A 144,179-nucleotide genomic window follows, 5' to 3' on the forward strand; every position below is an offset into this window, starting at 1 on the left:
CACACAAATTTTGCAAATGTTGGCATTTTAATGTCAGTTTATAGCAGCAAACTGTGTGGGCTGGGTGAATGGGACATGGCTCCACCCGCATGTGAAATTTATAGAAAGTAGTAGCATTTCTGACAAGGCATTGTAATCATCTTATTCCTGACCAGGGCCAAATACTCTGCAGAGAGGACATGAGAGAGCAGTTTAGTATCACTGATCTATCACTGCTGCCCTTATATAGGATTCTGAGAGTAGAGGATGGACATTGTGATGATTCTCTGCCCCCCCTGCAATGCCATTGGTATCATGGGAAATGTGGTGTGCAATAGTAAAACTTTATCAGAGTTGAAGAATAAATGAACATTTAAGACAACCCTCAAATTGCTCATTAAATAAAACAGTTATAGACAAGAGCCTATGCAACATAGGTGTCAAAGGTCTGCCGACCGAATCTGGCCCATCATTTCATACTATGTGGTCTGCGAGGTCAGAACACATGTCACTACTGCTCCGACCAGCTATGTATGGGGAACGTGTAGAGCCGGTCGGAGCAGGGATGAAGTGTGACTCCAAGCTCAAAATCTAAGATTGCAGCTGCCCCTGTGCTGACGCCATCCCTTCTACCAAGTACTGGCTGTGTTCTGCCTTGACACAGCCAATGTTTAGCTCACACATGGAGCTGATTCGATCTTGAAATCTGAGCAGCTGCAGGGAATAAAGGGGCGGTGCCAGTATAAGGAGCTGGTGCCATTTTTGTAAGTGAACCGTGCACGCTGTGAACAGAAGCCAGCCTGCACAAACAGTGAATGCAGTTATCTCAGTCAGTCTGCACAAACGGAGAATACAGTGATCGTAGTCAGCCAGCACAAATATTGGTCGCAGTCATCGCAGTCAGCCTGCTTAAACGGTGAACACAGTTATGGCAGTAAGTCAGCACAAAAAGTGAATACAAATTTCAAAAACTGACCGTCTCATCCAAGCATAAACATTGTGTGAACAGGTGCTTAACCTAAAGTCACCAACTCATATACATGAAAGCAAAAAAGGAAGCACACTGAAGTGTCCCTGCTTTGATTAAAAATGCCTGCGGCTAACAGGTCGAGTGCTTCCCCTCCACAGAGATATAGACTTCAGTCTAAACAGAGGATTTTTCATAGGTTCCCATTCAGATGGAGACTTCAGTCTTAGTGAGGATTGGCATAGGCAGGGACCTGGAAAACGAGAAATGCCTTAACGTTGGCTTCCAGGTACACATAACTTGGCCAATTTATGCGCTAAACATTCTCAATTTTTCATATTTCTAATGCAGTAATGCAATTCATTTTTCAGATTTGCATGTTATGGCGCTACAGTGTGCTTCCTTTTTTGCTTGCATGTATATGAGTTGGTGACTTTAGGTTAAGCACCTGTTCACACAATGTTTATGCCTGGATGTGCCGGTCAGTTTTTGAAATTTGTATTCATTTTCTTTCTGACTGAGCACTCCACCTGTTAGTCGCAGGAGTTTTTAATCAAAGCAGGGCCACTTCCCCTCCACAGAGATATAGACTTCAATCTAAGCAGAGGATTTTTCATAGGTTCCCATTCAGATGGAGACTTCAGTCTTAGTGAGGATTGGCATAGGCAGGGACCTGGAAAACGAGAAATGCCTTAATGTTGGCTTCCAGGTACACATAACTTGGCAATTTTATGAGCTAAACTTTATCAATTTTTCATATTTCTAATGCAGTAATGCAATTCATTTTTCATTTTTCATATTTGCATGTTATGGCGCTACAGTGTGCTTCCTTTTTTGGTAGCACAAAAAGTGAAGGCAGAGAAAGCAGACATCCAACACAAAAAGTGAAGGCAGTCAGCTGGCACAAAAAGTAAACGCGGTCAGCCAGCACAAACAGCAAATGATGTGAATACATTCAGCCAGCACAAACCATGAATGCAGTCAGCCAGCACAAAAAGTAAACACATTGAAAGCAGCCAGGAAATACAAAAAGTACATGTAGTCAGCCAGAACAAAAAGTGAACGCAGTGCACGCTGTCAGCCAGCATAAAAAGTGAACACAAAGAACGCAGTCAACCAACACTTTTGTGTGGTTCCATTTTTTAATCAGAGCATACAAAACTAGTACTTAGCATAAGTAGCAGTCCATCTTGGACTCTAAGGTATGGCACAGCACTCTTAGCCCTGCTACCCAGATATAGCTCTCTTAGCCCTACTACCCAGCGACAGTGCTCTTAGCCATACTATTCAGGGACAGCTCTCTTAGATCTACAACTCAAGGACAGCATTTTTAGCATCACTACCCAGGGACAGTGCTCTTAACCCTACTACCTAGAAACAGCTCTCTTGGCCCTACTACTCAGAAACAGCTCTCCTAGCCCTATTACCCAAGAACATCTCTCTTAGCCCTACTACCCAGGGACAGCACACATAGCCCTACTACCCAGGGACAGTGTTCTTAGCCCTATTACTCATTGACAGAGCTTTTAGGCCCAATACCCAGGGACAGTGCCCTTAACCCTACTACCGCGAAACAGATCTCTTAACCCTACTACCCAGGGATAGCTCTCTTAGCCCTTCTACCCAGGGACAGCTGTCTTATAGCCTCTGGCAAGTTTGTGCTCGAACCAGGTGGCACCGATGTCTGCATGAGCCCTTACAATTACAAGTGGCCCTTTGAAGTCAACCATAATCATGATGTGGCCCTCAGTGAAAATAAGTTTACCATCCTTGCTCTACATTATTCTTTGATCATAGCTTAGGCTACACTATTTTGGCCACTTTATTAAACATCATAATGCATAATTGTCACTATTGCACATGATGGTGATTTAAAGGGAACTGGTCATGTGAAAAAAACACTATTAAACTGCATCTATGGGATTAATCTGCATGTTAATAGCGTTCAGAAGCCGTGCGGCTGCCGCACTGAGAACCCTGCTGCCGGAAAGAGGTGAATTTTATTCCTCCCGGTAGCCCCAGGCTTTCAGTCATGGAGGCGGGGTTGGTGTGGTTTAAATCACCGCTCAGTACATAGTGAACAGCCACTGTAGCCACACCCTGGCACTGACTGACAGCGGGCTCAGCACTGATGCAATACTGAGCTGGCTGTGGGGAGTGGTTACAGCTGCCGCTCATTATATACTTAACGGTGACTAAATCCCACCTGGCTGCGCCTCCAGGCTTCCAGAAGGAATAAAGTTTATTCCGATTATTGGAGGTCAATAGCTATTTTTCATGTGACAGGTTCCCTTTAAATTTTAGTTTGCGAGAACACATCTGAGAAGAGTAGAATACATGAGAGTTCTTTCCTATCTAAATAGAGAACAACAGAAAATAGCATCCAGAAATCCCCATTATGATTTATTGTTTGTCTGTAGTCAAGGAAAGACTGCTCCACCTACCACTTGTCATGCATGTGCTGGAAGTTATGGCAGAACATAGTTTAAAAATACCAGACTCTCATCATGTAAATTATAACCTTTCAGACAACACTCTGCCATTATATCTTTTTATAGATTGCACTAAAGTATGATTGAATTATACGCTTATACTTAGTATTATAAATGGGTATATATTAAAATAAAATTTGGTTACACTGAAAAGCATACCAAAAGTAAAAAGAAAAGTTGCTAATCTTTTTATCTAACACATGTAATCACATTCTCTTTCACTTCTCAATTACATTTATGATATTTTCACACATAGTGGCACTAATTGGGTTTTGCAGCCATGTCGTTTTCTTAGAACATGAAATAATTTTTTTAAACCTTAGCATGTGCTTCTGTGTATTTTTTAGTTTGTACATGATATTTCCACCCAAAACAATGAATTTCAATAGGCTATCATAGTTCTATTCAAAACCAGTTCTACAACTTGTTTCTTTAACAAGCGATTAGTTTTATTGCTCTTTTGCTTTTTTCGTCTGCTTCTTAAAATAGCCATACCTTTCTTTCTTTTAGGGCTCATACTCATCTGTGAGAAAAATGGACGAGTGCAATCCGATAAAAAATCGAATTGCACTCTGACCAATTTTAACTATGAGTCCCAGTTCAACTGTAATTTTCTTCTCAGCTCATATCGGGCAGAGAAAAAACTTGCAGCATGCTACAATTGTCCTCGTATCTCAGCGACACTTGCCAATGAAAGTCAATGGGTGTTATAAAAAATCGCACACCACTCAGACCATGCGAGTGCCGTCTGATTTTACACACCTATGTCCTTGAAAACCTGACATTTCAGTAGCCGCATACATTAAAATCACAGTGTGACCTGACAGAATAGAATAGATAGATTGCATACAGTATATACACATAGAATAGATATATATAAAGATGTCAGTGACATTGTTACGGGCTTGCGGAATGTACCAAATAATATAAGATGGTATAGAGGTGCGTTCGCAGCCCGGGGTCCACCTTGCAGAGATGTTAACTGCTGCTTGGTAATGGCGGAATACTAAGTAGACATCGGCGGGTTAACCGCTGACCCAGTGTGTACAGGAGCCAACTCAGTTACCTCACTGAGCCGCTGGAACAAGTGCGAGAGCCTGTTTATCCTCACAGGACTCGGCAGGAGAGCGCTAGAGCTAAGACACAGGACTCTGCCCCAAAGGACACAGGGTTAGAGTTCCTCTAGTCCCACTAGCGCTCAGCACCACACAGCGATGCATGGACAGACACTAATAGAATGCTGTGCCATGTTAGCAGTCACAGGGTGCAGCTGCACGTTGCTTACCGCACTATGTATGTACAGCGCAGCTCTGGCGGACGCCACTAACCAGCCTAAGCTCCGGACTGGAAAGTGCATAGGACACACACGGCACCGCTCTAAGGTATGCTGCAGTACCTGCAGTAGCGTAGTGCCTAAGGTAGAGTGGCGCACTCTGGCACTAGCATTTGTGAGGAGCTGGGAGCACTGCGGCGCTAGGCAGTGCCACAACTCGGCGCTGACTCAAGACTCTAAACCCTACCAATATGCGTATCAAAGGGAAGGGGTTTCATAATGAGTCATTCAGGGGTTCACAAGCATTCATCATCACACACATCACTACCAATTACTTGTCTATACTAGCGCATGGCCATGCGACTCTTTGATAGCAGCGTCCTTCCGGGACCTTCCTAGTGGTCCAATGGGAGCAGCAATAGGACCTGAGCATGTGACCTCACACCTCCAGTGAGAGGACTTCCCACAGGCATGCTCAGTGGGCCGAAAGAAGGACTTAGTCCCAGGAGCTACTCGCTGCTGGCTCTTGCAGGTTACTATAGCTGAACCCTAATTGGCAGCAGGAACCAAGCCAGCAGTAGTAGACTGAGCAAGTCACTGGGAATGATGTTTTTGCTGAGCAGGCTCCTCTGTGGCTGGAGAGGAATGGAAGAAGGCAAGGGTCAGGATTCCTCCTGTGCAGAGGCAGGAACCTGACACCTAACACATATATCATTAGTACAGTGCTTGTGTAGCATACTGTGCATGTACTTTATTAAATATCTGAAAAAAAGTATGTGGGAACCCCTGACATTTTATTATCCAGCAAAAGGACAGCTGGGGCTGATGTTTATACCCTTGAAGCTTCCCAACCTATTAATATCAGCTCACACCTGTGTGCTTAGATTTTCCTGGTTATAAAAAAGGGGGATTCACCATAAAAATGGCATAAGGTCCCCCTATAATTAATAGCCAGCAAAGGCTAGGCAGACAGCTACGGGCTGATATTTATAGCCTAGGAAGTGGCCATGGATATTTGTCCCCTCCCAGACTAAAAACATCAGCTCTCAGCAGCCCCAGAATGAATCCATAAGATGCACCAATTCTTGCACTTAACCTCTTCCCACTTACCCTGGTGCAGTGGCAAGTGGGGTGATAGTATTGAGGCTGATGTCACCTTTTTATTGTCAAGTGACATCAAGCCCAGCGGTTAGTAATAGAGAGGCATCACTAACCTCAGAGTAAAATTGTTAAAATTAACATCCAGAATAAAGTCCTTTATTTGAAATAATGACCCAGACTCCTTTAATGAAGCTAAATTTACCAAAAATGCACATACTCACCTCAACGTCCAAACCACTGAGGCCAATGTCCCCTGTAAAAAAAATTAAAATAATAAACAACCATATTTCTCACCTGTCTGATGAAAAGATAATAATTCAATTGTCCCGCAACTTATCTAGCTCTGTTACATCTAGATGGCAGGCTGTATTGTTGCATGATGTGACTATACAGCCTGCCATCCAAAAGAGACACTGAGTTGCACGTGATTGCCCATGCTCAGTTTATACTATCACCCCACTTGCCACCACACCAGAGTAAGTGGGAAGAGCAAGGCTAAGTGCCAGAATTGGTGCATCTTATGAATGCGCCATTTTGGGGGCAACTGAGAGGTGATGCTTTAAGTCTGGGAGGAGGTCAATATCTATGGCCCCTTGCTTTGCTAATAATATCAGTCTGCAGCTGTCTGACTAGCCTTTCCTGGTTAATTATTCGGGGCGCCCTACATCATTTTTTTTTAGTTCCCTACTTTTATAACCAGTAAAGGATAAGTATACAGCTGTGAGCTGATATTAATAGCCTGAGAAGCTTCATGGTTATTACTCCCTTCTCAGGATATAAACATCTGTCCCCAGCCATCTCCTTTTCCTCTACTTAATAAAATTTAGGGGTACCTCACGCCATTTTTTTTGGAGAATGATTTATTTAGTAAAAAAAATACATGTACAGTAAGCTAAACACGCAAAGCACTTATAATATATATCACTTATTTATAGCTTTCTGTATGTATATATATATATATTTATCTATCCTATATATATATATATATATATATATATAGTGCCTTGCGAAAGTATTTGGCCCCCTGGAACTTTTCAACCTTTTCCCACATATCATGCTTCAAACATAAAGATACCAAATGTAAATTTTTGGTGAAGAATCAACAACAAGTGGAACACAATTGTGAAGTTGAACGAAATTTATTGGTTATCCTCGTCACTCCATGAGTCTCCATCAACTAAAATATTTAGGAAATTGCTGTTTATGGATCTCATTTAGAGTTGATACAAATCGATTTGCAGGATTGTGGTCCATCAACGACGACTGTCCTCTCTGGATGAATCCCTGAGGACCACCTCTTACCTTACATCATCTGCGGCTCTTTTGGTTAGCAATTAGCTGGCCTGGCACGGTGTCACACCGCAACAATAGCGCTGCATCCAGCCAATGCAATCAATGGCGTCTGGTAAGGGCAAGCTTTTGGTTCCCAGTTGGAAGACGTGCAAGTCGATTCACATTGTCTTTTCTCATACTGCTCATAAGTGTGAGCCGTCCTCTCTTGTTACACTGTAACTTCTCTTTGGCTGTGTTATGTTTCTTGGAAAGCTGGGTGGCCATCAGATTCCTGAATTTGGCCAGTCATATAGGTTTCACCATTTTGGCTTGAACTAATAATGGTGGACACACTGGTAACCCAACGTCTTGTTGTCTGACCAGGTAGGAGGCCTCTGATGGGTTCTTCTTGTATGTGGCACCATTTCCCGCAGCTGCTCTCGTACCCGGTTGACCACTGGTGGATGTCACCCAGCTCATAGTGGATTCAACTGTTGTCTTGCATCACTGGAGGGTTAGTCACCCCACACATTACAGTATGGTCATGTGAACTCGGACAGTCCAAACATCATGTGTATGGGGCCGCACGTCACTTCCTGATGGATGAAGTTGGGGGAGAGAAGTGTTGAGCATGTCACATTTCAGCACACAATATTGTTGTTTATAGAGATGAGCCACCAACAGACACATGAACGCTCCGGCATATAGACAACGTAGATACACACGGGTGTGAGGCATCTTGTCATGTCTGGCTGGCACCAAGCAGAGATTGGAAAACGGTCTATATTATTAGGATCATCATCATCGCCATCCATATAGAACCACCACATACATACATTATGATCACTGTCCCCATTGGGGCTCACAATTTCAATTCCCTATCGGTATGTCTGGAGTGTGCGAGGAAACTTGTGTGAACTTACCCCAAAGCAACTGTACAATAGCTATCACTCATGTAAGAAGTGAAATCTGGCATTGTACTATACCTATATTTCTCTGCTGTATCTGTGCATCATGAATCGTGGTATGTGTTAAAGAGGGTGCCACGGAGCCTCTTTCGCCCGGAGCCCTCAAAAACCTGGAGCCGGCCCTGTTCACGCGGTCACCTAATTAGAATGAGGTGTACTCTAGTTGTAATTCAGCTGACACTGGAATGGAATGGCTGTCAGACATGTTGAGAAGCTGATTTTTTTAAAACTGTGCAGTGGTCTCTTAAATTTTGCCACAGCTGTATATATCTTGAACAATACTTCCTTGGAAAACTATGTGTAAATGACATAGAGGATTGCTCTATGTAAAAGTTCATGTTAAAATCGAATTGTAATCGGATCGCATGTAAATCACTTTTCTGGACCGATATCATACAGTTTTTAAAAAAAAAAAAGTTCAAATCACCCCCATTCAAAATAAAACAATAAAAATAAATAAAAATACACATATTTGGTATTGCTGCGTTCAGAAACGCCCGATCTACCAATATATAAAAAAAATAATCCAATCGGTAAATGGTAATAACAAGAAAAAAATCTAAATGCCAGAATTATGTCTTTTTAGTCGCTGCAGCATTGCAATAAAATGCAATAACAGATGATTAGAACATTGTATCTATGCCAAAATGGCATCATTTAAAACGTCAGCTCGGCATGCAAAAAATAAGCCCTCACCTGGCCCGAGATCCTGAAAAATGGAAACGCTACGAGTCTCAGAAAATGGCTCCACTTTTTTTTCTTTTTTTTTTACAAACTTTGGATTTTATTCCCAAATAAATATAAAAAACCCCATACAAGTTTGGTATCTGTGAACTCACAATGACCTGGAGAATCATAATGACAGCATTTAGTGAACATGGCAAAAAAAAAACAATTGTGGAATTGAACTTATTTTGCAATTTCACAGCACTTTGAATCTTTTCCCCGTTTTCCAGTACACTATATGGTAAAATCAATGGTGTTGTTAAAAAGTACAATTCGCCCCACAAAAAACAAGCCCTCACATGACCATATAGACAAAAAAAAAGCTATGACTCTGGGAAGAAGGGGAGTAAAAAACAAAAACATAAAAATGGAAAATCAAAGGTCGTGAAGGTGTTAAAATGAGTCTGTATGCTGTCTGTATGGAAAATGGATAACATAGGGACAACACACTGGCAACGCATGTCAATATGGTAGTTCATGTGACTGTTCTAACACAAAGACCGATAATCTGCGCGTAACAAAACACAGCATATGCTGATTTGATCCGTTAGCCCCTTATACTCAATCGAAACGTTAAAGAAACTGATGTCATATGGACAACATTTTTATGTACCCGTTTTTATGGATCCATTGCAATTACTGACATAGGAAACTGTTTTTGGCCTTTTGTTATTTATTAAACTGTTAATGTAGAAACCGGATGTCAAATGTCAAAAAAGTCCAGGAGAAAATATATCAGAGCAAGGGCTCATAATCACTTGCGAGAGACTCGCACGATTCTCATGCCAGTCTCTCGCATGAAAACCTGGCACTGCCGCTGGCACTCGGACCGGAGCGTGCAGCTGCAAAGAAATACATGTAGCCGCACGCTCCGGTCCGAGTGATGGCGGCAGTGCCAGGTTTTCATGCAAGAGACTCACACGAGAATCATGCAAGTCTCTCGCAAGTGAGTATGAGCCCCAAGAGTAAGAGTTTTTGAAGAGTCAAGGGTCAGAAAAGCTTTTAGTTCTAGAGATGTTTTTGACGTGCAGGTGACATGAGGGACCAAATTGATGGATATATAAGGAGTGAAGGAAAAATCTGAATCAAATATAACAGCGGGCATGCTGTTTGGGAGAAGTGGTAGAACCACACTCGGAAACAGCAATATTGTGTTTAGGTAGATTAATGAAGGTAAGAAACAGAAGTTCAGTTCAGATTCCGTTTTATATAGAAGGAGGTCATAATGTAAGGCTATGTTCACCCATTGCGTTTTTGTTGCTTTTTTTTCTGCATGCAAAACCTGCTCTCTTGACAGTAAGGTTTTGGTGCATTTTTTGCTGCGTATTTGCAAATTTTTTTTGCTGGGTTTTTATATTATCTCTTGAGCATGCCAATAAAGCTTAGTGCCCAAAAACATGATGCAACTTTCTAAGGTTTTTGCATAAAAAACACATTGCTTTCTAAGGGTGCAAAAACACTGAAAAGCTGCTGAAAAACAGTGACATACTGCAGTTTCCAAAAATCCAGCAATTTTCCAATTTAGTCGGGCAAAAAAAAACAATGTGTGTGCATGAGATTTCTAAAAGCTCATTGCTTTGCTGGTACTGTAAAAAGCAGCATAACATTTGTACAGTATATAAAAACAGGAAAAATGCAACCTATGAGATAGTGGAAAGACAATCACTGTTTTTATGTAGCAATGTAGGAGTAATGTCAGGAGAGGATGTGATTAAATGGGTGTCATGAGCATTGATCCGGAACTGAAGCCCAATTTGCTCACAGTTTGTCCAATAATGACAGTATAAAAAGAAAAGGGGAAGGGACCTAGGGTTGAACCCTCATGAATCCCAACAGTAAGGCCGGAGTCACACTGGTGAGGAATACGGGAGAGTGAGAGGCGCAAAAAGCACGCATTAGACACGGACCAATGATTCTCTATGGGGTCCCTCGCACCAGCCGTATATTTCTCCTCAGTATCCTACGCTCTGTGCCACTCGCAGCATGCTGCGATTGTCAGCGTACTACGCCCGTAGTACGCCAATGCAAGTCTATGGGTGCGCAAAAAATACGGATTGCACACGGACCACACATGTGACTTGCGAGAAATACGCACCAGGTGTCTTTTAGCAAAGCCGGCAATTCAGTGCGCTATACAGTAAACTCACACTGACAGTTTTAATAAAGAAATGAAAGAATAGATATAGACACATAGAATACATACATATATATATATAAATATATATATATGCATTCTATGTGTCTATATCTATTCTTTCATTTCTTTATTAAAACTGTCATAGGGCTCCATTATATGTCCATTTTGCAAGCCTGCGAGAAAATCTCGTCATACGGATGCCATACGGATTACATACGGATGCTTACATGCGCAAAATACGCGACCACACCTTGATTACGGATGACATACGGAGCACTGTTTAGGGGTCTGTCATCCGTATTACGCATGTAAAATACTGACCGTATTTTGCGCAGGTTAGTGTGACTCCAGCCTAAGGAGAAGAGGAGCCAGCAAAAGGTACTTTGAACGAGCGGTCAGAGAGGCAGGAGGAGAACCAAGAGAAATCGGTAGTGAAAAGGGAGTTACGAGTGCCATAGAGTAATTTGCAATTGTTGGATAGTGAGGTGATAAGGGTGTTGAAGGTTTTAAGCATAAATTTATGATGTATGAAATTTTTGACCAAACGGGAATTTTTCAACAGACGTTCGGTGCACCTAGAGATTGCAAAAGCAAATGTGTTTGCAATATGTGCCATGGTTGCAGCCATCTGTGCTGGGGTGTTCTGTGCATTGTGAGTGCAACTTCATCAAGGGCACTTTCCAATGTTGTTTTATTCTAATGCTTCGGGACATGAGTGTGAGGTGATTATGACCAATAATGACTACAAGTTTTTCATAAGTTGCTGGATATTCCTAGTGTGTAGATTTTTATAAATGTCGGGAGTGTGGGTTTCCTTAGTGGGGCAACAGTTCTGTTATTCTGACAGCGGCATGTGTGCAATATATCATTTAGGTCAGAGCAGGTCATCTTATTGATATATTATTGGGAAATAGCTGCTATACATCATCTGTACTAAGCACTTTAAGTTGCCACCAAATATTATGTTACTATAAACTGGAAGCACAGCTTCCCCTGACCCTGTTCACTTATTGTGATGTGATTTTGTCCTTCACACCTGAGCCTTTTTCTGTTCTCTTGACTTGTATCGTATATAATTTATGTGATTTTTTTTTGCCTTACCATTTAAAAAATGTATTTAATTACTACTTTTTGGACTACAACTCCGTGCTTTTTTGTAGGATGTATAGTATTGGGAGTGTCCATAAACATTTTATGCTGGTCTTCTAGCATGGCATTGGGCGAGTTTACATGGATATTTAGTATGTTTCAGTGGATTTTGATTTTTAACAACATATATAGTGTTCAACATTTATGACAATCCACACATAGCAAAAAAAAGAAAAATTCTGATTTATTGAACTGATTTTCAGTTGCTTCAATTTCAGCAACCAATCTTTCTTGTATCAACTTAATCTAAGGCTATGTTGACACAAGTGGCATTATGAAAATAGGGATAATCCTAAAGGTTCATTCAAAAGTCCTTATTTTTGTAATACATGAAAAAACTCATCAATTTTCATCAATGTACTGGATAAGATTTCCATCAGTGTTTGATCAATATGTGCATTTTTACCATTATTGATTTTATTATATGCCAATAGAAAAGCAAAATTGCAAACATTCTCCTACCCAGTATAATGTTAAATACAGACAGCGCACAGATTTTACACAGATAACATGCATGTGCTGTCTGTTGTATGCCTCCTACAGATGTAGGGATTTTTCTAGTATGCAAAAATGTTCTGATATTCATCAATGTTTCAGTTTTCACCATTATTATTTCATCAGTGATTTTTTTTTTTTCAGATGAAAAAATAAATAAATAGATTTCAAATCTCCTACCCATAACAATGTTAAGCCTAATCAGACGTCAGTCATTTTTCCATATAATAAAGTAAATAAATTGCAAAGCGTCTCCTATTCATTGTGCTGCCAGTGATTTTTACAGGTAATTTTGATCCGTGACTTTAAAAAATGGACATATCTCTCCCTGGGATTTTTTTTGTAGTCACACGGTCTGCAAAAAAACATGTGAGTAGCACCATAAAGTATCAGAGGTATGTGATTAATCTATGAAAATCATGGATAGAACACATTCTTGATTCATGGACATCTGAATCAGGACTTGATGTCAATGGGGACATCAATTAAAAAAAAACAGCATAGGAAAAGATAAGACAAAATTTTATTTTGTAAATTAACATAAACAATAAACACAGGAGGCGGAGGTCAAAGTGGAGAACTGAAGCAGAGGCTTGCATTGCTATGTTGCTGTACTTGTTCTTAAATGTATTTTCTATTTAAAATGTCTTGTATTCCTCCCTGTTTTTAATAATTAGCAAAGCGTAAGCAGACATCTGTGGGCTGATATTAATAGTCTTGGGAGGCCCATGGATATTGGCCCCTTCCCAGATTCAAAACACAAGCCTCCATCTGTCTGCTTCCCTGAATGTCACTTCCTGTCATGAGCTGATTGAATTTAGTTTTTTGTTACATTTTAGGATTCTATCCGTCAAAACGTATGGCATGTGGATGGTCCGTGTGCCGTCCGTTTTTTTCTTGCACCCATTGACTTGCAGTGGCGTGTCTAGTCCGATATATGCAGCTCTGTAATGAATGAACATTGCAGTTGTCCGATTTAAACGCCAATGAGTATGAGCCCTTAAGAACATACAGCACACGGATGACAATGCGTGCAATCAACAACTGGGATCAAAAACAGACATGTCTCAGTTTCTGTTTTGTGCTAAATGTAAAAAAAAATATGAACATGTGAAAAACCACATATATTATTGACGTCTGAATTAGGCTTTATTTTCACTGAAACATAGAATTGTATAGTTGATTTTGATCTGTGTCCCAGAACAAAAACACCATGTGTTTTATTGTTTTTGTATATATTCTGATATCGGTTTTTCAAATTCCTGTCCTATTCAGGTCTTCAAGAATAGAACACAAACCCTTTTTAGTCTGTGGTGCTGTTCACATGTTTGTGTTTTCTTGCAGTCTGTGTGCCATGCCACATCAGTACCACACGGACAGCTGCCGGGGTAGAAGCGCTACTGTAAGCTCTGTTCCCCGGAGGCTGGTGCTGAAGCTGGCTGTCTTCATTCTCCCCTGCTCTTCCGGCAAGCAGAGAATGATGAGTGTTATATTAAAGTCCGAACGACAGCAGGTGGGGGCTTTGGAATACCCCGATCATCTGCACCTACTGTCACTGTTTTTAGCGACAGCAGGTGTCGGATGTTGGAGGTAACAGTCCCAAAAGCCCTCACCTGCTGTCGTTCGGACTTTAATATAGCGCTCATCATTCTCCTCTGCTTGCTGGCAGAGCAGGCGAGAATGACAGCCGCCTTCAGCATCAGCCACCGGGGAACAGCGCTTACAGCAGCGCTTCTTCCTCGGTGGCAGTCCGTGTCACATGGAGGACATCAAAGTGTGTTCTCCCTCTGCATGTGTGATGACTGCAAAAATCAGACATGTCAGCGTGTTTTGCCCACAGACACACGGTCCGTGGAAACACACTGACATGTGCATAGACCCATTCATTTGAATGGGTCTACGTGTGTACGTGTCTCCGGTACGTGTGTAAACTGTCACCTCACGTACCTGAGACACAGACGTGTGAAAGGGGACAAAGATATAAGTTTTTGCTCGTCCCAGTCATGGATCAAAAAAACTAATAAAAGACTATGGTTCTATGAGGAATCCAACGCAAAACATGGATGCCATGCGTGTGCAATTCATATGCTGCCTATTTTTAACATTGTAGTGAGTAATTTGGATGCAATTTATTTATTCATTTTTTTCCTATGTGAAAATCACAGATGAAACACTGATGGTAAAAACTGATGCACTTAACATACTCCGCTGAAAATCTGATTCAAACACTGTTTTTTGCATACCACAAAAAAAAATCACTTATGTCTGAACAAGGTCTCAAACAGATCCTTGGTAATTCAAATCTTGTACCACTGCGGATGCAATATATTATTGAGATGTGGGAATCAACTCATATACTTTAGAAGAGAGACAAGCATAATTCATAAAAGCAGGTTATAGTCAGGGTCATATTTCAAACTAGGACGGCAAGTTGCAGAGGGTGGTTCCAGCGCAGAAGTAAATAAATATTTATATATATTTTATATTAAATTTTTTTAGCACAAATATTGCAGGGATGGATGAAGAGTCCCTGCATTCATTTGCATTCATATTTTTAAAGGGAATCTTGGAAACAAACTTTTGCTATTTAATCTGAGAGCCACATAATGGAGGCAGAGAACCTGATTCTAGGGATGTATCACTTGCCCAGCAACTTGATGTAGTTTGAATACAAACTCTGTTTTATGACCTGGAGATTAACACTAGATAATTCGATCTCACATGCAGGAAAGTCTGTCTAATCTGTGTAAGCCCGCACCCACAATAGAATGACAGCTTGCTGATAATGCACAGTGCATGCAGGAAGCTGCCAATCTGTGGTGGGACCCGTCAGGGTTATATGTAGGGTCGGTAGGCCGGGCTGGGGGGGGTGGGTGGTCCCTCTGTATACCGGGCAGTGATGTACAGACACAAGATGGAGGCACGTTTCGGGTGCAACAGGTCCAAGTTTATTCTTTCTTTCACCGTCCGCCTGACGGTCCCACAACACACCGCAATTCTCTTCACAGCTCTCGGGTTACAGAACACATTGAGACAGCATACTTTCAACAGGGACGTATATATACGTACCGTCCCATTTCACTCTGTGACGCTCTGACAGCTCCGTCACTGTGGCTGCCGTAGGCCTGTACATCAACAGTAATTTTACTGGTCATACGTCGTTCCAAATACGGTGTCCTACACCCGGAGCCTCGTCTATACTGTGGTACTTCGTGTCAGGACCACCCCCTTGACTTCCTTTCTCCTCAGTCCCCTAGTTAGGTTTTCCTCACAGTTCACCAACTGTCACAGTCTTCTTGTCACTTGAGCTCCCCCTGGGGACTGGAATCTTCTGGAATCCTCCTGTCAAATTTATAGCTTTCCCGGTTCCCTGTAACTCTGCCACCCATGACCAACGGTTTCTTAGCTCCAAGCTGATGTCAAGTCCTATGCTCACACTCCTCCCTGCCCTCTAATGTCAATTCCAGGTACTGCACGTCACCTACACTTTCCTAGCTGTTTTCCCTTCTGTCATAACTGACATCCTGCCTGGCAAGTGCAAACCCCTTTGAAACCTTACCAGTCAGTTCATCCGTCAAGTCACCTTCCCTACACTCTCCCTTCCTTTGCCTATTGTCGTCCCCGACAATCATCTTCCCCTACAAGATCATTGCCAGCGCCCACCTTCCTCTTTCTAGGGTGTCCGTGCTGTCGGGGACCTGACCTGGGACTACTGTCTGCTTCACATCTTCCATCTCTTTGTCTTTCTCTTGGTTACCAGTCATGGTCGGCGTCTCGGTCTCCCAGACCCTCTCAACTCATAGACCCCTTCGGTCTCGCGTTTCCTTCGGTCACACTGACCTTCTCTTACCCGGACCTGTTGCATTTTCTCATGCCTGGTATACTTCAAAACAACTTTATACCAGCACGAGTACCCCTTTTTTTATATATTTTTTTTCTTTCCTATTGCTTTAAAAACCATTACACAACTAAAAACAATAAAACATTACAGATTTTTCTCCCCCTTCCTTTGACATGGACACTTCCTTTCTCATTACATCCCCGCTTTGCCAGGCATAATAAAAAAACTTCAACTTTTATAATAAACCTTTTCGTTCACTTTGACGCAAACTGTCCTTGTGATCTGCACAACGGTGCAACGAAGTCTCAAAAGTTGAAGCCACTTCCTTGTGGCCCGCAGCGAGGGGCCCCACAGCCGTGGAGCTCCCGGGATGCAGGGAGTGTCCTATGAGTCTTTGCTACGGGGGCTCGCGGTCCTCTGGTTCGGCGCGCACGGCTACCGCATAATAGCCGCGGGGGCAATACTCCTTATAATAGGACACCAAGTCCCCTTCTTGCAAGGCTCGGCCGTGGCGAATAAAGGTCACATTGATATAAACTTTCTGACCGGTAGCAAGATCCCGAATAAACTCGTATCCTTTTGGTATATTGGTGTACACGAGCCGCCCCAAGGATCATGTAGCCGCCATGCCAGCCTCCCCCTTTGCATGGAGCAAGTTCCATACTTCCTGCTCCCTGGCCTTCTTCTTCTTTACAACTTCTGCGACCCAAACCGAGGGTCCGGTGTAAGCCTGGGAGTCCGGTGGGTGGGATTTAGCCGGGGGTGAAAATAGGGCAGAAGCGGCGGATGATGTCAGCGGCCCAGCAGCCGCTGGGGCCGGTTGGCAGATAGGGGCAGTCAGGTTTTCCAAAGGTTGGGCCACAGGACCTGACAAATAGACCGCAGCCAGTTCCAACGCCGGCATGGCCGCGGCCGCAGGGTGAACTGCATCCGGAGCTTCAGCCGGAGCCGGCATAACTGGAGTGGCCTTTCCACCCACCTGCCAGGGTCCAGTATGTGGGAGCGTTGGCCTCCTGGTACATATCGCTGTCCGCAGGGGTACGTAGGAGGGGGTCCCAGTCCATCCAGAACGACTGCAATCACCCGGACCTCTCCTCTGCACTGAAGCAGCACCGCCATCTTGCTCCGAACCTGGTACCACCCCGGATCCTCTGCTGGCAACGCAGATACGCCACAGCGCTCCCAATTTGTAATCCACAGGTTGGTAATTTGTAATCCACAGGTGTTTAGAATCCAAACAGTGCAGTCCAAGTCCGTTTCCATTCCTCAGAGTCAGGCCTGCCGCAGAAGATATTGTATTAGCGGCATTGATCCTGCCGACTACGCCAAGTGTAGGGTCAGTAGACCGGGCTGGGGGGTGGTCCCTCTGTATATCGCGCAGTGATGTACAGACAAAAGATGGAGGCACGTTTCGGGTGCAACAGGTCCAAGTTTATTCTTTCTTTCACCGTCCGCCTGACGGTCCCACAACACACAGCGATTCTCTTCACAGCTCTCGGGTTACAGAACACATTGAGACAGCGTACTTTCAACAGGGACGTATATATACATACCGTCCCATTTCACTCTGTGACGCTCTGACAGCTCCGTCACTGTGGCTGCCGTAGGCCTGTACACCAACAGTAATTTTACTGGTCATACGTCGTTCCAAATACGGTGTCCTACACCCGGAGCCTCGTCTATACTGCGGTACTTCGTGTCAGGACCACCCCCTTGACTTCCTTTCTCCTCAGTCCCCTAGTTAGGTTTTCCTCACAGTTCACCAACTGTCACAGTCTGCTTGTCACTTCAGCTCCCCCTGGGGACTGGAATCTTCTGGAACCCTCCTGTCAAATTTATAGCTTTCCCGGTTCCCTGTAACTCTGCCACCCATGACCAACGGTTTCTTAGCTCCAAGCTGATGTCAAGTCCTATGCTCACACTCCTCCCTGCCCTCTAATGTCAATTCCAGGTACTGCACGTCACCTACACTTTCCTAGCTGTTTTCCCTTCTGTCATAACTGACATCCTGCCTGGCAAGTGCAAACCCCTTTGAAACCTTACCAGTCAGTTCATCCGTCAAGTCACCTTCCCTACACTCTCCCTTCCTTTGCCTATTGTCGTCCCCGACAATCATCTTCCCCTACAAGATCATTGCCAGCGCCCGCCTTCCTCTTTCTGGGGTGTTCGTGCTGTCGGGGACCTGACCTGGGACTACTGTCTGCTTCACATCTTCCATCTCTTTGTCTTTCTCTTGGTTACCAGTCATGGTCGGCGTCTCGGTCTCCCAGACCCTCTCAACTCATAGACCCCTTCGGTCTCGCGTTTCCTTCGGTCACACTGACCTTCTCTTACCCAGACCTGTTGCATTTTCTCATGCCTGGTATACTTCAAAACAACTTTATACCAGCACGAGTACCCCTTTTTTTATATATTTTTTTTCTTTCCTATTGCTTTAAAAACCATTACACAACTAAAAACAATAAAACATTACAGATTTTTCTCCCCCTTCCTTTGACATGGACACTTCCTTTCTCATTACATCCCCGCTTTGCCAGGCATAATAAAAAAACTTCAACTTTTATAATAAACCTTTTCGTTCACTTTGACGCAAACTGTCCTTGTGATCTGCACAACGGTGCAACGAAGTCTCAAAAGTTGAAGCCACTTCCTTGTGGCCCGCAGCGAGGGGCCCCACAGCCGTGGAGCTCCCGGGATGCAGGGAGTGTCCTATGAGTCTTTGCTACGGGGGCTCGCGGTCCTCTGGTTCGGCGCGCACGGCTACCGCATAATAGCCGCGGGGGCAATACTCCTTATAATAGGACACCAAGTCCCCTTCTTGCAAGGCTCGGCCGTGGCGAATAGAGGTCACATTGATATAAACTTTCTGACCGGTAGCAAGATCCCGAATAAACTCGTATCCTTTTGGTATATTGGTGTACACGAGCCGCCCCAAGGATCATGTAGCCGCCATGCCAGCCTCCCCCTTTGCATGGAGCAAGTTCCATACTTCCTGCTCCCTGGCCTTCTTCTTCTTTACAACTTCTGCGACCCAAACCGAGGGTCCGGTGTAAGCCTGGGAGTCCGGTGGGTGGGATTTAGCCGGGGGTGAAAATAGGGCAGAAGCGGCGGATGATGTCAGAGGCCCAGCAGCCGCTGGGGCCGGGTGGCGGATAGGGGCAGTCAGGTTTTCCAAAGGTTGGGCCACAGGACCTGACAAATAGACCGCAGCCAGTTCCAACGCCGGCATGGCCGCGGCCGCAGGGTGAACTGCATCCGGAGCTTCAGCCGGAGCCGGCATAACTGGAGTGGCCTTTCCACCCACCTGCCAGGGTCCAGTATGTGGGAGCGTTGGCCTCCTGGTACATATCGCTGTCCGCAGGGGTACGTAGGAGGGGGTCCCAGTCCATCCAGAACGACTGCAAACACCCAGACCTCTCCTCTGCACTGAAGCAGCACCGCCATCTTGCTCCGAACCTGGTACCACCCCGGATCCTCTGCTGGCAACGCAGATACGCCACAGCGCTCCCAATTTGTAATCCACAGGTTGGTAATTTGTAATCCACAGGTGTTTAGAATCCAAACAGTGCAGTCCAAGTCCGTTTCCATTCCTCAGAGTCAGGCCTGCCGCAGAAGATATTGTATTAGCGGCGTTGATCCTGCCGACTACGCCAAGTGTAGGGTCGGTAGACCGGGATGGGGGGTGGTCCCTCTGTATACCGCGCAGTGATGTACAGACAAAAGATGGAGGCACGTTTCGGGTGCAACAGATCCAAGTTTATTCTTTCTTTCACCGTCCGCCTGACGGTCCCACAACACACAGCGATTCTCTTCACAGCTCTCGGGTTACAGAACACATTGAGACAGCATACTTTCAACAGGGACGTATATATACGTACCGTCCCATTTCACTCTGTGACGCTCTGACAGCTCCGTCACTGTGGCTGCCGTAGGCCTGTACACCAACAGTAATTTTACTGGTCATACGTCATTCCAAATACGGTGTCCTACACCCGGAGCCTCGTCTATACTGCGGTACTTCGTGTCAGGACCACCCCCTTGACTTCCTTTCTCCTCAGTCCCCTAGTTAGGTTTTCCTCACAGTTCACCAACTGTCACAGTCTTCTTGTCACTTGAGCTCCCCCTGGGGACTGGAATCTTCTGGAACCCTCCTGTCAAATTTATAGCTTTCCCGGTTCCCTGTAACTCTGCCACCCATGACCAACGGTTTCTTAGCTCCAAGCTGATGTCAAGTCCTATGCTCACACTCCTCCCTGCCCTCTAATGTCAATTCCAGGTACTGCACGTCACCTACACTTTCCTAGCTGTTTTCCCTTCTGTCATAACTGACATCCTGCCTGGCAAGTGCAAACCCCTTTGAAACCTGACCAGTCAGTCCGTCCGTCAGGTCACCTTCCCTACATATACACAGCTCAGCACTCTAACCACTGGTACATCTAGAGCAGAAAAAACAGGGTTTCTATCAAAACTACATCAAACAGTCCAGTAAGTGATACATCGCTGGATTCAAATCAGTTTCTCTGCCCCTAGATTATGCTGCTCTCAGATTACAAAGCAAAGAATTGTGAGAGCTTCCCTTTAAGAAACAAAAACAAAGATATGAAAATGCAAGTTTGCCAGCAATGCAGGGGCAGAGGAGGAATGATCACCTTCTGGCCCTAATGTGCAAAGGTGTGATCATGCTGCTAACAAAGCTTCAGTGCGATGAGGTCACCTCGTTACACCGCTGATGTTCCTGCAACACTGCACAAACCGTGAACAGGGCCGGTTTTAGAGAAAGTGGGCCCTGGGCAAAAGTTAAAAGTGGGGCCTCAAATGCTCACATATTCCACATCACACAAACATTTCAGCTATATTTACAGGTGCAGAGTTCAGGCCATTAAACGAGCGTGATAGACGGCATTGAAGTTGTTCGATGCTTGTTACCGAGTTTCTTTACACCGTCTGAGGAGGAATGATGGGGACAGATAGTCCTCGATACAGTGTAATACAGCTCCCATACAGTATAATATACTCCCTATGGTCCTTGATAGAGTATAATGCAGCCCACCCTCAGGGTATACTGCAGCCCCCTCATAGAGTATACTGTAACCCTCCTCAGAGTATACTGCAGCCCCCCTCAGAGCATACTGTAGCCCCTCTCAGAGCATACTGCAGCCCCCCTCAGAGCATACAGCAGCTACCCACACACACAGTATAATGCAGCCCCCCTCCACATACAGTATAGTGCATCTCTCCACACACAGTATAGTGCAGCTCCCACACAGAGTATAATGCAGCCCCCCTCTATGCACAGTATAATTCACCCTTCACCACACACAGTATAATGCAGCCCCCCTCCATACACAGTATAATGCAGCCCCCTCCACTCACATTATAGTGCAGCCCAAATATACAATATACTGCAGCTCCCCCCAAACATACAGCTCCCCCTAAACACAGAGTACAGTGCAGCTCCCCCCAAACACAGTGTAGTGCAGCTACCCAACACACAGTATAGTGCAGCTCCTCCCCATCACGCAGTATAGTGCAGCTCCTCCCCATCACGCAGTATAGTGCAGCTGCTCCCAACACACAGTACCGTGCAGCTCCCGCAACACACAGTCTAGTGCAGCTCCCCAACACACAGTATATTGCAGCTCCTCACAACACACAGTTGTAACAAATATGTAGGTACTAAGGAAGCTGATAGGGTGGGTTAAAACCAGTCTGAGAACAAAGCTGCAGCATAAAGGTGTATTTAACAAAACAGAAATGCAAACAGAACTAACACAGATATTCCTGCTATTGAAGCGAGGTGCTCAGTAAATCACAGCAAACTGAATAGTGGGACTCGACCGCTAATACGAACCAGTCATGCAAGGATATGACGAAGGAGTGCACGAGACATTTAAACAAGGAAGTCCAGTAAAGGTATCAGTGGGAATGCACACAGTACTTTACCTGAAAGAGAAGAAAAAGGAGTTATATTATACTCACCGGGGGGTGGTCCGGTCTTGGTCCGATAGGTATTGCGGTCCGGCGCCTCCCATCTTCATACGATGCCATCCTCTTCTTTCCTTCCTGTCGTGGCTCCGGCGCAGGTGCACTGCTCTGCCCTGTACAGTACAGTGCAGCTCCCCAGCACACAGTATAATGCAGCTTCCCCCACACACAGCACAGTGCAGCTCCCCCAATACACAGAATACAGTACAGCTTCCCCACACACAGTACAGTGCAGCTCCCCCAACACACAGTATAGTGCAGCTCCCCCAACACACAGTATAGTGCAGCTCCCCTTGATCCCCGAGCTGCTCCAGGCTCTGCTGCACCGGTCTCATCGGCTCCACTGCTGGCACAGTGTGGCGCATGATGAAGTGACATCATTGCCCACCTGCTGAGTCACAAGCAGAGGGGAAGTGATGGGAGAGGGAGCGTCAGCAGACGCTCTCTCCTCCAGCATTGTTTTCAACTGTATAGGCGTCTATGATGCCGATAAGTTGAATCAGCGATGGGGGGAGCAGCACCGGGCTCCTCAGTTGCTGTGTGGTGTGCCGCTATTAGCAGCACACCCTGGCTCTGCGGGGGCCCCTGGAGGAGAGGGGGCCCTAGGCATCTGCCTGGTCTGCCTGCTCCTAACGTTGGCCCTGCATGTGAGAGAAGGAAAACACTCTATATTAGAGATGAAGATATAAGGGACTTTTACTGTTTAAGAGAGCGTGAGGACACAGTATAAGCTGGGCTCAGTATTTTAGTTTGATCGTGGTAGGGTGCAGTTAGGGAGGGGAGTAGCAATCAGAAGGAGAAAGCTGTGAAGGCAAAGTATGGGAGGAAAGAATGTTAGAAGGAATAGCGTGAGAGCACCGAGCACCATATGGAAGAGAGGTCAGTATATAAAGTAAGGGATTTTGTGATGGCACAGTATAGGTGACAGTATTTAGAAGGAGGGATAGTGTGAGGGCATAGTATGGTGGCAATATACAGAAAGAAGGACAGTGTAAGTGCTACTATGGGGTGGCAGTATATAGAAGACAATGTCAGGGCACAGTATGAGGGACAGTTTACAGAAGGAGGGATGGTGTGAATGTAGAGTATGGAGCAACAGTATTCAGAAAGTGGGATAGTGTGAGGGCGCAGTATGGAAGAGGACAATATACAGAAAAAAAAACAAGTGTGAGGGCACAGTATGGAAAGGTAAGCAGTATGGCGGGACACAATGAGGGCACATTATAAGAGCAGTATACAGAAATATGGACAGTATGAGGGCACAGTATGCTGAGGAAGTATACAGGAGGGATAGTATGAGGGCACACTAATGAGATGGCGTCAGTATACAGATGGGAAGACACTGTCAGAGAAAAGTATGGTGGGCAGTATGTAGGAGGAACAGTATGTGTACTTATTATGGAGAGGGGTGTCATCTAATATATAAAGCTCAAGTGTGTGTATGTATGTATGTGTGTATATGTGTGTATGTCCGGGATTGGCATCCGCACCGTCGTAGCTACAGCCACAAAATTTGGCACAGTCACATGTCTGGACCCCGAGAGTGTCATAGGCTATGTTGTGAGGTGAAATTTTAATCCCGCGCGTTCCAATTCACCAAACAATTTTGCCCCTATCTACATAATGGGGAAAAAGTGTGTGTGTATCAAGCCCCGCCCCTCATTATAATGTCATAATGGTTGCCATGGCGACGCTGATGTCATCATAGGTTGCAAGCCCCGCCGCTCATTATGTCATAATGGTTGACTATAGGATGGAGGATGTGTGATGGGTATATGGGCACTGGACTATGGGATGGAGGATATGTATGACGGGTATATGGGCACGGGACTATGGGATGGAGGATGTGTGATGGGTATATGGGCACTGGAGTATGGGATGGAGGATATGTATGATGGGTATATGGGCATGGGACTATGGGATGGTGGATATGTATGATGGGTATATGGGCACGGGACTATGGGATGGAGGATATGTATGATTGGTATATGGGCATAGGACTATGAGATGAAGGATGTGTGATGGGTATATGGGCACTCTACTATGGGATGGCAAATATGTACGATGGGTATATGGACATGGGACTATGGGATGGGAGGATGTGTGATGGGTATATGGGCATGGGACTATGGGATAGAGGATGTGTGATGGGTATATGGGCACTCGACTATAGGATGGAGGATATGTATGATGGGTATATGGGCACGGGCCTATGGGATCGTGGATATGTATGATGGGTATATGGGCACAGGACTATGGGATGGAGGATAATTATAATTTGCTATAACTAACCACAGTTAGTTACTATGCCCGGGCAGCGCCGGGCTCTTCAGCTAGTTATACATAAGAAGCAATGTGAGGGCACAGTATACAAGGGTTAAAGAATACCGAGGGAAGGATAGTGTGTGGGCACAGTGTCGGGGTAGTATACAGAAGGAGGAATAGTGTTATGACACAGTATGGGGAGGTAATATACAGAATGAGGAATAGTGTAAGGACACAGGATGAAAGGGGGAAATATACAGGAGAGACAGTGTAAGTGCACAGCATGGGGGGACAGTATAAGGAGGAACAGTATGAGAGTACAGTATAGGGGTTAGTATACAGACAGAGGGAAAATATGACATACTGTTAAGAAATCTAGATAGTGAGCCCCAATGAGTAAAGTGGTGATAACGTCTATAAAGTGCAATGGAATGTGATGGTGCTATATAAATGACTGAAATATATAACTGTGAGGGCACACTTTGGGGGTCTGTATACAGGAGGAATAGTGTCAGAGCACAGATTTGAGAGGTGGGCAGTACACAAGAAAAAAAGTGTTAGGGCACAGTATGGTAGGGACATTATACAGTATGAAGGATAGGGTGAAGGCACAATATGGCAGCTCAGTATACAGGTGATATAGTGTGAGAGCTCAACATTGGAGGGGGCTGTATACAGAAGGAGGGATTATGTAAAAGCACAGAATGAGGGTACAGCATACAGAAGAAGGGACAGTGTGAAGCACACTATGGAAATCAGTATACAGAATTAGCGCACAGTATGTGAGATCAGTAAAGAGAAAGAGGGATGTGACAAATATGAACAATATGGTGGGTCAGTATAACAAAGGAGTGATAGTGTGAAGACAGTATTGGGATGCAGAATAATAAAGGATGGATAGTGGGAGGACATCTTATGCGGGACAGTATAGAGGAGGGATAGTGGAAGGGCATAGTATGCGACCAAGTATACAAAAGGAGGGATCGTGTGAGGGTACAGTATGGAGAGGGGCAGCGTGGAAGCTAATGAAAATAGGGACAGCGTGGAGTTTATAACGGTGAATGTTGTGATGGTCATATGGTCATAGTTCATAAGGGAGGACAATATGACAACCATAGTTCATGGAAGGGCAGTGTGGTAATTATAATTCATAAGAGGGCACAGTGTGCTAGTCATAGTTCATAAAAGTGAATGGTGTGGTGGGTATAATATATAAAGGGGGACAGTGTGAGTATAATTCTTTAAAGGGTACCATGTAATGGATATAATTCTTACAGGGAATCTGTCATCAGGTTTTTGCTATGTAATCTGAAGACAGCAAGAGATAGAGGCTGAGACAAAGTGTTGTGTTGAAAGATGTGTCATTTACTACTCTGTGTGGTGTTGTTCACGTAAGGTTTTACAACTTGTGATTAGCATTGCCAGAATACATTTATACAACCACTCTTCCTCCCACTGTGATAAGTACCTCACTATCTATTGACTTTGTACATACAAAGCCTGGTGTGGGCGGGGTTAGCTTTCTCAGCTCTGCTGCATTGCTAAATCTAAAATCTCTGATTGTGTCAGAACTGTAGCACCTGGTAAACTAAGTGATACATCCTTGGAATCATGGTCTCTTTTACTACATTTTGCTGCTGTCAGATGAGGTAGCAAAAGCCTGCGGACAGATTCCCTTTAACATCGACATTCAGTTCCCAATTATTTACCAGTTCAAATATACCTTATATAATTACATTATTTTTTATTATGCTTGCTTATGTAGCACCGTAATATTCCACATCGCTATACAGACATCATCATCACTGTGGGCCTTTGGATCGCGAACCCAATCAGTATATCTTTGGAGTGTGGGATAACACCGTAGTACCAGGAGGAAACCCACGTAAACCTGGGGGGAACATACAAATTCATCGTAGATGTTGTCGTTAGTGGAATTTAAAATCAAGACCCCATCGTTGTAAAGTAATGATGGTGGTTTTTCTCCTATAGTAATGTATTTGAAGTAATCCTTAATTTGTCAAGCTTCACAACATATCAGTATAAGGTCAAGTGTCTTGTGACATGGACAACATGGAGACTGAAAACATAGCCATCTGAATGAGTCCATATGTCTCAGCGGAGCAAGTGTTTGACTAAAGCCCCCAAACAATGTAGATATCTGTCAGCCAAATGACTGTTTGGCCGATTGTTTGGCCAGCAGCTATCTGTCCCATACACACAAGCACATGCTTTGCTGAGCACTCCTGTGTTCTCTCAGACATGTCAGGTGGCAGATGATCACTTAAAGTAGAGGCCGATGCCCAACGTCTCCCTGCCACCCAACGCCTTCTTCGTCAGGGTGCGTGTCCTTCTTTTACTCCCTGAAGCAGAAGGATGAAAGGTGCGTTATTGCGACAGGAACACACTGGGAATTGGCCTCCATGTAATTTAGCATTAATGGATTTAGCTTTAGACCTTGATGTCACTGGTTCAATTTAAAGGGAATCTGTCACCCCATTTTTCGACTATCAGCTGCCGGCACCGCCATCCGGGGCTTATCTACAGCATTCTGTAATGCTGTAGATAAGCCCCTGATGTGACCTGAAAGATAAGAAAAATGAGTTAGATTATACTCACCCAGGGGTCCGATGGGTGTCGCGGTCCGATCCGTCTTCCATCTTCTAACGGTGACGTCGTCTTCTTTGCTTCCTGTCGTGGCTCCTGCGTAGGTGCACTGCTCTGCCCTGTTGAGGGCAGAGCAGAGTCCTGCAGTGCGCAGGTGCCGGGAAAGGTCAGAGAGGTCCGGCACCTGCGCACTGCAGGACTCTGCTCTGCCCTCAACATGGGGTGTCAGACTCCTTTTAAGGGATACTTTTACCTAGTACCATTATGACCTCCATTATGCCGCATGTTTTTACAATGTACGTGCATTTGCCCGAGGCTTCCTATGTGATGCTTTCCCTGCTAATACACAGCACCATGCTCTTATTCCATACTATATGATATACTGGGTAACTAATAAAGTGTCATATTTTGGGCTGTAATTTTCCTTTTTTTGTGCTCAGTTATTTTATAAGACAAGTGCTTTGCTGTGATCTCATATCCTGATATTTACTATCCATATGATTGTTCATAACAATCTTAATTTCTGTGCAAACTTTAGCTTCATCCTGAGCTGCTGCTCCTGCTGTGTGAGTGATGACCCAGCGATCACTGACAGTCTGTCATCACAAGCTCCCAGAAGCATGAAGCTGAAGGGCAGGCGATCAGCACAAAGTCTGCCCTCTCCTCCAGTGCCTCCTCCTGCCTTCACTCCGCCAAGCCATGTCACATCAGCCACCCCACCCATCACATCACCACACTGCCCACACCCCAGGCATCTTCACTCCATCTTCAACTCCATGGAAAACTGGTGCCTGCATCTGCAGCCTAGCACAGAAGAAGGCTTTGATGCACACATCCCCCTGCAATGGGCTTCTTCTTCCTCTCCTCCCTCACACAATAAGCTCCCACCCTAGCAGGAGTCATCTGGAAGGCGTCTTGGGAGGTGACTGCAGAAGAACTGTCACAGGTGGAGAGATGCTGGTGCTCGTGTAGAGAAGGGAGGTGGCTACAGCAAGCAGCTGCCCCTTCCCTCCTGCTCCTCCAGACTAGCAGTCTACTGCTGCTGCTCTTGGATACATTGTATGACCCACATATCCACATTGGAAGGAGACCATAGATCTGGGGCAGCCAGACCCCCATGTGCTAAGCAAGAAGCAGCAGGAGGAGGAAGCCATCTCCAGACAGTGCCCAGAGCTGTGTAAGTACATCATGGCATGTAATTGTGACTGTGCCCCCTCCCTGCTCTGCCTGCCCATGACTGCATGTACAAGGCACATCTGCTCTCACCTCCCATTGTATGTTCAGCATAAATCTCATTTTAATGTGATTGTTCTGTGCTGTGTTTTACTGTGAATGTGTTCATTATTGATCCACAGAAAAGGCAGGAAATCAATGCCAGAACCACAAAGGGATCTATCTATCTATCTCTCTGTCTCTCTGTCTGTCTGTCTATCTATCCATCCCATATCTATCTATCTATCTATCTATCTATCTATCCATCCCATATCTATCTATCTATCTATCTATCTATCTATCCATCCCATATCTATCTATCTATCTATCTATCTATCTATCTATCTATCTATCTATCTATCTCTCCCATATCTATCTATCTATCTATCTATCTATCTATCTCTCTCTCTCTCTGTCTCTCTGTCTGTCTGTCTATCTATCCATCCCATATCTATCTATCTATCTATCTATCTATCTATCTATCTATCTCTCCAATATCTATCTATCTATCTATCTATCTATCTCTCCCATATCTATCTATCTATCTATCTATCTATCTATCTATCTATCTATCTATCTATCTGTCTATCTATCTATCTATCAATCTATCTCAGTGGCTCTTGAGTAAATGTCTTCAATAATACATGGAGTACATGCCATACATTTAGGCAGCTGTGTAAGGCACATTACGAGTATGATTTTGACCTTCACAGCCGTACAGTGTTTTGAACCTGCAGCGTTTTTCCTAATTTTTTTTTCTCAATCACAACATGATGGGATATCTTTGGTATTTTAAAATGTAATTGAGTACTAATCACCATGGTGATATATATATTTAGCAATATGACTTCTCCTAAATAAATTATTCACTGCGAGGCACACTGAACATGTGGGGATTGTCAGGAGAGGAGCGTGTGAAAAATATCACTGGCATCATTACAATTTCTAGCATTTTTTTTTCTCTGGATTTCTTAGTTTAAAAAGAAAAAAAAATATCTATCTGTCTGTCTGTCTATCCATCTATCTATCATCCATCCATTCAGATATAGCTAAACAAATATATATATCTAATAGCACAATGAAAGAAAAAAGGATGGCACTCACCGTCACCAAAAGTAGAAGTCTTTATTTCATGGATAGAAATGCATGGGCTCGGGAGCAATGCAGAGAGTGCGGACAACGGCCGTTTCGCGCTCCTTTGGAAGCGCAGGAGTGCGAAACGGCCGTTGTCCGCACTCTCTGCATTGCTCCCGAGCCCATGCATTTCTATCCATGAAATAAAGACTTCTACTTTTGGTAACGGTGAGTGCCATCCTTTTTTTTTCATTGTGCTATTGGATTTTGTTATATTTCTTCAGGATTGAGCACCCGTTCCTTGGGGTATGTGGCGTTCATATAGTGTGTGAAGGGTCTCTTTAGATTCGTTTAAGAGACCACGGTGGTGCAGCGGTGCTGAATCTGTTTCTCTTTTTTGGACAGATATATATATCTATTTAGATTTAGATTTATATGTATCTGTGTGTATATATACCATATATATTTATATTGACCGTCAGCAGTAGGTTAATTACCAATGATGACCTGGAAGGGTTAGTAACTGATCTAATGTAAAATATATTGGCATCCAGTGTCGCCCTCTTCGGTTCAAGAATTTCTGTTCCACCAGATGACTTGTGTTTTTCTTGTGTGTTTTGTATGGTTTGGCACATAGAACTGAGATAACGCCGGCATTCGTGTATTGCAGATGTTGCAATGACTTTAATTAAAGAGTGGAGCAGGGTAAAAATAGCAGGCGAGGGATCAGATTTTAGCACATCTTATCTGCTCGCTGCGCTGAGTGCATACTGACAGCCTCTAACCGTCCAGATTTAATGATAGTTTTGTTTTTTCTTTGCAAGCTTCAGCATTTTGAGCATTCAAGTGAAAACGACGATCAATAAAATAGGAGCGGAGTGAAATAATTCAGCCGTGAATAATGCTGATCTTTGCCATAATTACACTGCAGTGAAAATGCAATGGTTCCAGTCTGCTGACTCCACGGCTGGCAGTGGATGGGGTACTGCAATGCGTTGTGCCTAGGACAGCTCTGTGTACTGCTATGTCCTGCATTTTATAAGGAGGTGCCACTGTGCCTGGTCTCTGCCATCGGCATGCACCGCAAAGTCTCAGTTATTTAACATATTAGTTGATTTGCTATATAAATATTGGTCAAGTGTGTAATTATTATATAGCCTGTGTTTACACAACCTTAGACGGGTTTATTGCTGATATTTGACGACATTACTATTATTTTCACAACGAACAAGAATACAAAAGCATAACAGAGAAAGCCAGAACGTATGCAGTCTAGATCAGGGCTTGGCAACCTTTTTTTTTGTATTGTGTGCCGATTTAGAGCTGATGTACAAATAAAAGTCATATACAGTGCCAAACTGTTATGGGACTTACAGTTGTGGCCAAAAGTATTGACACCCCTGCAATTCTGTCAGATAATACTCAGTTTCTTCCTGAAAATGATTGCAAACACAAATTCTTTGGTATTATTATCTTCATTTAATTTGTCTTAAATGAAAAAACACAAAAAGAATTGTCCTAAAGCCAAATTGGATATAATTCCACACCAAACATAAAAAAGAGGGTGGACAAAAATATTGGCACTGTTCGAAAAATCATGTGATGCTGCTCTAATTTGTGTAATTAACAGCACCTGTAACTTACCTGTGGCACCTAACAGGTGTTGGCAATAACTAAATCACACTTGCAGCCAGTTGACATGGATTAAAGTTGACTCCAACCTCTGTCCTGTGCCCTTGTGTGTACCACATTGAGCATGGAGAAAAGAAAGAAGACCAAAGAACTGTCTGAGGACTTGGGAAACCAAATTGTGAGGAAGCATGAGCAATCTCAAGGCTACAAGTCCATCTCCAAAGACCTGAATGTTCCTGTGCCTACCGTGCGCAGTGTCATCAAGAAGTTTAAAGCCCATGGCACTGTGGCTAACCTCCCTAGATGTGGACGGAAAAGAAAAATTGACAAGAGATTTCAACGCAAGATTGTGCCGATGTTGGATAAAGAACCTCGACTAACATCCAAACAAGTTCAAGCTGCCATGCAGTCCGAGGGTACAACAGTGTCAACCCGTACTATCCGTCGGCGTCTGAATGAAAAGGGACTGTATGGTAGGAGACCCAGGAAGACCCCACTTCTTACCCCGAGACATAAAAAAGCCAGGCTGGAGTTTGCCAAAACTTACCAGAAAAAGCCTAAAATATTTTGGAAGAATGTTCTCTGGTCAGATGAGACAAAAGTATAGCTTTTTGGGCAAATGCATCAACATAGAGTTTACAGGAGAAAAAAAGAGGCATTCAAAGAAAAGAACACAGTCCCTACATTCAAACATGGAGGAGGTTCCCTGATGTTTTGGGGTCGCTTTTCTGCCTCTGGCACTGGACTGCTTGACCGTGTGCATGGCATTATGAAGTCAGATGACTACCAACAAATTTTGCAGCATAATGTAGGGCCCAGTGTGAGAAAGCTGGGTCTCCCTTAGAGGTTATGGGTCTTCCAGCAGGACAATGACCCAAAACCTCAAAACACTTCAAAAAGCACTAGAAAATGGTTTGAGAGAAAGCACTGGAGACTTCTAAGGTGGCCAGCAATGAGTCCAGACCTGAATCCCATAGAACACCTGTGGAGAGATCTAAAAATGGCAGTTTGGAGAAGGCACCCTTCAAATATCAGGACCTGGAGCAGTTTGCCAAAGAAGAATGGTCTAAAATTCCAGCAGAGCATTGTAAGAAACTCATTGATGGTTACCGGAAACGGTTGTTCGCAGTTATTTTGGCTAAAGGTTGTGCAACCAAGTATTAGGCTGAGGGTGCCAATACTTTTGTCTGGCCCATTTTTGGAGTTTTCTGTGAAATGATCAATGTTTTGATTTTTGCTTCATTGCTTCCTCTTTTGTGTTTTTTCATTTAAGACAAATTAAATGAAGATAATAATACCAAAGAATTTGTGTTTGCAATCATTTTCAGGAAGAAACTGAGTATTATCTGACAGAATTGCAGGGGTGTCAATACTTTTGGCCACGACTGTATATGTTAGGGTATTGGGTATACTGGGCCTTGTGCTGCGGGTATGTTGGCATTTGTGTTTGTAACCTATGTGGTTGTTGTATTTGGACGCCTTAAAGACATTAAGCTCCTGGATTTATGTAATGTAATGTTTTATATGGAATTCCTCACCAGAGCAGATTAATATAATTTAGGTCCTAAATGTAGTTACTTAGTAAGGTAGAAAAGTAGCCATGATGCCAGGTGCAGTGTTCCTTCATGTATGGGTGCTGCTGCACACTTTATCAGCCACACCTGCTTAATATATACCTTGGTATAGTACTGTTAAATTTTGTAGCCGATATGCCCCTTGTTACTAAAGTTATTGATAAAGCTGGTAAAGGTTGCCATCCTAGTACATAGTCTGACTGTTACTGCAGTCAAATCCCTGGCCATGGTCTACAGGTTAAACCTTCAAAATGTTGTGGCCATTGGTCAACCAAAGGTTGTGCTGGAGTGATAGCTCGACTTTGAGGTTTATAAGTCCAAAATAGTCTGGCCTTCGCTGTGGCTGAAACCCTGCCCACCCGCATTTAGGCCAATAGGCGCAGTTTTATCTGATTGTTACCCAGTGTGCTAGGCAAACATGACCAACTTTCTAGCTGTTGCACATGTGCCAGAAGTGCTTACCCTGAATCTAGATGTTTTATTTTTTACCCATAATATAGTTACTAGCCTATAGATGAAACTGAAGAAAGAGTTAATGATAACATTCATATTCACTGTGTTAGGAGTCAGATTTCGGCCATTGCTAGGCAGGAATCTAGACCCTCACATGCTGCAGTCTCCTGCTCTGTGTTTAATGCAAAGGAGATTGCAGAACAGATTGCTTTACAGCAGCTCTCTCCGGAGGCTAAGTCCTTTGTCCCTTCTTCTGAGCATGCTCATGGGATGAGCTCCCATTGGAGTTCAGGAGTCAGGTGCTCAGATCCTGCTCCTGATTCCATTGGTTCAGCCCAGGGCTCTGGAGGTTTCCGGAAGGTCCCGTTCACTATAAAAAGTATTTTTCATACTTGCTGCTGTATGTTTGCTGATGGATGCTTGGACTGGTGACTGACTTATTAAGAAACCCCTTCCCTCTGATAATACGATTGTGTGAATGTTTGGTGTTTAGTTTCAGGCAGTAGCAGCGCTAGCGCCAACGCGCCTATGCTCCATCTACCTCAGCAGCTAGCGTCCTGCATCGCACATGCGATATAGCGGTGCCATCTCTGCGGCACAGTTTACGCCGCGCTGCGCTTGCAGTCCTGCCCGGCATTCGCAGTTGCGACGCCACACACACGTCCAGTTACGGTAGGTCCTTTCGGAGGTAGTGACGTTATTTTTATAACTACTCCGGTGACCGGTTACCGCATGTGTGCCGCTGAGTACCTGTGCTGTTGGCTCAGCGTTTTCAGTTCCATTGTCTGCCATTGCAGCTCTGTGTCATAACAGAGACTGCTAATTTGCACCTGGGTGATATTCAACCCTGTGCACATTACCGCCATAGTGCTCTGCATCTTCTAGCTGCGGTTTTTCCATCCACCGCACGGTGGACCCCGAGTGGCGAAGGCACTTTATTTATATTTTTTATTTAGTGTCTTCCGCCACTCCTAACACACTGCTTGTGAGATCTTGTAGGGCTCATGAGAATCCACCCCATAGATTTCTATGTCAGCATAGTGTGTGTCACTCCTGTGGGTGCCATCTTGTGGTGCTCAAGTATCATACTTGAAAACGGGGGGTTTTATCAGCGCTAGAGTGATGCGTCTAATCTAAAGTCCTTGACCATAGTCTTATACTTACCCACCGATGTCTTCACCTTTTATCAGCGCCACTCCAGTCCTGTGGCACCATCTTGTGACCGCAACTTCTGACTGGCTGAAAGTCAGATGTAACGGTTCCAAGCACTCAATGTAAGTCCGTGAGAGCCAGAACGACGCTAGAACGAGGCTCTCATTGAAAAGTGATCTCTGGCTCGCTCCATCAAACTCTGTAGTAATCCGGCACAAACTGCTGGAGACCGACCAGAGCGGCGCTGATAGAAGGTGACGACGGCAACGGGTAAGTATGACAGTAGGATCCGGGACCTTAGACTAGAAGCACCACTCCAGCATTGCAATAAAAACATGGTGGAGTGGTGCTCTAAGACCTTACATATCCATATCCAGCCTTATTATGACTGTGTACAGTCTGGGTTGTACAGATTAATATGGGGTCATGGTCTATCAATATATGACTCTGATTTTCATTTATGATGTGATCACTTCACTGCAGGGACTCCGTGTGCCGCCATTCAGATTGTCTATTAGTAGTTTTATTTCTAAAGTGCCAATATATTCTGCAGCACTTTCATGCATGCATGCGACCCCTCCTATGTACATCAAATGCCCGGTTCACCCCTTGAAACTTGAAAGAAGCTGGAAGACAGTAATATCGTCTATCACCTGCAGAGTGTAATTTCGGTTGGCAGATATTAATCTCCTTCTGCATGCCTTTAATCATTATGTTGGTGCCTTCATGGGTGCTATAAACATGTTTATGTGATTGCACATGAAGTTATTCATTGTGGTGAGAGGGAGGAGTAGGTGTGTGATGCTGGTTTGCTGCTGAACAAGGGTTGGAAAGTAGAAAGATATGTCTTGTACTTTAATTGCTGTTCATTTGCATATTAATGCTCATTGTCTGAATGTTTGCAGTTTATGATCTAATAAATGGGGAACGTCTCAGTCAGATAAAGAGGCACGTGAAAGTTCACATGATGTTTGTTTTGCATCTCTTCATTAATAGATGGTGCCCAGAAGAGATCAGTGAATTGGTTCAATATGAATCAAATTCATAAAAACCGAATTAGACCACTGCGGTCAGAAAATCAAGGAAAAAAGAATTCTCCCTAAGTGAGGGAAAGAATTAAGTAAGAAAAATGTATCAATTAGATCTCATGAGCTTAAATATCCTTCACCAAGTTATTATCAAGAATATTAGTGTGTTATAATGCTACTCCTTGAGATAATAGAGGCTCCATGCAAAATTTATTACAAGTAATATAGAAATTTTATTAATCATAATACATAAATAGTGGTCTTATTCGGTTTTTGTGCTTGTGGTCTAGAGGCTTTTTCCACTTGACCATGTGGAATTTTGTTTCGGTTATATGAATCAAATTCATGTTGAATTTTAGAAAATTCCCAGGACTTCATGAATTTTAAAAATTAGTTATTCAAATTGCAGAACACAATGCATGAGATTGTATCAGACTGAGAAGGCTCAACATGACCTCGGGCGTGATCGGCTGGGCTTTCCCATATTGCCTTGCAGCTATCACATAGTATAGCAGAGTCCATTATAGCCTGTATGAAAGCCGAGGTAGGGAATGTAGCGTAGCAACCAGAGCTGTGGAGTTGGTAAGCCAAAACTCCGACTCCGACTCCTCAATTTCCATGACTCCGACTCCACCAAAATGGGCTCCGACTCTGACTCTATGATTCAGACTCCACAGCCCTGCCAGAGCTATGGAGTCGGTAAGCCAAACCTCCGACTCCTCAATTTCCATGACACCAACTCCTACTCCACCAAAATGGGCTCCGACTCCATAACTCCAACTCCACAACCCTGGTAGCAACCATTTTATGGTGAATCTGCTTAGTGAAAGGACATCATAACTCACAGCTTAATAGAGAAAAATGACACCATCCATATAGTCGTATACGTGGAGGTCACGTTGACATTTTTAAATGGGGCTGGAAACAGTTTTATAAGACATCAGAATAACTGTTCTCACCTTGGGGTACCTGAGATGCCACAAAAATCGAATTTTTAGGAAAAATTTGCTGAAGCTGGCAAATGTGAATTTCAAAAGATTCAACCACTTCTATATTATTTCAATCTACCATTTGAAATTAAGTGTTGTTACACTAATATGATAAAGAATAAACAAACATTTAATATAATTCTTATAAAGTCAAAACTGCTACATTCTGGTGTATTCTGATAATAAACTTGCAGGGCATCATAAAATTCATATTCTCCATCATATGGAGGAATTAACAGCAGAAGCTTCTGAAGACAATACTCATCAGCGGGGATACCTTCTAATAGAGGAGGTTACAATAATACATTGATAAGCTTATTAATTATACCTTATCATCTACTCCCCCCACCCCCCCGTCCACCTATTCATGACTATATCTCGTCCTTCTTTTTCCTTACTCATTCCTCTATAGTGCCATCCTTCTTTGTAACTATCTTCAATATTCCACTATTTTTTCATCCATTAAACTGGGCAAGAGCTGCATATTTGCTGCATTGTATGTTTTATGTGCTAAATTTCTGTTGATACATACAGTCATGGCCAAAAGTATTGACACCCCTGCAATTGTGATTTAGTTATTGCCAACACCTGTTAGGTGCCACAGGTAAGTTATAGGTGCTGTTAATTACACAAATTAGAGAAGCATCACATGATTTTTCGAACAGTGCCAATACTTTTGTCCACCCTCTTTTTTATGTTTGGTGTGGAATTATATCCAATTTGGCTTTAGGACAATTCTTTTTGTGTTTTTTCATTTAAGACAAATTAAATGAAGATAGTAATACCAAAGAATTTGTGTTTGCAATCATTTTCAGGAAGAAACTGAATATTATCTGACAGAATTGCAGGGGTGTCAATACTTTTGGCCATGACTGTATATAATAAACATTAATTATGTGCGCTTGTGTTTAGACTGTAACAGAGATTACAGGAAGTATCTATCTGCTCATCTCTTTTATATGTAAGTTACAAAGGCACTCTTTATATTGCTTTGCGATATACTGCTGATAATTTGGTCCCCAATTTAGCCCTGGGTGGCGATATTCTTGCTATTGACTTTTTATGAAAATTTTCCCTTAATAAAATACGATTAAACATAAAATTCATATTCTCAACCTGCCATGAATCTGTAAGTAGAATTGCAAGTTGCCATTTACAGCAGCTTAGACAATTTGCGGAGCAGTAGGCACTGCGTGGCATAACTCTTATGCCTGTTATTGGATTGACGGAGCATCCCTACTGATTTTAATTCCACCATTTTTAATAATAATTGGTTGATGGATTGCTCTTTGTAGTCGTGTCTACTGAGGCTTCAGCTGAGAAATGCCAGAAGATTGCAGATCAGAGAGGACAAGGGGAGGGAGTGGTAGATCACCAGGTATTTTAGGATTTGGTGATGGTTCAACAAGAGCCGTTGTGGTACAAATGTGGACTGTAACGTCTCTTTTGCCTTAGTCCATAGTAGTCTATAGAAACTAGCATCATTATACTAGCACATCACGTTAAAAGCTACATAACATTCATGTTTTGATCAAAAAAGCGTAAAAGCTATTCCAACATGATAAGGTGTACCCAACCGGGACCTTCCCTAGCTCTTGTATCTCACCTCACTATGTCAGCAGACGTAAATGTAGATAAGGGCAGAGCAGGACCGGGTCCCGACTGTTCAGGCACCTGCCCATGGAACACTATATAAAAAAAAATCTCCCAAAAAGGGGAACCATGCCCCTGTTTGTGCAAAGTACGAAAAAACTAAAGCAAAACCCCAAAAACCGAGCCGACACCTGTGTTGGTATAAGTGCAATGCATAGGAGAGCATTCACACTGTGGCCATGTAACAGACAGAACCTAACATAAAAACCAAGTTCAATGACAATAACAATCATGTGCCAGCAATTACATTGCCACATCCTCTCTTATACTAAACTGGAATATCTGCATGTTATTAGGTGAATTCACAGTAATTTGTCGATGATGCTATTGAAGCCACATTGATCCGAGTATAAACAAAGGAGTAACGCTACATTGGATTCTGCTGATTTCTAATGATTTTTTTTACAGTGTTCTATTTCTATTATATATTACGTAGATTTGACTTTTTAGGAACTATTTAAGCTGAGCAGTAGTTCTAAACAATTTCAACCCAAGAACATAAGAGAACACCTGTCTCCCAACATCCATCAGAAAATCTCCGACTTTCTGCTGCGCACAGTTTAAGGAATGGGATGACATTGTTTTTCGGTAAACACTGATTTTTGTGAACATAACACAGGATTTCCTGACGGATGTTGTTTAGTTTAAACAACATCCTGGAGGAATAATGTGAATGGGAAGTAAAGCTGACGTATCTGAGCTGACCGGTGACAATGGACTCACATTTACATCCTTCCTGATTTTCCATGTATCGTACAACACCGGATCTTGCTGTGTGATTCCATGTATTGTCACTTGTCTGCAAGTACTTCACTGACAATTCAGCCTCCCATAGTCTGTGCCGGTGCTGGCCTTCTGAGCTCAGGTTTATGAGTTCATGCTTTGAAGTAATGGAGTGGTGCCTTACGTTTAATGATTGCGTGTTTTGCCCTATTTATGATGCAGCCACTTAGTTAGCTTGATTTTGAAAGAATATCAGTTCTGTTTGATGTCACTGCTTTAAAGGAACTCAATCTCTTTCATTTCTGTGGAATATTTCGTAACCAGTCACATGATGAGTCTGGTTGTTTGTTTGTAATGTGATTAGATAAGATGCTACCAGAACCATTACTGCAGGTCTACTCTCCTACAGGGACTACTGTATGGAGAGTGTGAATTGGCATCAAGAAATATTTCTCTGGTATCCAGTGTCTCTTGTAGTTAAAGGGAACCTGTCACGTCAAATATTAACCAGTAAATATGGGATTAATCTGCAGGTTAATAGCGCTCTGACATAACGTGGCGCGGCAGCCGGATGCTCCACTGCCAGGAGGAAATTAAGTTCCAGTAATAGGGTAGGCACCTGGTGTCTGTCACTGCTCAATGTATAGCAAGCAGCAGATGTACCCGAGCCTGTGACACTGACTGACAGACATTATAAGATCATCATTAGAGCAGGCTGTCAGTCAGTGTCGGGGACTCGATTACAGCTGCCACTCTATAAACTGAGTGGTGACTGAAACCATGCCAGCACCACCCCTACAACAGAGTTCATTTCCTCCCGGCATTGGAGCTCACACGAGGTCAGAACGCTATTAACCTGCAGAGTAACCCCATATCTACAGGTTAATAGTGTAAATGACAGGGTCCCTTTAAAGAGATTCTCTCGGAATTCAGTATTGATGCCCTACCCTTAGTTTAACCAAACCCCTGCTGATCACTTCTATGAAATGGAAGTGGCGTTTCTGCAATCTTGGCTATTTACACAGGCACATGTGTGCATGCAAGTTTCAGTGCTCGCTAAGGTGCATTTACACCACAGAATTATTGGGAAAAAATGTTCCTAGGAAGAGGAAGTCTCTTTTCCCGATTAAGGTACAGTGTAAATGGGCTGACGATCACCTAACAAATGAGCAAAACAATCTTTTGGCTGACTTAAATTATCATCGTTCTCTGCAGCACATCATTCTGTGATAACAGGACGTGTGCTGCCGAGAAACAATGTATTCTACTGATCAGATATTGGTGGCCTCTTCAGCCCTCAAGCTTTGGGGACAATTTTGTTGTTTTTTTTTAACTTCAACATCTATTTGTGACTAAAAATCATTTTTGAAATTAGGTTTCACTAAAAATGTTAAACCGCTTACTTTCTCTAGCCTCTGTGTTGCACTGTCTATTGTTGGTTGCAGAGTGAGTTAACAGTGCATCTGCCAGTGTGTCCACTGTGAATAGGGGGTTTGTACATTTTCTGTTCTCACTACCAGACTAAAGCTCACCTGACCAGTAGCAGCTTGCTCACATTGCACAGTGTACGCAGAAAGCTGTCAGTCAGTGTTATAGGCGGGTTATACGCAGAGCAGAAGACTTCGCTCTGTTGCATTAGGCAAAACAGGTATTCTATGAAAACTACACCAAGCAGTCCAGTAAGTGATACATTGCTGGAATCAGGCTTTCTAGTTTCTGTTAGGAGTCTGGGTTCTATAATGCCTATGCGGGAATCCAGATCCACGCATTTGTCTCCAGAGGCTAAGTCCTTTGTCCCAGCTTCTGAGCATGCTCACAGGACTAACTCTCATTGGAGTTCAGGAGTCAGCTGCTCAGGTCCTGCTCCTTATTTGATTGGTTATGCTCAGTGCTCTGGAGATTTCCGGCAGGTCCCATACGCTATAAAAAGTGCGCATGGCCGCTATGCCATGTGCTAGTGTTTTCATACTGCTGCTGTGTGTATGGTGATGGATGCTTGGACTGGTGGATGACTTATTATGAAACACCTTCCCTCTGATATTACGATTGTGTGAGTGATTGGGCAGCCGCCAGTAGCAGCGCTAGCGCCAGCGTGCTCCAGCCATACCTTGTGCAGCAGCTAAGCGTCCTGCATTGCGCCAGCGTCCTTGCAGCGCCTTGCTTGCGGCTCTGTTCACGCCGCGCTGCAGTTGCAGCTTATTTCTGTGTCCGCGGTGGCGACGCCAGCACACTTGTTACTATGGTAGGTGTCGGACGTAGTGACGTTTTAACTACTCCGGTTTTTGCCTACCGCATGTGTGCCGCTGAGTCCCTGTGTTACTAACAGGCTCAGCGTTACTTTTCTATTTTTCCTGTAGCAGCTCTGTGCACTTAACAGAGACTGCTTGATTGCACCTGGGTGATATAGTACCCCGTGCACATTACCGCCACAGTGCTCTGTGTCTTCTAGCTGCGGTTTTTCCTTCTGCCGCACGGTGGACCCCGGGCTGCGAACACGTTTATTTATATTTTTTTAAGCGCGTTCTGCCGCCGTAACAGTTTCACACTAGCTTATTTTCCACGCAGCGCTCGGCGCCGCTAAGCCCTGCCCCCTGCCGGCTCCCTGCCCGCCCCATCCGGTCATCGCCGCCTACTATTGCACACGGCTGCATGCGATCTGCGCACCCTATCTTTAGCATAGGGTGCGCAGACCGTGTGCTGGCCGTGCGCTAGTAGGACTTTAGCTTGCGCTGCGCACTTTTGAAGGTGCGCCGGTGTGTGCCGAACGCACCATGTTGCATTTTGGCGCGCTCGGTGCACCTTCAAAAGTGCGCAGCGCATGCTAAAATCCTACTAGCGCACGGCCAGCGCACGATCTGCGCACCCTATGCTAAAGATAGGGTGTGCAGATCGCATGCAGCCGTGTGCGATAGTAGGCGGCGATGACCGGATGGGGCGGGCAGGGAGCCGGCAGGGGGCGGGGCTTAGCGGCGCCGAGCGCTGCGTGGAAAATAAGCTAGTGTGAAACTAGCCTTACCGTATATTATGCTGCTCTCAGATTATATACAGTGGAATTTAAAACTTTGGGCTGCCCTGGTCAAAATAACTGTTATTGTGAACAGATAAGCAAGTTGAGGATGAAATGATCCCTAAAAGGCCTAAAGTTAAAGATGACACATTTCCTTTGTATTGTAGGCAAAAAAAAATATTGTCATTTTTTACATTTTAAAAATTATAAAAAGGAATATGGTCTGATGTAAAGGTTTGGGAACGCTTTCAGATTTGTGTGCTCAGATAACTTTGGCCAAGCTTTCAGACCTTAATTACCTTGTTAATGTTATGGCTTGTTCACTATCATCGTTAGGAAAGGTCAGCTGATGAAAATTTCCCAGCTTTATGAAAACCTTGTGCCAAAAACAGCAGCCATGAGTTCTTCTAAGCAGTTGCTTAGCACTTTGAAAATGAAAATTGTGGAGGCCCACAAAGAAGGAGAAGGGTATAAGAAGATAACAAAGCGTTTTCAACTGACCCATTCCTTAGTTCGAAATGTAATGAAAAATGGCAGTTAACAGGAACAGTGGAGGTCAAGATAAGATCTGGAAGACCAAGCTAAATTTCAGTAAGAGCTTGTGGGATTGCTAGACAGGCAAATCAGCATCACCGCTTGATTACAAAAGACCTTCAGAAAGATTAAGCAGACTCTGGAGTTGTGGTACATTGTTCTACTGTTCAGAGACATCTGTCCAAATATGACATTCATGGAAGAGTCATTAGAAGAAAACCTCTCCTGCATCCTTCACATAAAATTCAGCATCAGAAGTATGGTGATGAGGTTAAAATAGAACTATTTGGCCACAATGATCAAAGGTATATGGGGAGTAAAAAGGGTAAATAATTTCAGGGAAAGAGTATTTCCAACCATTAAGCATGGGTGTGGATCAATCATAATTGGGGATTGAGTTGCAGCCAATGGCACAAGGACCCTTTCACGGGTAGAGGGAAGAATGGATTCAATGAAATTTCAACAAATTCTTGATTCAAACATAACACAATTTGGGAAAAAGCTGTAGTTGAAAAGAGGATGGCTTTTACAAATGGATAATGATCCTAAACACATGGAAAAATTCAATGGCCCTCCCAGTCCCTTGATCTGAACATATTTGAAAATCTGTGGCTAGAACTCAAAATAGCAGTGAAATCAGGACGACCCAGTAATCTCACAGAAATGGAAGAATTTTCCAAGGAAAAATGGATGAAAATCCCTCAAACAAGAATTGAAAGACTCTTGTCTGGCTACAAAAAAACATTTACAAGCTGTAATACTTTCAAAAGGGGGTGCTACTAGGTACTAATGATGCAGTTCAAACTTTTGCATCTGCCCATTTTCTTTTATGTAATTTTTAAAACATAAAAGATGAACATATTTTTTTTTATTTTTATTTTGCCTAAAATACAAATGCAAAGTAAATGTGCCATCTTTAACTTTAGGCCTTTTATAGATCATTTTTGACTTGCTTAACAGTTCACAATAACAGTAATTTTGACCAGGGGTGCCCAAACTTTTACATGCCATGATAGCAAAAAGCTGCTGACAGATTCCCTATAATATGTGGATTCACTGTTATTTTTTAATTTTTCCCATTTACTAAATGCAGAAATCATTTTAATGACCTCTATAGTTTCCATACAAGTATGTCCAACAGAGTGCAAGTTGCTCTTTACAGAGCACTGTATTCTGCCTAAGGACGCAGTTTATGACTTGCTTACGTGCCTTGATGAGCTGACTGGAATATAGGGAAGATATTAAGTTTCCACATAGCTGCTGCTTGTAATTGTGCAATCCCAGTAATGGACATGTGAAGGGGATTTCATGCACGTGTTGGTGAATTTATCCTTCACCCCTCACAGATTTCATACACACACTGAATCATCTTGTAACGTAAAAGCATGTCCTATTGATTGATGTCATTAATGTATAGAAATCTAACAACTCTGACCATAAACATTGAGAGTTACTTATGTAAAGAGCCACACCTGGTATTTGTTAATGTTACAAAGCCCACGAGTGAAGGGTCTCGCCAAGTCATCCCATGTAAAGCTACTATATAAGGAAATTTCCCTGGCCACGCATCAGCTATAACACCGTATAACATATCTTGGCTGTGTTATGTTGGACATGCTGTATTTTCTCTTTGGGACGTTTGCTCGGCTTATCATAAATCACATCTGAGTTTCATTATTTCTGTTTGGGATACAGAAATAATGGGCTTAATGGTTCATACATTTTATAGAAAGGTTATTAATTTTTCCACGAGTCATTTCAATTTTTGTGACAGGGTACATCAGTTGTAAGTGAACATTTGATTCTTTTGATTTGCTACATTTGGATCGCTGAAGCTGAGGTATGTGTGATTGACAGGGAATAAAATATAACACTTCTTTGGATACTCATATGTTCAATGGGTTTGACAAAGGCTGATTTTAGTTTATGCCCACATGACATAATTTAGAATTCTTGTTATAGTCATGGCATATGCCAAAGAACGTTTTTATGAATTGCTCTACTGCTTAACGTGAACAAGACTATTTTATAAATTGAAGAAGAAATGTGATTGATCCATTGTAAAATATTTTAAGAGTCTGCATATAATAGTATTTAAGGATTCAGCCACAAATATTAGAGCTTACAAAGGGAACGCAAAGGAAAAGTAGTATATTTGTAGTTGGCCCATATATAAAATCCAAGGATGAGTACCAGAACCCGAGTGGGCCCCTTACTCCTTTGTTCCATATACGTACTATAAATTATGCCCTTCCCTCAAGGGCACTGTTTTAGAGTAAGACTCCCAAAATTTCAAATTACTCCTCCACATGATACATTGTGACTAGAGCGATTAATTGCAGAGCATGATTGCCCAAGTAAGAATAGGACTTAAAATTGTAATTGTGACACCAATGACTTACGGTAAGTACTTCCTTTTAGAGGGAGAAAGGAGGCCACAATCCTCAAAACTCACTGCCTATGCAGCATACAGTCTACTCCATCAGTGGATTTTGATGACTGCTTACAGGAACAAGTTTAGCCTCAAGTAAGTGCAATTTGGTCAAAGTACTATTGAGAAAAACGAGTTTTGTGTTACACACAACAGATGGCAATAAAGCCATCAGAAACTCTTAGAATTAAGGGACAGAGTTAATTTTAGGGTTGATTATATCTACCACGATTTGTACATTTAAACTACATCCAATGTTCATGTTTTCTTCAATGGTGTATTCACATTTCGTAGTTCTAGCCTGTTTTTGTTATTTTACGGGCTAGGCTCACATTAAAGAGGTATTATCAAGTTAATAAATTGCTTTAATTAGCAAGAAACTAATCAAATTTGCAATTGACTTTCTTTTTCTATCTGCGGTCATTCTGCTCTTAGAGCTTTTATCTTACACAGTGTACAGCTTGTTCCATGGACCTTGGCCAAAATAGTCCGATTGAGTGTATGCAATAGTTACCTTCCAAGTGAGGAGTTAACTCCTAACATCCCAGTTAGCTCATTGCAGCCCATTGATTTCTATAGAGCAGTTAGCTGCTCCCCTCCCTCCCACTCAGCTCTTGATAGGGATCTTACCAAAAAATTATTAGTGTACAAAAAATAGCATACCAAGAATGGCACATATTAAAGAATAGTAACACTTTGGGTGTACCCTTAATTGAGCCATAAATGGAATATGTGTCAGGTGTTCTTCTTGGACAAAAAAACCCCCTAAAAATTCTCATGTACCAGTCATTATGTGAAGAGAAGGAATCGATGGGCTGTTAAGAAAGAGTATGGAAATTACTAATGCCATGGTGGAAGGGGCCCAGTGATAAAAAAGAATCGATGGGCTGTTAAGAAAGAGTATGGAAATTACTATTGCCATGGTGGAAGGGGCCCAGTGATAAAAAAAGAAGTGGGTGTAGAGAAATATGGTGTGACAGTCCTCCACCAAAAAAGGAGATTGCTGCGTTTCAAGAGACAACTTGAGAACAACCCTTTCAGATGGGACTTACATTTGGCATTCACTTGTGAAAAGTGCCACTGAATTCATGCTTCAGACACAAGTAATAATATGCAATCATCTGGCATTAGAAACACAATTTATAGTTTGCAGTGAACATTTTTTTCTGTTTTATATTTGCTGATGTAATCAGGCTTTGTAACTTTACTAATAAACTTACAAAGTATTGCTTTAAAAAAAAGTTTAAAGTACTGTAAATAAAGCACAAGGTGACAATATTTAATAGATTAAAAACAGTCAATAATTATAAACACTACAAAGTTGTATATGAACAGAGATGAGAAAAAAAGACTAGGATTAAAGCCCATCAAGATTCCTAGCGTGTGTGACGGAGTCAGCTTCAGCTGAGTCGTTTTTTAGAGTGGACCCTCTGGGTCGTGGCACCCACCCACCGAGGGCGAGCTGACCTTGTGAGGAACCACCCCCTATACAGGGAGTGTCAGGGGCAAGACCAAGGGGGTGAGCCACCACGACTGCTGGCACCAGACGGCCGGCTCAAGGAAGACACAAGTTTCTGACGACAAGGGACGTGCAGGAAACAAGACAAGACAAAATGTGATTTCAAGGTATCTTCATTAACGCAAACTCAGGGTAACATCAGGTGCAAAATGTGAAAACAGGAAAACACAGCAAGGTGCGTGCGTGGGCACGCCAAGGTCCATGGCATGGTACGTGCCTGGTGGCAAGCCTGGGTACAGGCAAGGGCTCGATGGCATTGGACTCCAGACAGCTGGCAACGATCGACATGATCAAGGCATCAGGCTGCGGACATCAGCTCCGGACATCAGGCTGCAGTCGTCAGGCTTATGATTTCTGGCAGCGATCGGCAGGTTCCGGGCATCCGGCTGGCAAACCAGGGTTCAGGCAAGGAGGCACAACATAGTTCAAGACATGGTGCGTGTTAGGGAACACGCCAAGGTCCAAGGCAGGGTGCGTGCTAGGGGCACACCAGGGTCCAAGGCAAGGTGCAAGGCAGGGTGCGTGCTAGTGACACGCCAGGGTCCAAGGCAAGGTGCAAGGCAGGGTTCAACATACCAGGCATGGTGCATGTTTAGGAGACATGCCAGGGTTCAAGGTCCTGGGCGCGCTAGAGAAGCCACCAGGATTCAAGATTCGAGGTCCTGTGCGTGCTAGAGGCACGCCAGGGGCACGGTACAAAGAATGGTCCTGGCCGTGCTAGGAGGCACGCCAGGGTACATGGTTAACAGCAGGTCCCACACGTGCTAGGGAACACATTGGGCTTTGAGGTTCAGGACATCATCCTGCGCATGCAGAGGGGCACACCGAGGTTCAGGCTAAGGTCCTGCGTGTGCTAGAAGCGCACGCCAGGGTTCAGGCTAAGGCAAGGGCCTGCGCGTGCTAGGAGGCACGCCAGGGTTCAGGCTAGGGCCTTTGTGTGCAAGAGGGAATGACAGGGTACATGGCAAGGCCTGCGCGTGCTTTTAGAGAAGCACGGGGAGGTATGCCAAGGAGCAGGTTAAGGCCTGCGCGTGCTATTAGAGAAGCACGCAATGCACAGTGCAGGGCAGTGTGGGTGCAAGGAAGCACAGAGCACGGCTGGGGCACTGGCTAGCTGGTCGGGCTGAGGCTCAGACCGGCGGGCAAGACTGAGGCGAGCACAGCTGAAGCACAATATGTGAACACAGCTTAGTCACTGGCCGACGAGCACGGCTGAGGCACAAGCAGGCGGGCACGGCTAGGGTGGGCATGGCTGAGGCACAGACAGGCGGGTGAGGGAAGGCCAGGCATGTGCAAAGGGCACACAAAGAAACAAGGCAAAGCTAGGCAAAGTACAGAACAAGGAGCGGAACGTAGACAGAAGCACAGAGCCGGGTCAGAGAGAGTAAAGAGCTAGCAGCGGAACGTAGGCCGAAGCCCAGAGCCGGGTCAAGGGAGAACCTTGAGACTAGCCAGGAAATGTGCTAGAGAGCACCATAGAGCAGAGTCTAGCAGCGGAGCGTAGGCCAAAGCCCAGAGCCGGGTCAAGGCAGAACCTTGAGACTAGACATGGAATGTGCTAGTGAGCACCAGAAGACAGAGTAAGGAAAACCAGGCAAATACAGGGAACGAGATAAGTACTACAAGGCTAAGAATAGCAAAGGCAAGACATGGCGAAACAGGCAAAGGCAGAGAACATAGGAAGTACTACAAGTCCAAGAATAGCAGAAACAAGGCATAACGAAACAGGCCAAGGCAGAGAACAGAGAAAGTACTACAAGGCAAAGAATAGCAAGGACAAGACATGGCACAAAAGACAACACAAGACATGGCACGAGACAAGAGGCAGAATACAAGCACAGAGCGTGTGCAGAGACGCACAACAGGGCAGAGTGCAGGGGCACAGAATACGGGGAGTGACCCAGCAGGACCATGCAGCCTAGCAGGGAAGCAACACGATACTCAGGCCCCGACCATAGAAAGGGGCGGTCTGATATAGGGCATTAGCACCTGCACTTCCGGGTCAGGACCAGGAGAGGACTTCCGGTTCAAATCCTTCAGGATCATAGAGAAGCTAGCTAGATCAGATTCTGATGGACCATAGAGAGGGTCACATGATCAGAGCCTCCAGGACCATAGAGAGGATTGCTGGATCAGATACTGCTGGACATAGAGAGGGTCACATGATCAGGGCCTTCAGGACCATAGAGACGGTCACAGCAGGCAGAGCAGAGATGGGCGTGCACACAGCCACGTCAAGCAGCCATGAGGTCAGGTGCGCATGCACACTGCTCCAGGAGTGATGCAGCACAACAGTCATGAGGTGCACGTGCATACTGCTCCAGGGATCATGCAGCATAATAGTCATGAGGTGCATGTGCACACTGCTCCAGGGGTCATGCAGCATAACGGACATGACAGATATAACAGTGAGGTGCGCGTGCACACTGCAACAGGGGTCATGCAGCACACAAGACATGGCGGGCAAGACAGTTACGTGCGCTTGCACACTGCTCCAGGGTTCATGCAGCATATCAGACATGGCGGGCATGACAGCGTGTCTAGACAAGATCCAAGCGTTGTTTTTTAATGATTAGTTAAAAACTCCATTATTAAGATTTCTGGGGCTGAAATGGAAGCTTGAAATGTCTCTATGACCAGACCCCTTAAATTCTTATACTAACTATTAATTAAAATATATTTTTGCAACTATGTCAACTATTTAGCATGAATGTCCACTATAAATGATTGATTTCAAACAATGAACATTTCAGCAATAATTAACTAGTTGGTAGAAATAGTAAAGATTTATTCCACTGTTTCTGGAAAAGTTAGATGACTGAAACTATTATTGCCAATCCTCTGGTTGTCATCTAGTTTTCTATTTAGGGCATCATTGCATATATTGGCAGATTTTCTTTTGAGGAATCTGGTAATGATGGGTGGCAAGCCCAAAAAATGATAAATGTTTGAACTGTCTGATCTTTTCTAATACTTGACAGACAACCACACTTCAATTGATTGTATTGGCAAAGTTAAATAATAAAAATTCATGAGTTTCGAAGTTAGACGAGATGGATAAAACGTATTCATGTTCATCTTCACTCTATTCATTCTCAACCTGCTTTCCATTCAGACAAGGCTCTTTAGAGCAAGAAACACAGAAAAACACAGTAAAAAAATGTATAAAAATACTCCGTTGTAAAAAAGTAACAGTAAACAGCAAGTGCTAGTAAAAAGATGATTACAAAACAGCGTATTTGGTTGATACGTTTTTTGCAAAAAATGTATTCTAAGCGGCTCTACCAAACGTCAAGGTATACCCATCTTGTGTCTATAAGGCTCTAATTTCTGGGCAAAAGATAACATTAAATTTGGGTAAAATGCTTTAGGGTTAAAGAAAAAATCGTTGATAAACAGGAATGCATCAAAAGCTACTACTTCCTCCAAAATGTATCCTTTCCTGGCTACTGTCTTCTTTTATTCAACAGCTTTAGTAATTTCTGTGTAATAATGGTATCTGTTTTCGATAACTAGGATACTTCCACTGGGAGCTGCTTGACAAACAGGAAACTGACTCTTTATAAATATCTTCATATCATAAGAGACGTAGACGCTTTAGCGGAGGACTTGATGGGATGCTGAACTTGAGTGCTTAGCTAGTGGAAATGGCCCCTGTAGAGTATAACTGACTGCTGACCTACTGATAAAATACATGTGCTCAAAGTATTCTGCTATGAGATACAAGCACTGTTCTCCTTTTCAGAGGCTTTGGGCAGCCGAGTCATATTCTATCTTATTGAGCAAGACAAAGTTTCAGACAAATGAAAGTCATCTACTCCCATCTTATGATACTAGAAGAGAGTTCTGCTAAATGAATAAAATGGATTGACCACATCTAATGTGCAAGTTATGGGTGATAAATCTGACTAATGGTTATTGGCAGCAAATCCCATTGTCTACTTTAATAATATTACATAGTGGCTAGTTTTAGATGCTGGACAAAGATCCTTCTACCAAAGAACAAGTATGTATGGGATTTAATCAAAAGAAACACATACACTTTATGAGAACAATGCAAACAGGACTGCAAACTCAATAAGCAGGGATATGACTAATGGTTGTCCCATCAAGATAACACATGCCCATATGCCTGTCTGACCGAGACTGCGTGAGCTCGTGATTTCCTTTATTAACCAGAGCTGCAACTCTTGAGCCCTCAGTACAACTATGTATTAGATTAAGTTCACAATTTATTTTTAATAACATGGTTCTCTGTTCCATTTTTAGCATTAGACAAAATATTGTAAAAAATGGATTGTTGCATGACTGATTCATATGGACCCCATTGATTATTATGTGTTCTGTCTGGTTTCCGTTATGTGTCAATTTTTAGAATGGAAGAAAATCACATCCTGAAAACAGACACATAACGGCTCCGAAATAGACCCCATAATAATCCAAGTTATCTCTCTGCTACCATTTTGAATCAGTTATGTTACGGATACATTTTTTACATCATTTTCAAAATAGAAATGAGAACATAGTCGAGCATAATCACCTGTTTTAGCACAACATATCATCCAGTAATGTAAGTAGAAGTGATGCTTTATTCAGTACAACCAGACAGATGTATACAGATACATGTCCAACTTTTTGACCAGAATCGGTCTATATCAAGACTGTCTGAATACATATAAAACAATATCATGAAAATAATATGCCGAAAGGACAATTGGTGACTAAATAACATGAAAGAGAAGTACATAATACTTATATACATAATGTGACATACAGTTGTGTAAAAAAATGTTTGCCCCCTTCCTGATTTCCTATTCTTTTGCATGTTTGTCGAACTTAAATGTTTCAGATCAACAAACAGATTTAAATATTAGACAAAGATAACACAGGTAATCACAAAATGCAGTTTTTAGATGAAGGTCTTTATTATTAAGAGAAAAAGAAATCCAAACCTACAGGGCCCTGTGTGAAAAATTGATAGCACCCTAAACCTAATAACTGGTTGGGCCACACTTATCGTAAATGCTTGATTACAGTTCTTGCTGCTATCTGTTAATGAGTCTTTTAAAAAGCGCTTGTGGAATTTTGGCCTACTCATCTTTGCAGAATTGTTGTAATTCAGCCACATTGGATGGTATCCGACCATGAACCGCCTTTTAAGATCATGCCACAGCATCTCAATCTGATTAATCTCAATCTCATTGCTCAGCAGTGGTTTTCTTCTTGATACTCTGCCATGCAGGCCATTTTTGCTCAGTCTCTTTCTAATGGTGAAGTCATTAACACTAACCTTAACTGAAGCAAGTGAGACCTGCAGTTGTGGGGTCTTTTGTGACCTCTTGGATGAGAAGTCACTGCACTCTTGAGGTAATTGTGGTTGCTCGGCCACTCCTTGGAAGGTTCACCACTGTTACGTTTTCACCATTTACGGATGATGGCTCTCACTGTGGTTTGCTGGAGTCCCAAAGCTTGAAAAATGGCTTTATAACCTTTTCCAGACTGATAGATCTCAATTACTTTGTTACTCATTTGTTCAAGAATTTATTTGGATCGCAGCATGATGTGTAGCTTTTGAGGATCTTTTGGTCTACTTCACTTTGTCAGTCAGGTCCTATTTAAGTGATTTTTTGTTTTAGAACAGGTGTGGCCATAATTAGGTATGTGTGTAGCTAGGAAATTTGAACTCAGCTTCCCAAAGATGTGATAAACCACAGTTAGTTTATGTTTTAAGGGGGGGACAATCATTTTTTAACACAGGGCCCTCTAGGTTTGGATTTCTTTTTCCCTTAATAATAATAATAAAGATCTTCATTTAAAACTGCATTTTGAGTTTACTTGCATTATCTATGTTTAATATTTAGTTTTCTTTGGTGATCTGAAATATTTTAAGTGTGACAAAAATACAAAAGGATAGGAAATCAGGAAGGGGGAAAACACTTTCACACAACTGTATATAAACACCCACATGTTTGTGTGTGTATATATATTTACATACAGTGCTGGTCACCATTATTGATACACCTTCATTTTTTTCATAAATTGTACGATATCTTCAGAAATATATGGAAATGTACCATAGTTACAGTGCCTTTCAAAGGAATTCGGCTCCCTGGAACTTTTCAACCTTTTCCCACACATGCATCAAACATAAAGATACCAAATGTTAATTTTTGGTGAAGAATCAACATCAAGTGGGACACAATTGTGAAGTTGAATGAAATTTATTGGTTATTTTACATTTTTGTGGAAATACAAAAACTGAAAAGTGGGGCGTGCAATATTACTTACTTTCAGTGCAGCAAACTCACTCCAGAAGTTCATTGTGGATCTCTGAATGATCCAATGTTGTCCTAAATGACTAATGATAAATATAATCCACCTGTGTGTAATCAAGCCTCCGTATAAATGCACTTGGTTTGTGATAGTCTCAGGGTTCTGCTTGAAGCACAGAGAGAATCATGAAGACCAAGGAACACAACAGGCAGGTCCGTGATACTGTTGTGGAGAAGTTTAAAGCTGGATTTGGATACAAAATGATTTCCAAAACTTTAAACATCTCAAGAAGCACTGTGCAAGCAATCATATTGAAGCATGATATGTGGGAAAAGGTTGAAAAGTTCCGGGGAACCGAATACTTTCGCAAGGCACTGTATATCCTCAGGATTTTTTAATTAGTGGTTCACACAGTAACACAACAATAAAACTTTGTTTTTCAACTTACATGTTGCAAATTCAAAGAAGAAACAATAAACAGCACATGCAGCAATAAAGGCATCCCTAATTACTTAATTAATTACTAATTAAATACTCGGCTGCACATCCTTTGGCATTGATGCCAGTTTCCAAATGTTTCTTGTAGCAATCTATAAGCTTCTTGCATTTATAAGCTGGTATTTTCTTCCACTCTTCCTTTGCAGTTTATTCAAGCTCTTGAATATTTGCAGGGTTCTTTTCTCAATGGCAGATTTCAGCTCACCCCAAAGATTTTCAATTGGATTGAGGTCAGGACTCATCGCTGGCCATTTTAAAAACAGTTCGTTTTTTCTTTCTCAACCATTCTGGTGTACTTTTTGATGTGGTCATTGTCTTGCTCGAGGACCCATGATCTTTGACTCAAACCAAGTTTTCTTACACTGAGTAGGACATTTTGCTCTAAAATATCTTCATATTCTCTGAAATCCTGTGATACAGCATTCCACCATGCTTAACTGTTTGTAGGGTGTTTTTTTCATATAAGGTTCATTGCGTCGCCTGTAAACAAACTGTTGCTCTGTAAACAAACTGTTGCTTTGCATTGCCAAAAAGCTCTATTTTTCTTTCATGTATCCACTGAACATATTCCCAGATGGATTGTTTTTTGTCAAGGTCCTCTTTGGCAAAGGTCAGTCATTCCTTTTTATGTCTTTTCTTCAGCAATGGTTTCTTCTTGGGTCTTCTCCCGTAAAGCTACTTGGTTTAGTGTGTGGCATGTGGTACTTATTTTGGCCATAGTATTTATTGAAACCATGACTCCAGACTGTTCCAGATTTGATTTCAGGTCTTTGGAAGTTTGACATGGTATTGTTTTCTTTCCACCACTCGCACTAGGCTTCTCTTGTCAATTTTCCTCTTTCCCCCACATCCAGGAAGGTTCTTCACAGTTCCATGCTTGGCAAACTTCTTTATAACATAGTGCACTGTTTAAACTGGGATACCATGGTCTTTGGAGATGACCTTATACCCTTTGGAAGTGTTGTTTTTGCTAATAATAGCAGTTCTGATGTCCTCAGACAGGTCGTTTGTCTTCACCATTGTGACAAAGGAACAGGGCCTACCATGTGGCTTTTTAAAACACTGAAGTCATCATTCATTGGCTAATTCATGTCACATGGGCACCGACAATTAATCACAGGTTATTCTCATTTGTGATTTACCCCAGATGAGTCAAAATGTATTTCCATACTAACTTAATGTAAAGGGTGCCAGTACCAGTGTCACAGCAAGCTTTAGGTTTTTCTATTTTTCCCTCCCATTGTTTTTTGATTTAAATCTTAGTTTGTTTATTATTTGCTCTTTTGTATTTAACACGAGTGCTCTATGCAAAAATTTTTTTTTCGCTTGGTTGATTTTTTCAGGAGATCTTCCACATTATGTACTTAAACTTCATGGGTGCCAATAACGATGAGCAGGACTGTCTGTGTTTGTATGTCACATTATGTATATATTTCTTTTTGATGCTATTTAGTCACCATGCGCCCTTTCATGATATTATTTGTATTCAGATCTTGATAAAGACTGATTCTGGTCCAAATATCAGATATGTATCTGTCTGGATGTATTGAATAAAGCATCACTTCTACTTACCCTACTGGATGATATTTTGTGCCGAAGTTAACCCTCGATATTTGACTGTGATCATTTCTTCAGAGCACAAGTCATCTACTGCTAGTAGTGCTAGCTTACTGTATCTACCTATAATCACCTATTCCGCATGAGTTGCTTGAACCTCTGTGATCAGTTTATTAGCAGCAGGTCTTTACCTTAGGGTGCACAAGTTGGATAAAATCTTTTAGCAAATCAAAGGTGGCTAAAACAGGCGGAGTGGTGAATTCAAGATACGGTAACTATAAACCAGCTCACATCAAGATGAACTTCCCTTCGAGATTAAGTACAAGACTATTTCCATCTGACTTACCCTACAATGTGTCTATATTAATACTTCTACTGTGACAAGTCACTAAATATGATAAAAATGTAATATATTTTATTTAGATAGAAAGTGTTTTGGCTGTAAAGTTAAAATTTTGTTTAGTTGTGTTCCACAGCTTTTGTTCTGCCAAGTTTGAAAAGAATTATGGGGGTGTTATGCTGCGGATTATATTAGTTATTGAAGCTAAGCTGTAATTTATACTTCCTTTACTCAGTCTTGAAAGTTGTGCTCTTTTTCTTATGGCAACATAAATTCCGTATGTTATTACTAATTTTGTTGTAAACTTTTAAGTCTCTAAGGAAGATTGAATTTTTACAGTTTTTGTGATACGTTGTCACAATTATCTATGCTGATGGGTCTGTTGTTTGAATAATTGTATTTTTTTTGGGGTGGAAATATAGCAGACAGTAGTGATCAACAAAGTGTTTGTCAATTGGAGTTGACCTTCTTGAAGGTGAACCATCAAATTTGTTATCTTCACAGTGAACACTGACAGATGCATGGCACCTGACTGTATTCAGATTGTAAAGGTCCTGTTACATTTAGCGATGCACCAGCGATCCCGACCACGATATGACCCGGTGAGGATCGCTGGTGCACCGCTAAATGGTCGCTAGTGAGCTGCCAAACAGGCAGATCTCACCAGCGAAGCAGCGATGCTCGGCGGTCGTTACTCACCTGTCAGACGCAGCGATGATGACGTCTTCCGCCCGTGTCCATGGCTCGCTCGTCGGCGCCAGCAGGAAGCCGACGACGAGAAAAGGACAAGGCCGATCTCGCGCGATCAGCGATATCCAGCGGGGAGCCTAGTCGGAGGTGAGCGTCACATGTAGCGATATCGCTAGTGATATCACTGCTGTGTCACAAAATCGGTGACGCTTTAGCGATATCGCTAGCGATATCGCTATGTGTAAAAGGCCCTTTACAATCACGTTTGACCAAGTTGAATAAATAGCATGCTTTTTTGTGTTATAATTGAGTGCTTTATGTAGCTTTTTCCACTTGACCATCGAGTTGTTTCATCACAGACATCAGTTACATATTTATAGAAAGTCTGAGTACTGTGATATCCACCAATCACAGGAATAAAGTGGCTGAAAAAAGGCAAATAGAACCTCCTGGAAATGAAATGAAACTGTGCTTTCCTAGCACCTCTGCGCTTTGGTGTAGCGGTGTCACAAGTGATTCACTTCAACCTGGGAGACCTGAGGATAGAAGATAACTGTGTATTGTTAGTCGCCGATCTTCCATTTAGCCTGTGTGTTTGGATCCCATATTAAATTAATTTGTTTTTCTTTGGTGCAGAAGAGGTCAATGACCCTTTTTATGCTGGTCAGAAACATGCAACTCCATTTCCAGCTGCTTCGAATTTGGTCATTGCCTCTCCCTATAAAACCTGGCCAGACCCTCTCTGTCTTGCTAGTGAAGGCTTTGATTCATAGCTCCTTGGAGACGCTCTGCTATATTGGAGATTGTTGTTGCTACTAGAGATTGATGTGTGCTGTTTAAGGTGTTCGCTTTCTGCTTTATTCCTATTTGGTTATTACCTGCCTATCCTTCCCTATATTCCTCCCTACCCTTGGTGAGTGTTTTTGTATGTAATTTGCTTTTTGTTATCCCTGCCTGTCTTATGTGTATATACTGTAACATAAATGTCCCAGGCCTCCTGGGGAGAGAAGGGGACAGTTCAGGGTATAAAGGAGCATAGTAAGGTCTGAGACTCAGGCCACTCTACCATGAAGAGTACCCCAGGGGCAGGGATACTTAGGGATCCAGAGACAGTTTGAAATCCCACTTCCTTACCAAAGAACGTCACAAGACAAGCAGTCATTGGAGTCAGAGCAGAGATGTAATAATAGGGAATTAACGGGTTAACAGTTATACTTGTAGCATGAAGGGTCCCAAAGTTCTTCTGTTCCATATGTGGTCAGTACCAGGGCTGTGGAGTCAGTCATGGAGTAGGAGTCAGTGTCCACCTTGGTGGAGTCGCTATAAAATGGACCGACTTGTACTCTTCAAATATGTAATAAGTTAGGCACAGTAATACAATACAGGATGTGCTGTAAATGTTTTCATAAGAATTTTGGAAAGTTGTGAAATGCCCTATAAATGTCTATTCTGTTCCTGATCTAAGGATTTAGGATGAATCTGTTCTACACTTCATGTACACTTAGTAGTGAGTCAACACTGGGGAATCGTAGTCAGGGAAATTGAGGAGTTTGAGTCAGAGGTTTGGCTTACCAACTCCACAGCTCTGTCTGGTCAGTACAGTGGTGTGACTTGAAGCTTGTGGGCCCTAGTACAAGATACCCTACAGGGCATCTGACTATCACTGATTTTGAATATTGGTCTTCTTATATAGGCCAAAGAGTTTTTTTGGACTTCCCTACGTTTATTTCCTGCAACCTCTGGAATTAGTAGGAGGAAGTCCTTATGTAGATTTTGCATTGGGGTCCAGGAGCACCAGTTCATAAATGTATGGCCTATCCTAGTAATTTTTCACAGTCTTTGATGAGACAACTCCTATAATGAATGGATCAGTGGATACCACAGCTATTATAGAATCTACAGGGTATAAGCAACCGCATTTTCCACAAGCCCTAAATAATATCTAAGTTTTTATAGTATAAAGAATAATTTTCAATAACAATATCGATTTTTGTGAGGGACAGGATCTTTAGAAAATGGTATTGCTATATATCTCCTTATTTCCTCACCCTTTTTCCCTCCTTTTACCTATGTATCCCTTTCCCATTGGTTTACTCCCTGCCCCCCACCAATAAAGCAAAGCCAGAATACAAAACTACCCTCCTCTCTCTCCTATTATTCTCTCTCCCCCCTTTACTATATACTTGTGTTTGTTGAAAAAATGTTTACAATTCGTAACAAAGTGTTTGGGAACACGACCTCTAGTAAAGTGGATGATGCCACACATTGTGCTGTAATGTCTGCTATTAGAATGTAGAAAATAACTTCTGTTACTGTTACTCATGTAGGGGGCCAAAATAACCCCAAAAGAAATTAATAGGATATTTAAAGGGGATGCAACAATTTTAAATATTATCCCCTAACCAGAAGCTATCCCCAGTTGTTATTGGTCCAAACATTGGGGCTGGGTATCCCACCAATCTGAGAACTGTAGTACTGAATAGCCCCATGTGAATGGAATAGTCATCAATCATGTACACTTCCACCCAATTAATTCTTAATGGCAGTACCACAGACTTGCTGACTGCTGCCCTGGATTATTTTTATTTTACTCACTGATACATCACCATTAATTCTACAGCGCTTTACAGACATTAAACATTATGTTTAAAGATTGGTCTGAGAACTGCACTCTTAGGGCTCACTCCCATTTGTGAGGCAATTGGACGAGTGTAATCAGATGAAAAATCGAATTGCACTTGCCCCAATGATGCTCTATGGGGCAGCTCACATCTGTGATTGTTTTCGTATGCTGAATCGGCATGATAAAATAATCGCAGTATGCTGCGATTGCATCCGGGTACCGAATCGCACGCACACATATATGTCTATGGGTGCTTGTAAAACATTGCACTGCACTCAGATATCACACCAGTGCAGTGCGATTCCGGCCGACGCCAACAGCAAAAGAGATGGAGAAATTACTTTCTCTGTCTCCTCCATAGCTGTGCTCAGATCCTCTCAATCGAGAGGATCGGAGCACTGACACTCGGCTCACGCTCGCAGCAGAGCAGGAGCCGAGTGTCATTGGTATATCATATTCGATGCTCTCGCATGAGAGAATTGTTGGATGCCATACACTAATGGGACACCGGCCTTACAGTTTTATTAGGCTCAAAAATGCATTAAATTTAAAAAAGGAAAATGATTACTAAGAGGAAGTGTCATTTCTTGGTCATCATTAAGCACATTCCGGATCTGGATAGGAAGTCATTTTACTGTCAGCTTTGTGATGTAATCTCAGTCCATGGGGGTTGTGTGCTCTGGGCGTTTGTATGCATAGCTATTGGTCATTTCCTGGTTTCTTGCCAAAAAGTAATGTGAGGATTTGACAAAGGGTGAAGTCACCAACTGGTTGCCAACCACTGAGGAAGTTCAATAAGTTTTGTAGATACAGTCATATCCTGAAAGAATTACTTCCTTTACCTATGATAGCACATGACTACTTCAGATCTTCAAAATCCAGAATTAGCAACATGCACATTCTTTTCTTAGGAGACATCATTAACTTGTGGTTGGTGTGAGTCTGATCTTCTGATCCTAAAGATAAACCATTATTATATGTTCCTTGAAAAATCTTTTTAAGCAGCCTTCCATGACTTATGAGTGGTGATAATCCATCTCCCAGTGTATAACTCTAACTTTAGTAAGTTCAGCACTTGTATGGATTCATTGCTGTGGGCAACAAAGAAGTATTTTCTTATACACATTTTGGATAAATGAGGAGGAATTTTCACGAAATTATTCATGTTGAACTTGACACACGATGTAAGGCTATGTACCCACGTTGCAGAGATGCTGCGGAAATTTCCGCAGCATTTCTGCAACTCCCGCCGCGGGAAAAATGCATGCAAAATTCCCGCAAAATACATGCTTTTTTCACGAGATTTTCGCGTGTGGAATTCAAGCACATTCCAAGCGATTTGAAGCATCGCTTGGAATGTGACTGACAGGTTGGTCACACTCATCAAACATAGTGTTTGACTAGTGTGACCAACTTTTAACTATTGAGGCTGCCTATGCAGCATCAGTAGTAAAAGATAGAATGTTAAAAATAATTAAAAAAAATAAAAAATTGTGATATTCTCACCTTCCGGCGTCCCGCGCAGCTTTCCCGATCCTCACGATGCTCCCATTCCCAGCGATGCCTTGCGAGACCTTTCATGACGTAGGAGTCTCGCGATACTGTAGCGGTCTCACGAGACCGCTACGTCATCACAGGTCCTTGCCACAAGGCATTACTTGCAACAGGAGTTGGCGGGAGCATCGGTAAGGCTGCGCGGGATGGCGGAAGGTGAATATAACCCGATTTTTTATTCTTTTTTTTTTTACAGGGATATGGTACCCAGGGCCTGGAGGACAGTCTCTTCTCCTCCAGACCGTGGGTACCATCCGCATGCGATCCGCTCACTTTGAGCATGGTGGGCATAGCCACATGCGGAAAGTAAGTGGATCAATGCACTCCTATGGGTGCGAAATCGCCGCGATTCCACAAAAAGAATGAGCATGCTGCGTTTTTTCCCGCGATGCGATTCCGCCGTGGAAAAAACCACAGCATTAGCACAGGATGTGTGGAATGCCACAGGAATGCATGGGGTGCGTTCTGTATGTGTTTTTGCAGCGTTTTCACGGCGAAAAACGCGGCAAGAATGCATACAATCCTTAACGTGGGTACACAGCCTAATAGTTGCTGTGAAGGGAAGTAAAACATTTTAGTTTGTTTGCACCTCTTCATTACGGAGATATTAGCAATCAAAGTATTTGGCATCTAATCAGTTAACTTCTGTTAAGTCCAAGTGTATATTGTTTGATACTTTTCACTGGAGGGTGCACTTCTTCTATGACAACAGTTGCGAACCTATGGCACACGTGCCAGAGGGGGCATGCAGAGCCCTCCCTGTGGGCATGTGCTGCATCGCGGCTCCGATGTGTGTCCTCGGACACACATCCAGCTGAAATGTATTGCAGCGCACAAACCTGCAAATTCCATGCGCCGCAACGTATGCTGCTGGTTAATCAGAGGCTAGCAGCTGACGTTGGTGTACACACGACTGTCACAATGTGACACGACCCAACAGGGGGTCCTTCAGCAGACTGCGCAACACTTACACAATGGGATAGATATGGGGAGAGGAAAATTGGATCGTGACAGCGACTGGGTGCATGGCAGTGATGTCATGCGTCCCGTCATTTGGACTCTGAAATCATCTGCCAGCTTCAGAAAACGATGCGGAGCCCCTTAGGAGAAGTAGGAAGGTGAGTAGCAGTGTTTATTGTGATTTTTTTTTCTATGCGTTGAACAGCGGCGCTGTCAGAATGGGGAGATATACAATGATGGGGTGACATTTACAAGGATGGGGGCATATATATCAGAATGAAGGGCATATGCAAGGGTGGGAGCATATACAGTACATGGATTAGGGGAGAATATACAAGGATGGGCGAGCATATATATCAGAATAATGGGCATAGACCAGGATGGAGTTGCATATATAAGGATGGGTGAACATATACTAGGATGGGGGAGCATATACATGGATGTATGGCATATGTATGGGGATTGAGGGAGCATATACCAGGATGGGGGAACATATACCAAAATGAGGGGAATATACAAGGATGAGGGACATATACCAGGATGAGGGTGCATGTTCCTGGATGAAGGTTCCTGTTCCAGGATGAAGGTGCATGTACCAGGATGAGGGGCATACATCAGGATGGGGAGAGTATATTTCTTTATATCTGCAGTCTGGTACCTCTACTTCTGTCTGTGGCTGCTCTCTGTTGCCCGGGTCTGCTCTCTGCTGCCCCCGCCTTCTCTCTGCATGAGATGTTTTTTTCTAAACTAAAACCTCAGTGTTCAGTTTAAATTACCTTGTTGGCACTTTGCCATAAATAAGGTCTCTACAAGGTTTGCCATCATTGCTCTATGGTGTTGCTATCTAATAAAGCCACTTGGGCTTAACAACGGTTAACTCATTAGGTACTTTGATTGCTAATATATCGGCAACGGAGATCCAAAATTGGAAAATAACAAAAATGTTTTATTCTTCTCTGCAGCCACTACTACATCGTGTGTCCACTTCAATAAGAAAGAAGTGGTGAAAGGTTCTAGCTCTCTGATTATCTTTCAAAGGATTGTTTATATCATTCCGTTTCTGGAGCGCACTGCTCCCCTGCTTCCTGCTTATACCAGTAGCATTGTTGTGCTGCGAGCACGACCTGTGCATTCTTCGAGACGGCCTTGGCTCTGCAGCATTGGAGAAGTGCAGCGACACTTAAAGAAAAAAGCATGTAAGCACTGTGCTTCCTACCTAGAAGTCTGGCCACTACTGATGGACTGTAGCAGTCGTTGGTAGCCTAGTCAGCACACAGTAAAATGAAAAAGATCCCTCCTTTCTTCAGACTGAAAAGGGTTTTTAATAAAGTGAATTGGAAAGCTGCTTGTTTTTAGAAGCACCCTGACATTTTTTACTCTTCATCATAATGAGAATAGCCCTTTGAATTAGCCATGTACTCATGGTTTTTGTCATCAGATTCTGTTGATTTTTATTGAATCTGTCAATCTACTGTCTATAGAACCCATACACGTTAGATTAAAGTTGTCTGGACCCATCAATGTCAGCATAGGGACTTATCTAGAGGTGTTGCTTAATTACAAAAAACCAAATTTTTCTGTTTTCCCAGAGGATCGGTTTCAACTAGGGCAGTGTTTCTCAACTCCAGTCCGCAAGACCCACCAACAGGTCATGTTTTCAGGATTTCCTTAGTATTGCACAGGTAATGGAATTAATGCTTGAGCAGGTGTTGAAATCACCTGTGCAATGCTAAGGATATCCTGAGAACTTGACCTGTTGGTGGGTCTTGAGGACTGGAGTTGAGAAACACTGTACTAGGGGTTTCCGCAATGGCTTACATTTCCCTCTACATTGAAAACATATGCACTCTCATCTGTGAGTCAAAAGATATAGGTGTTGGTCAAATAAGCTTTTGACTGACCACTATCAGAGGTATATTTGTTGGAAGAATGGATTGGACGATTTAGATTTTTTTATTCCCGTACTTTGTTGATATGTCTTTCTAAATGGACATGGTAACAAGAACTGGAGAAGCAGACACCTACAGAAGAGGTGCAAGAACAACATATGGGCCCTTTTCTGTCCAATAACTCATCATAATGGACAATTTTACCTGCTTTGGAGGTAGAAGTGACCCCTTACCTATTGGACCCTTGTGGGGCTGTACAGAATTCCCCTGACGGGCAGGTCATAACTAGAGTTGAGTGAATTTGCTCGGGTCCCTGCTTATTCAGCAAGCTATAGCGCTTACCGAATAAGCTGCAGAGGGACTCTGGATACATGGAGCGCGCCAGCTGATTGGCTCCGCAGCTGCATGTGTCGTGGCTGTGTCACTGTCACAACACATGCATGAAGAGCCCAACACACAGGCTCCCCATGCATGTGTTGTGACAGTGACACAGCCGCTACACATGCAGCTGCAGCGCCGATCAGCTAACGCGCTCCATGTATCCAGGTTCCCTCTGCAGCTTATTCGGTAAGCGCTACAGCTTGCCAAATAAGCCCTGACCTGAACAAATTCGCTCAACTCTAGTCATAGCGAGGTACTTTATGTCTGTAGTTAACATGAGTGGACAAAGCTAGTTCATACCAATGTTGGAAAACTATAGCTCCTAGAATACCATGCAGCATGTCTTCAAGTCCTTAAAACAATACACTTAATTTATATAAATGTGTGCCATAATACAATATCCAGGGGTTTTATTTTAACATGAATGAATTAGAAGAATGAAAACTGGAATATGACTCATATTCTCATAGTATTCAAACGAAAGCCGTAACTGAAGGTCTGTTTGTCTACATGCCAGAAATTGCAATCATTGTTATTCCAGAGACATTGGTAACGTTTGCCAAGTGAAGTTATTAAAACATTTTTATCATTTGAATCACCGGCTGTATAGCTACAACATCATAATTAACCATATAAAGGAGACTTTTGCTGCATTTTCAGAATTAACTCGCCAATTAACAGCACGTACCGTTATGTGAAACTTTTTTTTTTAATTAGAAGTTACAGGAAGTTTAGATATAATTATTGCAGACATTTATAATTATAAGACTCGTAAACAGTTTTACTTTGTGTACTTTATTGGCAACAGAAATTGCTACTGAAAATATATCATAACCGATACATTACACAGACACGCAATATACACATAGAATGGCATGACTTTCTATGACATAAATGCAATATATTATAGTATATCAAGGGGTTTTGCGCTTTCAGGAAAAAGGACCCGAAAATACTTAATATAACAGAGCAGGTACTCTCCATGGGTGTAGAGCTGGCATGCTCCAGTCTCAGTGGTTGGTCTGCAGCGGTGACATCATGTCCATAGTGCGTATCACCGCAGTAGCCACTCGTTGAACTTGGCGGCTCGTGCTGTCTGTCTTGGCACAGCTGATGACTTCAGTGATTGACTGCAATAATGGGGCACAGTTCTCTTGAATGTCCTAGTTTTGTCTGAGGGAAGAGTGAGAATTGCAGCCCATTAGTGACCAGGAGCGCCGAGAGATGCAGCACCGGCTTGGCTAGAACGGCATCGATGCACGAGGTGAATATCTGAAATTCTTATTTTACACTTGGGGAATAAAATATTTAGAAAGGATTTTTCAGAGTAGTGGACAACCCCTGATTTTGCTTTTGGTCAGATTTGAACTCTGGACCCCATGTTTTTTAAGGTGACCGTGTCAAGAGACTTTTTTTGCTATTCAATCTAAATAAAAGAGGCCCATTACACCTGGCCACATGGGTCTGTACACATATCCATTATATTATTTACATGCTTATTTTCATAATTCTGTAATTTACTCCCGTTATGGATAATATTTTCCTTCTTTGCTTGACTGCCGAACACATTACTGAGAAGAAAGCTTTCTGTATCTTCCAGGAGACAAACACGTTCTTAAAGAATCTTTACCATCTATATCTCTATTCAGAATAAATATCCATTCATCTTGTCATTAGTAATCCTTGGTAATCACTGCTGCGCTCCCTCAGCCAGAACATTGCCCAGGGATATTCAGCAATGTTATCTAGATCTCATCAACAAACTGGAGCAAGTTCAGAAAAGAGCAACCAGAATGGTGACCGGTCTGCAAACCCTGTCTTATGAGGAAAGGTTGCAGGATTTTGGAATGTTTAGCTTGCAAAAGAGAAAACTGAGAGGAGACTTAATAGCTGTCTACAAATATCTAAAGGGCTGTCACATTGTAGAAGGATCAACTTTATTCTCATTTGCACAAGGAAAGACTAGAAGCAATGGGATGAAACTGAATGGGAGGAGACACAGATTAGATATCAGAAAAAACTTTTTGACAGAGTGATCAATGAGTGGAACAGACTGCCACGAGAGATGGTGAGTTCTCCTTCAATAGAAGTCTCCAAACAGAGGCTGGACAGATATCTGTCTGGGATGATTTAGCGAATCCTGCTTTGAGTAGGGGGTTGGACCAGATGGCCCAGGAGGTCCCTTCCAACTCTACGATTCTATGATTCTGCAGATAGTCAGCAGTTGTTCCTGAAGTATCCAGCACTCCACTCTTCATCTGTGAGGATGCTGCAGGAAGCAGCTGTTTCTGAGACATTCCTCAATCGTTTCTTCTATGTAGAAAGATTGCAGTTGTCACTTGATGCCTGGGTATGTTTTTAGTGAATAGATTGTCTGAGATCATCATCCCCTGGGCCATAAAAATACAACAACACTGTTGTTTCATAAATAATGATTTTGAACATACTTATCTATAGTGTCATTATCATCACATCACTTTACAGCGATTGACATTAAAGGGGTTGTCCATTACAATGATATTGATGTCATCAAATCCAAAATATCACTACTTCCCTTCCAAGCTCCGACGTGCATCCAAACAGTGGTTTACACCCACATATGGGGTATCAGCATACTCAGGACAAATTGGACAACAACTTTTGGGGTCCAACTTCTCCTGTTACCCTTGGGAAAAAAAAACATTGGGGGCGAAAAGATCATTTTTGTGTAAAAAATATAATTTTTTAATTTTTACGGCTCTAGGTTATAAACTCCCGTGAAGTACTTGGAGGTTCAAAGTGCTCACCACACATCTAGATAAGTTCCGTAGGGGTCTACTTTCCAATAAGGGTGTTAATTTTTTGGGGGTTTCCACTGTTTAGGCACATCAGGGACTCTCCAAACGCGACTTGGCGTCCGATCTCAATTCCAGACAATTTTGCATTGAAAAGTCAAACAGCGCTCCTTCCCTTCCGAGCTCTGCCATGTGCCCAAACAGTGGTTTACCTGCATATATGGAGTATCAGCGTATGGCCGGCGTCACAATAGCGAGAAAAACAGACGATTGCTATGCGATAAAAAAAATCGCATAGCGCTCGGACCAGTGTTAATCTATAGGGCAGCTCCCATCATCCGATTTTTTTCTCACCTGTTTTAAACGATGCGATTGTCAGCGATTCTCGGCTGAGACTCGCCAATGCAAGTCTATGGGTGCAAGAAAAAAAACGATTACACACGGACCACAAGTGTGACTTGTGAGAAATACACACCGGTGTCCTTTAACAAAAACCGGCAATTCAGTGTGCGATACAGTAAAATCACACTGGCATGTTTAATAAAGAATAGAAAATAGATATATACACATAGAATACATATATATATATATATATATATATATATATACATGTCATTGAGACACATATATATATATATATTTATCTTTCATAGAGTTCTACATAGCATAATAGCCGCTAAATCAATTTCCGGCTTGAGTAAAATCATTACAAAACCTGACATGAAATGACGCATGGTTTAGGCTGGTTTCACACTTGCGTTTTTTTGCGCAACTTTTTAGCGCAAAAAAAGCATGCATTTTTTCCCCTATACTTTAACATGGGTGCGCATATGTGCGCATACATATGCGCACGTATGCGTTTGTATGTGCATGCGTTTTTTTGCAGTGTGCGCCCTGTTGCATTTTTTGTGCTTCCGACTTGCCCCCAAAAAATGCATGCGCACGCAATGCGTTTTTTTTTACAGCAAAACACCCATTAAAGTTTATGGGTGCGCATACGTGCGCTTTGTAATGCGCACGTATGCGCAAAAAAACGCATGCGGTTTTTTAAAAAAATGCACCAAAACCCGCAAAAAACGCACACAAACACATGATGCATTTTTTTCATGCGTTTGTGTGCGCAAAAAACGCGCAGCAAAAAAACGCAAGTGTGAAAGTAGCCTAACATACAGTAAACCATTTCATTTATTTTCATGTCCCTGACTAATAATTAGATTAGATTAGGGTATGTGTGTATTTTTTTGGACTTGTAGGTGTTAAATTAACGGGTAAATTTGTTGAAAAAATTTGTGTGGTCTCCCGCGGTATTTTCTCCGCCAGAGAGGGAAAGCCAGTGTGTGTGAGGGCAGATATTAATAGCTTAGAGAGGAACCACTGTTTTTGCCCCCCCCGGCTAAAAAAAATCTGCCCCCAGCCACCCCAGAAAAGGCACATTATAAGATGCGCCTTTTCTTTCACTTAACCTCTCTATTCCCATTGCCTTTAGCTGTGGCTCATGGGTTAATAATGGGTTAATGTCACTTTGCTATGGCAAGGTGACATTAAGCCAGGTTAATAATGGAGAGGTGTCAATAAGACACCTCTCCATTATTAATCCTATAGTAGTAAAGGGTTAAAAAATGCACACACACCTTAATTAAAAATTCTTTTAATTAAATAATCACACAAAGCCAGGGACTCCGCGCAGCCTCAGTGACGTCAGCGGTAGTCAGTGAGACTACGCGGAGTTCCCGGCTGACCTGAGGTGAACTGATAGCGTGGAAAAAAGTTCAGAAACTCTCCCACGCTAATCAGTTCATCTCCAGTCAGCCGGGGCGCCTGCGCAAACATGATTTAATTCATTCTTCAGTGGTTTACAGCGGGACCGGTAGCATTAGCACCGGTCCCCGTTGTAAACTAGTTAAGCCCTTGTGATGGATTGCAGTGGGGGACCTGACTGAACAGCGGAGAGATATGTATATTGTTGTTTTTTTATTTTACTTTTTTTACAGAAAAAGGTCTTTTTTTTAATTGGCAGAATAATAAATTTGGTCAAAAACTTGTATTTATTTCATTAAAATAATTTTTAATTAGTGTGTGTGTGTGTGTGTGTGTGTGTGTGTCTTTTTTAACCCTTTACTATTCTAGGGTTAATAACGGAGAGGTGTCTTATTGACACCTCTCCATTATTAATTGGCTTAATGTCACCTTCCAGTAGCAAGGTGACATTAATCCATTATTATTAACCCATGAGCAACCGCTAAAGGCCATGGGAATAGAGAGGCTAAGTGCCAGAAAAGGCGCATCTTATATAAGTGACTTCAAATAAGATGTGGTCCCTAAAAAAAAATGGTGTTGTAAAAATCAGAAATTGCTGCTTAACTTTTAACCTTTATAATTTTCTAAAAAAAAAAACTTTGGTTCTGAAATTGTGCTGATGTAAAGAAAATGTGGGAAATGTTACTTATTAAGTATTTTATATGACATATCTCTGTGATTTAAGGGCATGAGAATTCAAAGTTGCAAAATTTTCAAAATTTTCGCCAAATTTCCATTTTTTTTCCACAAATAAACGCAAGTCATATCAAAGAAATTTTACCACTATCATGAAGTACAATATGTCACAAGAAAACAGTGTCAGAATTACCGGGATCCATGGAAGCATTTCAGAGTTACTACCTCATAAAGGGACAGTGGTCTGTAATGTAAAAATTGGCCTGGTCATTAACATGCCAACCACCCTTGGGGGTAAAGGGGTTAAAATCGGAAAATTCAATGAAACCTGTAATAACCTAATAGCCGCTATAATCATAGGCTCCCAGAATCCAATTTTCTGATGATTTAGCACTTACAGAACTGGGATAAATCTTTAGCATTATTTCATTTCACAGGCGCTTTCCTTCCATTTTTCAGAGCTGTTTTCATACCAGGAGAAAGATTACTTTGGAGAGCAACAAAGCAAGAATTTTCAGCCATCAGCATTTCTCTTAATCTTTTTATTTCTGCAAGAACAAATCATTATGTAACGGCTTTAGGTGCAATAAATACATTGAGTAACAGCGCTTATAATGCAGTTATGGGCCTGTAGGTTATAAGGAAACTGGATTTTAAAGTATGTGTGTAATTCCACAAAATCTATTTTATTGGCCACTGTCATTGCAATGAACGCTCATCAGATGGCCAATGCAATTCCAACATAACTGCAAAGTACTTTTTTATTAAACAAAAAACAAAATTTAGCCCTGAATAGTCACTCCAAAACGCCAGCGCTAGGGTCCTCATTCATCAATTCTGTTTCTCCAGTTTTGTGTAGTAATTGGCCCCTTTTCAGCGTCTTTAGCATTACGTCTTATTCGCTATATGTTTTACACCTTTTTTTTTAAGTTGTCTTTCTTTTTCTACATCTTTTATATTTTTCCTTGACAGCTTTGCATATCCAGATGTTGCAAACAGATTCATGAAATGCGACTTTTACCAAATGTCGTATTTTTTTAGCTCATCTCACTCAAGTCCCTGCCTGGAGTAATGTTTCTATTGGAATTGTCAATTTTGTCACATTTTTAGATGATCTTGGAACTTTTTAAAGGATTTGTCACTTTTGGTGCTGAAAAGTCCAAGTGCATTTTTAATTTTGTTCCAAATTCATGAACCACGTGTACCATTTTAAAGAATTTGGCGCAAAAAAATAAGCAAATACTACAAGTCAAAAAAGAGATGTAACTTCAAGATATCGTAAATGATGAATCGGATCCTTGGTGCCTGTCTTCTGTCTAACTTGCTGCACACTGCCTGTTGTGAAGTGCAATCCTCTAGCAGCAGATGTCAAGAGCTCAGAAAAAAGATTTGGAGGACACGTCTTGTTCTGCTTGGACTAGTAATCAAAAGAAGCATCTGGGATGCCGGCAGGTAGAAGTTTTGCAGGTTGGACAAAGTCGTCTGAAGCTTTTTGCTCACCTCTAGCTGAGGCACTACAGGTGCACTTATAATTAATAGCTAAAATAAAAAAACAATGTATCACAATTCTTTCAGCTTTACGTATAGCTTTTCTTTATTACTAAAAAAGGTTTCTGCATTTACGCAAGATCATAGCAAATGGTTAACTCAAACTCTCAGTAAACAACTCATTGACATTTTGGATTTAGTGCTTCTTATTTGAAAAGCTGTTTAATTCAGTGTCAGGCTTTCATTGGCAAGCCTTGGAGGGTGTTATTATATGGAAATTAAATTGTCATTGGTAGTATGTGCACGCCATTCAAGTGGATTTAGAATTAATCTTTAATTGGGCTCACCATGGGCAGGAGGCAAGAACCGTCAACCAGGCTGTCTTGATGATACATTTTCTCGTACGTAGTGTATTGTAACATTTGATTGTCATTATGATTTTCTTTGCTGTCTTAAGCTGTATTTACCTTGAAAGATGATCGTGAATAAACCTTCTAAAGAACACTGGTTTCACAATAATTTTTGCAGTGTAAGCATGCTGCTCGATACCTGATAAAGAAACAAAATGCTTGTTCATCGGGTGAAATGATCTTTTGTGCAGCACAAAAGACCATCGTTCTTGGTGGCAACTCATCTTGTGTACATAGGACAAGCACTGCCGAAAACCGTGCCAGCCAATGTGCACTAAGTGATCTATTACATCATTTTACTATGTTCTGCCTATGTAAACAGGCTATTAAACGACCGCCGATTGGTAAAGGATTACTGTTCAAACTTCATTTAGTGCTGCCGGTTGGTCCATGTAAACAGACCCTTATCCATGTATCTAAATATCTTAACCAGACAAAGTGTCTTATTTGTGATACCATAGCACCCAGCACCCTGAACACCTTAACCACCAGCTGAGATTAAAAGGGTTGTCCTGTCTTAGGGCCCCATTACATTTAGCGATGCACCAGCGATCCCGACCACGATATGACCCGGTCAGAATCGCTGGTGCATCGCTAAATGGTCGCCAGTGAGCTGCCAAACATGCAGATCTCAGCAGCGACGCAGCCGCGGTCGTTACTTACCTGTCAGACGCCGCAATGATGACGTCCTCCGCCCACATCCACGCGTCGCTCGTCAGCGCCAGCAGGAAGCCGCCGCTGAGAAATGGACCAGGCCGATCTCGCGCGAACACCGATAACCAGTGGGGGAGCCGGTTGGAGGTAAGTGTCACATGTAGCGATATCGCTAGCAATATCGCTGCTGCGTCACAAAATCGGTGATGCTTTAGCGATATTGCTAGTTATATCGCTATGTGTAAAGCCCCCTTAAAGCTACAAGTTTGCAATCACTCCATGTGACTGCAGACTTCTGAATCTTCACATCGTGCACGATGTGTGCTGTGAGTATTCTCAAGTGCCGACTGCAGGCGCATGACCGCAAGTATATTACTTGGATACGTGCGGTCAAGTGCTGATTAGACGTGAGGAGCTTTATGATATGATCTGATTACTACCTATAACAGGAAGCTGTTTTGAACTACAATAGCATGCCGAGGTATTTATCCAGGAGTCTTTTGCTGAAGGTGGCGGCCTCATTCATTTGGACATTGGACTTTTACCATGAAGTTGTGCATCTGATGATCCCGGCAAAGGGAGAAACGCGTTGAGAGTACAGGAGGCTTTATATAGCTGTGTTTTACTGAACACCGTCATGGAAAAGATAAGCAGATTCATCTTATTTTTGAGTTTTCGCATTCATATACTGTATCATTGTGGCATCTGCTTGCTTTTGTGTATCTTGGGCATAGGGTGCTCAAGCACTGTTGCTTACCAATGTGATGAATCTTTTGATAGCTTTGTTTGGCATGATTATGAGTTTAATAGCAGCTGACAGTGTATTTGATATATGTGGAGTTATCATGATATTAATTTTTGTCATATATGATGCTTGTTAATGCTTTATCAAATATTTAGGATCTAATTGTTTATTTTCTGGGTATCCGATGTACAGTACTTTAAACCATCAACCTGTATGACATGTTTATTATATACAGTACCTGTCAGTAATTTTGTCCTTGGCATATCTGGGACTCGTTTGAGCCCACTTATTTGTCATTTCCTTATGGTGTATGTATGATTCCACTGTGTGTCTGATTACACTGTCTCTTTTTTCCAGCACTATTAGCTCCTCCCCATTTATTTTATTTATTTTTGTATCTTTGACATATCATTAAAATAGTGCATGTCACCATAAATAGTACATTTATATGTTATCAGAAAAGAGTACATCCATTACGTTCCTCATCTGTATTAACAGCAAGATTCTGGATACAAGCCAATCTGGCTTACTGTTTCTCTTTCTGCGTCTTGTCAGGGTATCAATAGGAGCATAGGGACAGCCGTCGGACGAGCGGGGGCACCACTTCTCAACTTAGGGTGCCAACCTCCGCAAATAGGCTGCCAGACAGGTTTCCAGCAAGGTACAGTATATCAACACATCGTTGGTTTTTGTATGAAATTGTATATAGCAAAACCATAGGAATCACTTTTAGTATCTTGTCAATATTTTTCAAGATAATTATACCTTGGTTTAAATGCCTTTTGTGAGAAGTTGTGCAATTTTTGTGAGGAGTTGTCCTAATAGGATTTTTTCAAGAGTCTATGATTTTTTAGCTATTAGGATTTTTGAGGTTGTGTATCTACTTACTGGTCTTCCCGGTGCCAAATAGTGAGGTAGATTATCAGATTCCCTACTATTTATGTGTCTACTCCTCTAGTAATTTAATTCCCTTTTATGCACTATAGCACCTTCATTATTGATGAGCGGGTTTATACTTACCCAATAAAAGTTATGCTTTAAGGGTGTCTCCACCACTTAGGCTAGGTTCACATTTGTGGATGGCCGAGCTGCGGAGGGCTGAGGACTTCCTCCGTGAAGCTCCGCCCACTGCTGCACCTCCTCCGGTTAGCTCCGCCTACGTCTGCATGCTGCCTGCGTACCTATCTTTAACATTGGGTACGCAGGCCGTGCGGATGTATGCGGATGCCTCCGCATGTGTCGTTTTGACAATGCGGCGACCGCATCAAATTCCAGCATGTTGCGTTCGACGCGGGTTGCCGCATCGTCAAAACGACGCATGCAGATGCATCCACATACATCCGCACGACCTGCGTACCCAATGTTAAATATAGATACGCATGCCGCATGCAGACGTAGGCGGAGCTGACCGGAGGAGGTGCGGCAGTGGGCGGAGCTTCACAGAGGAAGTCCGCAGCCCTCCACAGCTTGGCCATCCACAAATGTGAACCTAGCCTTACACTTCAAATACAACAGTAGAGCTCATGCCGATCAGCGAGGTATTCAAAGGTGGGATTCATGTTCTTTTTCCGGTGAATAGTTTGGTTTTCAGTAATAGGATCCCCCTCAATCTCATTAACACCTACCTTTGGAATGCAATAACTTGTTAGAATCAGAGTAAGCCTTTCCCATGTAGTGTGTGTCTGTATATATATATATTGTATATGTTGCTTTGGTACAAAAAATAAAATCTCCCAAAAGAAGGAAAAAAAAGGTTCATTTATATAGCAGTGAAACCATTAATGACCTTGTTCTATTTTCTTTCATGTGGCTTAGTTGAGGAAAGCCACATCAAAAAGTAAAATTGCAGAGTGGAACAATCAGATTTTTAACTAATTGATGTGTTGAAAGAAAATGAATGACCCGTGAAAAATGTGTTATTGATGTATTGTTTTCTATGTTTTTTAGGGCTCCCTAACTTACAGAAAAACATACACGTCACACATATCGCTGGCAGTTGTCTCCAGGAGATCTCAAGCTTGTCCAGAGAATTGAGATTATCGGAATTTCATCTGCATCTTGAGAATGTCACTGAGATTGTCTTCTAAAGCAGCAGGGCCAAGAATGTGACTTCTTTTTACAGAAACATAAACTTTAAATTGGGTCATTTTATTGTGCATTGCTTCCTTAGACTATTTCAAGATGCCTGCAAAGACACCCATTTATCTAAAGGCTGGAAACAACAAAAAGGGTAAAAAATTTAAACTGAGGGATGTATTGTCCTCAGACTTGATCAGCCCACCATTAGGAGATTTTCGGCACACTATACACATTGGAAAAGATGGACAACATGACGTCTTTGGTGATATCTCATTTCTTCAAGGTAATTATGAACTATTGCCAGGAAACCAAGGAAGACCAAGAAGCCATTTAAATGGACATAATGAATTTATGAGGGCAAACAGCACTTGTGACTCAATATTTACGGACACATCTTCACCTGTTCTTAAAAATGCAATCTCTTTACCAACAATTGGTGGCTCGCAAGCGTTAGTCTTGCCTTTGCTATCTGCTGTGACGTTTAACTCAAAAAGGGACTCTTACAGCCCTTCTAAGTCACCCAGACTTAGCTGTGAGCCAGTATTAGAGGAAAAGCTGATGGAAAAGTGTGAACCTTACGAAAGTGAGCACCGATTTGACCGCGGAAATTCATGGAAGGTCAGTGGATCTGCATCATGCTCTACAAATGGAAGGTCAAGCCATTCATCTAGTCTCTCTGAACAATATAGTGATTGGCAAGGGCTTGACTTGTTTGAAGATAGTCATAGTCCTTGTGAAATTGAGAATACCGATTTAAAATCAGAGGAATCTCTTTCTGACTTGGCAGGATCTCTTCTAACTCTACAGCTTGACTTGGGCCCTTCTCTTTTGGATGAGGTTCTTCATGTAATGGACAAGAATAAACCATGAAATATTTGACTTGCAGTGTACATTAGACACGTGGTACATATAAAATATTCTACATACGTAGGAAAAAAGCAAGGCTTCAATTTTGGTCTACATTTTTGAATATAATTTCATGGGGCATGTTTTTCATGATTAGTAGTAGCAATACTGGAGTGAAAGATTTTGTTTCTGTTCTTAAATCTTATGTAAATATGAAGGTCAACCTTCCGATTTTAATATATTGTTTGAAAATTCCGTATCCCCTGAGCTGAGAGACTTTTGTAGGGCTTGACAGCGAAACATAGCTTTTTTCATATTCTAATCCCTCTGTATGAGAGCTCTAAATGCTATCCATTCCTTAACTCTGTGGACTACACTAATATAAGGACATCTATGGGTCTTAACAAGATTCTACCCAAGGTTTGTACAAGAATGTGTTTACAAACATTTACACAATTGGGGGAAAATTGATTATCTGCATACAGATGCAGACACTTCATTTTAGTTAATTTGTACTTTTCTATTCATATCAATGAATGTTACGTTTTATTATATATTTCAAATGCCAATTTAGCTTTAGCAATAAGTGTCATTAAATTTCCGTTTAGGATTTATGATGCCAAGCTTTAAGCTACATGAAGTGTTGCAATGATCATAAGTTATTTCTGTTTAAATATCCTTTCATGTGCCTTTGTATTTTTACTGCAAAGTTTGTATTTTTTAAATATTGCATCACCATTTGTATTGCTTGCAGATTTTTCATTGCAGGTCTATTGTATATTTTTGTGAGTGTTTAAGGAATCGTGCATCTTTTTTGTTTCTTATCTACGTCCTTCAAATGCTTAATGTCACATTTGTAAATGAAGCATTAGTTTAACACATTGATAAAGTACCTACAATAAATAGTTAAACTGCTTGGTTGGAAGTCAGTATTTATAGATTGTAGCTAGTGAAAGGGAAACTAAACTCTAATTTACAGTTGGGCAAAAAATGAAATATAATATTTTGTATTGATGACACATATTACTTCTTGCGTTTTTTGTGTATGGGATCAAAAGTGCTACCACACCAGTATAAATTCTCACATTTTTTAACTTTGATGATATCAGACATAATTTGGTGTCTTTTTAGGCCCACTTGTTTTAGTGCTGAGTTTCCCTTTATGAATACAACCAATACTATGTATAGTAGCTCATCTGCATCTACAGCATAATCAGTGTTTGTTGGATTTACACCGCCACTTTATGAACACAAAAAGCACTTGTCATTTTGTTTCCATTAATGTTTTAAATGCATTTCTTATATTTAGGAAATGTTAAATATTAAAGGTAAATAAATTTCCTTTTACATAAGTTAGAAAAAGTGTGTAGACGTTTTTTTTTTTAGAATGTAGAATCTTATTGATAGATCATTAAGCATGATGCAATAACGTTTAAAGGATATGGTGAAAACAAACACACAGACCAGACGCTGATGACACACTGTTCCAAAACATTGATGACCCTGGTACCAATTTTTTCATGCACAAGTTTAAACACAGACGTGTAATTAAGGCCTTAGACATTTGATGCTAAAACATGCAAAAATATATCAGTTGTCATCAGGATGTATTAGTCTAGCCTGATGAAGAGACCTGAGTAGTCTCGAAAGCTTGCAATGTGTTACCATCTTTTCAGTTAGCCATTAAAAGGTATCAACTACTGAGGACTCTCAATCCTGAATATTTTTCAGTTGTCATCAGACATTTTCACCATTTTCTTCCTGACACTGGTTCAGGGCCTAATCACAACATTGATCAAATGTGTTCAAGCCCCGGAAATTTTTCTGCACCTATGGGATCAGACAAGTAAACATCGGTATCACTTTCTCTATAAGTTTCCATCTATGACCTTGCCCTTACCAGAGCGTCTTATCTTCCTTGTTCTGATCTCTTAGCTGATTTATGACCACCTGAAATTTGAGACCATCTCTAGGATTGTAAATCCGCTCTCTGAAGAGTGCTGTTCTTGCCTTTTAAGCCAAGTTCACATGTTCAGTATTTTGTCAGTATTTGTAAGCCAATACCAGGAGTGGATGAAAAACGCAGAAGTGGTGACTGTTTCTATTATACTTTTCCTCTGATTGTTCTACTCCTGATTTTAGCTTACAAATACTGATGTAAAATACTGACCAAATACTGAATGTGTTCTAATGCTGTCTTTTTATCCTCTTCATATTATCATATTTTTGTTATCTTTTTTTTACCTTCTGCTATTTACATTTAATTTCATTACAACTTTTTCTATTCCTTTTGTTCTAAATATATCTGTCTGCAGTGGAGGAATATTGAAACTATTTGAGATTTTGCCATGCACCCTACTTTTTGGGATTAGTACCTATTCAGGAGAACTGTTTCCTCTAGGAGGTACACTATGGAAGTGGTGAATTTAAAAAAGTTCAAAGGTAGATGTGGTTTCAGGTTCATTTATTATTATTAGTTTTTTTAAACTTTTTCCTTTCCAGTATGATTGGTAAGGAGCCTAACAAACTTCTAAGTCAACCTATTAAGTGTAAAGTGGCTTTTAGCTGTAAGCTCCAAGCGCTTTATAGTTAAATCCTTTAAGTGTCAATAACGTGGAGATCATAGCACTGAATCAAGCATGTCACATCCACTTTGTATCACATACATAACCTATAGCTTCCTGATCTTTTGCTATATTTCAGATACACTGTGCCAAGTTATCCTAATCCCTAGCCTTCAGTTCTGATTTGTCTGCCATGTGCCGTTTGCAGTCTTTTCATGTCTAAAATAACTATGTGCCATTTCCTATGGCATAACAGACAAAGTGTCAAGGCTAGATACTAGTCGGTGCCCATCAATTATCTGAAACAGGTGTGAACAAAGAGGTCATCAGGGAAAAGACTGCACAAATGACCCTTGTAAATTGACTTATCTTCTTTCATGTAATACTATACTCTGCCCTGTAACCGAGAAGGTGTAGACATAATTTTATGGGACAAGACCAATGTATTTGTGCTGCCTATTCTGTACATAAACTGACCCCCATGCAACAAACGGCACTTGATACACACCATACTTGTGATAAACAACCCAAAACATTTCTTAGGAAAATTTAAAATGGGAGGGAATAAATTACAAATTGATATATTCAAACAGAATTGAAAATCAGGGGAATATGAAAAAATTGACATGAAGAATGCCGTTACACACAGTCTTTTGTAGTAAAGTTGCAACCAAATGAAAGGGTATAGATTATAGTTTTTTATTTTTTAAATATTCAAAAGCATTTCATAGCATCAAAAATTTGTAACCATTCTAACAATACGAAAGTGTTGATTCATTGGAGTGAGTTGGGAGCACTGTCCAGAGATACTGCAGAGCAGGAGTAGGGACCTTTTTTTCTGCAAACGGCCATGTCATGAAAATATTAACCATTTTCCAGGGTTTCGAGTACACCTCCAGAACTTTCAGCTGCATCTACAGGGTTTGATATGCTGCCCCTCCCCCATTACCTTTGTGTTGTCCAGTCCCACAGCTGCAGCTCTCTCTGCCTGTGTGTAATTCCCCCCCCTCGCAGCTGCATTCTCTTCAACCCTCCCTCTAGCTACTCCAGCTTTGTGTAACATGAGACCCTAGTATGGCTGGCTCAAGCCAGAAGTAGTAGGTTAGATGCACATGGTTTTGGAAGTTCCTTTGTTCCTTCAGGATCGAATCTAATAATGCAGATAAGGCATAGATGCAGGAAACCTATATTTTTGGAATCTACATCATAAAAGCTATCGCCAGCTGGGTTTTGAACCTTCAGTGACCACCAGAATCCAAGAAACTGATATCTATCCGACTTAGCCAAGCAGCCATGGCATGTTTAGACTTAAATGAAAAGTAGTTTCACAATCAGAAAAATGATAGTCCTGCAGTCACTCTGAGCCTCGCAGCCACATTTATGGCTCATACGTTTGTTAGCAACTTTCAAAAGGGGAGTGTATGCCGTAGCTCCGCCTACCCAGTGAGGTCACCCAGGGAAAGGCATAAGACTAGGGGGCTCGAGTAGGAAGTTGTCATTTGCTCAGGGTGCCAGCTAGGAAGCTGTGCTGATAGACCATTTTCCCTTGGGGAAGGTGCCCGTCCCTCCTCCTCCACATGGCGTGTCATTGACTGAGATCTGTAAGTTTCATATTTTAATCCATTTTTATTTTCTAACTATCTGTATATTCTGTATCTTGTCTCGTTTTTAACATCTTTTATATTTTTGTAAACACTGCCTTTATGCCTAGTTTCCAGAGTAAATCTATAAACATTTACTAATTTCATTTTCCTTGCTTTATAACGTACAACCACGTGCTCCTTGCCAAATTTACTCTACCTAGTGGGTTGGCTCCTGACCCAATATTGATTTTTTTATGTAGAACGAGGAGCTGGTGGCAGCAAAGTGTACTGGAGTATTTGGGAGACTCTGCTAGTGACGGAACAGAGGTTTTATGTGTGTATTACCTGCCTGAAACTGGGGACATACATACCTCCCTCCCTGCAGAGTGCCCAATAGCCAGTACATGACCAGGCAGCCTTTCTGGCGATTACTTATCCTAGGTGTAGTTCCCTAACTGACCTGAGGGTAAGGGGGGCACCAGAGAGCTGGAAGTTCCTAAACCGGAACTGGGAATGTGGCATATAATAAATCCTTGAGAACTGGGGGCAACCTCACACCCTCAGTTCATGAAAGGCCATTTGTATATTTATACCATCATTTAGGGGAATTATCAACTTAAACATTATCCTGATATATTTGGTCAAATATTTAATTAACTAACCCATAATGTGAAGCTTAGAACTGCTTCTCTTGGGTGTGGCATGTGTTGTAATGTGGGGTGTTGTTGATGTTGCTACTCGCAACTGCTTTTCCAGGTATGCACCAGTCTGGAGTTAAGTTGACGCTTAGCGATTATAAGTTTTGAAAACAGTAAGTTGTTCCGAACACAGATATATTACACTAGATGTTTCTTCAAGGAGGGAAATTTATAACTCCTCATGTAATATAGAACTTACACTGACAAACAAACGTGTAACAATATTTTGAACGTTTTATTTGCAGGCTCCATACCTCACCATCTTCTACTGCTTTTAACATGAGACTACCATCATTTTATAGACAATCATCTTGGCTATCTCATACATAAATTTAACTTGTAACTATGTAGCATATGATTAGTTATACAGATTCTTTTTATGTCACTGCATTATTACTATTTTGCTCCTGGTGGTGGAAAAACCTTTTTCTTCATGTATTGTATACTACAAATTACAACCTGTTCTCATATTCCCTAATAGCTCAATATGTTATTAGGTTGACTCCCAAGCGAAAGGTCACTGGTTCCAATCGAGGAGCAGCCATTAAGAAGATTTCACAGGGAAAGAGAAACAACATCGTCCAGCTCATGGATAGTGATCTCTCGTCCAAGAAAATTGCCAAACTGCATCGTGTGTGCCATGAACAATACGAAATGAAGTCCATCCATCCAAAAGCCAAGAGGTGGACATGTAAGCAAAATATTGTAATCACCAAGTCAGCTCATTACAAGGTCTATCTGTTCTGGAGTGGCAAACTTGGCAGTGGAAGTGGCTCGTATGCTTCGTAATAGTAAGATCACAGGCATCCATGCAAGCACCATGAGATGCACTTTATACAATTCTGGAATGATGGTCTGAAAAAAGGTGAAGAAGCCTCAACTGCAATATCGTCATAAGAAACATTGGTTTGAGTTTACAGAAAGTATGAAAAGTGGATAGTAGAAGATTGAAAACGGGTTATTTGGAGCGATGAGACAAAAGTCAATAGACTAGGCTCTGATGGGTACAAATGGGTCTTGAAGAAACAAGGGTAAAAGGAGCTAAAGGATCGAGAAATAGATGGAACTGTCAAGTTCCATGAAAGAAGCCTGATGATATGGGGTTGTTTCACAGCCTAAGGCGTTGGATACTTGACCAGAATTGATGATGATCTCAATGCTAAGGTATATTTGAGTATCCTACAATATGAATTACTTTGTATAGTCGAGTACTATGGGTATGAAAAGGATGACATAGTGTCCCAGCAGGACAACAATCGAAGCATATGTCGAGATTGGCAAAGAAATGGTTCAATGACAATGACCTAGAGGTGATGGATTAGCCCCCACAGTCCCCAGGCCTCAACCTAATAGAACACTTGCGGGTAGAGTAGAAGAAAAAGCTGTATATACACCTAAGTGAGTCGGTCAGTATGCATCAACTTTAGGAACGTGTATAAGAGACCTTGGATCAGATTTACGTTGAGACATGCTTGAATCCAATTGAGAGAATGCACAGAAGGATTCAGGCAGAGTTGATAGCCAAAGGTAAATTTGCAGAATACTAACAAAATAATACAAATTAAAATTTAGATTTTTAGGAACAAAACAGTAACAGTGCAGCTACGTGACAAGAATCTGCATAACTAAACATATGCTAAATAGTTTCAAGTCAAATTTATGTATGAGATATCCAAGATGATTGTCTATAAAATGATGGTAGTCTCATTTTTGAAGCAATTGTGGATGGTGAGATATGAAGCCTGAAAGTCAAAGATTCCAAACATTGTTACCCTTTTGCTTGTCAGTGTATGTAACGTCTCATGTAACATAGAACTAAGACTGTTGTATATACATATCATAGGCTACACTAATACTGCTGTGTAAATATCATATAGGAGACGCTGAAATTTCTGTATATACATAGGAGACCCAGAGACTGCTGTATATTCACATATAATTAACACTGTAGGAGAGAAAAGCACCAATAGGGTCTTATCCGATGGAGATGTTAAAGAATACAATCAGACTGCACTCACCTGATGTATTTTAGACAAGATCATGTAAACTCATCAAAATCGACAGCTGCTGCAGATCCACAGGTCAAACTAGTGACCTAATTGTAGTATAAAAACTGGGATATCTGTGGATACTCTCAGCGCTATTGTGCAAATTGAAAACCAATTAGGTTGGTAGATGAAAAAATGGTGATTTACTCACAATTTCAAAGAGAGATTGTGAATAAATCATCTTTTTTTCATCTACCAATGTGTTTGGTTTTGGTTTTCAAATTGCACAGTAGCGCAGAGAGTATCCATGGATATCCCAGTATATTCACATATGAGACACTGAGACTGCTGTATATACACAACATACCGGACACTGAGGCTAATGTATATACATCACATAGGAGACACCAGAACTGGTGTAGATATATGACATAAGAAACACTAGGACTGCTGTATACACTTCACATAGGATAAGCTGGGACCAGTGTATATACATCACATAGGAGACACTGAGACTGATATAAGAGGTACATATATACGCCAGTCCCTGTGTCCTCTATGTGCTGTTTACACATCATTTTCTATCACATAGGACAGGGATGGAGAACCTTTTTTCTGCCAAGGGGCATTTGGATATTTATATTATCCTTCAGGGACCGTACAAAATTATCAACCTAAAAATTACCCTGCTACATTTGGTCAAATATTTAATTAACATTTAATTCAGTCCCCTTAATGTGATGACTGGAACTGGTTCTCTTTGGTGCAGCTGTGATCTTAGGTGGTATGGAAGATGTTGCTACTCGTAACTACTTTTCCAGATTTCCGTTGGTTTGGAGCATAGGCGACTTTTTTCAATGATAAATTTTGTAAAGAACTCGCAGCAGTAAGGCTAGTTTCACACTTGCTTTTTTTGCAGCGCGTTTTTCCCGCAAAAAAACGCATTGAAAAAACGCATACAAAAGCATACAACTGCTGCGTTTTTTTCAAGCATTTTTATGAGCATGCATGAAAAAAACGCAGCGTTTTTATGCGTTTTTAGTGCGTTTTTACCGCGTTTGCGTTTTTTTCCAACATTAGGTGGCCCCTCACACTAACCCAAACCATGACTTTACTAACCCTAACCCTGACCCTAACCCTGACCCTAACCCTTAACCAAACCATACTTAACCCTAACCCAAACCCTAAACCCTAACTAACCCTAACCCTAACCCTGACCCTTAACCAAACCATACTTAACCCTAACCCAAACCCTAAACCCTAACTAACCCTAACCCTGACCCTAACCCTGACCCTAACCCTAACCCTGACCCTAACCCTTAACCAAACCATACTTAACCCTAACCCAAACCCTAAACCCTAACTAACCCTAACCCTGACCCTAACCCTGACCCTAACCCTGACCCTAACCCTAACCCTGACCCTAACCCTTAACCAAACCATACTTAACCCTAACCCAAACCCTAACTAACCTTAACCCTAACCCTGACCCTAACCCTTAACCAAACCATACTTAACCCTAACCCTGACCCTAACCCTTAACCAAACCATACTTAACCCTAACCCTGACCCTAACCCTTAACCAAACCATACTTAACCCTAACCCAAACCCTAACTAACCTTAACCCTAACCCTGACCTTAACCAAACCATACTTAACCCTAACCCTGACCCTAACCCTTAACCAAACCATACTTAACCCTAACCCTAACCCTGACCCTAACCCTTAACCAAACCATACTTAACCCTAACCCCAACCCTGACCCTAACCCTAACCCTAAACCCCCTTAACTAACCCTAACTCTAACCCAAACCCCTAAATTCCATGGTTAACAAAAAAAAACGCATGTGCAAAAAAACGCATACATGAGCATGCCAGTGCGCATGTATGCGCATCCATAGGCTATAATGGCCATTTTTAGCGCAAAACGTGCGCATACGTGCGCATGCGCTTTTTTGCAGGGCCAAAAAATGCAACATGCTGCGTCTGGAAAATACAAACGCACACCCCAAAAAAACGCAGCGCATGAAAATCGCATACGTGCACTTACCAGCGCGCAGGTATGCGCACCCATGTTAAATATAGGGGAAAAAACGCATGCGCACGTATGCGTTTTTTTCCAGCGCAAAAAAACGCAAATGTGAAACCAGCCTAAGTCATATCAAACACAAATGTATATTACACTGCATGTCTAATCACGATGGGAAAATCACTGCTTGTGTAACATAAAACTCAAGCAGGTGAAGGTCTGCATTATACTTCACATACGAGACACTAAAACTGCTGTGTATACATCACATAGGAGACATCAAAACTGCTGCATATACAACACATAGGAGATACCGAGACTGCTGTATACATTACATAGGAGACATTGATACTATTGGATATACTGTACATCACATAGGAGACTTTGGGGCTGTTGTATTGACAACATAGGAGACTTGGGGGATGTACTATATACATCAAAAGAAACATGGTGCATGCAGTATATACATCACAGGAGACATGAGGCTGTGGTATAGTCATCACAGGAGACATAGGGCTGTGGTATAGTCATCACAGGAAATTCCGGGGCTGCGGAATAGGCATGACAGGAGTTGCTGTGGCTTTGGTATAGACATGACAGGAGACACCAAGGCTGTGGTATAGACATTACAGTTGGTGTTGAGGCTGACAAAGCTGTCTTCTGTGGGGAGGGAGCCAGAGTGACAATGTAATCTTTCATTGTATGCACCGCAGCGTTCTCTAGTGAACCCTGCTTATGCTCGTAGAGTGAGAATAAATTAAACAACGTGCAGCCATCAAAATGTAGCTGTGGGCCCAAGCACAAGGGCCAGAGAAATGGTTATTGCTGGCCTGAGGTTCCTTCTCTCATATATAAGATACTTGGGGTGGTTGTACATTTATTGCAATGTATACACAGGCTGCAGTAGGATGTAATCATTTGTTGCGTGTTCCACAGAGAATCCTGCATGACTCACGGCCCAAGGAGGAATTAAGGGCCAGTTGGGAAAATGGGGCCAGCAGAGCACTGGAGTTCCCGGTAATCTGCGGGACGTCGATTCCCCAGAGGTTCCCCACCTCTGCTGTAGAGCACTTAGACAGAACATAGTGGGATATTACAGGCAAAGGTGCATTCAAAGGGCATTTAGTTTAGGCATTCTGAAAATCAAACTTTTTATTAAATGGGCAAGAAATATTTTTAGGCCAGTTCTCAGCCAGAAGATGATGGTCTGATACATAATGTAAATGTATAATCAAAGTAAACACAGATTTTGTATATAAAGACTCACATGACTGCATTTTCAATCCTAGTGCTGTCCATGGAAAAAACTAACAACACACAAGCTAATGTTATTCAATTGGACTTTTCAGATGACCTAATGTCCATGTGAAAAGATTTGCAGCATATACGTTTCTTCATTTTTTTGGGATGAGCCTTGCCTATTTGAATGTATGTGTGCTAAAAACAAGTCATATCCCATACAGAATAAATATATAGCATCCGATTTTTAGATACATTGCAATATAAACCTAGGAAACTGCTTTAGTCTTGTAAATTTTATTCACTACCGATGTATAAAAATGAATGCCAGACGGATTGCACACAGAGGAAAAATTGTGTTTTTTACATGAATATTAGATGATTTTTTATAGGGTGGCACAATAAAATGCTAATTTTGTACAAAGGTAAAGCCATATAGTAAAAAAAAACGGCAGACATTTTTGAGTTAGTGCAATGTGCTCCATGTACCTTTCATAGTGCTATATCCCACACACTGCCACAGGCTTTTGAAGAGAAAGTAATAGTTTAGACATTCAGATCTAGAAAAAAGACAATGCATTGGCTGAAGACTTCTAAAGTTTACAACAACCACCATCTACATAATGTTTATTTTGTTACTTTCTATATTTATTTTACCAATAAATCTAAACCATTGCATAATTTTTGATAGCAACTGAAAATAATGCAAATGGGGATATGTACAAAATATGTATCACTATCAGAGGATTATATTGATGTGCACAGGGGCAGACATGTCATTGGTGCCACAGAGGCCCAAGAGGTTAGGCTAGTTTCACACTAGCGTTTATTTGACGCAGCACACAGCACTGCTAAGCCCCGCACCCTGCCGGCTCACTGCCTGCCCCATCCGGTCATTGCCGCCTACTATCGCACATGGACGCTTGCGATCTGCGTACCCTATCTTTAGCATAGGGTGCGCAGATCGTGCGCTGGCCGTGTGCTAGTAGGGTTTTGGCGTGCACTGCGCACTTTTGAAGGCGCGCCCGTGTGCGCCGAACGCAGCATGTTGCATTTTGGCGCGCTCGGCGCACCTTCAAAATCCTACTAGCGAACGGCCAGCGCACGATCTGCGCACCCTATGCCAAAGATAGGGTGCACAGATCGCAAGCGTCCATGTGCGATAGTAGGCGGCGATGACCGGATGGGGCGGGCAGGGAGCCGGCAGGGGGCGGGGCTTAACGGCACCGTGCGCTGCGTCGAATAAACGTTAGTGTGAAACTAGCCTAAGGGGCCCCATTTCCACCTCCAAAGCAGCTTATGGTACAGACACATAATGGACTTCAAAGGGCCAGTATACTGTTCTTGCACAGGGACCCTCTTCTCTCTTCCTGATACTGAATGTACATTAATCTATTTGTCTCTTAAAGGAAAGTTGATTCAGAGCAGCAGTCAACAACCTGCAAAATCTTTTCCAGTATGTTGCACCCAGCAGGACCTATCAATATAATACTGTCAGGGCATGTCAGCACTTGTAGTTTTTTCAACTACAGCATACTCTTTGAAACCGTAAATTTGGAAACTACTGGTATACCACAAATTGGAGACTACTGTCTTAAGGCTACTGCATGTATGCATTACATTACTCATTCATAGTGCTGTAATATAGACTCCTGTTATGATTGAGTCACTGAGGAGGAAAAAAAAAACACAAGCTCAGCCCAGAAAATCAGAGAGTTGGAAACTAGTGGATTGCAGACCCCTAATCCTATCACACAACTAGTAGTAGCCGTGGAGTGTTCCTACGGTGATCCTAGACACCTCGTCACAGCCGGAGATCTAAATAAGCCTAAAGAGAGAAAAGGGAAAAACTGACTGCCCCAGAGCAGACCCCAAAGCAATAGGCAGCACCCAACATATAATGACGGTGAAATAAGATGAAAACACTAACACAGATAGAAAGATAGGTTGAGCAAACGATGGGGCCCAAGCTAACTAAAAAGGACAGGACAGAAAAGCTGCTGTCTGCAATCCGAGAAAACCCTGCTAAAAATATTACCAACACAACTGATAAGCAAAAAGGACCCTGAAGTCACTAGACTTCAAACCCTATATCAGCACTCAGAATATTCTGAAAGCAGAGCAAAAGAGAACACTGATCAAGGAATAAGAATCCAACACACCCCCGGCTGGGGATGGCTGAACTCAAAAAACAAGGTAAACAAAACCAAAACTAATAAGTTCAATAGCAGAGCAAAAACTTATCTTTGGGAAGCAGGAATCAGACTGGTCTCCAAGAACCAGCAGAGAAATCACCAGCCACTTAGAAGGGCGTCGGCTGCCTTATATCCAGTCTGAAGTTTCCGTTACCTAGTCACAATCCACCTGATCAGGTGTTTGGTTTCTTTCATCCAAATCAGCCTCACTACCTTCCTTCACCAGAAGAGGGAGATCCTTGGACACAAAAGGTGAATGAACAGATGAGCTCAAAACAGACTCACTGAAAAACAGAATTGCATTACTGCAAGTCTTTGCATTTAAAGGGAATCTATAAGCAGGTTTTAACTATGTAATCTGAGAGGTTAAAACAGATTTCAGCTATGCCTCTCTTATAGCTATACTCAGGGCCTCTCTGCCCTCATCTCCTGTCAAATCTGACTTTTATGAGTGTCCAGCCATCTAAGGAAAATATTTAGAATTGAGAGTCCTCAATGATTGATACCTTTTAATGGCTAACTGAAAAGATGGTAACAAATTGCAAGCTTTCGAGACTACTCAGGTCTCTTCATCAGGCATAGACTTATACAAAATCTGAAGAATCACATATTTATGCACAACACAGCAGATAATTAATGCAATAGATAAGACAAGTGACATGAAGCAGAATTATCATTATGGGAGAGTGATAAACAGTTGTGGCTATAAATATTGGAACAGTTCGTAGATAAGGAATGAATGTTTTATAGTCCCCTGACTGGGGTCTGGTTCTGTGTTGTGATGTCTGAGGGACAAATTCCTTAATGTAAAAAGACATAAATCCATGCAACACATTCATTCCTGCATTGAGTGTGTCAAATGTTGTCATGAGTTTATACTCCCAGACCCTTCTGTCTCTCTGAGATTTAAAATTACCTTTCAGTGCAAGTAATCTCATGTCCATGGTGCTGTGATTAGACATACAAAAACGTTTGGCCAAAGGTAGATACATTCTTTTTTCTCTTATTGTGTGGCAATAAGAATTCATCTTTGTTCTAAGCTTTTGCCCTGTCTCCCCTACATACAGTCCCCCAGTTGGACATTTGGTACAAATAATTAAGTATACCACATTAAATGTGATGCAGCTGAAAGAACCTGGGATCTTGTAGTCCTGATGTGAATTGAGGATCTTTATCTTGTCCGTGGTCATTATAAATGGACAGGTTTTACATTTTTTCTGGTTGCAAGGAAAGGAGAAGGAACATAGGGAAAAAAATATAATGTGTCAATATATGGGTCCGTCTTACAGTCCGAATTCAGCTTACCAAGGGGGGAATTGGCACAGGTGAAGGAGTGGTCACAGGGGTTGTTCGGTAGTTCAGTCTGGTGCGGTGGCCTTCGGGAAATCCCATCCCAAGCTGGTGCAGCGGTAGTGCTCTGTGGAGCGGGGGGGTTCCGCCGGTGGCATTTTGCGACAGGTTCGGCGGTGGTGCTCTGTGGTGTGGTGGTGGTTTCTGGTGCTGCTCTGTGGTGCAGCGGGGCTCCTCTGGCATGTTGCGACTGGTGTGGCGGTGGTGCTCCTCTGTGGGGTGGCAGCGGTGGTGGTGCTCTGTGGGGAAGCGGGGCTTCACCGGCATTTCGAGACAAGATCTCATTGCCAAGATCTGAATCAGAGGATGCGCCGCCCCTGGCGGCAATTTTCCTGGGGGTCACTGCATTGCAGCACTGGATCTGCGGGGGCCTCAGGCCTTTCACGAAATGCCGGCGGAGCCCCGCTGCCCCACAGAGGAGCACCACGTCCACCGCACCACAGCCGCACCAGCCTGGGAAGGGATGCTGCATCGCCCTGCAGTGTTTGATCGGGACTGACGCCACAGTATTTATAAGCATATTCTGACTATGAGACGCACCCCCATTTTACCCCAAAATTTTTTGGGAAAAAAGTGAATCTTATAGTCCAAAAAATACGGTATTTAGTGCATTAAATAAGTCTAAGGCCGGAGTCACAATAGCGTATAGAATCCGATGTGATATGCTAATGACCCTCGACTCCTGTTCTTCTGCTACTGTGCTCCGATCCTCTCGCATGACAGGTTTGGAGCACAGCTGCAGAGGAGACAGAGAAAGTAATTTCTCCATCTCCTCTGCTGCCGGTGTTGGCGGGAATCACATTGCACTCAAGTGATATTCGAGTGCAGTGCGATGTTTTACTCACACCCATAGATTTGTACGTGTGCGAGTGAGCGAGTCTCGCTGCCGATTCAGCATAAAAAAATAATTGCAGATCTGAGCTGCCCCATAGTATAACACTAAGCAGAGTGCTATGCGATGTTTTATGGCATAGCACTCGGCCATGTTATATGGCAGTGTGACTCCAGCCTAACAGTGATTGGGAATTCTTTACTTGTGGACTATCAGTATCACATTCTTTTTCCATGCAGTTTTCCCCCTAAAGGGGAGTTGTGTAAGTGGAGATACCTCAGGAGAATCATCCTCTTTCTGCTCCAAAGCTAAGGCTGAAAATCAAGGTCCTCTTGGGGACCCTCTTTGTTACCCCTACACAGTGGCTATCAGTCGCTAGCCTCTGGGAGTTGCAGTATGTGCTTTATGTGCATATTTTTCCAACTTACCAGCTGGATCCCTGCTGAAATCCCTTTGTCTCCTGCCAAAGTATGCATGGGCGCCATTTTGGGAGCTCTCCTGCTGCTGCCCTTCGACACTCTCCTTATGCCTTGTACCTGTAGAGCTGTTGAGCATTGTGAAGTAAATTCAGTGGCACTAGTACCCAGGAATCACCCCTTTACAGCTCCTTATCACCTGGCTAGGAAGTACTATAGAGTCAGGAGTGTCCAGAAGCTTCTGGATTGATCGAGGGACCAGCGGCACAGGTAATTGTCGGATGTCTATGCCTCTCTTTTTCTCTCTCCCCTCATACTGCAATGCTCTGTAGCTGGAACTCAAGATGGTCGCTGCCTCACTTCCCACACTCAGCTCCTCATGATCTTTCCAGCAGCTCAGCATGTGTTTTCACATGCCGCCACTCTCTGGCACAGCTTAGCACCGAGCTTTCACCTTCATATGCTTCCAGATCAAGTTTGGCCCCAGATAGGCTGATTTCCTCTCAGGATTTATTATAGGATAAGAGCAACGCTGCTCACACACAATTTCTCAGTCCCAGAGTATAGCTACTCCACCAGCAATACCTCTCTTATCAAGCTTTGTGGTTTTGTTTACTTGCAATGATTGTTTTTGAACCTGAAGCTTATCATTGCTGGGACACAGCAGAGCGTGCCTGGCAGTCTAACTTTGACACCTACTGTGATAAGCAGCTCACTGTTTATAGCTATGCACACTGAGAGCCTGGTGTGGGCGGGGTTAGCTTTCTCAGCTCTGCTGCATTGCTAAATCCAAAAGCTCTGATTGTGTCAGAACTGCCGCACTCAGAAATCGCAGGAATCAGTGTCTCTATGTCTACATCATGCTGCTCTCAGATGAGATAGCAAAAACCTGCTGACAGATTCCCTTTCAGCAGATTTCTGTGTTATAATTAGCTTGAGGAATGGGATATGATATCATGCAATTCTTACTAATAGAATAAGTAAACACCTCTTAGTCTTAGGCCTGTTCACACTTACGTTGTCGGCGGTCAGCTGAAATCCGCCAAAGGTTCCCAACAACTGATCCGTCGCCTTTTCGTGACGTATGGATGACAGCAGACCATGTTGCAGCACGGAGCCGTGGAAGAAGGAAAGCGGCGTGATTTAAAGTGACCGCGGGCTGGAAGTTCGGCGTGATTCCGCAGGTTGGTCATCGCCGCGATATGTCATGGACGGCGGCATTGATGTCATGGCCGCGATCTCACGGCATCGATGTCTTGGCCGCAATCTCACGGCATCAATGTCATGGCCACGATCTCGCGGCATCGATATCATGGCCGCATCGCCGAGTATGCGCAGTTAAACATAGCGGACCGCCAACCCAAAAAAAGTTGCATTGTCCGTCAGGTCCGCCCTGGAGCCGGTAAATCTTGGCGGATCCGTCAAAAAACGGGTGAGATGGACGACCGTCAGTCAAAATCTGCCACTAATGTTAGTCTATGGGGAAAAAAACGGATCCGCCCCTTTTTTAGCGGCTCCGTTTTTTTTTTTAAAATAAAATTGGCGGATTTTGACTGATGACAAAAACGGAAGTGTGAAACAGGCCTTACATTTTCAGGTCCACTGTCATAACAGATTAACCGAAACTCTAGTATAACCATTAACATACATGATTTCACAGGAGAATTAAGGAAAAACTGTCTGGGACCTCCATAACATAGGGTCTGTTCTGCATAAGATTTAAGGGGATAATGTGTGATTTTGGAAAATCCCTGATCTGTAGAGTTGTGGATAGCTTGCTGATTGCTAGAGGTTCCAGCAATCCCCAGAAAGGCACAATATGATCATGAGAACAGAGCTTTGTGCTACAGCTGAAATGAGATAAAGGTGAACATACTTGACCACCATGTATTGTTTAGGGAGTTACATACTAAAGTTTAGGTTACGCACCAACTTTGTTGCAGGTCGGAGCCTTCCAATCTTACTTCAACATACAGAGGACAACTTTAAATGTAACTTACAGTACCAAAATTCACATGAAAATGTAATTACGCTCGCATGTAGATGCAGTGCTATACTGTATATTCTAGCTGATGTTGATACGTCACCTTATGTTTTCTACTGTTTGCCTAAGGCTCTGTTCGCTCCACATACTCCACGTGTGTAACCCAAATATATGCATATCATAAAGTTACATACATCTGCAACTGAACCTCCACTGTAAAAAAAATATGGATGGCTTGCACCACAATGCTTAATAATAAAAAAAAAAAAAACTAAGATTTTTGGTCACATATTAGATATGACTTTGCAATATAAACTACTGTGTAAAAATTTTAGGCAGGTACAGGAAAAAATACTGCAAAGTAAGAATGCTCATTAACTACAAATGTCTGTTCAAACTGATAATGGCACTTCAGGAACTATACATAATATAATATAACCTCAAATCACAAAATTAAATAAAGGCTCGAGTTAAGAAGAAATCCATATTAAAATTCCATTTTATTAATGCAAACATTTAAAAAAATAATTATAAGCAGAAACTGTCATACAGGGGATGCTGTTTGGGCAAAAAAGTGGGTAGGGAGGAGGAGATTTTGTAAGAAACTGGTAAAAAACTTTTTCAATGGTATTGTGACATTATATATGTGTATATATATATATACATTCCCATGATATAATTGAATTTCAAAGTAGTTGACGGAGACCATAGAATAATACACAATATGATGGCCAGTAAATACAACAGGTAAGATACCTATAAATCCTCAGTTTGTGGATACAATGAGTCATGAAAATATAATAGGGATTGAGAAGAAACACATCAACCTTAAGTATTATAGCTTAAATTGCACTAATATACTGCTAGTGCAGAGTGATGTAGGTCAGTGTGATGCTTCCCAATCCATAAGATTAAGAGGTCAGACAAAGAGGAATTCACTTGATAATAAATCAGTAATTGATGACATGAGGTCCAAATAAAGTGCTCTGTGCAAAAACTGTCTTGGAAAGATGTGTCAATTGCTCCAAGTGGAAAGTAGTTACCACAGTGTCCCCTCATGCTGATGTGCGTTTCGCCTCCAGCTTGTTCTGGGGGCTGTCGAGGTTTGGAGCTGCTGTATTCTTATATTCGGCTCTTACCTATCAGAGTGAAGAGGAGGTCAGCGTTTGTCCTTCATATCACAAACGCCCGCCTCGGATGACAAGTACATCCTGAAGACGCTCATTGGATCTCAAGCATGGAACGCAAGCGTGACAAGGGGCGAACATCACCTTAAGTCCACGAGGTCGGCAAAGCTGTGAATGAGCACCATCAGAGGAGGAGAGACATGAATGAATGAATGAGTGCCAGAGTGTGTGACAAGACGGTGAAAGTAATCTGAGGATGGGGTGGATGGTGAAATGTATGGGAGAAGGTGGTGGATAAGAACAGTGAAATTTGTGACATGATGGGGAGGAAGGTGTAACCGTTGATGTGAACTTGCGGCAAGTGAAAGAATGCTTTAAAAATGTGTGTGTTAATAGTTAATTTTTATAAATTAACAAATGTAAAATTAATAAATGAAACAGATATCTAAATCAAATCAATATGCCATCCAGCACAGCCAGTATCAGTGTTAACGAATCCACATATCAGTTTTTCGGCCTAATGTCACACGCTACTGGGTCAGGTTTCTGGCCCGATATAACCCTTTTAATGGACCAGGCGTATATTGAATGAGGACCTGATGGTAGTCGTACCGGGCTGATAAGGTCCAGCTTCACTGGTGCTAGTGAAAGGGCCCCCTCAGCCTGTCAGGGTTGTGGGCGAGTGTAGTGCCATGTCAGTGACTGCATTGGCCACCTTCCTACACTCCCCGTACCTCCCTGGGCTCATGAGGACAGGGGGGTGTCTGTGTAAAACTGTGCCAAGCTGACCCTACGTGTCCCTAGGGGGTGCGGAACGTCACGTTGATACTAGTGGAGACATCTTACCATGCGATCTCGCTGACGTAATAATGCACTTAACAGCAGTTCATTCATGGTTTCCAGATTAACGAAAAGTGAAAAAAACACTAACAAAAGGATGCATAAAAATAATTATGATAATATCATAAAAAATATTGTAGAGTTTTTCTTTGATGACTAAAAAGTTATGCGTTTCAATAAATGTTAATGGAGTTAATGTTTTAAAAATGAGCCCATAATGTACTTTATCTATACTACCAAGTGCTGAGTCACTCACTAAACAGTACTAGCATAGGTATCTATCTGCATTATTAGATAATGACATCATGGAACAGTTTCGGTAAGTGCCTCAGCTTTACGGCTTGGATCTGTTTCTGCTATTTAGATTTCTGAAGCTTATTGTGTATACATTTTGAGATTACACTGTTACAGTTCCTGTATATTATAATGTCTCCAGACATACATTCTGCCAACTTGGCCTTGTGTGTTTAAGTTATAAAGGACATTGACGGACTAGTAAAGTCAAGCAATCTCTAAAGTTGTAGAATTTCTACATTTAGATAAAACAAAATAGCACGTGTTCTGCTGTATCTCACCCTCTGCCTCCTCACTTCAACCTTTTTTTTAACATCCATGATCACTATGCTAAAAATCTTTCAATTACTAGCATAAAAAACAAGAACATGTACTGTATTCTGTAATGGACATGCTTATCTAGAGAAGAACAAATTATGTAAATAAATGTCCATTTTTCCCGTAGGATCTAGAACCTTGTGTAATATTTGGCTTTTGTTGATGAAGCATAATACTCATGTATTTGAGGAATGGAATTAAAATATTTTTCATGTGAATGGGCGCCACGGTGGCTCAGTGGTTAGCACTGCAGCGCTGGGGTTCTGGGTTCAAATTCCACCAATGACAACATCTGCAAGGAGTTTGTATGTTCTCCCCGTATTTGCATGGGTTTCTGCTGGGTTCTCTGGTTTCCTCCCACATTCCAAAGACATACTGATACGGAATTTAGATAGTGAGCCCCATCGGGGACAGTGCCGATAATGTCTGTAAAGCGCCGTGGAATTAATGGCGCTATATAAATGAGTAAAATAAATAAATAAATGTGAAACATGATTGTGCAGGTATCATTGCAAACAAAATGAATTATTTTTTTCTACAACTGTAGACACAAATGATGCACAGAAAGAAATTTTGCATGTTACATGTATATTTTGGGTCAGTTTCGTTCCGAATGCTGGCCTCTGTAAATGCAAATGGCAAATGCTTTCTGTGTGGACAGACTTTTCCTGGTGTGATGCTAGAACTATGTTTTGTTCTTTGAGCTCACCAAATGTACCATCTTGCTTTTTTTTTTTCTCGTGTCCCACAGCATGCATTCCCACACACAAAGGATGAGACCCGACACTGCATCCCTCTCTTTCCTTCCTTTTATTTCAAGATTATTGGCTGCATATTATACATGCCATATGACTTTTTTGTTGATGGAGGGGTGGGTGCTCCTGCTTGAGTGACCATTCAGGTCAACAGCTGTGTGGCACTGTTGGTCTGAACTATACGCCCTTGCGATGCTACTACATGAGCCAATTTTGCCTCTTCAACATTGGAAGCTCAGTGGAGTGGGAGAGAGGTGGCTGGGATTATGAGCTATGAGCTCACTAGACTTATAAGCTCTTTACACTGGTCATGCACATCTGATGCTGCCAGACTGTGCCGGTGGCTGGTTCCCTTGACCATGAGCAGTAAATAAACCGCAGAATGGAGACAAAGCACCACCGAAGCATTTTATTTATTGCTACTAATGTAAGGTCCTTGCATTTTGTCTCATACTTACGCATCCTTATCTTCATTGTTTATCCGTGTCACTCCTGCTGGATCACTCCAGTGACTGTTGAAGTGAGCCAGAGTTCACTTTTCATTGCAAGTCTTTGAGAGCCTCGTTCTGGTTCTCATAGACTTGCACTGAGAGCTTGTTGCCAATACCTCTGACTTCCGGTCAGTCAGAAGTTATGGTAACAAGATGGCGCCGCTGGACCAGCGAGGCACTGGAAACTGCTGAAGGTGACAACTGGTAAGTATAATACTAAGTGCAGGGATCTTAGATTTGTAGCACCACTCCAGGGATGAAATATAAGAAAAACGCTGGAGTCGTGCTTTAATTAAAAAAAATTGCAAACTTGCTTGTTTTTACAAGCATTAAGCAAATATATCACACTAAAAAGATGTGATGACCCTTAATATGCATACTGTGCAAATAAATAAAATTATGTATGTCACATTGCTTTTATACAGCAGTATGCAAAGCCTCATTGAAATCACTAAATTTGAGATCCATGTAGTGAATCCCAAATATCATTTTTGTGGAGGCATTACTGTTGCGCTCTGTTCAATTTTAAACCAATCAAGCCGATTATTTTTTTATTTCAGAATAGAATACTTTTTACTTTTGAGTTTTTCTTTTGTTTTGTGAAATTATATTAGAATACTCGCTGAGAATTTTATTTTTTTTTCTCTTCATTTTAAGGGGCTATTTGCAAAAAGTCTTTAGAAGCAGAGCGCAAAAGATTCACGTTTTTACTTGTTATTATAAACAAAACCCAATATCTAATAACTCACACGTGGCCTTTTTTTTTAACAAGGGTGTGTATTTCTCTGATGTAGTTGATCTGTTGTCTATGTTTTGGGACAAGCTAGTGAGATTACAAAATCAGTCAACTGATAAGTGCTGCATTCCTCTAGAATCTGACCACAGGTCTGCTACCAGCACAGCATTCCAAGCATTTCATACAGATGATTGAATTCCAAATCCCCTTGGTAATAGAAGTCTTTCCCCCTTTCACAATATCCAAATTCCTAGTTTTAGCATGGTTACAAGTCACGTATAGGCACTAATGTTATGTAACACCCTAGCTGGAGGAACACAACTGTATTTCCTATTACTATAGAAAACTCTCTCTCTTTATATACAGTGGGTATGGAAAGTATTCAGACCCCTTTAAATTTTTCACTCTTTGTTTCATTGCAGCCATTTGGTAAATTCAAAAAAGTTATTTTTTTTCTCATTAATGTACACTCTGCACCCCATCTTGACTGAAAAAAAACAGAAATGTAGAAATTTTTGCAAATTCATAAAAAAAGAAAAACTGAAATATTACATGGTCATAAGTATTCAGACCCTTTGCTCAAACACTCATATTTAAGTCACATGCTGTCGATTTCCTTGTGATCCTCCTTGAGATGGTTCTACTCCTTCACTGGAGTCCAGCTGTGATTAAAGGGAATCTGTCACCCTTTTTTTGCTGCTGGCATGGACATCAGGGGCTTATCTACAGCATTCTGTAATGCTGTAGATAAGCCCCCGATGTAAACTGAAAGATAAGAAAAACACGTTAGATTATACTCACTGGAGGAGGCGGTCCGGTCCGATGGGTGTCACGGTCCGGCATCTTTTTTCTTCATACGATGCCGTCCTCTTCTTCCCTTCCTGTAGTGGCTCCGGCGCAGAGTCCTGCAATGCGCAGGAGTCGGGAGAAGTCTGGCGCCTGCGCACTGCAGTATTCTGCTCTGCCCTCAAAAGAACCATCTCAAGGAGGATCACAAGGAAATCGACAGCATGTGACTTAAATATGAGTGTTTGAGCAAAGGCTCTGAATACTTATGACCATGTAATATTTCAGTTTTTCTTTTTTAATGAATTTGCAAAAATTTCTACATTTCTGTTTTTTTTCAGTCAAGATGGGGTGCAGAGTGTACATTAATGAGAAAAAAATGAACTTTTTTAAATTTACCAAATGGTTGCAATGAAACAAAGAGTAAAAAATGTAAAGGGGTCTGAAAACTTTCCGTACCCACTGTATGTATATATGTATATATACTAGCTGAAGAGCCCGGCGCTGCCCGGGCATAGTAACTAACTGTGGTTATAACAAATTATAATTATCCTCCATCCCATAGTCCCGTGCCCATATACCCATCAAACATATCCACGATCCCATAGGCCCGTGACCATATACCCATCATACATACTGTATCCTCCATCCCATAGTCGAGTGCCCATATACCCATCACACATCCTCCATCCCATAGTCCCATGCCCATATACCCATCATACATATTCGCCATCCCATAGTCGAGTGCCCATATACCCATCACACATCCTTCATCTCATAGTCCCATGCCCATATACCCATCATACATATCCTCCATCCCATAGTCCCGTGCCATATGCCCATCATACATATCCGCCATCCCATAGTCCCGTGTCCATATGCCCGTCATACATATCCTCCATCCCATAGTCCAGTGCCCATATACCCATCACACATCCTCCATCCCATAGTCCCGTGCCCATATACCCATCATACATATCTTCCATCCCATAGTCCAGTGCCCATACACCCATCACACATCCTCCATCCCATAGTCAACCATTATGACATTATAATCAGGGGCGGGGCTTGATACACACACACTTTTTCCCCATTATGTAGATAGGGTCAAAATTGTTTGGTGAATTGGAACACGCGAGGTTAAAATTTCGCCTCACAACATAGCTTAGGACACTCTCGGGGTCCAGACGTGTGACTGTACCAAATTTTGTGGCTGTAGCTGTGACGGTGCGGATGCCAATCCCGGACATACACACACATACACACATACAGTTGTGGCCAAAAGTATTGACATCCCTGCAATTCTGTCAGATAATACTCAGTTTCTTCCTGAAAATGATTGCAAACACAAATTCTTTGGTATTATTATCTTCATTTAATTTGTCTTAAATGAAAAAACACAAAAAGAATTGTCCTAGAGCTAAATTGGATATAATTCCACACCAAACATAAAAAAGAGGGTGGACAAAAGTATTGGCACTGTATGAAAAATCATGTGATGCTGCTCTAATTTCTGTAATTAACAGCACCTGTAACTTACCTGTGACACCTAACAGGTGTTGACAATAACTAAATCACACTTACAGCCAGTTGACATGGATTAAAGTTGACTCAGCCTCTGTCCTGTGTCCTTGTGTGTACCACATTGAGCATGGAGAAAAGAAAGAAGACCAAAGAACTGTCTGAGGACTTGGGAAACCAAATTGTGAGGAAGCATGAGCAATCTCAAGGCTACAAGTCCATCTCCAAAGACCTGAATGTTCCTGTGTCTACCATGCACAGTGTCATCAAGAAGTTTAAAGCCCATGGCACTGTGGCTAACCTCCCTAGATGTAGACGGAAAAGAAAAATTGAGATTTCAATGCAAGATTGTGCGGATGTTGGATAAAGAACCTCGACTAACATCCAAACAAGTTTAAGCTGCCCTGCAGTCCCAGGGTACAACAATGTCAACCGGTACTATCCGTCGGCGTCTGAATGAAAAGGGACTGTATGGTAGGAGACCCAGGAAGACCCCACTTCTTACCCCGAGACATAAAAAAGCCAGGCTGGAGTTTGCAAAAACTTACCTGAAAAAGCCTAAAACGTTTTTTAAGAATGTTCTCTGGTCAGATGAGACAAAAGTAGAGCTTTTTGGGCAAAGGCATCAACATAGAGTTTACAGGAGAAAAAAGAGGCATTCAAAGAAAAGAACACAGTCCCTACAGTCAAACATGGCAGAGGTTCCCTGATGTTTTGGGGTTGCTTTGCTGCCTCTGGCACTGGACTGCTTGACCGTGTGCATGGCATTATGACGTCAGAAGACTACCAACAAATTTTGCAGCTTAATGTAGGGCCCAGTGTGAGAAAGCTGGGCCTCCCTCAGAGGTCATGGGTCTTTCAGCAGGACAATGACCCAAAACACACTTCAAAAAGCACTAGAAAATTATTTGAGAGAAAGCACTGGAGACTTCTAAGGTGGCCAGCAATGAGTCCAGACCTGAATCCCATAGAAAACCTGTGTCAAACTTTTTGTGGAACTAGTTTATGGACTATAGTGCGCTGCTTGACAGAATACCAAATCCAAACTATGTTGAAAGATTGATCATTTATTTCCCAACGCGTTTCGAAGTAGATATTACTTCTTCCTCAGGGGATGACATATGTATATACATATATAAGGTGAAATAAGTATTAAACATATCACCATTTTTATAAGTAAATATATTTCTAAAGCTGCTATTGACATGAACTTTTCACCAGATGTCGGTAACTACTCATCCAGCCCACACAGTTGTCTCTGAAACCAATTGAGTAGTTCCTAGGCTGTGTGTTCTGGATTATTATCTTGTTGAAATGCCCATCCTTATTTCATCTTCATCATACTTTTGGTATGGTGATTTCGGAACGATATGCAGTGCCTTTTGGCCTACAAAAATGTTGTACTTTATGGCTTCCAAAGAGTTTAATTTTGGTCATATCTGACCAGATTATATTCTCCCAGTATTTCACAGGTTTGTCTAAATGCTGTTGAGCAAACTTTAAATGCACTTAACCTCTTTACCCCCAAGGGTGGTTTGCACGTTAATGACTGTGCCAAATTTTACAATTCTGACCACTGATGAGGTTATTACCACTTTATGAGGTAATATCTCTGGAACGCTTCCATGGATCCCGGTGATTCTGACACTGTTTTCTCAAGACATATTGTACTTCATGTTAGTGGTAAAATTTCAATGATAAAACTTGCGTTTATTTGTGAAAAAAACAGAAATTTGGCGAACATTTTGAAAATGTCGCAATTTTCCAAACTTTGAATTTTTATGCCCTTAATAAATAACATTTCCCATATGTTTACTTTACATCAGTTCAATTTTGGAACCAATATTTTTTTTTATTAGGAAGTTATAAGGGTTAAACTTTGACCAGTGATTTCTCATTTTTGCAACACCATTTTATTTTTACGGACCACATCACATTTGAAGTCACTTTGAGGGGTCTATATGATAGAAAATACCCAAAAGTGATACCATTCTAAAAACTGCACCCCTCAAGGTGCTGAAAACCACATTCAAGAAGTTTATTAACCCTTCAGGTACTTCACAGGAATTTTTTGAATGTTTAACCCCTTTCTGACATCAGACGTACTATCCCGTCCATGGGACCTGGGCCCCTATGCCCATGGACGGGATAGTACGTCTAGCGCGATCAGCGGCGCACACGTGGTGAGTGTCGCTGATCGCGGCAGGGTATCAGCTGATTATCACAGCTGACACTCGGCACAATGTGTCAGGGGCGGTCATGGACCGCCCCCGACACGTTAACCCCTTGCACACCACGATAAAACATGATCGCGGTGTACCGGGGGTTAAAGGGAAGCATCGGCAGGGAGGGGGCTCCCTCCGTGCTTCCCTGAGCCCCCCACGGCAGTGCAATGTGCAGCGCTGCTGCAGGGGGCTCCTTCTCTGCAGGCCCCCGAATCCAAGATGGCGACGAGGGCCTTCGGGGGCCTGCAGGGAGCTGACTTCCTCAGTGCCTGCAAAGCGCAGACATGAGGAAGTCTGCAGCAGTGCCTGTGACAGATCGCTGATCTGTCACAGGACAGTGATGTCCCACCTGGGACTATGTAATAAAGTTAAAAAAAAGTGTTAAAATAATTTTAAAAAAATCGCCAAATATATTAGAAAAAAAAAAAATTCCCCCAATAAATCCATTTTTTGGAAATAAAAAAAAAACAATAAAAGTACACATATTAGGTATCGCCGCATCCGTAACGACCTGCCCTATAAAACTGTCCCATTAGTTAACCCCTTTTGCGAACCCCTTAAAAAATAAAAATAAAAAACGAAGCAAAAAATAATGATTTATTATCATACCGCCAAACAAAAAGTGCAATAACGCGCGATCAAAATGACGCATATAAATATCCATGGTACCGCTGAAAACGTCATCTTGTCCCGCAAAAAACGAGCTGCCACACAGCATCATCAGAGAAAAATAAAAAAGTTATAGCTAGCAGAATAAAGCGATGCAAAAATAATTATTTTTTATATAAAATAGTTTTCATTGCATAAAACCGACAAAACATAAAAAAATGACCTAAATGAGGTATCGCTGTAACCGTACTGACCCGAAGAATAAAACCGCTTTATCAATTTTACCGCACGCGTAACGGTGTAAACGCACCCCCCCAAAAGAAATTCATGAAACGCAGGTTTTTGTTCATTCTGCGTCCCAAAAATCGGAATAAAAAGCGATCAAAAAATGTCACGTGCCCAAAAATGGTACCAATAAAAACATCAACTCGTCCCACAAAAAATAAGACCTGACATGACTCGGTGGGTCAAAATACGGAAAAATTATAGCTCTCAATATGTGGTGGTGCAAAAAATTTTTACAATGAAAAGCGTCTTTTAGCGTATGACAGCTGCCTAACATAAAAACCCGCCATAAATAGTAAATAAAACCCCCCGTTATCAACCCCTTAGTTAGGGAAAAATAATAAAATTAAAAGAAAATGTATTTATTTCCATTTTCCCATTAGAGTTAGGGTTAGGGCTAGGGTTAGGGCTAGGGTTAGGGCTGAGATTAGGGTTAGGGGTGTGTTGGGGTTAGGGTTGGAGTTAGAATTGGGGGTTTCCATTGTTTGGGCACATCAGGTGCTTTGCAAATGCAACATGGCGTCTGATCTCAATTCCAGCCAATTCTGAGTTGAAAAAGTCAAATGGTGCTCCTTCCCTTCCAAGCTCTGCCATGCGCCCAATCAGTGTTTTACCCCCACATGTAGGGTATCAGCCTACTCAGGACAAATTACAAATCAACTTTTGGAGTCCAATTTCTCCTGTTACCCTTAGGAAAATAAAAAATTGGGGGCAAAAATATAATTTTTGTGGAAAAAGATGATTTTTTTATTTTCACGCCCAGGAGTTATAAACTTCTGTGAAGCACTTGGGGGTTCAAAGTGCTCACCACACATCTAGATAAGTTCCGTGGGGGGGTCTAGTGTCTAAAATGGGGACACTTGTGGGGAGTTTCAATAGTTTAGGTACATCAGGGGCTCTCCAAGCGCACATGACACCCGCAGACAATTCCATCAAAGTCTGCATTCCAAAACATCACTACTTCCCTTCCGAGCCCCGACGTGTGTCCATACAGTAGTTTTCTCCCACATATGGGGTATCAGCGTACTCAGGACAAATTGGACAACAACTTTTGGGGTCCAATTTCTCCTGGTACCCTTGGGAAAATAAAAAAATTGGTGACTAAAAGATCATGTTTGTGGAAAAAATACAAATTTTTTATTTTCACGCCCGGGCGTTATAAACTTCTGTGAAGCACTGGGGGGTTCAAAGTGCTCACCACACATCTAGATTAGTTTCTTGGGGGGTGTAGTTTCCAAAATGGTGTCATTTGCGGTGGGTTTCCACTGTTTTGGTACATCAGGGGTTTTCCTATCGCAATATGGTGTCCGATCTCAATTCCAGCCAAAAACGTCAAATGGCGCTGCTTCCCTTCCGAGCTCTGTCATGCGCCCAAATAGTGGTTTACCCCCACATGTGGGGTATCAGCGTACTCAGGACAAATTGCACAATAACTTTTACAGTCCTGTTACCCTTGGGAAAATAAAAATTGGGGGTGAAAAGATCATTTTTTGGAAAAAATATGATTTTTTAATTGTACCGCTGTACGTTATAAAGTTCTGTGACGCTCTTGTGGGTTCAAAGTTCTCACCACATATCTAGATAAGTTCCTTAGGGGGTCTAGTTTCCAAAATGGGGTCATTTGTGGGGGGTTTCCACTGTTTTGGTACATCAGGAGTTTTCCAATTGCGACATGGTGTCCGATCTCAATTCCAGCCAAAAATGTCAAATGGCGCTGCTTCCCTTCCGAGCTCTGCCATGCGCCCAAATAGTGGTTTACCCCCACATGTGGGGTATCAGCGTTCTCAGGACAAATTGCACAATAATTTTTAGGGTCCTGTTACCCTTGGGAAAATAAAAATTGGAGGTGAAAAGATCATTTTTGTGGAAAAAATATGATTTTTTAATTGTACCGCTGTACGTTATAAACTTCTGTGAAGCCCTTGTGGGTTCAAAGTTCTCACCACATATCTAGATAAGTTCCATGGGGGTCTAGTTTCCAAAATGCGGTCACTTGTGGGGGGTTTCCACTGTTTAGGTACATCAGGGGCTCTCCAAAAGTGACATGGCGTCCGATCTGAATTCCAGCCAATTTTGCATTGTAAAAGTCAAACGGCGCTCCTTCCCTTCTGAGCTCTGCCATGCGCCGAAACAGTGGTTCCCCCCACATATCAGGTTTCAGCGTACTCAGGACAAATTGCACAATAACTTTTGCAGTCCAATTTCTCCTGTTACCCTTGGTAAAATAAAAAAAATTGAACCTGAAGTATTTTTTTTGTGAAAAAAAGTTAGATGTTCATTTTTTTTAAATATTCAAAAAATTCCTGTGACGCACCTAAAGGGTTAATAAACTTCTTGAATGTGGTTTTGAGCACCTTAAGGGGTGCAGTTTTTAGAATGGTGTCACTTTTGGGTATTTTCTATCATATAGACCCCTCAAAGTGGCTTCAAATGTGATGTGGTCCGTAAAAATAGAATGGTGTTGCAAAAATGAGAAATCGCTGGTCAAAGTTTAACCCTTATAACTTCCTAATAAAAAAATATTGGTTCCAAAATTGAACTGATGTAAAGTAAACATATGGGAAATGTTATTTATTAAGTTTTTTTGTGTGCCATATCTGTGATTTAAGGGCATAAAAATTCAGAGTTGGAAAATTGCGAAATTTTCAAAATTTTCGCCAAATTTCTGTTTTTTTCACAAATAAACGCAAGATATTTGACTGAAATGTTACCACTATCATGAAGTACAATATGTCACGAGAAAACAGTGTCAGAATCACCAGGATCCATGGAAGCGTTCCAGAGTTATGACCTCATAAATGGACAGTGGTCAGAATTGTAAAAATTGGCCGGGTCATGAACGTGCAAACCACCCTTGGGGGTGAAGGGGTTAAAAAAAATGAGCGCCGCTGATTGCTATGACGTACTATCCCATCGATGGGTATTAAGTCCCAGGTCACATGGATGGGATAGTATGTCCAATGTCAGAAAGCGGTTAAGCATGCTTTTTGTTAGGCAATGGAGTCTTGCATGGTGAGCGTGCATACAGGCCATGGACGTTGAGTGCATTAATCATTGTTTTCTTTGAAACAATTGTACATGCTGATTCTAGGTCTTCCTGTAGCTCTCCACAGGTATAAAGCCTTAGGAAGCGACATTACGTGACACGCTCGTTGGGGAACAGGGCTCAGTGGTTAGCACTGCAGCCTTGCAGCACTGGGGTCCTGGGTTAAAATCCCACCAAGGACAACATCTGCAATGAGTTTGTATTTTCTCCCCTTGTTTGCGTGGGTTTCCTCCGGGGACTCCGGTTTCCTCCCACATTCCAAAGACATACTGATAGAGAATTTAGATTGTGAGCCCCAGTGATGATAATGTGTGCAAAACTGTAACGTGCTGTTGAATATGTTAGCTCTATATAAAATAAAGATTATTATTATTAATGTTAAGCCAAGATACATATGATGGGTAAATACCATAAATAATACTAATACTTCCCTTCTCTTGCAAACTTACAATTAGAGTTGAGCGAAACGGGTCGGTCAAGTTAAAAATTCCGCCGACTTTAGCTAAAGTCGGGTTTTGCCGATCGAAACCCGACCATAGCATGAGGTCGGCCAAGAGGTCGCCGAGCGCCAAAGTCGCGTTTCAAATAATGCTTCCAGCGCCTTTTCTCAGCCAATGATGGAGGATGCACACTGTGGGCAACGCAATGACATAGGCAGTGGCCACCACCATCTTAGAGAAGGGCATTGAAGTGATTGGCTGGCTTTGTGTGGCGTCACAGTGGCTATAAATGGCCGTGACCGCCGACCGCCATCTTACTTCTGCCGATCTTAGAATAGGGAGAGGTGCTGCTGCTGATTCTGAATAGGGAGAGCGTTAGGCAGGAAAGAAAAAAAAAAAATTGCTTCTGCTGATAGCGCTTTTCACTGTACAGTTAGTGTGCAGTGAAAGAGGAGGATTTTTGTTGTGTGCAGCAGCGCTGGTGGTGATTAAGCTGCCTTTTAAGGCTACCTGATAGCTGCATTGCTGTGTGCACACTGCTGTTCAAACTGCTTTTTTCAAAGCACTCCAACTTTTATTATTTTGTTCTGGTGAGTTACCGAGCGTTCATTTTTTCACACACCGTATAGCAGTGTACGCTCCTCACACACTACCGTGAACCGGCTGGTATCACGGACAAATAGAAGCTAGACTCTGGAAAAACAAGCCGAGGTGATTGTTCATTTTTCCATAACTACACCTTATAGAGCTGTCTGCTTTTCAGTTTCGCATATCTGCTGTTTGATTATGGTCAAAACTAGACAGAGACAGCGTGTGTCAGTCCGTATAAAAACAGACGGAGATTGACAATCTTCCATACAGACACCGTATAGCGTTGTACGCTCCTCACACACTACCGTGTACCGGCTGGTATCACGGACAAATAGAAGCTATCTGTGTGTGACTCTGGAAAAACAAGCCGAGGAGATTTTCCATTTTTCCAGACCAACACCTTGTAGAGCTGTCTGCTTTTCAAACAGTTTCGTATATCTGCAGTTTGAATACGGTCAAAACTAGAAAAATAAAATGCAAAGAGAGGCGCAATGAGTGTACCTGTGTTTAAATTAATTGCCTAACTGAATCAACAGGGTGCTCACCTTACAGGGTTGGGCCACCCTTGGTTGTGCAAGGGTACACTCATTGCGCCTCTTTGCATTTTATTTTTCATGTTAATTAACGCTGGGGCACTGGTTGCAAAGACCACAGGGAGTGCTGCAGGAGGAGACCTGTAATAATATTCACGGGTACTGTAACAAGAGGATACATTCTTCAGCATTCCAAGGAGGATTCGTGATTCAGCTGAGGATTATCAAGGACTATTTTTCCTATATTTGATCAAAATAAGATTATAATGGACTTTTTTGCTAACAATAGGTTTGATTACAGGGAGCTCCTGATAACAGATGCTAAAGGGTTAAATGGTCATGTTAGCAAGGGCAATAGGTTGGTTGCAACTACAGATTTGAGTGAAACTGATAAGAAACACATGATTAGCCTTTTTCAAGAGTAAAGGGGGTTTTACACTAAGCGATATCGCTAGCAATATCGCTAAAACGTCACTGGTTTTGTGACGTTATAGCGATATTGCTAGCGATATCGCTAAGTGTGATACTTACTCACCCGCTGTCCATCGTTGATCGCGCGAGAATGTCCGGCTCCATTTCTCGTCGGGCGCTTCCTGCTGGGACTTCCTGCTGTGACGTCCAGCGACGCGTGGAGGCGGGCGGGAGGACGCAGGATCGCTGTGTGTGAATGGTAAGTATCGTGCGCTGCATCGCTGCTGCATCGCTGTGAGGTCTTTCTGTATGAAAGCTCACTAGCGATCATTTAGCGATGCACCAGCGATCCTGACCGGGTCGGATCGCCGGTCGGATCGCTGGTGCATCGCTAAATGTAAAAGGGCCTTTAGAAAATAAAAGTAAGATAGAGATCACCAACCACATTGATACCATGTTTTTAAGGTGTTATATAGAGGAGAACTTAGTCCCTAGGGGGTTGAGATTATCACAAAAGTCTTCATTTCCCCAAGATGAGGAGTTTACGAAAAAATGGGACTCTTTCTCCCTCAACTGCTCCATGGGTTTCATTAAATTATTGATATCTAAGAGAGATTCCCTGGCAGAAATAGCACTTGAGGGTGTAAGACATCTGAGGGAAAATTTGGAGATTTTTTCTTTGTCATCGGAATTTAGGACTTATGATGTAGGATTGAGAACCAAATTGAATACATTTGAGGAAGATCTAATAAAGAGAAAAGCTGCCAAACTATGGAGGGATAGGAAGGAGAACTCAGGGAGTGTGAATAGTCTTGAAAAAGTAGAGGCTAAGGATACTCGTGAATTTATGATATCTGAGGGGGGAAATGATAATAAATTATCAAGCATTAATAATAATTATGAAAAAAAGGAGGAGAAAAATTATAAAGATGCCAGTAAGGAAGAATCCTTTTCCATTTTAACATCTGAAAAACAAAGGGCTCACTGTGAGGAACATAGGAGCAAACTGATTAATGGTTTGAGTAAAAGAAATAAAAAATGGATTAATACAAACTGGAATGGGAAGGATGGGACAAGCATTGAAGGTAATAAAAGGAAAAATAGTAATATGAATAAGGGGGGGTCTGGCAATCATACAATGCCAATAGAAATATCTAATTGTTCACCAATAAAAATTGCAGGGAATATGCAAACCATTTTGGAGACTTCTGAAACACTGGTGCAGGGGGAAGATATTTCAAGTAGTATGGATTTATCCATTTTTACAGTACATGATGTCACCTCTACCCAAACATTGGAGAAGGGGTCTGGAGTAACTGGGAGTAATACAGTGTTAGAATTTTTAATCAATCCTTCACAAATCCTTAAATACAATGGAAGGGACCCCATTCTCAGGGGATTTGATAGGTGAGAACAGTGGTGATCCAACGAGTGAATTGGAAGAACCCCATGGTCCTTCAAGGGATGGGGGTTCTAGTAATCAGGTTGATATATCTAATTTAATTATAAATAGCTCTCTATCGATTATGCCATTGGTAAGAGAGACAGCAAGAATGAGTTCCTATGGGGTACATAATGTGGTGGATACCCCTACAGCATTAGAAGAGAGAAAGATGGTTCTAAAGGATTCCAAAATCACCCAGTTTTTTCGGGTGGCTCCAGGCCATCACCCCAAGAGAAAAAGGGGAGAAGAGGTTGTAGGGGGAGTGGATATTCTAGAAAAGGGGGATACTCAAAATCAGGAGACCACACTGAAGAGATCAAAAGCCAGCCCCGGAAGGGATTAGATGTAATAAAAAAGGGTTGTACTGAAAAGGAATTGGGGATTTATAATCTTTTCAAATACACTCTCACACAGGAGGAGAAATCCCTTTTGGGAAAGGGACTCTCCTTTTGCCCCACTGCGAATCTAGATACTTTTTCACTATATTTGGATCTCAATTAATTTTTCCAGAAACTCACCACTCAAAGGCATTTTATATTAGAAGAGAAACAAAAGTAGAACCAATATTCTGAAATTTCCTAGTGTTCAAGAAGAGTCAGAGCCCACTAAGAACATGGTACATGTTGATGTTAGGAATCCCAATGATAAATTTTATCCTCTTCATCATAAGGGGTCCCATATTGAGACATTCCAGCAACTGGTTTTGAAAGAAGTTAGGGCAATTTCACAACCAAAAAGGAGGTGCAACTTAAGTAAGGGTGAGAGAGAAGCTATTACCTCCATTAGGGATAATGAAAATATCGTCATACGTAGTGCCGACAAGGGCGGGATAGTTATAATGGGCAGGGCATGGTATATAGAGGAAGGGAGAAGGATTTTGGAAGATGAGGATTTTTATGAGAAATTAGAAAATGATCCAAATATCAACATTTTTTTGAATTATAATTCTTTGATTAAGGGAGCCTATGAGAGGGAAATCTAACAAAAAAGAACGCAAATTTCTTGATATTGCACAATATAAAGTACCTTTCTATATTTTCTACCCAAATTGCACAAGGACCCGAGTAACCCCCCAGGTAGGCCCATTATATCGGGCATCGGGTCCTTAACATGCAAGTTATCTCACTACGTAGATTTATTCTTGCAGAAATATGTAGAACAGTTAAAATCCTTCTTGTGGGACTCATCGCAACTTATCAGTGAGCTGAGGAATTTACCCCCAATGAAGGGATGCATCCTGATAACATTGGATGTTGTATATAGCAAATTGGTATGGAGATAAATGTATAATTGTATTAAAACTTAGCTTTTAATCTTAAATTAAAAACTGTATATTACAAATTAAGGTGCCAAATAAAAAACATAAAGTGATAGTGTCTGTGCAACCGTGCCCATAAAATAAGATTGTATTGAGACGCCTCCTATTGTCCATATATGAGCGGATTACAATCCTCTTTAATGTCTAAATATGGCCAGGTAATAATATTACCAAACACTAGCCATAGAGCATCTCAGTATATGCACCAAAGCACTTTTTAGAGGTTATCTTAGGTAACTAAATCATTAATCCTATACTCATTTCCACATTTATGAACAATTATCATTAGAATGCGAATCATAAAAATATAAGATATCTATTTCTCCAAAATCAGATATCTATAGCATTGGCATATTTTACAGGTCAGAAAGAACACTATATCGCATCTATGGAGTCCAGTATAGTGTAGTACCTATATTCCACAAAAATACTGCATGTTAAATACTCTCATGATGCATTATTAATATGTCCTTATACTCATCTCATGTGTATTAGTCCTATACACTGATGCCTGTATATGCACTCATGTGAGAAAGGCCCCCAGTCTTAAAAGAACTTCATGTCTGCATTCATCTGGGCCGCCTTAGTCCAACACCGTTCTCCCAATGCGTTTCATCTAATCAGGACTCATCAGGGGAGTTTATGGAGTTCAAAAAGACACATGGCGCGCAAATATCGCCTTCCTTTTATATAGCAGAGCACCACATTGTATCCTATCCATTTCCGGACGCCGGGTACCTCACTTCCGGTCCCACCATATGTAATGGCCCATCTCCATCTACATGCCCCACTTCCTGGGCTCGGCTTACGGCCATTTACATCACATCCGGTCTCGGAGGTACAGCGTCATCATAGCGCCGTTCACATGACCCATAGTGTCCATGGTAACCCGACGCTGCATATCCTCCATCTGATCGCGCTCTCTACCGCTATCTCCCAATTGTTTCAATAGACTTATTGATCAATCATATTAGAAGCGGCTACATCCAGATTATATATAGGAATTTATTCAGACTTTTTCAATTTGCTGAATACCCTATTAATGGACACTTTGCATGGATTCCATAACCATCTTTTCATTCACATTTAAAATAGATAAGGGAAAAGGACGTGTCTACAGTATCCCTCACCCAGAGAGAAATAATATGAGGAAATCAGATACGGGGAGTCATATATTCAATTGGTATATTGTTAGATATATGGGGGTCAATTAGTAGTCTGATCTAATGTTGCATGCTAGACAAGGGACACCACGGATCTTCCTGTTATTAGAAGTATAGAGAGGGTGCTCACTAGGGCTCTCCCTGATAAGCCCTCTCTACCTCTTCCCTACCTCACGCGGAGGTTGGCACCCTAATAACCTGCGCAAGTGGCGCCCCCACTCAACGGCGGCTCTCCCTGATATACCTCACCCTATTGCTCCCTCCCTACAAGAAGGAAGAAAAGGAGAGTATATCGTTTAATCCTTTAGGGTGCATTGTCTGTAGGGTAAATATCCAGAAAGTTTCTCTTTGGAGGATGTATTTATCCCAATCACCTCCTCTCTGATTTCTGGGTACCTTTTCGATACCTATAAAACTAGCCATCTTGAGATCTCCCTTATGAAACTGATTAATATGATTGGCTACCGGGGTATCACGTTTATTGATAGTATCCCTATGATGCTCTCCTACCCTTACCCTAAGCTCTCTCTTTGTTTTACCAACATATTCTACACCACATCTGCACGTCATCTTATATATAACCCCTACGGATCTGCAGTTAATAAAATGATGTATGGGGTATATTTTTCTTGTGTTATTACTGCAGAATTCGTTGTTTTTTTCAATTGAAGTGCAATATTAACAGCAACCACATTTAAAGCATCCTTTTGGTTGGGTGCCCAGCCATGTGGCGCTGTCAGCACATTTTGGGGTAAAATGGCTACGGACCAACCTATCCTTTAGGGAACGGCCTTTCTTGTATGTAATCTGCGGGTGACTAGAGATAACTCTTGTGAGGTCTTGATCCATACACAAAATCGGCCAATGTCGGTCTATTATTTCTTTGATATCCTTGGCTCCGTTACAATATTTTGTGATGAATCTTATAGTTCCATCATCATCGGTTTTCTGCCCAGGAGTGAGTAGGTCCTTCCTATCCCTAGCCAGGGATGTCCTATAAGCATTCCTTAGGATCCCATCCGGGTATCCCCGTTCTAAGAAACGGGATCTCAAATCATCGGCTTGCGTCTTATAGGTAACCTGATCTGAGCAGTTCCTTCTCATTCGAAGGTACTGCCCCTTAGGGATACCTTTTTTCAAGGGAACTGGATGGTTAGATTCCCATCTCAGAAGTGAATTAGAAGATGTGGGTTTTCTATATGTCTTAGTAAGAAGGCGTCCATTTTCACCCCGTTCAATCAGAACATCCAAAAACGGTATACTACGAGCATTGACCTCACAAGTAAAACTAAGGCCCAGATCATTCTTATTAAGGCCTTTTACAAAGTTACAAAAGCCCTTCTCATCACCCTTCCAGATTATAAAGACATCGTCCATGTAGCGAAGCCACAGGACAATGTTTTCCTCCGCCACTTCTGAGTGCTCTCCAAAGATGGCATTTTCCTCCCACCAGCCCAGGAGCAAATTTGCATAGGATGGTGCACAAGGGCTACCCATCGCGGTGCCCCTGAGCTGGTGGAAGTACTTGCCATCAAATAGAAAAAAGTTCTTTGTTAAACAGAATTCAAGGGCCCTCATCACAAATGAATTATGTTCCATATATTGTAAACCTCTCGTTCTTAGATAGTAGTCCGTAGCCATTAAACCCTTCTCATGGGGGATCGAAGAGTACAAAGCCTCCACATCGATTGAACCCAATATCATATTGGTGTCCAACTCGATGTTATCCAATTTCAATAAAAGATCAGTGGTGTCCCGCGTGTATGAGCTCAAAGAGACCACAAAGGGTCTCAATATTTTATCAACATATAACCCTTAATTTTGGGTTAGACTCCCAATCCCAGACACTATAGGCCTTCCTTTTAATGGTACCAGGCCCTTGTGAACCTTTGGCAGGGCCTAAAAAGTCGCCACTACCGGGTGTGTAGGAATACGAAAATCTCGTTCATTTTTATCAATCAATTTTGATTGAAAGGCCCCATCAACCAACATTTTAAGTTCTTTTAAATATATTTCTGTAGGGTTACGTTCAAGTGTCTCGTACCCCATGGATTTCTGCAATAGAGAGTAACACAGAGATCTATATTGGGCAACATCCATCACCACTGTGTTACCACCTTTATCCGATGGTTTAATTATCCTGGTGGTATCTCTCTCTAATTCAAGCAGACCATCCATCTCAATTTTGGTAAGATTACGGGGTCTTCGTTTTTGCGATTTTTCTAAGTCCATCAAGTCCCTAGAGACCAAATTAGAGAAAACATCTATGGCACTTATGTCATTATTGATTGGTGGCATACGTTTGCTTTTGTTTTTAAAGTCCGTAAAAGGACCTTCGCCATATTCATTGGGGTCCACATCCCCCAGATGATACAAAAACCTGACATCACCCAATAGGTCCTCATCAATACCCAATTCAGTGCAGCTTTTTTTATCTGCGTTTATAAAGTATTTCTTCCATTTAAGTTTACGTATGAACAGATTAAGGTCTTTAATAGCTTCAAAGCATACAAAATCAGAGGTTGGGACAAATGACATACCCTTACTTAACACCGCCATCTGTTCCTTATTTAGGGGTTTTGATGAGATATTAACGATTTGGTTATTCAAATGGGGTTCCGGGTATTGAATCGACTTCTCAGTGGGTAATTTGAGTCTAAAAAATGTTCTCTCTGTGGTGACCCCCGACCTGCCCCTCTACCTCCTCGTATACCCCCTCTACCTCTAGTTCTCCCCCTATTGTTTTTGAACCTACCCTCGGAGTCAGAATATTCGGCCTCAGAGGATGAAATATCCGCTTCTAATAACAGGAAGATCCGTGGTGTCCCTTGTCTAGCATGCAACATTAGATCAGACTACTAATTGACCCCCATATATCTAACAATATACCAATTGAATATATGACTCCCCGTATCTGATTTCCTCATATTATTTCTCTCTGGGTGAGGGATACTGTAGACACGTCCTTTTCCCTTATCTATTTTAAATGTGAATGAAAAGATGGTTATGGAATCCATGCAAAGTGTCCATTAATAGGGTATTCAGCAAATTGAAAAAGTCTGAATAAATTCCTATATATAATCTGGATGTAGCCGCTTCTAATATGATTGATCAATAAGTCTATTGAAACAATTGGGAGATAGCGGTAGAGAGCGCGATCAGATGGAGGATATGCAGCGTCGGGTTACCATGGACACTATGGGTCATGTGAACGGCGCTATGATGACGCTGTACCTCCGAGACCGGATGTGATGTAAATGGCCGTAAGCCGAGCCCAGGAAGTGGGGCATGTAGATGGAGATGGGCCATTACATATGGTGGGACCAGAAGTGAGGTACCCGGCGTCCGGAAATGGATAGGATACAATGTGGTGCTCTGCTATATAAAAGGAAGGCGATATTTGCGCGCCATGTGTCTTTTTGAACTCCATAAACTCCCCTGATGAGTCCTGATTAGATGAAACGCGTTGGGAGAACGGTGTTGGACTAAGGCGGCCCAGATGAATGCAGACATGAAGTTCTTTTAAGACTGGGGGCCTTTCTCACATGAGTGCATATACAGGCATCAGTGTATAGGACTAATACACATGAGATGAGTATAAGGACATATTAATAATGCATCATGAGAGTATTTAATATGCAGTATTTTTGTGGAATATAGGTACTACACTATACTGGACTCCATAGATGCGATATAGTGTTCTTTCTGACCTGTAAAATATGCCAATGCCATAGATATCTGATTTTGGAGAAATAGATATCTTATATTTTTATGATTCGCATTCTAATGATAATTGTTCATAAATGTGGAAATGAGTATAGGATTAATGATTTAGTTACCTAAGATAACCTCTAAAAAGTGCTTTGGTGCATATACTGAGATGCTCTATGGCTAGTGTTTGGTAATATTATTACCTGGCCATATTTAGACATTAAAGAGGATTGTAATCCGCTCATATTTGGACAATAGGAGGCGTCTCAATACAATCTTATTTTATGGGCACGGTTGCACAGACACTATCACTTTATGTTTTTTATTTGGCACCTTAATTTGTAATATACAGTTTTTAATTTAAGATTAAAAGCTAAGTTTTAATACAATTATACATTTATCTCCATACCAATTTGCTATATACATTATTGATCGGTATTGGTAAAGTAGACCCCCGCTTATACTATTTGACTATTGGATATGGCAGGTTTCCTATCCACAGGGATAGACACAAATCAGTGGATGAATGAGGCTAAGGACGTTTTTTCAGACGGTGTTTTCACGCAGAGAAAATATATTCCTTCATTCAGTGCAGCTTTTAAGGAACTCTCCAAAATTTATAAAGAGCAAATCACGTCTTGGTGGGAGGTACAAAGTTTGGAAAATTACATAAAAGCAGGCATAGTACCTAGACACCTTAGAATATCTATTAATTTTGGTTATAGATATAAAAGCGCAACGTTGTCAGCTAAACTTGAAAAGGAGGCTACGGATAGCTCACTAAGATTAATGAGAATACTCCTAGATGAGGAAAAATCTATGCTAATTTCCATTAATGAACGTCTTAAAGAGCAAATAGAGGTCACAAAAAAATTTTCAGCAGAAACGGAATTCTCTGTAAAAGAAAATAGTTTACAGAATACTATTGAAAAATTTCAATACCATCTTAAAGAAAGAAAACATAAGTATTTTATTAGAGACCTACAGGAGTTTCGAGATAATAAGGCATATACGGTTGCTAATATTAAACCAAATAGACAACCAGAAACGGATATTTCATCCTCTGAGGCCGAATATTCTGACTCCGAGGGTAGGTTCAAAAACAATAGGGGGAGAACTAGAGGTAGAGGGGGTATACGAGGAGGTAGAGGGGCAGGTTGGGGGTCACCACAGAGAGAACATTTTTTAGACTCAAATTACCCACTGAGAAGTCGATTCAATACCCGGAACCCCATTTGAATAACCAAATCGTTAATATCTCATCAAAACCCCTAAATAAGGAACAGATGGCGGTGTTAAGTAAGGGTATGTCATTTGTCCCAACCTCTGATTTTGTATGCTTTGAAGCTATTAAAGACCTTAATCTGTTCATACGTAAACTTAAATGGAAGAAATACTTTATAAACGCAGATAAAAAAAGCTGCACTGAATTGGGTATTGATGAGGACCTATTGGGTGATGTCAGGTTTTTGTATCATCTGGGGGACGTGGACCCCAATGAATATGGCGAAGGTCCTTTTACGGACTTTAAAAACAAAAGCAAACGTATGCCACCAATCAATAATGACATAAGTGCCATAGATGTTTTCTCTAATTTGGTCTCTAGGGACTTGATGGACTTAGAAAAATCGCAAAAACGAAGACCCCGTAATCTTACCAAAATTGAGATGGATGGTCTGCTTGAATTAGAGAGAGATACCACCAGGATAATTAAACCATCGGATAAAGGTGGTAACACAGTGGTGATGGATGTTGCCCAATATAGATCTCTGTGTTACTCTCTATTGCAGAAATCCATGGGGTACGAGACACTTGAACGTAACCCTACAGAAATATATTTAAAAGAACTTAAAATGTTAGTTGATGGGGCCTTTCAATCAAAATTGATTGATAAAAATGAACGAGATTTTCGTATTCCTACACACCCGGTAGTGGCGACTTTTTAGGCCCTGCCAAAGGTTCACAAGGGCCTGGTACCATTAAAAGGAAGGCCTATAGTGTCTGGGATTGGGAGTCTAACCCAAAATTAAGGGTTATATGTTGATAAAATATTGAGACCCTTTGTGGTCTCTTTGAGCTCATACACGCGGGACACCACTGATCTTTTATTGAAATTGGATAACATCGAGTTGGACACCAATATGATATTGGGTTCAATCGATGTGGAGGCTTTGTACTCTTCGATCCCCCATGAGAAGGGTTTAATGGCTACGGACTACTATCTAAGAACGAGAGGTTTACAATATATGGAACATAATTCATTTGTGATGAGGGCCCTTGAATTCTGTTTAACAAAGAACTTTTTTTTATTTGATGGCAAGTACTTCCACCAGCTCAGGGGCACCGCGATGGGTAGCCCTTGTGCACCATCCTATGCAAATTTGCTCCTGGGCTGGTGGGAGGAAAATGCCATCTTTGGAGAGCACTCAGAAGTGGCGGAGGAAAACATTGTCCTGTGGCTTCGCTACATGGACGATGTCTTTATAATCTGGAAGGGTGATGAGAAGGGCTTTTGTAACTTTGTAAAAGGCCTTAATAAGAATGATCTGGGCCTTAGTTTTACTTGTGAGGTCAATGCTCGTAGTATACCGTTTTTGGATGTTCTGATTGAACGGGGTGAAAATGGACGCCTTCTTACTAAGACATATAGAAAACCCACATCTTCTAATTCACTTCTGAGATGGGAATCTAACCATCCAGTTCCCTTGAAAAAAGGTATCCCTAAGGGGCAGTACCTTCGAATGAGAAGGAACTGCTCAGATCAGGTTACCTATAAGACGCAAGCCGATGATTTGAGATCCCGTTTCTTAGAACGGGGATACCCGGATGGGATCTAAGGAATGCTTATAGGACATCCCTGGCTAGGGATAGGAAGGACCTACTCACTCCTGGGCAGAAAACCGATGATGATGGAACTATAAGATTCATCACAAAATATTGTAACGGAGCCAAGGATATCAAAGAAATAATAGACTGACATTGGCCGATTTTGTGTATGGATCAAGACCTCACAAGAGTTATCTCTAGTCACCCGCAGATTACATACAAGAAAGGCCGTTCCCTAAAGGACAGGTTGGTCCGTAGCCATTTTACCCCAAAATGTGCTGACAGCGCCACATGGCTGGGCACCCAACCAAAAGGATGCTTTAAATGTGGTTGCTGTAAATATTGCACTTCAATTGAAAAAAACAACGAATTCTGCAGATAACACAAGAAAAATATACCCCATACATCATTTTATTAACTGCAGATCCGTAGGGGTTATATATAAGATGACGTGCAGATGTGGTGTAGAATATGTTGGTAAAACAAAGAGAGAGCTTAGGGTAAGGGTAGGAGAGCATCATAGGGATACTATCAATAAACGTGATACCCCGGTAGCCAATCATATTAATCAGTTTCATAAGGGAGATCTCAAGATGGCTAGGTTTATAGGTATCGAAAAGGTACCCAGAAATCAGAGAGGAGGTGATTGGGATAAATACATCCTCCAAAGAGAAACTTTCTGGATATTTACCCTACAGACAATGCACCCTAAAGGATTAAACGATATACTCTCCTTTTCTTCCTTCTTGTAGGGAGGGAGCAATAGGGTGAGGTATATCAGGGAGAGCCGCCGTTGAGTGGGGGCGCCACTTGCGCAGGTTATTAGGGTGCCAACCTCCGCGTGAGGTAGGGAAGAGGTAGAGAGGGCTTATCAGGGAGAGCCCTAGTGAGCACCCTCTCTATACTTCTAATAACAGGAAGATCCGTGGTGTCCCTTGTCTAGCATGCAACATTAGATCAGACTACTAATTGACCCCCATATATCTAACAATATACCAATTGAATATATGACTCCCCGTATCTGATTTCCTCATATTATTTCTCTCTGGGTGAGGGATACTGTAGACATGTCCTTTTCCCTTATCTATTTTAAATGTGAATGAAAAGATGGTTATGGAATCCATGCAAAGTGTCCATTAATAGGGTATTCAGCAAATTGAAAAAGTCTGAATAAATTCCTATATATAATCTGGATGTAGCCGCTTCTAATATGATTGATCAATAAGTCTATTGAAACAATTGGGAGATAGCAGTAGAGAGCGCGATCAGATGGAGGATATGCAGCGTCGGGTTACCATGGACACTATGGGTCATGTGAACGGCGCTATGATGACGCTGTACCTCCGAGACCGGATGTGATGTAAATGGCCGTAAGCCGAGCCCAGGAAGTGGGGCATGTAGATGGAGATGGGCCATTACATATGGTGGGACCGGAAGTGAGGTACCCGGCGTCCGGAAATGGATAGGATACAATGTGGTGCTCTGCTATATAAAAGGAAGGCGATATTTGCGCGCCATGTGTCTTTTTGAACTCCATAAACTCCCCTGATGAGTCCTGATTAGATGAAACGCGTTGGGAAAACGGTGTTGGACTAAGGCGGCCCAGATGAATGCAGACATGAAGTTCTTTTAAGACTGGGGGCCTTTCTCACATGAGTGCATATACAGGCATCAGTGTATAGGACTAATACACATGAGATGAGTATAAGGACATATTAATAATGCATCATGAGAGTATTTAATATGCAGTATTTTTGTGGAATATAGGTACTACACTATACTGGACTCCATAGATGCGATATAGTGTTCTTTCTGACCTGTAAAATATGCCAATGCCATAGATATCTGATTTTGGAGAAATAGATATCTTATATTTTTATGATTCGCATTCTAATGATAATTGTTCATAAATGTGGAAATGAGTATATGATTAATGATTTAGTTACCTAAGATAACCTCTAAAAAGTGCTTTGGTGCATATACTGAGATGCTCTATTGCTAGTGTTTGGTAACATTATTACCTGGCCATATTTAGACATTAAAGAGGATTGTAATCCGCTCATATATGGACAATAGGAGGCGTCTCAATACAATCTTATTTTATGGGCACGGTTGCACAGACACTATCACTTTATGTTTTTTATTTGGCACCTTAATTTGTAATATACAGTTTTTAATTTAAGATTAAAAGCTAAGTTTTAATACAATTATACATTTATCTCCATACCAATTTGCTATATACATTATTGATCGGTATTGGTAAAGTAGACCCCCGCTTATACTAACATTGGATGTTACAGCCCTTTATAACAAAATATCGCATGAACTATTCCTTAAAGTGGTTAATGACTGCTTAATGAATGATACTACTATGCCAGTTGAACAAAGGGAATTTATACTGAAAGCCATCTCGTTCATCCTGAGTAGTAATGTGTTTTCTTTTGAGGGGGAACTCTACTGCGAGTTAAAGGGCTGCGCAATGGGGACGAGATTCACACCCAGTTATGCCAATTTATTCTTGGGTGCGGTGGAGTCCGTCCTCATTGCGCAGCGCAGTCTTGAAAAAGAAGGGGTGACCTTTTACCAAAGGTTCATTGATGATTTGTTTATCCTATGGAGGGGGTCGGTTGAAGAGGCAGAAACATTTTCTAGCAATCTAAATATGAATGATTGGGGACTAACTTTTACGGCTACTATTTCCACTGATTCCATCCAGTATTTGGACTTATGGGTGCGGCTTGACAGCCTGGGGATGGTGTCCACTGCGACACATTTCAAATAGGTTGATGTCAACAGCTACCTTAGGTTTGACAGTGGGCACCTCCCCGGGTGGGTGAAGAATGTACCCTATGGCCAATACTGGAGAATAAGGAAAAATTGCTCTTCTGACCCAGACTTCCAAACTGAATCTAGAATACTTAGGAAGAGGTTTGAAGAGAAAGGATACCCAAAAAAATCTTTTAAAAGATGCTTATAAGAGGACATGCAATTTCACGCAAGATTTGTGTTTAAAAAAAATGGAGGATAAAAATAGGACACCTGGGGTGAATTTGGAGAGGAATAAATGGAGTTTGATAACTACCTTTTGTCATTCAAGATCCATTGTACGTAAATTGCTGGAGAAACATTGGTTCATCCTACAAGGAGATCCTCTTTTGGCCCCAATGATTCCAGATAAACCAAATATTATTTATAGAAAAAATAGAAGTTTAAAGATTTTGGTAGCACCAAGCAACATAACGCGGAAATATAAAGCGTCATATGAAAATGATAATAGCAGCTGGGGCTGTTTTGCATATAAAGTACCCAAATGCTTGTGTTGTGGAGTGATTCAGGATAATGCGAGGGATATTCATTCTAATACTACCAATGAGACATTCCAGATCAAGCACAAGGTTACTTGTCAGTCCACCTATATAATCTATTTATTGGAATGCCCTTGTGGGCTTCAATATGTGGGAAGGACTATTCAAACAGCACATGCAAGATTGAATAAGCATAGACAGAACAACCGCTCGGGTCACTAATTACACAGTGTGTCCTGACATTTTGCAGGGAGTCACAATAAGGATCCAGGAATTATAAGATTGACCATTATTGACCATATCAAGGAGCTTGGTGAAGGGAGGCTGAGTAACCTTATTAGAAGAGAAAGCTACTGCATGTTTAAGTTGGGTACGTTATATCCAGAGGGACTGAATCTCACTACAGAGAAAGTTTCCAGGTAGGGTTAATAGTTTAAGTGATTATGATTGATTTCTCTTTTTATGTGAATCATGTATTTTTTTTAAAAAAAATTAAAAAAAAATTTGTTTTTTTTAAAAAAAAAAATATTTTTTTTTTAAATTTTTTTAACATTTTTTGGAAAAGTTTTTTCCTTTTGTTGGGGTTTTTTTATTACTTGGACAGGGTTTATTATCAATTTTTTATGGAATATTGATGAGGTTGAATGTTGTAACATGCAAAATGTATAATGATTGTTTAATGAATGTTTTTCCACAAAGTTTTTATTGGGGATGTAAGGGTTAACGCACAACATCAAGGGGAGGTCGCATAGGATTGTGGGTTGTTCCAACTAGGGCTACCTATAAAGGCTGTAATAATTGATGCTTCCTTCATTCCACCTGAGGAAGACGGCTGAGACCGTAGAAACGCGTTGTGGGTATTGGAGGAGGAATAAAAGCTGAGTTTTTTACCCTTTTTCTGGTTTCTCTCTCTCCTTTAGCGCTCCTATAGACCGCTTTTTTTGTTGCTTTACGGTCAAAACTAGACAGAGACAGCGTGTGTCACTCCGTATAAAAATTGACGGAGATTAACAATTTTCCATACAGACACCGTATAGCGCTGTACGCTCCTCACACACTACCGTGTACCGCCTGGTATCACAGACAAATAGAAGCTATCTGTGTGTGACTCTGGAAAACAAGCCAAGGAGATTTTCCATTTTTCCAGACCTACACCTTATAGAGCTGTCCGCTTTTCAAACAGTTTTGTATATCTGCTGTTTGATTATGGTCAAAACTAGACAGAGACAGCGTGTGTCACTCTGTATAAAAATAGACAGAGATTAATAATTTTCCATACAGACACCATGTACAGCTGTCCGATTTTCCAACAGTATTGTATATCTGCCGTTCGCATTACAGTCACATCTATACAGAGTCAGCGTGGTGTGTGTGACACTCCGTAAATACATATACGGAGATTGTTAGTCACACAAAAAACGCATACAGCTGCACACTTCTGATACAGTTCCGTATATCTGCATGTTGGATTACGGTCAAATACATACTGGGAGGGCGTCTGTGACTAACAAAATATATATGTAGATTTAATTTTTTTTAAAAAACCTTACACAGCTGGACGCTCATCATACAGTACCATCTCTCTGCTGGTATTTTTGGCACATTTTCCCAAACATGAGGAAGTATGGTGGAAGAGGCCGCGGACTTGGGCGGGGGGGCGCAGCTGGCACTGATGGTGGTGGTGCATCGGTTGGTTCTGGCAAAAGCACAATAGCAGCTAAGGCAGGAGGTGTTGAGCCTGCATCATCATCTGGCCCAAGAAGGCCTGTAAGGTTCCCTTTACTTGGAGTAGGAAAACCGCTTTTAAAGCCGGAGCATCAGGGACAGGTTTTGGCATACATTGCCGAAACAGCCACCAGCTCTATTGCCTCCTCTTCTGAACATTCGAAACCTGCAAGCACGGAGTTGTCAGTGCAGGGTTCTGGTCAGGAAAAACACCTATCCTTGTGTCCTTCACCCCCACCAAAAGGTAAGGATGCGGCAGCCCACACTTCAGATTACTCTATGGAGCTCTTTTCACTTACTATGCCTGGGTTGTCCAGTCAAATCCTGAATTCCCTGGTCCAAGATGAATCTGACAGAGTGCACTGATGCACAGCCACTGCTAGATGATTCTGCTGGTACATTCACCCAGAGCACTGCATTGCCCTCGCAGTCTACTGAGCCAGAATCTGACCCTGATGAAACTCAGGTGCCCCTTCCCGCATACTATACCACCTTACACGGTGACACAGAGGAAGGTAAAGAGGAAGGTGCAGATGACTTTGAAGAGGAGGTGATAGATGACCCAGTTCTTGACCCAGATTGGCATCCATTGGGGAGAAGGGTGGCGCTGGCAATATTTCAGATAAGGAGAAGGATCCACAGCATGCATTGACATCGCAGCAGCAGTTATCTGGCAGGCCCGTAGCTGTCCAGAAACGTGGAACAAAAACTAAAAGAGCTGCAGGACAGCTTGGCCAGACGATCAACTTAGCACAGCGTGCAAGGCCAGAAAATGTATACCATAGTAGGAAGAGTGCAGTGTGGCACTTCTTTGTCCAAAATCCTACTGATGAGGCAAAGGTTACCTGTAAGAAGTGCGGAAGGACCTTTAGCCGAGGTAAACAAAGCACTCAGGGAATCACAATGGTTTTGCAACACAACACTGAATCTAGGCCATCACCAACCCCCTCTCACTCCGTCCGGTCCACCGCTACTTCCCCCATATGCAGCTCTCCAGTCCAGCTCACCCTACCAGACACTCTGAGTAGGACAAGAAAGTACTCATCCTCTCATCCGCGTACACTGTGTTTGAATGCCCACATTGCCAAACTAATCTCATTAGAGATGATGCCCTACCGATTGGTTGAAAGCGAAGCTTTCCACGAGCTCATGGCCTACGCTGTCCCACGCTATTACCTACCCAGTCGGCACTTCTTTTCTCGAAAAGCCGTCCCTGCCCTCCACCGGCATGTGAAAGACCACATTGTCCATGCACTAAAACAGTCAGTGAGTGGAAAGGTGCACCTCACAACAGATGCATGGACCAGTAGGCATGGCCAGGGCCTTTACGTGTCCATCACTGCGCACTGGGTTAATATGGTGGATGCAGGCTCCACAGGGGACAGCGATGGTGGAACAGTGCTGCCTGGCCCACGGTATAGGAAACAGTTGGCTGTAGGCTTTCGACCCTCCTCCTCCATAAGCGAAAGCTCGTCCACAGAGTGCAGTCGCACGAGCACTCCATCCGCAGCTGGCAGTGTTGCACACGAGGTGTCCCACTATCGAACAGCTAGTGGTAAGCGTCAGCAGGCTGTGTTAAAGATGATGTTTTTGGGCGACAACAGACACACCGCGGAGGTACTGGCCGACTACTTGCAGCGACAAACTGAGTCATGGCTGGGCAGTCTACATCTTGAGCCAGGCAAGGTAGTCAGTGATAACGGCCTTAATTTTGTGGCAGCCATAGCCCTTGCAAAACTCACACACATACCTTGCCTGGCTCACACTTTGAACCTGGTGGTGCAGTGCTTCCTTAATAATTATCCGGAGTTAACATCCCTGCTCCATAAGGTGCAAAGACTGTGCTCGCACATCCGTCGCTCAAACGTCCACTCCACTCGCATGCAGAAGCTGCAGCGATTGCTCCACCTCCCCAAGCACCGCCTAATCATAGATGTTGCAACAAGGTGGAACTCCACCCTGCACATGGTTGTGAGGCTGTGCGAACAGAGGCAGGCTGTAATGCATTTGTGGGAGGATACATGGACAGGCAGTTTGAGGGAAGACATGGAATTGTCAGGTGTGCAGTGATGAAAGCTGAAAGACCTCTGTAAAGCCCTTCAGTGTTTTGAGGAATGCACATGGCTGGTAAGCGCAGACGACGCCATCATAAGCATGAGCATCCCACTTATGCGTCTGCTCATGCAAAGCTTGACGCACATTAAGGATCTTGCATCTGCAGCGGAGGAGGAACAGGAGGAGGAGTAGGGAAGCCTTGCTGACAGTCAGCCATTGTCTGGTCAGGGAACTGTCCTGGATGAGGTGGAGGAAGAAGAGGAGGAGGAGGAAGATGAGGGGGATGATTATTTTGGGCAGGAGGATGCTTCTCAGGGGGCAAGAGAAAATGATGGCGGTTCAAGGTCAGGTGCAGTGTTTGTGCGTGACTGTAAGGATGTGGATTTGCCAGAAAGTGCTCCTCCACCCAGCAGTGGCAGTGCATTATTGACACCAGGAACATTGGCCCACATGTGCGATTATGCCTTGCGGATCCTAAAAAGGGGCCCCCGTATTGCCAAAATGATGAAGGATGACGACTACTGGCTGGCCAGCATCCTCGATCCACTCTGCAAAGGCAAATTACACAACATCATGCCACAGGAGAACCTAGAGATAATATTGGCTAACAAACAAGCAACTCTGGTAAACCATTTGTTTGAGGCTTTCCCAGCACAATGCAGCGGTGCTGGTTCTCCCACAAGCCGTAGTGGGCACAATGGAAGAGGTGTTCATGGTGCACACAGCCGAAGTGGCATTGGAGACAGGGGTTTAATGACCATGTTGTGGAATGATTTCTCAAGTACCGCTCACACGACTGCTAATACTGAATCGATTAAAAGTGACAGGAGACAGCAGTTGTCAACTATGGTTACAAACTACTCCTCCCATATCGATGTTCTCCCTCACAGGTCATTCCCCTTTGACTATTGGGCCTCTAAACTGGACACCTGGCCTGAATTGGCACACTATGCCTTACAGGTGCTCGCTTGCCCTGCTGCTAGTGTGTTATTTGAAAGAGTCTTCAGTGCTGCTGGATCAATCCTGACAGAAAAAAGGACCCATCTGTTGACCCAAAATGTTGATGATCTAACCTTCATTAAAATGAACCATGCATGGGTTTCAAAGGATTTTGTCCCACCTTCCCCTGATGACACATAGGTTGCCAGAAAACTGCCTCGCTTTTGTCCTCCTCTTCCTCAGACTTGCCCAATTCCACCATTTGCAGCAGCTGAATGTCCAGCCTACACATCAACTTATGACATTTTTTAAACCTCCATAACTGGGCTGCCCCCCACCCCCAAGGGCTGGGGTCAAGACCTGGCACACCCGGGCAAGTGCCGTTGCTCTGAACAGGTGGACGAAAACCTGGAGCCAGCCCTACCCCCCCCACAACTTTAGCCAAATAACCCCCAGTTTTCAATGCGTAACAATTATTATGAAGTAAATTAAGGTTGACAAGCTTCAGTAATAAGAATTGATGTTTTTGGCATTAAAATGGGCACTGTAGGCGTGTTTACTGTCCTTCACTCCCTGCCGACTTTGCTTCCCCATTGACTTGCATTGGGTTCTGTGTTTCAGTTGGCCTCCGACTTTTCCCTATAGTCGGCCGATTTCGTTCGACCCGACTTTTGCGAAAGTCGGGTTTCATGAAACCCAACTCGACCCTAAAAAAGGCAAAGTCGCTCATCTCTACTTGCAATGTGTTCAAACATAAGTTCTTGGTAATGTGATTGACACTTGTCTATGTACCATTTTATAATAACAGAAGGTATGTTACCCATTAGGACAACATAGTGCAAATTATTGTTTTGGGGGCAATTTTTTACATATACATCTCTATTAATACAAATCACATTCTTTGATATATATCAACTATACTATTTATTAGTTTGACACAAACTTTCTTGTCCTTGCCTTATCCAAGGACCTTTTTTTTTTACCTTGGATCACGATTATGGATCTATACATGTACCCATAAAATTCTTGTAATTGTTACATGTTTAATATTGTTGTACTTTCTGTTGTAATAACATTTTGTATTGAATTTTAATGGCATAATTGATTCCAATTCTCCTTGTTTTTTCAAAGGCTTTTGTACAAAGTATTAATTACATTTCATTGAGCATGTTCAATATATTTATTTTTATTTATGGACATCTATGGTTTGATTTCTTTACTTGTGTGGATTAGATGGGTTCGTAAATAGCAATTTTAGAAATATCTTTACTTAATATTCACTTAGAAATTGGTGACTTGATCAATACCTATTTCATTCGCTATATATACATATAAATAAATGTATATGTATGTATATATATATATATATATATATATACACACAGTCATATGTTAAAGTTTGGGCACCCCTATTAATGTTAACCTTTTTTCTTTATAACAATTTTGGTTTTTGCAACAGCTATTTCAGTTTCATATATCTAATAACTGATGGACTCAGTTATATTTCTGGATTCAAATGAGGTTTATTGTACTAACAGAAAATGTGCAATCTGCATTTTAACAAAATTTGACCGGCGCAAAAGTATGGGCACCTAAACATAAAAGTGACATTAATATTTCGTAGATCCTCCTTTTGCAAAAATAACAGCCTCTAGTCGCTTCCTGTAGCTATTAATGAGTTCCTGGATCCTGGATGAAGGTATTTGTGACCATTCCTGTTTACAAACAATTCCAGTTCAGTTAAGTTTGATGGTCGCCGAGCATGGACAGCCCGCTTCAGATCATCCCACAGATGTTCAATGATATTCAGGTCTGGGGACTGGGATGGCCATTCCAGAACATTGTAATTGATCCTCTGCATGAATGCCTGAGTAGATTTGGAGCGGTGTTTTGGATCATTGTCTTGCTGAAATATCCATCCCCTGCGTAACTTCAACTTCGTCACTGATTCTTGCACATTATTGTCAAGAATCTGCTGATACTGAGTTGAATCCATGCGACCCTCAACTTTAACAAGATTCCCGGTGCCGGCATTGGCCACACAGCCCCAAAGCATGATGGAACCTCCACCAAATTTTACTGTGGGTAGCAAGTGTTTTTCTTGGAATGCTGTGTTTTTTATCCTCCATGCATAACGCCTTTTTGTATGACCAAACAACTCAATCTTTGTTTCATCAGTCCACAGGACCTTCTTCCAAAATGTAACTGGCTTGTCCAAATGTGCTTTTCCATACCTCAGGCGACTCTGTTTGTGGCGTGCTTGCAGAAACGGCTTCTTTCGCATCACTCTCCCACACAGCTTCTCCTTGTGCAAAGTGCGCTGTATTGTTGACCGATGCACAGTGACACCATCTGCAGCAAGATGATGCTGCAGGTCTTTGGAGGTGGTCTGTGGATTGTCCTTGACTGTTCTCACCATTCTTCTTCTCTGCCTTTCTGATATTTTTCTTGGCCTGCCACTTCTGGGCTTAAAAAGAACTGTACCTGTGTTCTTCCATTTGCTTACTATGTTCCTCACAGTGGAAACTGACAGGTTAAATCTCTGAGACAACTTTTTGTATCCTTCCCCTGAAAAGCTATGTTGAATAATCTTTGTTTTCAGATCATTTGAGAGTTGTTTTGAGGAGCCCATGGTGCCACTCTTCATAGGAGAATCAAATAGGAGGACTACTTGCAAGTGGCCACCTTAAATACCTTTTCTCATGATTTGATACACCTGGCTATGAAGTTCAAAGCTCAATGAGGTTCCAAAACCAAATTAGTGCTTCAGGAAGTCAGTAAAAAGTAGTTAGGAGTGTTCAAATCAAGAAAATGATAAGGATGCCCATACTTTTGCACCGGTCCAATTTTGTTTAAATGCAGATTGCACATTTTCTGTTAGTACAATAAACCTCATTTGTGTCATGATCTCAGTGCGGGTTTGACTCGCACACGTGGGGTTAATGTTTGGAACCAGTGCTGATGACTGGCATTTCTGGGGTTAAAGGTTGTGATCCCGGTGCAGGCTTACCTGCACACCTGGGGCTATGATTGTGGCCTCTCCCTGGTTCTGGGGGAGGCTTCTTATAGCCTCAGGACGCTCCCATCCCTGTCAGTTATACTTTCGCCCTTGGCATTGTGTGGTGACCCCTGAGTGTGTTTGTGCTGTGTTCTGGTTACTTGATTCTCTGTGTATGACTCGGTCTGTTCCCTGGATATCGCTTTGGATTCTGCCTGGTACCTTATATGTCTGTTTGGTTTTGATCTCTGCTTGGCCCTGATTATCCGCTCTGTCTCCTCCCTGGTACTGTACTGTGATCCTGTGTATGACCTTTGGCTTTGTCTGACCTCCCATCTGTTTATCTCTCCTGTACCTCGCTGGTCTGTACTGTGCATAACCTCTGCTTTGCTTGGACTCTGAGTTCTCTTCCTTCTCTGTGTGCAGGACGCTAAGCCCCGCCCCCTTGCAGTCACATGACCATTCACATGACCATAGGTCCTATGCTGGCTTCCTAAACTTCAGCATCCACAGGTCCTGTGCATCGGTACTTTCTGGCTGTACCTGACCCCGGTACCCCTACATTGCGGGTGAGTCACTGCTCAGCGGAGGCTGCACGCCGGCGCTGACACTCAGGACACGCGCACTGGCTCAGTGAGCAAGTACAGTGCGGTGTTCCTGACAATTTGAATCCAGAAATATAACTGAGTCCATCAGTTATTAGATATATGAAACTGAAATAGCTGTTGCAAAAACCAAAATTGTTATAAAGAAAAAAAGGTTAACATTAATAGGGGTGCCCAAACTTCAACATATGACTGTATATATATATATATATATTTAACTTGTTTGCTTGCTGCCTTAATTATCTCACCAGTTGACATTAGAGGTGAGCGGATCAGGAAAATTTGAATTCGACAGATTTTTTATTTTCTGGGAAAATCAAGTAGCAGAGAAGTTATTCTTCGCAAATTGAATGTCTCCTATGATGCTCTAAGGTCTCTCCAGACCCTGGAGCACAATAAATGTAATATTTAAAAACATTAAAAAAAAACCCTATACTGAACTCACCAGACCCTTTGCTCCTCATTAATATCCATCCGGTCCTCAATTCAACTTTATATTGCTGCCTTTCACACTGAAATCCCCAGGCTTCTCATGCTGGGTCAAGACCTCTGCCTTTGATGGAGCTGGAAGGGTTCTAAGCACATGCGCAGGGATGTTATTATGCTGTGACATTTTACACGCTTGCCTCCAAGGCCCCTTTTTAACCCTTTTACCCCCAAGGGTGGTTTGCTTGTTAATGACTGGTCCAATTTTTACAATTCTGACCACTGTCCCTTTATAAGGTAGTAACTATGGAACGCTTCCATGGATTCTGGTGATTCTGACATTATTTTCTCGTGACATATTGAACTTCATGATAGTGGTAAAATTTCTTGGAAATAACTTGCGTTTATTTGTGAAAAAAACGGAAATTTGGCGAAAATTTAGCAATTTTTCAAATTTGAATTTTCATGCCCTTAAATCACAGACATATCGTACACAAAATACTTAATAAGTAATATTTCCCTCATGTCTACTTTACATCAGCACAATTTTGAAACCAAAATTTTTTTTGCTAGGAAGTTATAAGGATTAAAAGCTAAACAGTGATTTCTCATTTTTACAACACCATTTTTTTGGGGGGACCACTTCACATTTGAAGTCACTTTGAGGGGTCTATATGATAGAAAATACTCAAAAGTGATGCCATTCGAAAAACTGCACCCCTCAAGGTGCTCAAAACCACATCCAAGAAGTTTATTAACCCTTCAGGTGCTTCACAGGAATTTTTTGAATGTTTAAAAAAATGAACATTTAACTTTTTTTCACAAAAAAATTATTTCAGGTCCAATTTTTTTTATTTTCCCAAGGGTAACAGGAGAAATTGGACCCCAAAAGTTATTGTGCAATTTGTCCTCAGTACGCTGATACCCCATATGTGGGGGTGAACACACTTTTTCAGCGCATGGCAGAACATGGAAGGGAAGCAGCGCCGTTTGACTTTTTCAATGCAAAATTGGCTGGAATTGAGATCAGACGCCATGTCGCGTTTGGAAATCCCCTGATGTGCCTAAACAGTGGAAACCCTCCACAAGTGACCCCATTTTGGAAACTAGACCCCCCAAGGAACTTATCTAGATGTGTGGTGAGAACTTTGAACCACCAAGTGCTTCACAGAAATTTATAAGGTAGAACCATAAAAATAAAAAATCATTTTTTTTCCACAAAAATGAATTTTTCACCCCCAATTTTTTCTTTCCCAAAGGGTAACAGAAGAAATTGGACCCCAAGAGTTATTGCGCAATTTGAATTCAGTACGCTGATACCACATATGTGGGAGTAAACCACTGTTTTGGCGTATGGCAGAGCTCGGAAGAGAAGGCGCACCGTTTGACTTTTTCAACGCAGAATTGGCTGGAATTCAGATCAGATGCCATGCTGCGTTTGGAGAGCCCCTGATGTGCCTAAACCCCCCAATTCTAACTCCAACCCTAACCCCAACACATCCCTCTCCCTAATCCCAACCCTAACCCTAGCCATAACCCTAGACCTAATCCTAGCTCTAACCCTAACCCTAATTGGAAAATGGAAATAAATAAATTTTTTTAAATTTTATTATTTTGCCCTAACTAAGGGGTTGATAAAGGGTGGTTTGATTTATTATTTATAGTGGGATTTTATGTTTGGCATCTGTCACATGCTAAACAACACTTTTTATTGCAAAAAATAGTTTTTGCATTTCACTACATTTTGAGAGCTATAATTTTTCCATATTTTGGCCCACAGAGTCATGTGAAGTCTTATTTTTTGCGAGACGAGTTGACGTTTTATTGGTACCTGGGCCCTGGTCACCAGAACGGGATAGTATGTGAGATGTCAGAAAGGGGTTAAAGACAGAAGTTTCAGCCTACTGTCAGAGGCACAGGTATTTAAGCACAAGCACAGGTGATCAGAAGATGTGAGGACTGGACAGGTGATGCAGAGTTGCAAGAGAGGTGAGTTTAAGAATTATTTTCTAATAACAAGATAGCTTTTATGGTTCTGAAAAGTGTTAGTCATCAGCATTAATTTTGCTGAAATCAAGTGAAAGTGGATTGCAAAAAAGTTGCAACTTTAGTGAATGCAGATTTTTGTAAAATTCTAGTACAATTCAATTCCACTCGAAGTTAATAGCTCATCTCTATGCTTATTGTGGAAAAATGCTGCTGAAAAGCAGTATCTACAACATTAAACATGTACTAAATATTCATCATCATCGCCAAGTTTCTTTTGCGTGTAAATTTCTCAAAGTTAACATATTCCCTTTTGTCTTTGCAGTATCTTGACCAGTTTTCCTTGTTCTTATTTCAATGATACTCACAGAAAGAGCAATTTATTAAAAATAAGTTTAGTAAATGTACTGTAGGTGGGTTATGTATGAGAATCTAATGTAGCCACATTCCAGACACTTTACTGTAAGGATGTTGAGAACCATTGCTTTATGAAAGCTCAGGAAATTCCAGTATAAATATGTTTACCATACAGGATAGATCATTTCTTATAATACACAGGCTTACAATGGACTCTGAGCTCGGTACTTACATGATCTAATCTAAATATTCAGCAATGTTTAACAGTCATACATTCCTGCTGAGGACACTCATGTAAGCCCTTTAACCCTAATAGTACGTAACTTGCCAACAAATGTGTAATTTAAAAAGTACTCCCAACAAAGTTTTTATCCTCTTAACATATTGCAATCATCATATTATACAACACTGTGGACTTACAATTGCTCATTTTGCGTTTCTACCCAGTTATTTCTTCTCTTTTCTATGCCCTATGTAGAAACAGGAAGTCTCTTTTCCTTGCATTTACTGTATCATTCTCCTCTTCAACTCTTTACCCAGCTCACTCCACTCCTCCCCCTACCAGGAACTTTTGCAATGACTTATGAGTCATGCAGGGAAAATCTACCTCCTGTTTCTACATAGAACTTAGAAGGATTCAGCTAGACCCTCTTTAATTACATGATGCCATAGACCTAATCGAAAAAAAAAAACCTAACTGGGAATTTCTGCACGATTTGAAAACTATGTAAAGATGTTCTGACTCTCCCACAATATTAGATTTCAGTGGAAATAAGGATTGGTTAAGTTGGGTTTTATGATGACAGAGTACAGTTTGGCTTTGATGTTTGTCTACTATGCATGTCTTTTTCTAGTGTCTCTCATTCGTGTAAAGTGTACAGAAGGTTTGAAGAGAATCATATGCACCAATTAAAAGTGTGTTTGCAGGCTAAGCTAATGACCAATTCTTTGTTGTGCCTCAGGGGGAAGGTAGTTGAAAGTGAAGATGACAACTCAATTAGGGAAAAGAGAGCTGCTTACAACCTTCGTAGCTTAGCCATAAGCAGAGAGCCTGTTACATGTATTTAGCAACAACAGGTGGGCCTCATTAAAATATATTGAAAATGTAGTTGATGTACTCTTACACTTATAAAGGCTTTTCAAAAAGTGCAAAGCCAGGAAAAAGTTATGAGGTGGGCAAAACAGTCATCCATAGACCCTTGAAGGTTACAACTTGCAGGCCTCATTTAATCATTTTGAAAGTGTATTTGTTGCACTCCGACACACATAAGTGCAAAGCCGGAAAAAAATTGTAAGACAGGTCATCCAGTTAACCATAGTAGGGCTGGCGTCACCACCAGGCACACCTGGGCAAGTGCCGGGGTCCTAAAAGAACGGGGAGGGCCCACTCACTGTCAAGGACACCAGCACACTACGAGGCCCGTGAGTTGGTGGAGCCCACTGCCAGCGCTGGCACCGACCCCCACCATCCCCTCAAATCTCACTTCTCCTTGTTCCCCGATGCTCCGGTCTCTTAAGCCTCTCTTGTGACATCTCAGGGCAAAGGCGCGATTATGTCACTGCAGCGTGCCCTCTGTGTGGAGCAGTGGGGAACGAAGAGAGGTGAGTATTATATAATTTATTTTTTTATATATGGAGCAATATATGGAGCCATTATATACTGTAAGGAGCAATAGATGGGGCTATTATGTACTGTGTGGAGCACTATGTGGGACCGTGATTATTATCTATTGTTATAGCGCCATTTATTCCTTTTTCACTTAACATGTGAAAAGGGATATACATAATAAAAATAAGTACAGTAATATTAAATAACTGGAACAGGTGGAGAGAGGACCCTGCCCATGAGGGCTCAAAATCTACAAGGAATGGGTCAGGATACAGCAGGTGAGGGTAGAACTGGTCATGCAGCGGTTTGGTGGAATAAGGGTTACTGCAGGTTGTAGGCTTGTCAGAAGAGGTAGATCTTCAGGATCCTTTTGAAGGTTTCCATAGTAGACGAAAGTATGATATGTTGTGGTAGAGCGTTCCAGGGTAGGGGGGATTCGTGGGAAAAATCTTGTATGCAATTTTCAGAAGAGATAAGAGGGGAGTAGAGAAGGAGAGCTTGTTAGGATTGGAGGTTACATGCAGGTAAGTACCGAGAGACTACAGCAGGTCACAGATATATGAAGGAGACAGGTTGTGAATGGATTTGTATTCCATGGTTAGGGTCCAGGAAATATTTTTGAGTTGCATTTGGCAAGAAGTGGAAAGGGCTTGGATCTGTGGTTTGAATGAGAGATCAGAGTCAAGGGTTATCCTGAGGCAGCGAGTTTGTGGTAATGGGGAGGAGTCAGCAGCCATTTACTTTAATGCATAGGTCCCTTGTGGGGGTTGAGTGAGATGTAGGAAAGGTGATGAATTCTGTTTTGTCCATATTACATTTTAGAAAGCTAGCAGAGAAGAAGGATGAAATAGCTGACAGACATTGTGTGATTATGGTTAGTAGGGAGGTGATTTTGTGTCCAGAGAGGTAGATATTTGTGTCATCAACATACAGGTGATACTGAAAGCCATCAGATTCTATGAGCTTTCCCAGGCCGAAAGTGTAAATGGAAAAGAGCAGGGGCCCTAGGACTGAACCTAGCGGGCCTCCAACAGATAGGGGTTGAGGTGGTGTATGAGTGGGAGATGCTGAATGTCCAGTCTATTAGGTTTGACAAGATACGGCCAAGTCTGTGATGCCAAGAGATGAGAGGGTCAGTAGTAATAGTGAATGGTCCACTGTGTCAAAAGCAGAGAACAGGTCCAGGAGGAGGCAGACAGAGTAGTGTCACTTAGTAGGTCATTGGTGACTTTAGTCAGGGCAGTTTCAGTGGAGTGATGCGGTTGGAAGCTGGATTGTAAGTGGTCAAAGACGGGGCAGGAGGAAAAGTGGGAGGACAGATCAAGATGGACATGTTGTTCCAGTAGTTTTGAGGCATAGTGGAGAAGTGATATGGGGTGATAGCTAGATACAGAGGATGGGTCAAGAGAGGGCTTTTTGAGGAAGGGTGTGATTGAAGCATGAGGGTAAAACACCAGTTGTTAGTGACAGGTTGAAGAGATGGGTTAGGGATGGATGAAGACTGTGGTGAGGTTTGGCATGAGATGGGATCAGGTCAAGTGCATATGTGGTCAGATGTGATCAGGAGAGTAGAATGAAAAGTTGATCTTCTGTAATGGTGAAGTTGATTTTGGAGGTGGGGGGCTGAGTAGTTATGAGGAGGGGCTGTGGGGGTTGTAGGCCAAAGCTTTCTCTGATGTTATCAATCTTCTGCTTGAAGAATGAGGCAAAGTCTTCAGCTGAGATGAGTGGGCAGGTAGGAGATGCTGGGGCTTAGAGGAGAGAATTGAAAGTGTTGAATAGATGTTTAAGGTTGTGAAACAGGGAGGATATGAGAGATGAGAAGTAGGTTTGTTTTGCTGCAGTGAGTGTGGCCTTGAAAGTAGTGAGGACTGTTTAAATGCGATGAAGTGCTCATTGGAGTGGAATAATTTCCATCTCCACTCTGCAGCCCTAAAAGCCCGCCTCAGTTCTTCGGTCAGGCTGGTGTGTCAGGGCTGACTGTTGATTTTGCGAGCTTTGGTATGTGTGAGAAGGGCGACCGATTCAAGAGCTACAGCTATTGTGTTGTTATATAAAGCAGCAGCGTCCGCATTGTGTAAGTAACGTTATGCCTGTAAGAGGAAGACGAGATTCAGAAAGTGAGTGTGTATTGAGGTGTTTAAGATTTCTGTGAGAGTGTGCAAGTTTGTGGAGTGGGGTTTGTGCACCTGGAGGGGAAAGGGAAGAGAATGTAAGTAGGTTGTGGTCAGAAAAATGGAGAGGTGAGTTAGAAAGGTTAGATAGAGAGCAGAGGCAGGTGAAGATGAGGTCCAATGTGTGGTCATTTTTGTGAGTGCAGAAGACCATTGAGCGAGACCGATTGAAGAAGTGAGAGAGAAGTTTAGTGACAGCTGACAGTGAAGTGTCAATGAGGATGTAGAAATTGCCCATGAAGATGGTGGGAATATCAGTGTAGAGGAAGTAAAGTATCCAGGTGCTGAAGTGGTCGAAGAAGGTGGTGGTTGGCCCTGGGGGGCGGTAAGTGACAGCGAGTAGAAGGTTGGAGGGAGAGTAGATGCGCACAGAATGCACCTCAAAAGAAGGGAGGATAACAGAGGATGGTACTGAAATTGGGGTAAAGGAGCAGTTCTCTGATCAGAGAAAAACAATTCCTCCGCCATGCTTGCTACTGGGATGGGATGTGTGAGAAAGATGGAATCCACCATAAGAAATTGCATCTAGAGAGGCTGTGTCAGAGGGTGTGAGACAGGTTTTTGTGATGCCAAGGAAGCTAAGTTTGTTAGTAATGAAAAGATCATGGATGTAGGAGACCTTGTAGCGGACAGAGCGAGCATTCCATAGAGCTCCTGTTAGTGAGACTGGGGAAGATGGGTCTGGGCGAATAGGTGTGAGGTTAGAAGGGTTACAGAAAGTTGTGATAGATTTTGGATGAGAGGATGAAGTGACTGTGGGGATGTGGTGAGGAGGACCAGGATTTGGAGAGATATCGCCAGCAGTGAAGAGAAGCAGAGAAAATGTTAGCTGGTGGGAGCAGGAGAGAGCAGGAGATGGCTGTCTGTGTTTGGAGACAGAAGATTGTATGTTGAGGAACAGTTCTGATGAGGAGGTGAAATGGATGAGGTTGAAGGAGGGAGCGATGACCAGTTCCTTACTAGGTGTAGGGATTAGGGGGGTTAGTAGAAAGTGGAGTATTATTGGAGTGAGAGTGAAAACAAACAGAAACATTGTTTACAGTGATTATGTATCCAGTTACCTTCAGTTCCCTTCTAGTTCAATTTTGGTATAATTTATACACATTCTATGTTGCAATTATATGGTGCACTGTGTAGACATACCAATATTGCACCATATACTGTATGGAGCAATATATGAAGCCATTACACTGTATGGAGCATTATATGAAACCATTATATACTGTATGAAGCCATATATAGGGCCATTATACTGTATGGAGCAATATATGGGACCATTATATACTGTATGGAGCACTATATGGGGCTATTATATTCTGTATGGAGCACTATGTAGGGCCATTATAAGCTGTACGGCGCAATATATAGGGCCATTATATTGTATGGAACATTACACTCACTGGCCACTTTATTAGGTACACCATGCTAGTAACGGGTTGGACCCCCTTTTGCCTTCAGAACTGCCTCAATTCTTCGTGGCAGAGATTCAACAAGGTGCTGGAAGCATTCATCAGAGATTTTGGACCATATTGACATGATGGCATCACACAGTTGGCGCAGATTTGTCGGCTGCACATCCCTGATGCGAATCTCCCGTTCCACCACATCCCAAAGATGCTCTATTGGATTGAGATCTGGTGACTGAGGAGGCCATTTGAGTACAGTGAACTCATTGTCATGTTCAAGAAACCAATCTGAGATGATTCGAGCTTTATGACATGGCGCATTATCCTGCTGAAAGTAGCCATCAGATGCCTGTTCTTAGCTGAGAGGAGTGGTACCCAGTGTGGTCTTCTGCTGCTGTAGCCCATCTGCCTCAAAGTTCGACGCACTGTGCGTTCAGAGATGCTCTTCTGCCTACCTTGGTTGTAACGGGTGGCAATTTGAGTCACTGTTGCCTTTCTATCAGCTCGAACCAGTATGCCCATTCTCCTCTGACCTCTGGCATCAACAAGGCATTTCCGGCCACAGAACTGCCGCTCACTGGATTTTTTTTCTTTTTCGGACCATTCTCTGTAAACCCTAGAGATGGTTGTGCGTGAAAATCCCAGTAGATCAGCGGTTTCTGAAATACTCAGACCAGCCCTTCTGGCACCAACAATCTTGCCACGTTCAAAGGCACTCAAATCACCTTTCTTCCCCATACTGATGCTCGGTTTGAACTGCAGGAGATTGTCTTGACCATGTCTACATGCCTAAATGCACTGAGTTGCCGCCATGTGATTGGCTGATTAGAAATTAAGTCTTAACACACAGTTGGACAGGTGTACCTAATAAAGTGGCCAGTGAGTGTATAGTGGCCATTATATACTGTATGAAACAATATATAGGGCCATTATATCTAATTTATAAAGCTCAAAGTGTGTATGTATGTGTGTATGTATGTGTGTGTGTATGTGTGTGTATGTGTGTATGTCCGGGATAGGCATCCGCACCATCGCAGCTACAGCCACAAAATTTGGCACAGTCACACGTCTGGACCCCGAGAGCGTCCTAAGCTATGTTGTGAGCTAAAATTTTAACCCCGCGCGTTCCAATTCACCAAACAATTTTGCCCCTATCTACATACTGGGGAAAAAGTGTGTGCGCGTCAATCCCCGCCCCTCATTATGATGTCATAATGCCCCTATTTGCATACTGGGGAAGCAGTGTGTGCATATCAAGCCCCGCCCCTCATTATGATGTCACAATGGTTGCCATGGCGACGTTGATGTCATCATAGGTTGCAAGCCCTGCCGCCGCTCATTATGATGTCATAATGGTTGACTATGGGATGGAGGATGTGTGATGGGTATATGGGCACTGGACTATGGGATGGAGGATATGTATGATGGGTATATGGGCACGGGACTATGGGATGGCGGATATGTATATGGGCACGGGACTATGGGATGGAGGATGTGTGATAGGTATATGGGCACTTGACTATGGGATGGAGGATATGTTTGACGGTATATGGGCACGGGACTATGGGATGGCGGATATGTATATGGGCACGGGACTATGGGATGGAGGATGTGTGATGGGTATATGGGCACTGGACTATGGGATGGAGGATATGTATGACGGGTATATGGGCACGGGACTATGAGATGGCGGATATGTATGATGGGAATATGGGCACGGGACTATGGGATGGAGGATATGTATGATGGGTATATGGGCACGGGACTATGAGATGAAGGATGTGTGATGGGTATATGGGCACTCGACTATGAGATGGCGGATATGTATGATGGGAATATGGGCACGGGACTATGGGATGGAGGATATGTATGATGGGTATATGGGCACGGGACTATGAGATGAAGGATGTGTGATGGGTATATGGGCACTCGACTATGGGATGGCGAATATGTATGATGGGTATATGGGCATGGGACTATGGGATGGTGAATATGTATGATGGGTATATGGGCACTCGACTATGGGATGGAGGATATGTATGATGGGTATATGGGCACGGGCCTATGGGATCGTGAATATGTATGATGGGTATATGGGCACGGGACTATGGGATGGAGGATAATTAGAATTTGCTATAACTAACCACAGTTAGTTACTATGCCCGGGCAGCGCTGGGCTCTTCAGCTAGTACTAAATGTAGCAACATATGGGCCCATTATACAGTATGGATCATTATATGGGACCATTATATACCATATGGAGCAATATATAGGGCCATTATACTGTATGGATCAATATATGGGGCCATTATACTGTATGGAGCGTTATATAAGGTCCAAAGGTCCATTGTAGTGTATGGAACAATATATGGGGCCCATCATTCTGTATGGAACAAGATTTGGGACCCATTATTCTGTATATATAGACCCATAATACTGCATGGAGTAATATATGGGCCCTATAATACTGTATTGAGCAATATATGGAGCCCATTATACTGTATGGAGCATTATGTGGTGCCCATTATACTGTATGGAGCACTATATGGGGCGCATTATACTGTATGGAGCACTATATGGGGCTCATTATACTGTATGGAGCACTATATGGGACCCATTATACTGTATGGAGCACTATGTGGTGCCCATCATATTGTGTGGAGCAATATATGAAGCCCATAATACTGTACGTAGCAATATTTGGACTCCATAATACTGTGTGGAGCAATATGTGGGTCCCATATTACTGTATGAAGGAGTATATGAGGCCCATAATACTGTATGAAGTAATATATGGGTCCCATTATACCGAATGGTGCACTATATGTGGCCCATTATACTGTATGGAGTTCTGTGTGGTGCCCATTGTACTGTATGGAACAATATATGGATCCCATAATACTGTGTGGAGCAAAATATTGGGCCCATTATACTGTATGAAATACAGTATATATCTCTCATGTAATGTAAGACGTAAGTGAAATGTTTGAGATTGTGCTATACCTATCTGTGCATCATGAATCGTTGTATGTGATAAAGAGGCCCACTATGACTTTCACCAGGGGCCCATGATAACCTGGAGCCCACCCTGATCCATGGACTCTTGAAGGCAACAACTGGAGGGCCTCATTAAAATATTTTGAAAGTGTAGTAGTTGTACTCCTACACTCATAATGGCTTTGCACAAAGTGCAAAGCAAGGAAAAAATTTTAAGTAGAGTCATCCATAGACCATTGAAGGCAACAACTGAGGGGCCTTATTCAAATATTGAAAAGTACAAATACTTTATGTGCTGCTGTCATCTGGTGGTGTGGAAAAGTCGGGGCTAATCTGAGCTTTGTTCATTTTTATCAAAGTGAGCCTGTCAGCATTTTCTGTTGACAGCCGATAGCGCCTGTCTGTTATGAACTCCCCCAGCAGTACTAATATCCCACTCAGACAAGATGCTAGCAGCAGGGCAGCACAAAACAAACAAGCATATAGGGATAGCTCATGCCTGGTTTCCAGCTTTGCGTTCCAATCATTGAAGGCCGCAGAGGAATAAGGTAATACTCTGGTTTTTTTCAACCAGGTGTTTCTTGACCATCTTTACAAACTTTTCCCTCCTTGTCAAAAATACCTGGCCATCAGGACATGGATGATGGGAGGGTATCATAAAATTGGCCCAGGCCTTTGTCAATGTACCCCTGTGTCTGCTGTAACTGGATATGTCTGTCCTCCTTGGTTGGGCAAGGAAGCTTGCCTTTTGCTGCTAGTGTTGTCTGATGGGAATTTTTTCAATTTATTTTCCACAATAACCTTCTGGTATAGCACCATTTAGTATACTTCTCTGCCTCAGAAAGGAGAGATGCAGGGACCTCCTTGTAGCATGAGTCTAGCAGGGCGAACAAGAAGTACTATTTTTGGCCAAGATAAATGTAAAGGGAGGGTCACGGGAAAGGCAGCAGTAAATAAAGTTGGCCATATGTGCCAAGCTCCGTACAGCAAACACTCCACCATGATGACTACTTTCCATTTCCTCCTCCCCATTCCCCTCCTCAGTCTTCTGTGGGTGCTAGCCTCTGTTGCACAGAGCCAGCCCCTAGTCCTCCTCCTCCTCCTCAGCCTCCACCTCCTTATTGTTACCCAATCCATGCTGAGCAGATGAGATGAGGCTTGGTAGTATCTCCCTGTCTCATCGTCTTCATACATCTCCACTGGTAAGCAGCAAAGCTTCAGCTTTAATTGTGAGCAACCACTGTGAGCAGTAGGCACAGAAGTGAGATCGTTGTGCTGATTATTGCGCCATCTTATCATCTTACTTCACAAATGTAAGACATTCATGCCCACTCCACAGTTTTTATGTGCGGAAGCTGACCACAATACCCACAGGCATGTTGGAGCTGGTATTCAACAACTGACTTCACAAAACTTGCCATGTGGAGTGTAGAGTTCCATCTTGTGGTGACGTCACACACCAGTCAGTGAGCTGGCACTTGCATTAATTTGTGGAAATTGGTGCAGACATGGAGTACCTTTGTAAGGGGTAACAGAAACTGTTAATGCCCTGTACACGTCCCGGTTGCCCCGGTTTTGAATGTCATACTCTGTATATAGTGTTTTGTAAGTTTGTACTGTGATATTATGCTGTAGCTTAGAGTAAGTGCAGTACCTCAATGTGGACACTAGATGGGGTGCATTAGTGTATATAGTTTACTTAAGAGGAGTCAACTGTGGGTAACCCAGGAGCATTTCCTGATTATAGTTAGAGGGGCCAGGGAGCCCAAACAGTGCTGTAGGGCTTATAGCCCGGGACAGCACAGTGACACCGCAACGTTCTCAAGTTAGGGGCCCTGTGTGTCCAGGGACTGATAGTGGCCAAAGGTTGCAGCAGGAAAGAGATGCAGGGCAGCATCAGGATGTGGCCACTAACTACATGGGCTGATGCCTTTATGTCTGGGGCAAAATGGACAGGGGAACTCCTAATGAACTCCTAGTGAAGCTTGACAAGAGAGATGCCGCGGTACCAAACAGGTCGATACGTCCAGGGGACACCCTGGGAAGAAATAGGGAAGACACAGGAAAAGCGAAGGATGCATACTGTGTGGAACCTATTCATGTGGCTGTAACTGAAATGGACACACTGCGTACTGATGCAAGTAATTTCTTTATTGTTGAGTTGGAACTGGACTGCTTCTTTTAGCATAACGAGAGTAAGGGGTTGAGAGTCTTACCCCTTTAAACATCCATGTTGTTGTTATACAGTTGTGGCCAAAAGTATTGACACCCCTGCAAGTCTGTCAGATAATACTCAGTTTCTTCCTGAAAATTATTGCAAACACAAATTCTTTGGTATTATTATCTTCATTTAATTAGTCTTAAATGTAAAAAAACAAAAAGAATTGTCCTAAAGCCAAATTGGATATAATTCCACACCAAACATAAAAAAGAGGGTGGACAAAAGTTTTGGCACTGTTCGAAAAATCATGTGATGCTTCTCTAATTTGTGTAATTAACAGCACCTGTAACTTACCTGTGACAACTAACAGGTGTTGGCAATTTCTAAATCACACTTGCAGCCAGTTGACATGGATTAAAGTTGACTCAACCTCTGTCCTGTGTCCTTGTGTGTACCACATTGAGCATGGAGAAAAGAAAGAAGAGCAAAGAACTGTCTGAGGACTTGAGAAACCAAATTGTGAGGAAGCATGAGCAATCTCAAGGCTACAAGTCCATCTCCAAAGACCTGAAAGTTCCTGTGTCTACCGTGCGCAGGGTCATCAAGAAGTTTAAAGCTCATGGCACTGTGGCTATCCTCCCTAGATGTGGACGGAAAAGAAAAATTGACAAGAGATTTCAACGCAAGATTGTGTGGATGTTGGATAAAGAACCTCGACTAACATCCAAACAAGTTCAAGCTGCCCTGCAGTCCGAGGGTACAACAGTGTCAACCCGTACTATCCGTTGGCATCTGAATGAAAAGGGACTGTATGGTAGGAAACCCAGGAAGACCCCACTTCTTACCCCGAGACATAAAAAAGCCAGGCTAAAGTTTGCCAAAACTTACCTGAAAAAGCCTAAAACGTTTTTGAAGAATGTTCTCTGGTCAGATGAGACAAAAGTAGAGCTTTTTGGGCAAAGGCATCAACATAGAGTTTACAGGAGAAAAAAAAGAGGCATTCAAAGAAAAGAACACATGGCGGAGGTTCCCTGATGTTTTGAGGTTGCTTTGCTGCCTCTGGCACTGGACTGCTTGACCGTGTGCATGGTATTATGAAGTCAGAAGACTACCAACAAATTTTGCAGCATAATGTAGGGCCCAGTGTGAGAAAGCTGGGTCTCCCTCAGAGGTCATGGGTAGTGTTGAGCGATACCACCCGATACTGAAAAATATCGTATTGGAATGGATCGGCCGATCTAAAAAAAGTATCGGGTATCGCCGATTCCGATCCCGGATGTCCCATTCAAGTCAATGGAACAGAAATATCGGAATTAAAAAAAACCCTTCTTTCCCTGTTGGTTAATTCTACATGGAGAAAAACAACTAATAATAATGTAGAATGTATTGTGGGAGGTGTAGGAGACATTAAAGCCATAGAGCTTTAGCCCAATCAAATGGAATAGCAGGATTTTTTTTTTTTTAAAGACGTTCGTAGTTACAAAGATATTGACTATGTTAAAGTCTTTAATTTTTTGTCAGATATGTATGTTTCACTACTTCCATGCTCTTCACCTTCTTTTTTACTTCTCCCACACTTTCTCCTTCATCATCTTCAGCAGCAGCAGTATCTTCTTCTTCTTCTTCTTCTTTTATTCTTCTTCTTTTATTCTCCTTCTTTTATTCTTCTTCATATTCTACTTCTTCATCTTCTTCCTATTCTTCTTCATCATATTCTTATTTGTGTCAGGCATTCCTGTAGTTGTTATTTATAAAAGTTTGAAGATTACACCTTCCGTTCAGCCTGTCACAAAAGATTTACAACAGGATTTGTCACGTTCAGTTTGGCCTGCAGTAGCAGGCCTTTTCCAGGGGCACCACGAGGAGGAACGGACTCACCCCCATACACTGCTTAGTCTTCTTCTGCTTATAAATTAGATAATATCATTTGCTCTGATTTTTAGTCTTATGCTTCATGTTCTTCAGCTTTTGTTTTTTATGCTTCTTGGTCTTCTGTCTCTTGTTGTTCTGCATCTTGGTGGTTGTCTTCCTGTTCTTTGTCCTCTTGGTCATCTTCTTCAGGGTCATCTTTTAGGTATTCTTCTGTGTGGTCTTCAGGGTCGTCGTCTTCAGGGTCATTGTCAGGGAGATCCAGAGTGAGAATCAAAAACCATTTCCACAAGCTTGAACTTGGAAAAGTAGCAGAAGGTACAAGAAGGCTGAGGAACTGCCGAGAACCAGCTGACGGTACTGGAACCCGGAGGGGCAGCAGAATGAACAAGAGCCAATGGCACAACCGTGGACCAGCTGACGTTGCTGGAACACGGTTACTAAGCAGGAGGTACCTGTGCTCCAAAGAACTACCAAGGACCAGCAGACATTGCTGGAACTCGGATACCAAGAAGGAGGCACCTAGGCCAAAGGCACTGCCGAGAACCAGCTGACGGTGCTGGAACCCGGATGGGTAGCAGAAGCTGCAAGAGCAAATGACACTAGCGAGGACCAGCTGACGGTGCTGGAACCCAGTGGGGCAGCAGAAGGAACAAGAGCCAATGGGAGAACCGTGGACCAGCTGACGGTGCTGTAACACGGTTTCTAAGCAGGAGGTACCTGTGCTACAAAGCACTACCAAGGACCAGGAGACGTTGCTGGAACTCGGATACCAAGAAGGAGGCAC

At 42.2% G+C, this 144,179-nt stretch overlaps 1 protein-coding gene across 2 annotated transcripts; it reads left to right on the forward strand.

Moving 5' to 3' along the window:
* The first annotated feature begins 27,904 nt into the window (after window positions 1-27,904).
* On the forward strand, window positions 27,905-75,794 carry CDC42EP3 (CDC42 effector protein 3). 2 transcript variants are annotated; one of them, XM_073557513.1, is made up of 2 exons: window positions 27,905-28,434; window positions 73,455-75,794. In XM_073557513.1, the coding sequence occupies exon 2, from the start codon at window positions 73,689-73,691 to the stop codon at window positions 74,454-74,456; it is 768 nt and encodes a 255-aa protein (XP_073413614.1). In that variant the 5' UTR covers window positions 27,905-28,434; window positions 73,455-73,688; the 3' UTR covers window positions 74,457-75,794. The 2 variants fall into 2 exon arrangements, with proteins under 2 accessions (XP_073413614.1, XP_073413615.1); XM_073557514.1 differs by lacking the exon at window positions 27,905-28,434 and adding an exon at window positions 72,056-72,168.
* Window positions 75,795-144,179: the final 68,385 nt, after the last annotated feature.

The sequence above is a fragment of the Dendrobates tinctorius genome, unplaced genomic scaffold (genome assembly GCF_039654945.1).
Source record: "Dendrobates tinctorius isolate UK_male_01 unplaced genomic scaffold, ASM3965494v1 ptg000250l, whole genome shotgun sequence".
NCBI lineage: Eukaryota > Metazoa > Chordata > Amphibia > Anura > Dendrobatidae > Dendrobates > Dendrobates tinctorius.

Bases quoted from the DNA above. Each gene is read 5' to 3' on its own strand.
- CDC42EP3 (XM_073557513.1), top strand. From the start codon at position 73,689: ATGCCTGCAAAGACACCCATTTATCTAAAGGCTGGAAACAACAAAAAG.